Source organism: Sinohyriopsis cumingii, chromosome 14 (assembly GCF_028554795.1).
Source record: "Sinohyriopsis cumingii isolate HCF-2022 chromosome 14, ASM2855479v2, whole genome shotgun sequence".
Lineage (NCBI taxonomy): Eukaryota > Metazoa > Mollusca > Bivalvia > Unionida > Unionidae > Sinohyriopsis > Sinohyriopsis cumingii.
This window is the reverse complement of record NC_142974.1, coordinates 113,135,874-113,280,052: the sequence shown is the minus strand read 5'-3', so window position 1 is coordinate 113,280,052 and position 144,179 is coordinate 113,135,874. Positions and strand designations below refer to the sequence as shown.

The window sequence follows — 144,179 nt, the reverse complement described above, 5'->3', positions numbered from 1 at the left end:
CTAACCATTAGGGTGGATAATGTTATCCGTGTCAAGCTATTGGGGTTGATCATACTATATTTGTCCAACCATAAGGTGGAGCGTTCTGTCTGTGACTCACCATTAGGGTGGATCATGCAATCTGTGTATAACCATTAGGGTGGATCAGTGTGTTTGTGTGATTAGGATTTTTAACGTAGCTTTAAAAAGAAAATCAGTCATATCGCTACGACGTCTGCAGTGTGGCAGTTTATGGTGATGTCCAGCACTGGGGCATCATGTCGCAGACATGTAACATTATTCTGACACCAGGCCGACCAGTCCATGCACTAACCTCTTAATGCTGAGCGCCAAGCGAGGCAGCTGTTAGTACCATTTTTGTAAGTCTTTGGTATGATTCGGCCGGGGATCGAACCCACAGCTCCTGCTTCCGAGACGGACGATCTAATCACTAGGCCACTGGAGCGGTTAGGATAGATCATGTTCTCTGTGTCTATCCATTATGGTGGACCATGTTATCTGTGAATAGTCAATAGGGTGGATCATGTTATCTGTCACAAGCCATTTTGGGGAATCGTGTCATATGTGTCTAATAATTAGTGTGGATAGTTGATGTTGTTGTTGTTGTTGTGGGGTTTATGGCCATTTTTCAGCACACGATAGGCTATACATGGCGGCCAGTTTTAATGTTGAAGGAAGAACCCGGAAAAAGCCCGGAAACAACCACCGACCGACGAGAAGCTACAGTCAAGCTTTCTCACATACTCCACATTGGCCGAATATGAGACTCGAACCCACGCAGACAGAGGTCAGATGGCAGTGATCCATAAGGAGAGCGCTTTATACCACTCGGCCACTCGGGGCCGCCTTAGGGTGTATAGTGTTCTCTCAAAGAATCCAGATGTATGCAATGGTACACATGTTGCCCACGAAAACATGTGTGTGGCATCCGATAGACCCATTGAATATGATGTAATGTCATCAGATCATATTGGCGTGTTGAATGAATTAATTGAATATGGGAATTGGATATACTTCGCCACTTTTTTTCGTTGAAACACTAAATAATAACAAATAAACTTCGCGGTTTTTCAGAGCTGAAATAAACATCTTACTTCTAGATTTTTCACTTTGTATTTATATTTATGTTCAACTATAGAAAAGCGAAATAGCGATAGATGCTATTTTTGTGTTCCTGAAAACACATTCGTTGTTGTTGCTGTTGTTGTTGCTGGGTTTGACGTCATTTTTCAGCACACGAAAGGCTATATATATTGCGGCTATTATTAATGCTAGAGGAAGAACCATAAAAAAAAAACCGGAAAGAACCACTAACCCACGAGAAGCTACTGGCAAGCTTTCTCACATACCCACATTAGCCGAATCCGAGACTCGAACCCACAAAGAAAGAGGTGTGATGGCAGTGATCCGTAACGGAGAGCGCTTTAGACCACTCGGCCACTCGTACGAAAGGAACTATACATTTGGCTTTATATACAATTTACAAACTGACATACTTTTAACCTTCTTAAAAGTGTCGACAATGAATTTTTTTTATATTTTTCATAGATATTGCAAAATATTAAAGAGGTATACTAACATCGAAACATTATTGTCAGTAGTAAGAAAAACTAACAAAACTCCTACCATGAAAATCCGACTTATAAGAGGCAAAATACACCGTCCGGAATCCGATAAAGTAGAGTGTTTATTTTTAAATGTTTATTTTTGAACAAGTTTCATTACTATATATTGGACACCTTTCTCATATCACTCAGCTAAACACAATAATCAAGACGTTTATTGTTTAAAATTGCATTATGTATCAATTTACTGAAAAATCTCATGAAGTATATTAGACCTGAAATAACAAATAAAAGAGAACTATGTCATCAAGATTCCGACTGATGAAAATGTTGACGATGGTGTATAACTTCCGCCTAACACGTTTAGTACGCTTTGGAACACTATGTATACGTATTGATGTGTTAGTAAAAAAAAAGCAACAAGGTTGTTATATGTATATCAGATACCTTCTGCTTTTAGTTCCAGAGTCCTAACATAGATCAGATTGCAAATAGTTTTCCGTGATGTTGATGCGGCCATCGTATCGTCTAAACGGACTGTGAATAAAAAACGTATTGATTCTAGGTGAAATGAGTCGCCAACCTAACATATTGTATGTGTTAGAACAGTTAAGTAATTGACAAAGAACAAACTCCAGGCCAATATCCATATACATGACTACCATTTAATTTAGAAATTAACGTAGAAATATCAGCTTGTGTGCAAAAATATGTATTGTTCAACACAACAAAAAATAGGCTTTGACTGTGTGCTAACAGCCCTCATGCAAATATTTACCATTTAGCACTACAACAATATGTCTTGACTGTGCATGTGAAAATATAAATATCGTGGATTATTGCTTTATCAAGCTTTAGAAGTGTATTCACATAATACTAAAAATATAATAATATCGATAACAACGTATATACTCATTTCATTTCAGTATCATCTAATGAGAAGAAAATACATGTTTGCTGTGTCTGTCGTCCGTTGTCATTGGTACTGTTTGACAATCGGTCTAGAGGAGTCAGTTATGAGTAGGGTGTGACCTTTATTACATCTGTGAGAGATTGGATGACATGTGCTAGATTCTGAACAACAATTTTTACTGTTGAATTCTTGCATGTTGGATTATGAATAGCCATGGTACACATTACTGGGACTTTCTTGCATGTTGGATTATGAATAGCCATTTTACACATTATTGGCACTTTCTTGCACGTTGGATTATGAATAGCCATTGTACACATTATTGGGTCTTTCTTGCACGTTGGATTATGGACAGTTGTTTTACACACTACTGGGGCTTTCTTGCATGCTGGATTATTCATTATTGGGGCTTTCTTGCACGTTGGATTATGAATAGCAATTATACAAATTATTGGGGCTTTCTTCCATGCTGGATTATAAATAGCCACGGTACACATTATTGGGGCTTTCTTGCATGTTTGATAATTAATAGCCATTACACAACTTAGTGGGGCTTTCTTCCATGCTGGATTATGAATAGCACTTGTACATATTATTGGGGCGTTTTTCACGTTGAATTATGAAGAGCCATTGTACACATTGAATAACCATTGTACACATTATTGGGGCGTTCTTGCATGCTGGATTGTGAATAGCCATTGTACACATTATTGGGGCGTTCTTGCATGTTGGATTATGAATAGCCATTGTACACATTATTGGGGCTTTCTTGCATGTGATAACTCTGGAGGATCTATTTTTTACACTGGCATTCGACATCTTATTTTTGTTGTTGTTATTGTTGCTGTTGTTGTTGTTGTTGTTGTTGTAGGGTTTAACGGCCAATATAAATGTTTGAGGAATAACCTAGGAAATCCCCGAAAGAAACAGTGTCCCACAACAAGCTACTGGCAAACTATCTCACATACCCACATTGGCCGAAACCGAAGCTCGAGCCCACGAAGACAGAGGAGAGATGGCAGTAATCCGTAACGGTGAGCGCTTCAGACCACTCGGCCACTCGTGGCTCCACATCTTATTTTAATAACTTTGTAAAGACGACGAACTTTTGGGATAAAAGCACACATTATCTAAAATTTCCTCAATTATAAAAATTCAAATCGTGCGCAGCGCACTCCATTTATATTTCGTAACATACTCTCTCTCTATCTCTCACACACACACACACACACAGAGACATATATATATATATATATATATATATATATATATATATATATATATATATATATATACGCAAACGTAAACACTATGAATTAAACAGCCTTCCCCGTGTCTTAGACTGCCATCACAGTGTTTTTGAACTATACAGTTAATGAAGGTGGTTGGCAAGTGTTATTATGATCATGGTGACATCCACGATAACGACTACAATAATACCGAAACAACAGGGAAGACACACGGCCTTGCCGGGGATGAACCCAGGATATCCCTAACTCAAGACGGACGTTCTATCATTTGAGTTATCAGAGCTGACACACCTATTCCTATCCTTTACACAGGCAGTACTAGTAAAATATTTCTACCTCTTTCTATGTGTGGAGCGCAAAATCTACTCTACACAAATATTTGATAACAAGATGAAAAGTGTACCACGAGTATCAATATTTTTCCATTAGATACTTCATTCACAGGTAAACATTGCTCATTCCCACGTATGATGGGTTTTTACCCATTGAAACGTAAGCTTTGTTATTCGTGCATCTGCATCACGTGGTCTGTATTATTCATTTCGTGTACATGCTGAATTCAAAATAGATGATTATCCTAGTAAGATACTGAAATTCTTGACTTTATATTTTTCCGGATAATTTATTTGAGTAAGATTCCTTTTAAACTTTTTTTTTCTTCTTAGGTATTCCATTGCTTTATTAATTCATTCATCTGATTTATATATATATATATAAACATCTCTTTTTTACAGTGGTATAACAAATTTTATTTGACATATTATCTTGTATTACTTCATAGAGAACGTCTTTAGTCACCTTTTAAACCTAGTGTTTAATGTTTTAATAAGTACAAAATATAAAATAAAACAAAGGTTACGTTTTCGTTAAAAACCCCACTATAAACCAGGATTATGTGCATAATTTTTATATAAATAATTTCAGTCAGAAGTCTCCAAGTCTGACTTTACCGTTCTGGTGGCCCTTATCGTTAGAGCGTCTGCATCGGATGCGAGAGATCGCGGATTAGAACCCCGGCCGAATCAGTCCATAAAAATGGTACTGACAGCTACCTAGCTAGAGCTCAGCATTAAGAGGAGAGTGTTATGACTGGTCGGACTGGTGTCACGATAATGTGACTGGGTGGGATATGATGTCACATGTCTGCGGCATGATGCCCAGTGCTAGACATCACTTTAAGCTGCCACCATATATCATAGCGATATGACTAAACAATTGTTGAAACAAATCGCACACACACACACACAAGTCTGACTGGTCTAGGACTTTTTAATTTGGTTTATAATATTTGTTTCGACGCAAAATAAATCAATAAGTACCCGGTAAATAACGTTTAAAAGATAGTTCTGGTCCAGTATCAACCCAATCGCACTACTTCCGTTTCTGCTACCTCTTTTAAATATATTACCCCTGAATATCGTGTACTGAACTGTGATCACCAAGATCGCTATTATTACCTCTGCAGCTGATAAACTAAGGTGACAGGGTTCAGTTTCGTAATTGGCCCCTGGCAAATTTCTTAGCTGAAGGCTATGGTGTGACTTTTTCAGCTGTTATTGTTTAATATTTAAAGCAGAGGTTCCCAAACCACGGCCCGCGACCAACTTGTGGCCCGTCAGCTCTCAGACAGTGGCCCGCGAGGCCTCTATATTTACTATAATGTATTTTAATAATTTCAAAAAAAAGTGACGTTCAAATAAATAAATAATAACTATACGAAAGTTTTAATAATGCGAGATCTACAGTATTCTAGAGTCTAGAATGTTATTTCTAAGTCTAAGAAGTCTGTCATTTCGATCGAGCACTCGGAGCTCCGTCGGCGTTCGAAAATTCACTCTGCGCGTGGTTGTTGTGCTTGGATATAAGTATCGAATGCGCCCTTTGAGTTAGCGAACGAAACGTTTAGAAATTTCCTTTTCCCAGCCTTGTCGACCAATCAGTGTGCACAAGACGCCATGATGTCATATGTTACAACTGTTTAGTAGTCTGCAGTTTGATGTTGAAATTAGATTTTTCAAATAAAAATTTACCGTTAAAGCCGATAAGCATGAACGTGGCTAACGTAGAATCAAACAATGCTAATAAGCGGAAATGTGTGGACGTTGCTTGTCGTGAATTCAACGCATATTGGACGGAGACATTTATGTTTGTGCCAAATCGTGGTGGTAAACCGGTTTGATTAATCTGCGGATTTTGTGTTTCTGTTACGAAAAAATACAATCTGGAACGACACTACACGACCAAACATTGAGACATAAATGCTCAATATCCGGTCGGTTCGGAGTTAAGAAAAGGTCTCATAGCTAAGAAAGAAGGTTCTCTAACCAGTCAGCAGTCATTTTTCACCAAGGCTAAAGAACAGAGCAAGAGTGCTGTTGTTGCGTCGTACGAAATCGCTCTTCTGTTGGCTCGCAAAAAGAAGCCGTTCACCGATGCGGAAGAAATAATAAAGCCTTCGCTTAAAATTGCTGCTAGAATGCTTGGCGATAAAAAGTGTGAGACAAAATTTGATCAGATTCATTTGTCTAATAATACTATGGCTAGGCGAGTTGAAGAGTTGGCCAATGATGTTCATCGTCAAGTAGCAACACATGTCAAAAATTGTATAAAAAAAAATTAATTGGCAATGGAAGAATCCACTGACATTTCTGACACAGCTCAGGTCGCAGCTTTTGTTCGAGCAATAAACGATAATTTTGAAGTCATTGAATAACTTCTAGGACTTGAATCGATGCATGTGACTACCAAAGGAATTGATCCGTTTGAAACTCTGAAGTTGTGTGTAGAGAAAAACAACAAGGAATGGACAAAACTGGATAGTTTATGCACCGACTGTGCTCCGGCTTTGACGGGTAAAAAATCTAGATGTCTGGCTTTATTGGAACAGTTTGTTGACCGCACTATATGAAAATATCATTGTATCATTCACCAGGAAGCACTTTGTGGAAAGACATTCAATCTGAAACATATCATGGATGTTGTTATGAGATGTGTAAACAAAATTTGAAGCAAGGCGCTGAACAGGCAAGAGTTCAGACAGTTTCTATCAGCCCTGAACGAGGAATACGGTGAGCTACTGATACACTGCGAAGTCAGATGGCTGTTGAAAGGGAAAGTACTGTCACGTTTCTGGGCAATGAAAAATAGTGTCTATCTGTTTTTGTCTGAAATAGATGAATTGCCTACAGAACGGGAATGTCTGCAGAATGGTGACTGGCTTAATGACCTGGCATTTTTGGTTAACATCACGTCTCATTTAAACTCTTTAAATGCGAGGCTTTAGGGAAAAGACAAACTGTTCACAAATTTGTGCGATGACATTTCTGCATTTAAAATGAAACTGCACCTGTTTATCAGGCAGCTGACAGAAGGGACTTTAGAGGCGTTTCAAACTCTGAAGACGCTTGTGGGGGAAAAGAAATTTAACCTGTTACAGTACAAGGTTAAAGTGGAAAGTCTTCTGGATATCTTTCAGTCGAGATTTCAAGAGTTCACAACAGAGGAGGATAATGTTGCCCTCTCCATAAATCCGTTCGTATTTCAAGATCTGCCAATTACAGCAACACCTTCAGCACGAAGTAATTGATTTGGAATGCAATTATGCACTGAGATGCAAATTCCTGGAACTGTCTGCTTCACCCTCAGCTGATCATATGATCTCATTCTGGCGACTATTGCCTGTCGAACAATTTGAACACTTGCGTTCATTCGCACAGAGATATATTTGTCGTTTTGGTTCGACTTATAGATGCGAGCAGTCATTTTCCGCAATGACAATTATAAAAAACAAGCAACGTTCCAGACTCACTGACAGTAACCTTTCTTTGGGCACGACAGCTTTGTGCCCAGACATTGATAAACTGGCATATGAACTTCAGTAACTGGTTGTGAAGAACAGTTACAATTGTAAATTAATTATATTAATATTGGTTTCGAAACTGATTTAAAATTGTTAAATGAACATTTGATTTGAAACCGAAAATGACTGTAGTTTAGGATTGACACTGACTGCTTTTAAAGTTTTAGAATTTGGTGGCTGAAAATTGATAAATTTAAGAATGATATTAAACGACTTTTATTATTTCATGAACATTGATAAACATTTATAATTTTATAACGTTGTGGCCCGCTTAAATACCAAAAATAGAAGATATGGCCCTCTACTTGAAAAGCTTGGGAACCACTGATTTAAAGATATGTCTATATTTGTGAACTAGGTGTTTCGGGCTTGTGTTGTTCTTGAAATTGATGTCAGGCATGTACACCTTCCACAGATGCTCTTCAGTATGTTGATAGTGAAATACCAATAGTCGCCTAGGAAGAAGAGCTAGCCTCCCATAGCAGTAAACACATGGGCTTGGGGCAAGTAGAATATCTCAAAAAATGCTTGGATGACAATTATTTTCAGTTGCATTAGCCTGTTTAGTACATAACTGTCATCTAGGAAAAGGGCTTGTGTTTGCACTGTGAGCATAATATGGTGTCAAAAATAACCTTCGGACATGAAAATTGTAGGTAGAAATTTGGGGATGGGGTGCATAAACTTCTTTTGCTTTGAACTGCCATAGACTTCTTTGGTCAAGTGGATAATATTATTATGCTTTGTTTTAATATAGATATCCAAAAATATGGACCTTTTTGACCTCATTGGTGTATTTGATTTTTATACTAGGTCGCTGATTGCGGCATTAAATTCGTACCTAAAAACTGGACCCTGTCCCCTAAATTAAGTGAGTGTTATTGATATACAACCTCTCCTATCGATAACACTTCTAAAATGACTTCGATCTGGGTCTGTTCTACATCGACCCAAGGCATATGCTGGCCTAAACTGTGTTTCAACCACGTGCTATGATCACATGCCAGATTGTAGATAAGATAGCTACGACGTTGCAAACAAGATCATGTGACGAATGACATAGTTCGTTACATAACATATTCTATATTAAAATGCCGCCTTCCACAGTGCCACCATGTCATGTTTGAATAAGCATACAAGAGAGACGCGTCTTTATCTGCGGAGGGTTCTATGATGATAACCAAACATTTTCTTAGGCATATTTCAAGAGCTATCATACCCACTTTTTCTGCTGCTCAGTTCCCCGTCTCTCTCTCTCTCTCTCTCTCGCACACCACCTCTCCTACTCCCATTTACTTCCACCACTAACTCTCTCTCTCTAGAATACCACTACCAACATAATAATTATTATAAACAGACATGGCTATTTTTATACATTCTTGTTGAAATGTTGCCTGGTCAACACTAAGCAAACGATTCCAGGTCAGCTTACTGTGTAAGAGTGAAAAACTGTTGAATTGTCAAAGAAAATATAATAAACCAATAATAATAATATATAATAATAATATATAAGCAATAATAATAAGCGTAACTATTAAGTAATAGTTTGCATGCTAAATAAGTTGGGTAAGAAAAATTAAACGCTTAATAACAGCGATATTGACCCATACATATATTAATGCCGGTGGGGTATGCGATGATGATGATGATGATGAACGTGATACTAATACGGCTGTTACTTGTACTTTTTCTATTCTTTATGCATATACAGAACCCCAAATGTTGGATTTATTTGTAACTTGTAGGAAGGACCATCTGTACAATAAAGCAGATATCTATTCCCTTTGCCTTCTCGTGAAAGTAGGTTTAGACTTTAATAACCTATCCGTAAATCCTTCCTGAATATACATGTATGTACGGCTATACGTTCTAATTATCCATGCGAAACAATGCAGTGCATGCTCTCTATAATTCTGCGTTTTATGCGTGCATCTATCTAGGTTCGTAGGTATGGCAGTTTGGAGATCGTCACCTAGGACAACGGAAATATGATTTAAATCAAACTAGCGAGCGCCTTAGACCACCTGACCATTCGAGGAAAGTTGATCTTCATCTTTATTAACCATTTCTTGCTGCAGTACGTCTTGCATTCCTTTGAGAGAACCATTTATAAACGAACTTGAACAGAACAAAAAGTCATTTACATCTTTTACGAAAATTACTATCAAATTAAATCATACATCGGCTTGTTAAATGCCACACATCGTAAACACTTATAATGTAAATATGTATTTATACAGTTTTATAATCATACGAAAGATGCTTAAAAAATTTATATAAATCCCTCACAATGTTAGCTTCCTGAATTTACGCAAAGTATTCTTCTACTTTCCCTGTACTAAACCCTGTTGCTATCAACAAGCAAACAAAACACTTCGAGAATATACCAAGCGTATACCAGCCAACTAGGCTATATAAATGTCACCTGACCTGCACGACACGCCAGGTAGGTTATGAAAGGGTATCATAGCCGGGTGATTTATGTTATTGCAAACTATTACTTGAAGACCAGATCACATCAAGAATTATATGCATACCTCGTTCTTGTTGTTGTTCATTCAAATGCAGGCAGTCAATGTAGATAAACCACAATAAAAGGGAAGAATGAATAAGCCTCCAAGTATCACAGTAAAAATCATAATGTTTGCATACACGTCTTTGGATTTATTTATTTGCTTTTAGTAACCCGAGTACTTGCATCTATCCATTTGTCAGTCAAACAAATAAAACTATTATTTTTACTTTAACTTCTCCATTTTACTGTTCATCTACATTATCTTTATCGTATTTGCACCACCAGAAAACCAACAACAACTACACCAACTTTTACCACTCCAGGCGCTGTTGCGACAACTAAAATCAAACCACATCTCAGCATATCATCAAAATACAATCACTACAACTGATGCTAATAGTGCCTTTGTTAAAGTGACATAACAGTGTTGGCAACTCTCACTTTTACTAACGGTGATATTAGTGGTGATGATAATGGTGGCGATGATGATAATGGTGGTAATGTCGATAATGGTAATGATGATACTAATGGTGGTGATGAGGATATTAATGGTGTTGATGATGATAATGGTGGTGATGGCGATAATTGTGATGATGATACTAATGGTGATGATGATAATGTGACGATTTCGATAATGGTCATGATGATACTAATGGTGGTGGTGATGATAATGGTGGTGATAGAGTCACTATCATCCTACACTTAAGTTGTTACCAAAACGATTAGTAGTTTATAGTTCCGTGTAATTTCTGAACTCAATCATGAGATGTGTCTGTATCAAGCCTGACCTCAACGATTCTACCGATCTGTGTTTCAAGTCTGAACTCATCCATTCTATATATTTGTGTAAATACTTGATAATAAACACATTCAAAACTAATGTCATTCCAGGACTCACGGTACTAATTCCACTCCAATGGTAAACATATGGAAACACTATCATATTCAAAATTCAATAACTTAAAATTTATGGGTGCTGATAATGACACCTATAATTTTTTGTGCACATCTAACCTTGGTGCAAGCTTATGTGTGGAGAACATCATATGACCCGCGGCAATTTGTTTACATACATGTGCATGAAACACGTGTTATTGATTCTGCACCAAATGAATCAGGTGCTACTTTCAGTATTGAGTACTCCTGAGTCAAGCCTGTAAAAATGCTAAAGTTGCATCAGTAGAAATTTGTCAATATTTTTTTTACATTACATATAGGACAAGCTCTCAAAAGATATTTTTCCTAAAATTTTAATTTTCATTATTAACCAATTATGGACCACCAAACCTGTAAATACTCTATTATTTCTTCACCCATTTCTAGACTGGTTCACAGTTCTTCCGTATAATTAGTACCGTGTGTCCTCCAGTAATGTTTCTACGATGGCCGAGAGCAGCCGAATTATTCATATTTCAAAGAAACTTAAATTTTTACTTGTACATATTTTTCTCAGATGACACAAATTTCTGTACATGCACATATTTGGGTTACTTCTTAATTGTAGACGGCAACGAACAGCGTTTAGAAAAATGTTCATATGTACACAGTTCACTTTCTATTGTCCGTAATTGGCTTTCATATATTCCATACACTGAGTAGAGAAGAACACGGGCGATATGAAAGAATACCTATACTGATACTGATACGCGCAAAATACATAACTGAGTAGCTATCACCCGTTGTAACCACGTGAAATATGAATAAATATTTGTACGGTTTTATAATCATATGGAAAAGAAAGATACTTACAGATTTTCTATAAATTCCTCAAAATCTTATCTTCCTGAATTTACAGACGGTATGTTTCTTCTTTCCATGTACGAAACCCTGTTGCTATAAACAAATTAAAACGAACACTGCCACAATTTCCGAAGCGTATATACCAGCCAGCTAGGTTATAAATAGGTCAACTTACCTGGATGACCCGCCAGCTGGGTTATAAAATATTACCGTACCTGCGTGAATTATGTTGTTGCAAACTGCTACCTCAAGGACGTCTCGATGATCAGATCACTGTATAACGATGCATTTAGATTTCAAATGACGTGGTATTAAATGAAATGATGTAGAGTGAAATGAAATGATTTAACCCAACAAACGGAATGATGAATTCAGATTCCAAATGATGTTGTGTGATATGAAATGATGTAGCATGAAATAAAATGACTGAACCCCAAAAATGAAATAACAAATTCAGATTTCAAATGATGTGGCATTAAATGAAATGATCTGGCATTAAATAAAATGATTTAAATAACAAAACGTAATGATGATATCTACTTCCAAATGACGTGCTATTAAATAAAATGATGTAGTCTAAAATTAAATGATTTAACTCAACAAATGAAATCATGATTTTAAATTCCAAATGATCTGGTATTAAATAAAATGATTTAAAAAACAAAACGGATTGATGAAATCTGCTTCCAAATGACTTATTATTAAATGAAATTACGTAGTATAAAAAGAAATGATTTAACTCAACAAATGAAATGATGAATTCAGATTCCAAATGATGTGGTATTTAATTAAATGATTTAGAGAACAAAACCGATTGATGAAATCTGCTTCCAAATGACGTAGTATTAAATGAAATTATGTTGTCTAGAATTAAATGATTTAACCCCAAAAATTTGATGATGTATTCAGATTCCAAATGATCTGGCATTAGTTGAAATGGTCTGAAGAACAGAATGGAATGATCAGCTCATATTCCAAATGATGTGGTATTAAATGAAATGTATGGAATGTAAACGGTCTGATCAAAGTGTAAATCAGCTAGCGTAAATCCAAACAAACACAGTGGGGCGCTGTTAGCCAGACTTCCAATCGACGGGCGTATTTACAGAATTCGTCTGAGATTTTAGCAGACGACATTTAACAGCTAAGGCTAGTGTTTCTTCTCATTTGATATTAACAAGAACTATGTTTTCCAAACAGGATAAATTGACTATCCACATTAATGAATGTCTATTTTATTTTAGAATCTGCCTTGTACTGCACGAGTTTTCAATGCTTCATCTCAGCTAGAACTATCAGCTAAGGAGATTAAATCTTCATCTTATTTGATCAATAGTAATTACCATGTTTAACGACCTAACGTAGCATACGCACTAAACCAACAATTTGTTGCCCGCCACATTTATATGAAAGCTTTTTCATTCACACACACACACACACACACACACACACGGGGGGTGGGTAAGCTGACCATAACCGGTTATAGACATTATTTAGATTGTATCCATTTCAAACGCCTGTGACGAAAGGAATGCTCTGATGGTTCTTCTTTAACATCTATAGGTAGACAGTTCCAAATGATTGGACCCAAACTATTTTTATGCAATTCCATTTCGGGCTTAGAAAGAAGAAAGTTATAATTTTGCATAGAGCGATGTATTGATAGACCAGAAACTGTATTGACATTATTTTTCCTTTTACTGAACGTATCGTTTATATAGTTGGGCGTCTAATCATTAGAAACTAAGTCTTTATACTTTGAAAAAATTTCTTTTAGTAAAATTTCCACGTATGATGTTGTCACTCATATTAATACGTAACATTAATTTCATGTCATACGCTATCATTATTCTCATCGCGTTCTAAGTCATACTTGCTGTACATACCTTACATATTGTTTGGAATGCATCTATCGCTCTTCTTTTCATAATATATTTTCTCAGTGCGCGCCTGCACATGTGATACTGCTGACATATATACATATTTTATGGAATAAAATCTATGAGAAAAGTTATAGATCCCTCCTACAGTTATTCTTCCATAACAAAACATTACAATCACCATCAGTATTTAGCACCACTTAGACCAATAACTGTATGGCGCCTCCAGTCATGTCAGAAAAATGCGGAGAAGTGCTTGAGGGTGTGTACATTACCACAATAAAACAATATCAAGAGAATAAATTAAAGACACCAGCATCACAAATATCATGCTCACCAATAATAATAATAATAATAAGAATAAGAAGAAGAAGAAGAAAAATTTACTTGACATAATAAATCTGTTGATTGTGCACAAAGTTAGCTTTTCTTAAACTTTACGGTTTCGCTTGTTTCTGTTACTTAGTTTAACACCATATAGTTGTAACACTTCATATAGACCCAAACTTAAAGTAGCAAGAGATGCTAATTGTTGATACACGTTCCATGTTGATTTGCTTGATCTTTTTGAAGATGTTGACAGTTTGTCTTTCTAAGGGTTCATCACATACCACTTTACAAATATGGAAGTATGTCTCTATGATTCTTGTACAATATTTTGTTTTCACAATTTTTGCAAGGAACTTTAAAAAACCATATATTAAAAAGAAGGTTCCATCTTCGTTTTTATTAAAAATGTAGACGCACCAGAAATAATATGCAGATGGAAACTGGAATGGAATTATGAATCTACCTGACATTAATAATTCATTCAAACTAGATATTCTTATAAAATACAAAGTTATTATTTTGGTACTAGGTTATATATATATTGGAAGGTTGGCTTATGAACAAGATAAAATGTGGACAGAAATAGAAACTACAAAAGAATAACTATTTAATTATTATGCAAATTGATAAAACTTGTTGCACGAATGTTGCATGCACAAGGTTCGTGTAAATTGTAATCATAAACGTTTATAAACTTCCATGTTAATATCATTTCAAAAACTTTAATTTAATTTAATTTTTATTTGTATTTTAAATTATTTATTTTAATTTAATATTTTAATATTTTAATGGCCATAGTTTCTTCAGTGTTACTTCAAATATACATATATCCATATATTATTACCGTTTATTGGTAATACATTTAAAATATAGCCAAAAAACAATGTCATGCCTTAAGTACATCCTCCTCTATAGTGACCAGTATATAAGAAATAAAGCAACATATACATTGAGTTTCTTGATATGTGGAAGCCTGTAAAAGTGACATGATTATAAAATTTTGGAGACAACACTGTTATTGGTTGATCTTAAAATTAGTGCTGAAAAGTTATAAGCTACCATGACAATAAATAAATAAATAAATAAACAAATAAATAAATAAATCTATTTATTCCTCTTCCTATTAGTATTAGAAGAAGAAGAAGAAGAAGAAGAAGAAAAATTATTATCTAAACTGATATAATGGTATGGTGATGACAACAATGATGATAGTGTTGCTAATGGTAATGAGGATGAGCTGGAGGTTGCTTATTTTTTGCTTGAACATTATTTTTAACCTGATTGGATATATTATTGTAACCCGATAGTATATATTTGTGATCACCTAAAAAAAAAACTCTTCTGCTAAAACACTTTTGGGAACCGATGAAAATTGGACTTAAATATTTCATGATGCGGTACAGTGCTTTTGTAGAATTGGTTTTATATTTGTGTGTATGTGACACAATTACACAAACGCATAAATTTTTCTCGTCTCTGAATACACAAGGATGATAATGTCCTACTTTAATTCTAAGTTTGAATCTCTTCTGACTAAACTTGACTATTTTAGTAATAAACTAATATCACTCATTCATTTTATCTGATATTAAGTGGCATGACAAGGAGATCAAACCTTAGGGGGAGGGGTGCTCCACTGAGCTATTGGGCTTGACTTATATTTCGAAGTATACGATTAAGAAACCTTGATTTTAGGTATTTGAGGTCAGGAGAAGGAAGTATATAATATAAACTTGCATGCACTAGTGTTGTAAAGGAGGGCCGGGGTACGGACGGAGTGTTTGCTCCGGGCGCTAATGGCATTGGGGCACCAAAACCATGGATGGGCGCCAGAGGTGTTGTGGTGCAAAAAAAAAAAAAAAAAAACAACCTTAGGATATCATCGTCGTCCTGACGCCATTTACCTTTAGTACGCCACTGCTTGCATGCAAAGTTAGAATGTATTTATACTTTAAAACAAACATTGCTCTTGTGGCAATGACAATTTGTTACTTTTGACATGACATATAATTATTATTATTATTAGTAGTAGTAGTAGCAGTATTGCTATTTTGTTCTTGTTGGCACTGCCAATGACATCAAAGTAGAAAAGTGTTAAAATATGCTTCGCTTCTGTAAAACAAGACGAGAGTTCGAAACTCGCGGCGGCATCCCAATTCTTTTGTAAATACCTTTTTGGCATTTTTATGTTCAAAATTTATTTCAAATTCGCTCATCCTAATTTTACTTTTTTAATTTTTATCTTGAAAATGTATTGCCTTTTTATACTGATACCCACATTTATCTTTCTATGTGTCAGGCTGTCTAACAAGAGGTCACAATTTTTTAAACACCTTTTTTTGTATTTTTAAATTCAAAATTTTTCTAAAAAGTTTGCTCATCCCATTATTATTTTTTTGTTTGTCTACTTTTTGAGAATTTTTTTTATGTTGAAACAGGCAAGTGAGCTAGGTACAAATAAATACCAAAATAACCACTACTTAAATCGATGGATATCAGGTAAAATCTAGCATGGGTCCAGCAGTCAACAGAAAGCAGGAAGTACAAGCTTTGACCATTCTATGGCAGAGAGAGAGAGACGAGAGAGAGAGAACATGTCTCTTTACCCTAAGGGCTACGTGGTATCACTTACAAATCGGTGATGCTGTTGTTTTTTTAAATAAAATTCTGATAGAATCCATGGCCTTTCCTTGTTATTTTCATACATCATTTGCTAAATTTTGGGTTTATTCAAACATGATCTGTGCTTCTTCTTCGCCATAAAACACTCCAAAGGAGGTAACTGTTTAATGTTCACGTATTATTCTTTCAAAATATATGACTAAGTTCCCCCCCCTCCCAATTTTTTTTTTTAATACGTTTGGAAAGGAGAGTTGGGTGTTTGAAGTACGCTAAGAGTCGTGAATAATGGATTCTAAGAAAAATTATATTCGATATCAAAGAGGAAATATAAATGAAGAAAGAAAAAAACACTAATATGTCGCTGCAAACTGGATTCAATGGCGGAAAAAGAAGAATTGATAACATATAGAAATTGGACGAATAATGCGTATGTACGTAGGGCCGGTAATGTAAAATATACCAAAAGTGACGGGAAACACATTTTTGGCTTAGTGTGTAAGGTCATTAAACATGGTAATTAATATTGATCAAATACAATCAAGATTTAATCTCTTTAGTTGATAGATCTCGCTTTGTTGAAACCTAAGAAACTCGCGCAGTACAGGGCAGAACTTGAAGAAAAAAATACACGCACATTCATTAATGTGGATAAAATCACTTTATTATGTGCTGATTGGAAAACATGGTTCTTGTTTATAAAATACGAAAAGAAACACCAATGCTTTGCTGTCCAACTGTCGTCTGCAAAAATCTCAGCCGAATGCTGTAAATACGCCCGTCGATTATGTTTCGGCGCGCTGACATCATACGTCATTGATAACAGCGCCCCCCACCAGACCCCCACCCCCACACCCCACCCCCGTTTGTTTGGATTTACGCTAGCTGATTTACACTTTGATCAGACCGTTTACATTCCATACATTTCATTTAATACCACATCATTTGGAATATGAGCTGATTATTCCGTTCTGTTCTTCAGGCCATTTCAACTAATGCCAGATCGTGTGGAATCTGAATACATCATATCACTTTTTGGGTTAAATCATTTAATTCTAGACTACATAATTTCATTTAATACTACGTCATTTGGAAGCAGATTTCATCAATCCGTTTTGTTCTTTAAATCATTTAATTAAATACCACATCATTTGGAATCTGAATTCATCATTTCATTTGATGAGTTAAATCATTTCTTTTTATACTACGTAATTTCATTTAATAATAAGTCATTTGGAAGCAGATTTCATCAATCCGTTTTGCTTTTTAAATCATTTTATTTAATACCAGATCATTTGGAATTTAAAATCATGATTTCATTTGTTGAGTTAAATCATTTAATTTTAGACTACATCATTTTATTTAATAGCACGTCATTTGGAAGCAGATATCATCATTCCGTTTTGTTATTTAAATCATTTTATTTAATGCCAGATCATTTCATTTAATGCCACATCATTTGAAATCTGAATTCATTATTTCATTTTTGGGGTTCAGTCATTTCATTTCATGCTACACCATTTCATATCAGACAACATCATTTGCAATCTGAATTCATCATTCCGTTTGTTGGGTTAAATCGTTTAATTTCACTCTACATCATTTCATTTAATACCACGTCATTTGAAATCTAAATGCATCATTCGGTTTTATTCGTTAAATCATTTCATGTGACACCACATCATTTGGAATCTGGATTGATCATTTCATTTGCTAGGTTAAATCATTCGATTTCATACTAAATTATTTGATTAATGTAATTATGGCGGCGACGGCTGCCCATATAATAGCCCATTTCATACCGAATTGAACCGAGTTGCTCCGTATTTATCCGAATAACCTCCAGAGTTACTTTATACTCCAGCCAATCAAACGTCTCGAGGATCAGATCACTACTTCGTTCATGTTGATTGTGCAAGCTTAATGCAGGCAGTCAAACGTAGAGAAAACACAATAATAGGGAAGAATGAATTCGTATCTAATTATCACAGTAGAACTCCAATGTTTGCATATGAGCCTTTCTGCTTTTTGTATTTGCTTTAATAACCCGAGTACTTGCATCGATCCATTTGTAAGTTCAACAGTTACAACTACTTTGACTAGAAATTCTCTATTTTCCCTTTCATCTTCATTCTCTTCCTCCTTGTACTTGCATCACCAGAAGAACAACTAAAACAATAACAACACATACACCTACCTCTACCACTACTGGCGCTGTTGCTACACCTAAATCAAACCACCTCTCAGCATATCATCAACCAGTACTACCATCACAAATGATGTTAATAGTGTCTTTGTTAAAGTGCCATAACAGCGATGGCGACTTCTACCGTACTAACGATGACAATAGTGACGGTGATAATGGTGGTATTGATGTAAATGCTGGTGATCATATCGACTGTAATATTACTATTCAATTCCCCAAAATGAGTAATAGTATAATGCAATACGTACTATTTGGCTCGTGACATGAATTCTACTTGTTTAGGTAGTTAGTAATGTGTGTATGTGGCTAGGAAAGGTGGGTTAAGACATATATTTACTACATCAGTTGCTATATTAATACTTTTTCTACAATAGGCTATGTGTCCATTCTCTCCTAAATTAGCAAAAGGATGCTTGCTTCATTCTCAAAAATTATCGACGTCCTGTAGCAAAGTCTCACATTTTCTAGATTAGTTGATGGATTATAATGAAACATATTATTGACTTTAGCCGATGTATTCTAATGAATCATCCGAATACTATTCTTATATGTCTAAAGATGGTACTTTAATATTAGTATCCTAATAAGCTAGATATTCCCCCCTTGACATCAATAGCAAAAATCTATAATACATTAATGTTGATTGGAGACGGAAACTGTTTGTATTCCTGTTGTTGTACACTGACATCTGAAAATTAAATAAATAAAATAAATCTACTTGCATCATTGAGCTCAGACTTGATACAGATGTATACATTTATTCTATTTTGCATTTCTAAACTAATTATAGTAAGATGATTACAGGAAAGATCAACGCTGTTGCTAATTTAACAATACAGATAAGATCAATGCTGTTGCTAACTTAACGATACAGAAAAGATCAACGCTGTTGCTAATCTAATAATATAGGTAAGATCAACTCTGTTGCTGATTTAACAAGACAGAAAAGATCAACGCTGTTGCTAATTTAACAATACAGAAAAGATCAACGCTGTTGCTAATTTAACAATACAGAAAAGATCAACGCTGTTGCTAAGTTAACAATACAGAAAAGATCAAAGCTGTTGCTAACCTAACAATAGAGAAAAGATCAACGCTGTTGCTAATTTAACAATACAGAATTTGTCAACGCTGTTGCTAATTTAATAATGCAGAAATGATCAAAGCTGTTGTTAACTTAACAATACAGAGAAGATCAACCCTGCTGCTAATTTAACAATAAAGAAAAGATGAACACGTCCAAGTCCAATTATGAAATACAAAAATCCAACAAAAAATCCAGCTAGAACGTAACATCCTTAAACACCCACCCCACACACATACATACATACATACATACATACATACATACATACATACAGTCCTAACACTAACATCTTCATGTCGAGTGACAAGCGATGCAGCTACTATTACCATTGTTGAGACCCTGGTATGACTAAGCCGGGGTTCGAAACCGGGACCAACCGCATCCGAGGCGGACGCTCTAACCACTTTGACAACCAGATCGGTCGCCCATTGATGAAAACGTATTCGATATGTCAACTCGCACTGTTCATAGTTGATGAAAAACATAAGCAACCACTATTTAACCGGCCCCACTCCTATGTACGAAGCAGCGATACTCTAATGTAAATTGCAACAATAGTACGTGTACATGGATAAATAAAAAGGATATGATGCCAACCTATTACCTGTTGCACACACAATACAATATTTTATATAAAAAGAAACATAAATCGTGATTAATGTATTGCGATTATGAAGGGCATGATTTTAGTGCTTGGGGTAATTATACAACACTTTGTCTGGAATGTGTTTTCTAAATAATCGTTAGGGTGATTTGTATATTTGTGATATCTTTGCATCTTTATCTGTATTAGATTTTGCATACGTAACACAGAATTATAAACGTTAATTAAAATAACGTGTATATAACATTATAGAATAAGTTATGAAGTATGCATAGCCTGATCTGGGCAAGTTGAGTGGAAAATTGAATTTGCCCTCGAGATTTTCAGCTTGCCCCAAAAATAGTTACGTAGAAATGGTTTCGAAATAGTTAGATTTTTGAAAAAGAAAGATTTTAGGTAACCATGGTTACTCATTAATCCCTGGCGATTGAAACTTTCTTGCACTTTTAACATCATCATACTGCTTTTTATGTACACCGGATTCATTAAAGTTAGAAACTTCGACAAGTTTCCTTTTTCTTGCCTAAGACAGCAGGCTCATCTCATTAACTCATTTCGTCAAGAATGGGAAAAGATTGACTCTTTGTAATGATTAATTTATACTCTCAACTGAAAGATTTGTGTACACTGATTTGATCAATATATTTTATAATAATCATCTAGTCACCATGAAATCACCAATATCATATGCATCAACATATTTGACAAGCCGACTTTTGAGAAAACGTATTTTTATCCATTTAATATTTGCCAAGCAGTATTTACTTGTCGGTCTCCTCCTGTTTATTACCACAATAACAACAGATCATAAATAACGCGTGTGGGGGTGTTATATTTTCGGTTCATTGCTAATGGTTTGAATGATATTCTGGTGGTTAATCGTTAGTGACGACTAACTTTCATTTCCACATGACCGCTCCGGTGGCCTAGTGGTTAGAGCATCCGCCTCGGATGCGGGAGGTCGTGGGTTCGATCCCCGGCCGAGTCATACCAGAGACTTTAAACATGGTACTAACAGCTGCCTCGCTTGGCGTTCAGCATTAAGTGGTTAGTGTTAGGACTGGTTGGCCTGGTGTCAGGATAATGTGACTGGGGGGGACATCATGCTACATGTCTGCGGCATGATGCCCCAGTGCTAGACATCACTATAAACTGCTACATTGCAGACATCGTAGCGATATGACTGAAAAATTGTTAAAGCCACGTTGAAAATCAAAATCACATCACGTCACATCACATTTCCACACACATGACAATGAAATGTCACACGTTATATTATTAACGATTAACGCCTTACTTGCCCCCCCCCCCCCTTTATGCAATGGTCACCTGCCTCTGTGGTTCGTGAAGTTTTGTTTCTGTAAAGGAATATCACGTGGATCTTTGTACAACCGTCACTTTACACGCCGGTACTTGTAACTCCATTCACGTTCACAAGGTGTCTGTAATGTCTAATTCGAATGTGAGGCACATTTTGTCAACGAACAGTCACATAAAACGTCTTTTAATTTTCTTTTCATCACATTCCTCTCATACAGCCCGACCGTCTTTTCATTTCCTTTTCTTCACAACCTTCTCACACAGCCCGACTATCTTCTGACTTCTTGTTCATCACAGCCTCTCATCACAGCTCAACTGTCCTATAAAATCGGTGACTGGAGCAGACGATTAATACATACACTGTTTAATAGAGCAAACAAACTAAGATTGGTGTAAATTTTTAAGTCAGTGGTTATTTCATTCATTGGATGGATTAAAGTGAATATGATAAAGTAATATTTCATTGTGTGGAAGATGATTTTTTGAGATAAAAAACAGATACCCGTTTTGTTACACACTGGTCACATAACATAATTGTGATACTAGTACTTAACTACTACTACTAATAATAAGAAGAAGAAGAAGATGATGACGGTGATGATGATGACGATGATGCTACTACTGCTACTAATAATAATATGATGATGATGATGATGACCATGATGATACTACTACTACTACTAATAATAATAATAATAATAATAAGAAGACGAAGAAGAAGATGATGATGATGATCATAATGATGATCATGATGCTACTACTAATACTACTACTAATAATAATAACAATAATACTAATAAAAATAAGATGATGATGATGAAAGATATTCTAGGCCAAGTTTATGTTCATTTGTATATAATGTAGAGACAATTCCAATTACGTCTACTTTAAAAAAAAATTGAGTTATTCCTGTAATTGCAACACCAATAAATAATTCATTAAAATTGGATACTAACATGCCCAATATCAAAATTAGAATTAAACCTGTGATGTTTATGGATTACCAGTGAATATAAATTCAAGTTTTCATGTGATTGTAACCAAGTCAAATTATGCTTGACATTTTTTAAAAACCCCAGCTAGTGAAAATTACGTACAGCCTTAGAAAATATTTCAAAACTGCAAGTTCAAATTATATGATATGAAAAAACTCATACTTAGTTCTTATATAACTATTTATTATAATGGAGAACAAGCCATGCATTTCACAATAAAGATAAACTCGCAATGTTGCAAACATCACGATTAATGATGATGATAAAGTATTCTAAGTTTCATTTAACAATTTCATTTTGTTACAAGTTCAATCTCATGAAGGCGGAATGGAAAACATTATATACGACGTTGTGACCTGGAATGTGAAGATCGGACTAATTATGTGGTACATAACTTCTAATAGTAACTAACGATTATGGACTGATGGATGGATAGATGGCTGAAAACAGAGATCCTACATGTTCCTGATTTTCGTGAGAAAATGTCCCAGAGTAAACAGTAAACGACAACTTAACATGAACTAAAATACAAACTTTATTGAAATGAACAGGTAAAAAAAGCATCTTTGATATTCAACAAATAGACTTTATAAGAAATTAAACAACTTGAACAATAATGAGAGTGATAATGATACATTACATTTTTCCCCTGGGCTTCTACAGTCATGTTTCATATAAGCATAAACCATGTGTCATGTCAATAAAGATACTGGCTTTTATTAATGTGAAGTGTATCCAACACCTTGAAGAAACTGACATAGCAAGTGTCCTTTGTAAGCAAGTTTATCCAACACCTTGAGGAGACAGACTTATCAAATGTCCTTTATAATTAAGTTTATCCAATACCTTGAGTAGATTGATTTATCAAGTGATCCTTATAATCAAGGTTATTCAATGCCTTGAGGAGACTGCTTTATCAAACGTTCTTTCCAATCAAGTTTATCCATCACCTTGAGGAGATTGATTTATCAAGTGTTCTTTCTAATCAAGTTTATCCAATGCCTTGAGGAGACTGACTTATCAAGTGTTCTTTCAAATCAAGTTTATCCAATGCATTGAGACTGATTTATCAAGTGTTCGTTCTAATCAAGTTTATCCAATGCCTTGAGGAGATTAACTTATCAAGTGTCCTTTCTACTTAAGTTTATCAAACACCTTGATCAGATTAGATTATTTATCAAGTCTGACACATTTCTATGAGAAATCTAACTGCCTGAGTTTTCATTATTTCATTAACACAACTAATCAGATGCAAGATCATCTTGTTTCTATGAATGGATGACTCGTATTTATAGTCCATTTACAAAGTTTTGTCAAAAACAGATTGTTAATACAGTTCTTAAAGTCGTACCAAGCTTAGACAATTAGTTCATTATCAAATTCATCCCTGAACATGGGGTTACATATTCAACGTTTCATCTAAACTGTACATTAAATATGGCTTCCAGAGAGGTAGCAAAGTTGGATATAAACTGTACATGAAATATGGCTTCCAGAGGGGTAGCAAAGTTCGATCTAAACTGTACAAGAAATATGGCTTCCAGAGTGGTAGCAAGGTTGGATCTAAACTGTACATGAAATATGGCTTCCAAAGAGGTAGCAAAGTTGGATCTAAACTGTACAAGACATATGGCTTTCAGAGAGGTAGCAAAGTTGATCTAAACTGTACAAGAAATATGGCTTCCAGAGAGGTAGCAAAGTTGGATCAAAGCTGTACAAGAAATATGGCTTTCAGAGGGGTAGCAAGGTTGGATCTAAACTGTACAAGAAATATGGCTTCCAGAGAGGTAGCAAAGTTGGATCTAAACTGAACATGAAATATGGCTTCCAGAGAGGCAGCAAACTAAGTCAATAAGATACAATATCACCTAAATGATGCATGGATCTTGCCCATCATTCAACTTCTAAGACACATTGACAATACACACCCACATTCCATGTTTCATCAAAAAGGTACGACTTCAAGAGTGGCATCAACCTCACAATATGCATTAATTTCACTCATTACTGAATTTGTGTAAAATCTCTATGATTAATATTTACACAAGTCCATATACCAAGTCTGATCATAATCAAATGTCTTCACATGCACATTCCAATTCCCACAAGCAAGGACAATGACCAACTCACAGAAAATACATAAACCACTCTAGTCCAAATGTTAAAAATAATGGTGACCTAGTTTGGTATTGGAATATTCCAATTCTTGAGATCAACTGTATACCAATTGTCACAACTGAAAAATGGCGTAGTGTAGTAACAAACAATGAATGAATACAAATACATGCAAAACACTAAAACTCCTCCCAACGTTTTCCACAGGAGATAACAAACTGTCTCGACTATAAAAAGAAAATCATGATAATTAAAACTACAACTGTAAAATATGGCAAGATTATGCAACACTGAACAAACTCTAAATGCACGCCATATATTACCACTTTTTAAGAATGCTAGAAAATATTTGTATCATGTTTTTAACGTAAGCTTGAAATCATTTGAATAACACCAACATTTAAAACAAACTCTGAAATAATCGCAATACTTTCCATAAAAGCCAATTTATATAGAACTTTTTAATATGATCTCTATTCATTGCTAAAAACGTTATGTAATGCCCAGGTATTTCTAACAATGTTAGTATGTGTCTACACATTCCTAACCATGTTGTTCTATGTCTAGGCATTCCCAACAATGTTATTTTATGTCTAGGCATTTCTAGCAACGCTATTCTATGTCTAGGCATTCCTAACAATGTTATTCTATGTCTATGCATTTATAACAATACTATTCTATGTCTATGCATTCCTAACAATGGTATTCTATGTCTATACATTCCTACTCCATGTCTAGGCATTCCTAACAATTCTATTATATGTCTAGGCATTTCTAACAATGTTATTCTATGTCTAGTCATTTCTAACAATGCTATTCTATGTCTAGTCATTCATATTATATGTCTAGGCAATCATAACAATGCTATTCTATGTCTAAGCATTCCCAATAATATTATTCTCTGTCTAGTCATTTCTAACAAGGTTGTTTTATGCCTAAGCATTTCTGACAATGTTATTTTATGTCTAGGCATTTCTAACAATGTTATTCTATGTCTAGGCATTTCTAACAAGCTATTATATGCCCAGTTATGTCTAACAATGGTATTATATGCCTAGATATTTCTAACAATGCTATCCTATGTCTAGGTATTTATAACACTGCTGTTCTATGTCTAGGCATTTCTAACAATGCTATTCTATGTCAAGTCATTGCAAACATTGCTATTCTATACATAGGCATTTCTAACATTGTTATTCTATGTCTAGGCATTTTTAACAATGTTATTCTATGTCTATGCATTTCAAATAATGCTATTATATGTCTAGTCATTCCAAACAATGATATGCTATTCATAGTCAATTCTAACAATGCTCTTCTAAATCTAGGCATTTCTAATAATGCTATTCTATGTCTATGTATTTATAAAGGCACTATGCTATCTCTAAGAATTTCTATTAATGCAATTCTATGTCTAGGCATTTATAATGATGCTATTATATGTCTAGGCATTCATATTCTCTGTCAATGTTATTATATGTCTAGGCATTTCTAACAATGCTATTCTATGTCTAGGCATTCATATTCTATGTCTAGGCATTCATAACATTGTTATTATATGTCTATGCATTCATAACAATGCTATTCTATGTCTAGGCATTTATAACAATGCTATTCTATGTCTATGCATTTTTCAAACACTATTCTATCTCTAGGCATTTATAACAATGCTATTCTATGTATAGGGATTTCTAACAATGCTATGTTATGTCTAGGCATTCTAACAATGCTATACCATGTCCAACAGAAGAAGCAAACATTTTGGGCAACACATTTACACAGTCTTTGCATTTTAAATATGCAAATAAAAGAAGAACACAAGTATAGTTACTGTAATAATTTCTAAAACAAAACAAAACAAAGGCAAAATTATCCAGTGGTTAAAATGTAGAAAAAATGTAAAATGGCTCAAAAAAGTAAGATGTAAAATGTATGAACTTGTGACACGTTTAAAAATGTAAGAATACTGACCCCCAAAAACTTCAAAAATTATGTATGCTATATTTGTGTATAATAATGCAAAAACCCTTAAATAAAGGTGTTCACAAATAAATACAAACAAGGGTAAGATAAAACCAATAACATATTAATGTGCATTTTAAAATCAGTATGCAGTAACAAGTGAAATCAATAAAATGCTGACTAGTCATGTTTAGTAGTGTTTAGTGATATCAAGTGAAATCTCTGCGATTTGAGACCTGCATCATATCCAATAATAAATAGGAGAATTGGTTTTATTGTGATCATCTTGTCCAAAAGATTACAGTTCAAAATGCATTTCTCCATTTGGTATTATAAACAGACACAACAAATGTGTGGAATGCAGTACATGCGAGGGCGCAATTTACCAAAGCATCTCAAACAAATTAAAAAGATGATGCCATTGCCACTAGACACTGAAAAAATTTGGGAGTATGGTGTTGGTTATGTCTGTATTGTTGTTTAATAATTGTCTTGCAAATAATTGTCAATACAGATCTTTTTCCAATGAAGCTGTGTTATTTTGTATAAATTCCCTTATTTACAAGATACCCAAACATCGGAAAGAAGATTGTTGACATAATTTTCCAAGAGGTTTTAACCCAAATTGTGACACAAAAACTTTGAGTATTATGTCACTACTTTTATGCAATATTTTTCAAAGATAGAAGGAGCGATTTTTCAAGGTTTTCATTTACCAAGTTTGATCTCGAACTGTTTCATGTTGAACAGATAGTCATTTTTGGGGCATCTTTACATTTTGCAAAATGGAATCACTGCACGACTCTCTGCATTATATGCATTATATGCGGGTTGGCAAGTGATCTAAATGCAATGCTCTTGATGGATTGCTGCTCTTCCAGATATGCGAATAGACAGTTTACCGATAATATTCAGGCAGTCAAAATTGGGGGAATGCAATTTATAGTGAGGCAAGTACTGTCGCCTACAAGATAATCATTACAAGACACATTACTAATAGTTCATTGATTTGATTGCCTAATAACTGTATGTTCAGAGAGACGCTTATTAATGCATGTACCCAGGACACACAGTGTAGTGTGATATAAATAGAATACCTGTCACCGAAGTGACCTGCTTCACATAAGCCTTTCTGTAAAATTTATACAAGTACAATCTATAGTACAAGTCAGTGAATCTGTGTGACCAACCAGCATCTGACCTTTTTCTACCTAGAAGTCTACCAGTTCATTATCTAAGTCTACATCACAAAACCATCCAAATTTGATCAATTATTTAAAAATTATGTGATGCCTACATCAACTTTGGAGCTTTTATCTGATTTAGTAAAGCCTTCATATTTGTAATTCTAATAGTTTGATGTCGATTTTTTGTTGTTGTTGTTCTAGGGTTTAACACCATTTTCCAGCGCAAGATAGGCTATACATGGCGGCCAGTATAACTGGTGGTGGAAGAACCTTGGAAAACCCAGGGAAGAACCACTGACCCACGTGAAGCTACTGGCAGGTTTTCCCACGTACCCACGCTAGCCAAGCTTAGGACTCGAACCGACGCAGGCAGAGGTGAGATAGCAGTGATCCATAACAGTGAGCGCTTTAGACCACTCGGCCACTCGGGGCCCCTAGTTTGAAATCGCAAGTGTTGAGCAAAATCCATGGCCCCCATTTAGAGTGAAGAATCTGGCTCTGTTACATTAAATATCAACTTACCCCAGGATCCGAAATAGTAACTACATGTACGTTATGTGAAATTATGGTCAATTACCTCTAGGACAGTATTTTTCCATCAAGGTGGTGCTATGAAAACCAGCCCAAACGGCTGCTTATTTACTGTAGGCATCTAAGCATGCTTGTACGTGAATTGGATGGCGGCATTATATGGTGCCTATCATGAGAATCGGGTAGAACAGCCAAGGTTAAATGGTACTCAATGTTAATGGAAAATATTCATAGTGTATGCAAGTATAAACTGAGGTGGTATAAAAACTTGGAAGTATGATTTCATTTTTCATCATAAAAATGTAGATATTAAAAATACTAAAGCATCAACACTTACATCATTTTAAAAGGCGTACAGTGCAGAAAAACTGTACAAAGATGTACACTGCAAAGGTGTACACCGCATAATAACTGTGCAGTGTACACTACACAATAACTGAAATAATGCAATTTGATGGAACCAATTTGAAACTCAGCATTTTCTCCCATCTTCTTGCAAGGCTTACGGCTATTACTATGGAAACCATTAAATGATCTGTAGAACTGAAAGCAACTATTTATCCAGATTTCCACAAACAACATTGAATTTTTAAAATAATCAGACGAGAAAAAGAATTTGACTGTACAGAAACGTGCCATGACATCCACAAATAACATTGAATTTATTTAGATACATGCCATCTTTAAGTACATATTTTGATGAAAACAAATAATATGAAAACTTCTTTCATGGACTAATGCTCTACTGACAAACATTTCCAGTAATTCAAGACAAGAACAATTATCTATTGTTTGGTTGTTAAGTGATGAAATCATCTCTATTTTAGAATGGCATTTTCCACTCTGCAACAAAATTGCACGTCCATAAGGCACCATTTTAATTTAGAATAAAAAGGACATCATAAAATGTCCACTGGGGGAAATTATACATCGTGTGTCCATAAAGCAACATTTTAATTTAGAATAAAAGGGACATCATAAAATGGCCACTGGGGGAAAATTATAAATCACAGGGGCAACAATGGCACCATTTTCAAAATTGTTTTAATGGTGGCCATACCGAATATTAAATATCCACTGTTTCCATTCAAGCCCAACTATACCTCATAAGATCGAGTCTTCCAGTGAAGGTACAATGTCAACATTTGTAGTCAACTTGGAAATGTTGTAATAAGAATTTCAATATGGACATTGTGGCCGCCATACTGAAGGACAGATTGGCACCACTTTCATTCAGGACCAACGAGGAATAATATGAAGTCTTCATGTGAAAACGTCAAATCAAAATGAATTTGTATTCTGGAGCAGCAACAAGATTTTCAACCTAATTACTGTGGTAGTCAAATAAACCCTGTTTTATTAAGATTGTCTAGCTAATTACTGTAGTAGTCATATTGGCTCTGTTTTATTAAGATTTTTAAGGTAATTACTATGGTAGTCATATTGGCCCTATTTTCTTATGGCAAACTAGATATAATAAGTCTTTTAGTATAAACACCGTCTTGGATGTCCAAGTGGCATTATTTTCATTTAGGTCCAACTAGACCATTGGGTAAATGTGAGTGCCGAGTTTTATGACAGTCCTATAGGCAGTCTAAAAGGAGTAGCAATATCAAATTTGTGTTAGTGGACTGCCAGATGACTGACCATCCCACAAATTCATATGGTCTCTGGACAATAGAGCTAAATACAAGGTTAAACAAAAACCCTGATGAGAGACCTTTAATGCTTCAGAAATAAATGGAGAAAATATTTAAAAGTACTTTAACATGTTTTGTATGGTCTTTGTTAAAGATACTGGTCACTGCTTGGTTAAGTTATTTTTAAATTTACAGACGTCTCAACTGATGTGGTCAACTCCTGGTAATTAGAGTTTGGCAAGGTTAAAATTACATTTTGTTTAGGAGCATGATTTTCTAAAAACTGAAAGCCGCAGATTAAAAGTTAAAATCAAAACTAACATTATTGCGAGATAAATATGTATATATCATATAAGGTAATAAAGGTCAATACACGTACTACAACACCATTCATTAGTGTCATTTCGGTGCTTGGCTAACGCTATTGTAAGATGTCAAATAACCACTGTCGTGTGACCTCTTTTATTTTGATACACTGTTCTTGGTCACATAGAGTTTCTTTCTGTACGAAATTGTAAATGGAGAAACTTGTCAGTGTTAATTACAGCACATCATTTTATCTACACAAATAACACGTGTAAAAATTCCAACTTTATACTTAATTGCCATTCAGGGCTGAATTTAAGAAGTGGAATGTAAAACAACTATTTCTAATTTTATTTTTCTGTGGAGTTTATGAACTATTTGGCATGTGTTTTTTGGGGGTTTAGTGACAATTGTTTACAGTCCCTAAATTCTGCCTTCAATTTCTTTTCACTGCAAATACTGAGAGTCTCTTAACATGAAACACTGACGTAATTAATAATCAATTTAAAGTAATCGCAACATGCAAGCAAAACACTCAAGTTTGCAATATGCAAGCAAAAAACCGAAGTTTGAACTATGCAAGCAAGACTTTGAAGTTTGCAATATGCAAGCAAAAAACTGAAGTTCAGAATTACACATTGGTATTCTTTGTTTAAATTAATCTACTATAATATAATTTTCAATCCAACAAATAAGTCAACTGATCTTCGGAATTCCTGGTCCATATATTTTGAAAGTCCTAGTCCATATATTCTGGAATTCCTGGTCCATATATTTTGGAAGTCAGGGTCCATATATTTTGGAATTCAGGGTCCATATATTTTGGAATTATTTGCATGAGATGTCTACAATTTAATCAGACTGGTTAGTTTTAGTATGTGTAACAACTTGTCCAGTTGCAAAAAATCAAACCCCAGTTTCAGGGTTTTGATTGGATTAGAAAATGATTAAAAATCCCAGAAGACAATTTAAATATTGACCTGATAAACTTTCAAGTTATTTTTCAGCAAGTATATCATCTAAAATATGGAGCACAGTGGCCCAATTTCTATACAAATGGTTTTACTCTATTCATGACACATGTATCAACATTTGTTCAAAAGGCTGCAATATTTAACAACTCAAATAACAAGTTGTGTTCCTCTTGGTTTATCTTTCAAAGGCAAAGATCAAATAACCCACATTAAAGAGTTGAAAATAGTCCCAGTAAATTTAAAATACTACCCCATTAAAGCGTGCAAACTATTCATAGTCAATCTAAATTAACAATCCCCCTTCTCATGAAGGTGTTTGAAATGTGCAATTTAAACTGTCCACCAAGTTAAAGTGCAAAATGCAAAGAATATTCACAGAAGATTTAAAACACATCACCATTCCAAGGTATTGGCAACATTTATTATCAGTTTAAAATCACATACAATAAATGATGTTAGCTGTAAAACTATCACATGACATTCTCCTCCTTTGCAGTTCTAAAATGACCAATAATCAGAATTTTTACCTCAATTATTCATGTCTCATTTCTACATGCAAAGAGTCATATTAAGTGTAGTCCAAAGGACAAAGTTTGAAATGATTCAATCTAGATCTGGTCTCGATCGAAATAAGAGCAAAGTACTTATCCCTATTGAACTTGAAGAAATAATACAAGTGCAGAAATGTGGCAAAAGTTTAGAAAAACAGATTTATATTCAATGATACCAAATATGTTATACACTGGTACAAAGCATGGTATATAATGGTACAAAGTATTATATACAATGGTACAAAGTGTGTTATACACTGGTACAAAGTATGCTATATAATGGTACAAAGTAGTTTACACAATGGTACAAAGTATGTTATACACTGGTACAAAGTATGCTATATAATGGTACAAAGTATGCTATATAATGGTACAAAGAATGTTATACACTGGAACCAAATATGTTATGTACTGGTACAATGTATGGTATATTATGGTACAAAGTATTTTATACAATGGTACCAAATATGTCATACACTGTTACAAAGTATGTTGTACAATGGTATGGAGTATTTTATACATTGGTCCTAGGTATGTCAGACAGTGCCAACGAGTATGTTATGCAATAGTACTGCAAATCTAAATCTCATCTTGATTGAAATCAGAACAAAGTGCTTTTTCTTAATGAACTTGAAGAAATAATCTAGGTGCATAAATGTAGTAAAATTTTAGAAAAACATGTATATCAAAATACTACCACAGTTTAATGGCTTTCACAAAGTGGTTGCTATGCAACTGTAATAAAAAGGATTTCCTTCCTAAAATATAAAAATTAAAACAAACACCAAAAAGACAGAAATCACAAAATGTAAAAGTGGACCCAAGCCAACCATGGGTTGTATGACTGCAGACGATTTTTATACAATGATACCAAATGTGTTATACACTGGTACAAAGATGTTATGCAAAGATACAAATTATGTTACACAATGGTACAAAGTATGTTATACAATGGTACCAAATATGTTGTCGAGTGCTGATGAATTTGTTATACAATGGTACCAAGTATGTTATACAATGGTATTGGGTATTTTATACACTGGTACCAGCCATGTCACACAGTGCCAATGAGTATGTATTGCAATAGTTCTGCATATGTTATAGAATGTACTGAGCATGTTATACAATGCTAATAAGCAGTTATACAACTGACCAATGCACGTTATCAACTGTGGTATAAATATTATTCTAGAAGCACTACTCAAATATGAATTGGCAGTATAATGTTCCATTAATGATCATCATTTCATATCTGTACACAATGTATGCCATTATTATAATGTGCATTGGCAGTGTGTCACCTAACTGATAACTGTCAGATCAAATCTGTATACAAGTACATACATACAAAAGACATTTCAGGTCGAAGAGTTGTAGCACAAGTAATTGAGCATAATATCTTTGTGACATTAATTGATGTAAACGTTCATGGATCATCCACAGGATTGGCTTTTATTTTTCTTAATTCTTTCAACAAATTCAATAGGAATTATTCCTTGATCTGCGACCACAGCTGCTTCTCTTGGTTGTAAATGTATCAAAGGCAGTGTTTATCGGATGATCTGTATAAAGTGGGCAGTGGCGGATTGTGTGTGCCTTGTCACCTGTTGAACTACAAAGCGGACAAACGTAATTCCTCAAAATAGGGCAGATCACTTTACCCCTGTTGTCCTTCACAACATGGGTGCTGTAGAACTCTGAAGTTTCTCCATTCCTCTTACAAAATGCACACGATGTTACGTCTCCATTTCTAGGTTGTCTGAAATGTAAAGAGGTTTGCTCACCTTCACTGTATGATCCCCCACGAGCCTTCAGAAGATCCCACATCAGTAGTGTCAGATCTTGGAAATCTGACCGACTGCAGACGTTCAAGTCATGGAACAGGCTTCTGCTCAAAGATGAGGTCTCATTCTGATCAGAATGGATGCAACTATGATAGCATCCTTCTGGATAGACAAAAGCCGCATCATAAGGAATGAAATTGTGATGTGATGAAGCATCATTCCAGCCATTCTTTTCTGGTACAGGCAAATGTTTCCACTGAGATCGAAGGTTATTTTTCAAGGTTGAAGGCTTGGTATCACTGGAAAAGTAAGAAGACTTGGTGTTCATGTCTTCAAATTTTGGATTTGGTATGTCAGTAGTAGTTTTTTTTTCACATTCTGCAGGATGCACCATTTCTATGGTACTGTTGTAAAATGAGTTTGGATTTCTCTGTGACCGTGGTCGCCCCACAGCCAAACGCACATTTTCTCCATCAAATCCTTCATTTAGAACATCTTCAATCAAATTGTCTGCAAATGACCTGTCCTTTGACCAATGTCCAAGTATAGGGTGTGGCTCTGAAACCTGAACAGAATCAGAACTACTCGTCAAAACTGAAGTATTCCTGGTTCTCCCATTCATGACAGAATCAGATGCAAGCTCATCAAAATGGGTGTGTGATCCATTAGACAAAAAAGCTGTTCCTCCAAGTCTATTTGTCATGGTAGCAGCAATTGTAGGAACTTCAGAATGTGTGTCTGATCCTCTAAAATCAAAATATCCTTCATTTTTGAGAAACCTATTCATGCTGAAGCAAGACCAAGCAAGAGAGTTGGAATCATTAGGGTTACCACTAGACATTTTTGACTTGTCTGAACATTTACCCGAGATGGTAGGTGTTGTGTTGCTCAAAGGTCCATCAGAAGGTTGGACAAATCTATCAATGGAACTGGAGTGCATATATTCCGTTGGAGAATCATCTGAAGAAATCATATCATGACATCTGTCAAGCAATGGATAGTCATGCTGCAGAAAATTGTTTCTAAAAATATCAGATCCATTCTTTTCTGAGGACAACAACTTCTCCATGAAATCATCAGTACCTGAACTAAGTGTAGAACCCAAACCAGTCTCCATGACCTTAGCATTGAAATTATTACAAAGGAACATATAATCACTTCTATTTTCTACTGCAAAATCTTCCTGGAGATATTTGTCTGTGAACCTTCCAGTGCTCATGTTGTGGACTAGTGATTTGATTTTTGTACCATTTGCAGAACTGGGCCTCATATCCATGACAACCTCTGAAATACAAAGAAAGGAAGTTAAGTTTAAAAAGATGTTCAAGACTTCCTGATGACCCTAATAGGGGCCTCTAAGGTCACAAAGATGGAGCCTATTCAAGCCTTCCTGGTAGATAATATATGTGTGCAAGTACATTAGTCCCTATGAACAATTGTCAGTCCAACACGAGCAGATCCAAATTTATGTTTGTACCCAAATATAACCCACTAATACATCACTGTTGCTAAAAAAAAGTTCATAAACATATTAAGAACAGTAAAAAATTGTACTAAAATTAATTAAAATAGTTCATCAAAAGAACTCCTGCATGGTTTGTAAATTGTTCTTGAACATGTCAATAGCAGTTAAAGAACTAGCAAATAGCAGCCAGCTAAATTCACATAACATTGCAGAAAATTTCAGAAAAATAGTTTAAGTACATAGAAGTTGTAGCTGAAATAAGTGCAAAACTAAATATTTATGGTGATCTGGTTGTCAATGCAGCAATAATTAAATGAAATAGACTACTTCTACCATGCCCTGACCCTTGAACTCTAGCTCACCGTGTTTTTTCAATAGTACTCAAAATTAAACCAAGTGATGGTTGATTATAGTCGGTAATCAGAACAGCATTAGTGGACATTTTCATTTTCTAACAATAAGTTTACTAAAACATGCAACTTTAAGTTTAAATGTTACTGCAAAATACAATTCAAGTTCAACAATTAAAGGTGTAATTGCCCGATTAAATTGACTTCAATCTTCAACAGTCATGAATAATTGTCATTGTTTGTACTTATTACCTTGAATACAAAGTTATACCAGCCCACTGATAATGTTTATGTACTAATACACAAGCAATAATGATGCTAGATAAAGCATCAACTGTTTAAACTTGTGGTCAGAGTTGAAGGAAAATCCCTTATTTTCTGGAGAAAAGCATCATATCTGTACACACTGGACAACACTTTACTATGAAAATATGTACTGTTCCGTTGCCTACTTTACTATGAAAATATGTACTGTTCCATCGCCAACTTTACTATGAAACTATGTACTGTTCCATCGCCCATGTCCCATATGTCTAATCATGTTATGTTGAACTGAATTCTACAACTTGAAAACAAATTTGCATAGAGTACATGCTGCAATCATACCAAATTTATATGTATGTCCATGACATACCAAATTTGCATACATATCTATGACATGCCAAATTTACTTACATATCCCCAACATGCCAAATGTATATGCAAATCCCCAATATGCCAAATATATATCCATGACATATCAAAGTTGCATACATATCTATGCCAAAATTACTGGCATACCCCCAACAAGCCAAATTTACTTGCATATCCCCAACATGCCAAATGTATATGCAAATCCCCAACATGCCAAATATATATCCATGACATATCAAAGTTGCATACATATCTATGCCAAATTTACTGGCATATCCCCAACAAGCCAAATTTACTTGCATATCCCCAACATTCCAAATGAATTCGCATATTCTTGACATACCAAATTCGCATACCCATAACATGCCAAAGTTACATACATATATATGCCAAATGTATTTGCATATCTGCAACATTCCAAATGAATTTGCATATTCCTGACATACCAAATTTGCATACCCTTGACATGCCAAAATTGCATACATATCCATGACATGCCAAACTGATATGAATATCCACAACATGCCGAATTCATGTGCATATGCATTATTTCTTAAAATTTATATGCATATCCAAGACATGCAGAATTTGAATGCATATGCATGACAAACCAAATTTACAGGAATATCCATGATATGCCAAACTAGAGGCATATATCATTACATGGCAAATTTATATGCATATGCTTAACAATCCAAATTTGTTATGTTTTGCTAAATAAAACAAAACAGAAAATGCACACATGCTACATTTCTTATGCTTATGTTATCATAAGGCATCTAGGGTTACAACTGAGCGAGAGCCTGGAACTCACATCATGGCAAATTTACATGCATATCCAAGACATGCAAAATAGATATGCATATGCATGACAGGCCAAATTTGTTATGTTTTGTTATATAATACAAAACATGGTTTGGTCTAACTACTTTAATGGCTACAATAGAACTAATTCAAAACAGAGAAAACAAATGCATGCTAGTGTCTCATGCTGATGTTATCGTAAGGCATCTATGGTTACAAATGAGGGAGAGCCTGGAGCTGACATCAGGTTAGGTTGATCAATATCAGCCCTTCACCTGTGATGATGTTGATTTTCAGGTAAGGGTCCAATACTAACTATTCATTAAAAGCTGCAATGATCTGCATCCAAATTTGGCTGCACACATTAGTGTATATTTTCTACACTTACTGGTACTTCTCATGGCTGTGCAGCTATCCTCGGCTGAAGGGTTCTTTTGGTGACACATACATCATATATCCGGTGCATATAATGTTTGTTGACTTGTCAATCCACCTGGAATACCATAACTATCTGTCCTGTGGCCATTTTGAATTTCACACTTGATATGGCTGTTACCAATTACCGGCATGTGTCTAAAGTGTAGATATGTTTGGTCCGGAATATTTGCATGCAGCAAAATTGCACATTTTAATGAACAGGTCACATCAGACCCACATATCGTCCACCAGTATCAACACAAATTGGGGGGTGGGTGATTTATCAGACTAACCTCAGGTGACTAGTAACTGTCAGACCATTTGTAGCAACAAAATGTTAATATTGTATATTACCACAACTCTCACTAAAAGCTAGTTTAATGCTTTTCTTTCAAATTCACATATTTATTTCTCCTTTTCTTTTTAATAAATTTGTAAACATATTCAAACTTTACAAAGTTCTTTTTTGCACATGAATATATATTTCAAATAGTTTCTGGTGAGCTGTAAATATTCTACTTATTGTAGTTAAAATGACGCTCCAGCCCTATGACATTCACAATCGTTCTAATACTCATGAAAACAAGTACCAAGTGATATATTGTCAATGCCACTTAAATGTATAGTCCTACTATTTTGTTCTTCAATCCAGTTGTTATCATAAACTGATGTGATGTAACAGATGTATTATTATGCCCTTAAACACTTCCAGTTTCTAATATTCGCTACAAGACGAAATGTAACTGAGAAAAAGTTATTGCGTTCACATAACAAAAATCTTTGTATCTTGTATTAGATGTCCACTTCTTGTTTGAATCTCTCCCATTTGGTAAAGCTCACGGCTCTCCCATTTGGTAAAGCTCACGGCTCTCCCATATGGTAAAGCTCACGGCTCTCCCATATGGTAAAGCTCACGGCTCTCCCATATGGTAAAGCTCACGAATGACTAATGTCATCTTGTTGTTCAGTTCAGTGACCTCCTTGTTAGTATCTTCGTATGTATCATATATCTCTGGTAATGTCCCTTTTGTAAAGATGTCTTCGCAGCTGGTTCCCAAAGATCTTGTCTTCTGTTTCTGACTTTGTCTCCAGAAGTCAGATTTGGAAGCTCTTTAGCTGTTCTGTCATACTGTGTCTTGACTGATTTTTCTTTTCACCCAGTTTCCACTTTAGGTTTCTTTCTTTTATAACTTGTGGATGTAGCTGTATGTTGGTAGTAGGTAAAGTCAATCGAAGTCTTCATCTCGTCAGTATCTGTGCCGGAGATTCTTTATCATCAATTGATGTATTTTGATACTCCAATATCGATAAATATGGATCTTTTCTATCTCTCTTTCTCTCAATGAGAATTCCACCGAGGGTCTGAATGGTTCTTTCTGCTAAACCATTAGACTGTGGATACTTGGGGCTTGACGTAGTGTGTTTGAATCCCCAGGTTTTTCCAAACTGACCACGTATCGTGGTATTCCATGTCTTGCAAAAACTGTCATTGTGTGTCTGATTACTGCATTTACTCGTGTATTTTCTAACTTGAAAACTTCAAAATATCTTGAGCTATAGAGTACTATCAATAGATAGTTGTAATTATTCCATATAAATAAATCTGTTCCAACAATTTCCTATGGTGCAGTAGGTTGTGTAGATAATAATGGATCTTTCTATTCGACTACATGTTGCAAGTAGCTCAATTTGATACTTTTGTGCAACACTTTTAGCATTTCTTTCTGAAGACCATCTGGTATTACAATCTTCTCTCCTTTTAGAACTAATCCGTCAATTTCTGAAAGTTCATCTCTGAAGTTCCAGAAATTTCCGATTTCAAAATGTACGAAATTGGTATTGTTTGGCCATCCCTTTTGAATCATTTATCATAATCTGGTCATTGTATTATCATGTTTAGTTCCATTCTTTATTTCTTCTAACTGTGTATCAGCAGTCTGTGTATTTTACATGATCATGTTCACATAGTACTCAATTTCACTATCCATGTTCATATCAGATGTGTTCGTCTGTCTGTACGCCTGCTAAAGTTAACTTTGTGCCTGGAGAATACGTTATATCAAAACTATACTTCTGCAGTCTTAAAAGCATTTTCCTAAGTCTAGACGGTGCGGCAGATAGAGGTTTCTTGAGGATTGATTCAGGATGTTTATGATCCGATTCAACTTGTACATAATGACCACAAGTATACTGACTAAATCTTTCAAGACCAAATAACACAGCAAGCCGTTCTTTTCTCATCTGTGCATACCTTGTTTCTGCATCTGTCAAAGACCTTCATGCAAATGCTTTGGGTTTGCTTGACTGCATTAACACTACTCCAAGTCCTGAATTTTGATGCAACACAAATAAAAATGACAGGCTTCTTAACACTGAAATATTTCAACACAGGTTCTTTGCTTAGAATCTGTTTGATCTCTTCAAATGCATGTTTCTGTGCAGTTTCCCAAACAAATTCAGTGTCACTTTTCAAAAGTGCTCTGATTGGCTCTGTCACTGTAGACATACATGTATTTGGGATTAATTTGCTAGGTAGTTGACCGATTGGCTCTGTCACTGTAGACATACATGTATTTGGGATTAATTTGCTAGGTAGCTGACTGTACCAAATAATCTTTCAATTCATACATGCCCATTGCAGTGGGCATTTCTGTGATTGCTATTACTTCTTCTGGGTCAGGCTTAATACCTGACGATGTAAACACGTGTCCCACGTAGTAAACTTTTGTAAGTCAAAACTGGCATTCTTCCAAATTCAGTGTCAGATTTTTTTTCTGGCATCTCTTCAAAATATTTCAGTTTTCTATCGTGATCTTCCTTTGAAGTTCCCCAAACAATTATGTCATCTATATCAGTCTCCATCCTATGCCAGTCCTCAAAACATTGTGCCATGTGTTTCTGGAACACTTCTTAAAGCGGATTTAATACCAAAAAGCATTCTGAAATAACAATATCTACCAAATGGGGTGTTAAATCTTGTCAACAACTGGCTTTGGGGTATTTGTCAGTAACCATGATTGACATTTAGTTTGGAGACAACCTTAGCTCGAGCCATCCTTGTGGTTATATCTTCAACTGTAGGAAGTTGATAATGCTCTCGCTTGATGGCAGTGAAGTTGGTTCAATTTATGGATCCAGATAAATGTATAGCTTTTCCAACATGGGTTTTTCAACAACTACTAATGAACTGACCCATTCTGTTGGTTCATCTACCTTCCGTATTACATTTTTCCATTCCATCTCTTCCAAAGTTGATACAAGTTGTTCTGATAAATGGTGGATTGATAACAGGTTTTACATTTTTGTCAATTGCAATATGATATTTTTGTGTCAGGCATCTTATACCTTTGAACTCACTGTTGCATTCTTTCACAATACGATTGTCCTTATTCCTTGTGAACATTGCAAACAACTTGAATTAATTGCAAATCTTGAGATGCTTTGAACTCAAGAATAGGCATTGGTTTGTTTTTGCGACATAATAATCAAGTTCTTGTTTCATGCAATTTAATTTGCATTTGCTTATTACAATTAGTTTGTTGATGGAGTAGCGTGTGAGACAGGTCTTGGTTGGTTTTACTTCAACGTTGTCAATGTTCATTGTTTCTAAAATGTGATTTGGAATGATGTTTACTTGCAAGCCAATATCAATTTTAAGTTTGACATCAGTACCATGAAGAGTCAGAGTGACGTAACATTCTTTGTCACTGATTTCAGTGTTTGCCTTTGTCACTGTTCCTACAAAAGATGTTTCTTCCTCTTCACTCGAGTATTCTTGCATGCCAAGCTCCCGTTTTATCTTACAGCATTTCAGAAAATGATGCTGTTTTCAACACCTGAAGCAAGTTTTTCCACTGTCCGAGTTTCCTCTGATCCTTGCCACCCCATTTTTGATATTTGGACATCTACGTTGGGGTATAGGGTCAGAGTCCACTGTCTGTCAAACATAAATGTCCAAATATTAAAAAAGGCGTGGCAAGGGTCAAAGGACTAGTTGCATGTAGTTTGACACATTTTACCAAAGTTGAATAATTTGGAGTCTGATTTCATATACAACATTTCTGCTTTCTTTGGTTATGCCGTTTTCTTTTCTTTCTTCTTCATTTTCACATCATGAACTTCTGATGCAACTGCTTCGTCTTGCCTCCTTTGAATCTGCTTTAATGATTCTTCAGATATATGTGCCTTTTGTAATGTCATGTGATCTACTCATAAAAACTTTTCTTTTACTTTTTCAGAATTCTTTGTCAAATAATTTCATCCTGTAGAGTTCAAAAATGTCAAGTTCATTGCAACCAAAGTAAGTTCAGTTACAATACTGGTCAATGGTTTCATTCTTTTGTGTGATTCTTGTATCGAATCTGTGCTGTTCTATACTGTAACCTTCTGCTTTGGATTGCAAAAATCCTCCAACTTTTTTGTCAGTGGATCAATTTTGTCAGCTTCAATGGCCTCAAATGTAAATGTGTTGTAAATGTCATTTCCATCTTGACCAATAATATATAGGAAGGCACTGAATTTGTTTTGTCTTCATTATCTGTATGCGCGACATCTAAGTAAAACTGCATAGTCTAGTGCTTCCATCTCTCCAAGTTTCTGCCAGATGGTGGGAATTAAAGTCCATTTCAGGTCGCTGATTGAGTTTTTCCATGATGTCACTATCAACATATTAACGTATGCATCCAAATGTCAGTATTGTTATGGAGATATACTTCTTAATGTTATAAATCCAATTTATTCCAAAATGTTCTCTTCTGACACCATGTTTTGTATCATGTTTTGCTCAATAACACAAAACATGGTTTGGTCTAACTACTTTAATGGCTAAATTACAACTAAGTCAAACAGAAACTGTATGCACACACGACACACACACATGCTAACATTACCATAAGGCATCTAGGGTTACAACTTAGTGAACCAAAGACTTATAAAAATGGTACTAACAGCTGCTTCACTAGGCGCTCAGCATTAAGAGGTTAATGTTAGAACTGGTAGGCCTGGTGTCAGGATAATGTGACTGGGTGGGACATCATGCTATATGTCTGTGGCATGATGCCCCAGTGCTAGCCATCACTATAAAATGCCACACTGCAAACATCATAGTGACATGACTGAAAAACTGTTCAAGCTATGTTAAAAATCCAAATCCAAATATGGTAGCTTGGCCCCTATGCTTGTATGTAATCATAACATATACACAGACATACACTAGACTAAAACGTAATAAATATACACATGTAGATCTAAGAGCTAATAGTAAAGTTGGTGCGTGGAGGAATCCAAGTTTAGTATCTCAATTTGTACAAGATTTAACATGAGATTCAGAAAGAAATTTGTGAAGTGCACACTCAAAATAATAGTACTGGTGTGATATCCCACAGCATAACTGCAGATTGTGTATAAAACTAATCTTGTAATAGATGTAATTAGATTGGTTAATTATTTTATTATCTGAATAATATTAGTGGCACTGAAATACCCCAAAATAGTAAAACCATAATCAAACCCCCAATGTTACAAACATAATCAAACCCCAATATGGTACAACCATAATCAACCCGCGCCATGTGGTGCAACCATAATCAAACCCCCAATAAGGTACAACCATAATCAAACTCCCAATACGGTACAGTCATAATCAAACCCCCAATATGGTACAACCATAAACAAACCCCAATATGGTACAACCATAATCGAGCCCCCAATATGGTACAACCATAATCAAGCCCCCAATATGGTACAAACATAATCAAGCCCCCAATATGGTACAAACATAATCAAAGGCAATATATATATCCACTGCAAAACTATTTAATGTTGATGTAGGTCTTATTTAATTTAGTTTTGCTAACAAATTGATGACTTGTTTTAAGAGCGGCATGTCCGATTTTTTTATCTTTACCGTTCACAATTGATAAGCATACTGAAGAAGTACAAGTGAAAGAAATGTTTCCAGTTCTTATTTTTAATTGCCAATCTTCATTTGCTATAAATGTTGTGTTTATTATAAATGATGTACAAGTATCATCTTTTGCAATCGGAACCCTTAATGATGTGTCAGCCTGCAAAATAACATATAAACATTATGTTCCTAGACTATATGCTGCTGTTATTTGCTACCATAGAATAGTACATACTCTAATTTTATGCTAGGAATCCATTTAGTGAATTTTCCATGTGAAAAACTGGTGAAATATGATGACTGTTGTCTTGCCACATCAGTAACACTGTAAGCAAGAAATCTGAGCTGTTGCACTGTGTAGTGATAATCACGGATGACATGCATGCGAACAGCTGAAATCAAGAAAGAGGGGATATTTGCTTACAACAAGTAATAATGGATGCATATCATTGTGTTATGACTCCAGGTCCTAAAATGTGTAACAGAAAGAAGTTAAACCCTCAATTTAAATAAATCAACAAATTGTTTATTTCTCTAACATATAAAGTATAAATTCAAGACAGTATTGTGAATTAATTTCTAAATAATTCTCAATGTCCCATATAAAATAATACAGAATGTTCGGAAAGAATTCCAATAGTCTTGAATGTCCTGATGTCCCATAATAATGCACATAATGTATTTGAATGAGTTCACAGTAATTCCAAAGTAGTGTATATATCCAGTCAATAAGAACTTGGTAATTTCAAGTAATAATTTAAATATTTCCTCTTGAATTTTATCTCAAAAATAGTGCAAATTTTAATAAATAAGGATTCCAACAGACTGACTTTTAACAAAAATGACTTATTTATCAAATCATTATTTACACACCTTTTTAATTTACTTATTTTATGCATAAATAGTCATATTTGCCTTTTTTCTGCAATGCCTGCCAAAAGAGGTTGTGTGAAACTTGAGGGAGCAACCAAAGTTGCTTTAAATACAATTTTGTATTATTATGTTCTAACTTTATTTTAAACCCATTCATCCAATTTCTTTCTATTTTTACGCTGAAACTTCCTTTTCTTATTTATTCCATACCTTGCTATTAAAAACCAAAAGCAGAAAGATTCTGTTCTGTTAGCAGAACAAAATGTATAAACTGTGATTGAAATTTTTAATTCGTGTGCAAATTTTCCAGTTTCTGCACCATAAACAATAGTAACATTTCTTTATGGAGATATATTATCTTATCCTGCATAAAATCCCAACATTTGTCATTCTGTGTGTTCCTTATATAAAACACCCACATTTGTCATACTGTGTGTTCGTATAAAACAACCACATTTGTCATTGTGTGTGTTCCTTATATAAAAGCCCAACATTGGTCATTCTGTGTGTTCCTTATATAAAACACCCACAGTTGTCATTATGTGTGTTCTGAATGCCAAACAAGAGATTGTTAAGTCTGACCTCGTGACAGCAGCCAAAATTTTCTTTATACATTTTAAAATATTTCATGTTCAAACTTGTAATATAATGTGAAGATTTTTAATGGAATAGCATAGTCCAACTGTAAATAAGACTGACCTTGAACTCTTGCTAAGTAAACATTTTGTTTACAACTTACAACCTTGGACAAAGTTAAATATGTAAACATTGTTTAAAACTTACAACCATGGACAAAAGTTAAACGCAATTTAATTTGAATACAACAGTCAAGAGTGAAAATCTCTTGTATTTTCATCCACGAGGCCAAACAAAAAAATATGCCTGCTCCCAGTTGGTAAACCATTTCTCTCTCTCAATGCCAACCCTAGCAATATATCCCTCATGGTAAAAAAAATAAAAGATAAATAAATTGATTTTTAAAAATAAAAAGATATAACATACATACATATATATATATATATATATATATATATATATATATAGAGAGAGAGAGAGAGAGAGAGAGCGAGAGAGAGAGAGAGAGAGAGAGGAACAATAACAGGAAAAAGAAACTGAACAAAAACTGTTTATATAATTCAACTTTTACAAACTCAATTGTTTGCCAACAATGCCTTCTGTATGGAAAATGTGTTTTACTTATAATTCAATGTTTAAGTACTTTACTTTCTTTTACATTACACGTGTTTTACTTATAGTTTCAAGCTTAATTACTTTACAGTATTTCATGGAAAATTATATACATTTGTTTAACGAATTTCATAATTTAATATTAAATCATTAAACATTTGAGATTCTTTATCACAGTTTTATTTCAGTAGAAATTTTTTAGATAGAAAGATCAAATAATTTCGTTTATTCTGACAGATGCTGTATCCTTCACTTGTTGCGTGTAAAAATAGTCCGAAACAAGTTGAAGTAGTACAAGTATATTATACATTTTTGATAACTATAAATCAAAGAATAAGCGTCCATCCAAATAAACAGAACATTTTACAAAAGAAAATAACATTTGTCAACACAAAATGTCCAGTGGATGTGATGTCGTATTGCCTGATAGAGTGCAAAGTAGTGGTTTGAGTTGGCCAACACAACAGCGACAGTGTTTGCTTTGAAATTCCACAACTAAACATTACATTATTGCGATACTTTTGCGACAAGAAGATTACTGAATGCAGAAATACACATATTTACTATAATGTATATGCGACCAGATATTTGCAGTATTTGATTTGGAACATTAGATTGTACACAAGACGTAAACAAATCTCTTTTTTAGTCAGACTGGCATCACATATTTACCGCATAAATATAATGTGGTTGGATAAAGTTCTGTCAGTTGGGGAGACTGAGGTTATGTCTACATTCTTCTGTGAACAAAGGTGTTTTTATTTATTTCATTAAGTTCATGTTTGAACCAAACTTGTGTATAGGGTGCATTCCATGTTACAGCTATACCCGCCCATCCATCCCCACCCTCATTATCATCTAGGCAATACAATCAATCCATCCCCACCCTCATTATCATCTAAGCAATACATGTAGTTTAACTTGTCATTATTCTTGTCTTGGGATTTTTGCCATGTTTCATGTTATGATATGTTATACATGAAATAACAAACCCCTGTTGGGGTAAATTGGCCATATTGAAACTGATAAGACTATTTTTCCCCAATTCCCTTTTGTGAGTCAATTCAAAAAATGACGTCCAAGTAAGTTCAATGAAATCAAAAAATTCCAGAAGGAGGAATTAAAAAAGTTTTTCAATGATCTCAGCCAAACGGTTAAGAGACTACTGCACAATAATTTCAAGGAATTATTTCGACCAATCAAAATCACATTAAGTGATATGTTCACATGTATAATATAAAAACTATTAAATTGCACACACTAACTGCAAAGTGTACTATGTGATAAACAGTAATAATTAATTTTTTAAAAAATTAATTTAAAAAATGCCCACCTACCCTAACCTTACAAACGGGCCAATGCATTAATAAATATTTTCCTCTCTCTCTCTCTCTCTCTCTCTCTCTCTATATATATATATATATAAGGTCTGAGGTTTTGCATCGCATCTTTACAAAAATGTGATCATAACGGCTTTGAAACACCCTTCAAAAAAAGAAAAATGCGTTTCCTTTTTTGTTTCTTTACTTTTTTCCCTGGAGCAAAAAGTGCTTGGGTCCGCAATGAAAAACACGAATTGGAAACACTTTGTTTGTTGTTGTTTTGTTTTTTTTAGCCTGATCATTATACTTTTGTCGTTGATCCCAGTCACAAGTCTAGTCCAGTCTGTGTCATCTGATTTCATCCTCAAACAAAAAATAGTGGCATTATCACAGTTAAAGATTTTAAAAATGATGAACATAATGTTTTCTTCAAGTTAAAAGAAATGACTAACTCGACTAATACTGCAGACATCATAGCAATATGACAAATTTTTTTTAAAGCTCCATGAAAAAACCAACACAAACACGCACAGTGCAATATGAATAGGAAACGTGCATATTTTGAAGTGGTGGGCATTTTGTAATTAAATGAATCATCACCGTCCATTCGTCTGTTCACAGGGGTTTATATCTTCTTTTTTTTTTTAAAATTCACCTGTCGATCAACATACATGAATGAACAAGGCATCAATACGAGCCTCACTGGTCTATGTAATACTTTGTTTCATTAGTACATCTTTGACTTGCAAACAATTGTGAGCTCATTAAGACATCAATTTGCAAAACTGATCAATGACACTAGAAATGGAGCACTTGTCTTTTTTCAATAAATTTAGTTTAATACCCATTCTAGAACACAAAATGCTGATTTTAAACAGCTTTGTTATTTTTATATTTGCATGAGTGGTAATAATGAAGTCTCAATTAAGAAATTAAGCTTTTAGAGGATTTACGGAAAGTTTCAATCAAGCTATTAGAGGATTTATGGAAAGTTTGACTCAATCTTTTAGAGGAACCAGAAAGTTTAAATGAAGATACTTACCCTCCATTAAATTTGCAAAATTTGAACAATTTTAAATAGGTGGAAATAAAATAACTAGACTAGTTCAAAGGTTAACTTGTTCAACAAACAATCAAAGACAACAAGTTCTCTTTAACACTGCGTTAATCACCATAAACTCTTCACACAATATTTAGGCCTATTGTGAAAGAACAAAATCTACATGCTGTAATTCAAATCCATTTTGTTCCCATTCTGGCCAGATTTTTACAAAGCATTACCTGAAGTTAATTTAAGAGATGAAAATGAACACTTACAACTCCACAACAATTTAATCTTGCATGCTTGCATTGCAAATGTCGATTCGGTAGCCATATACTTGCATTACTTTGTACTCTTTCTGTCAGCATTTCAGTGGAGAAATTAGGTCAGGTTTATAGATGGCTTTTAAAATTTCAAACTAACAATGCCACTTAATGGCAAGAGATATTAAGTGAACTAAACAGACACTGTTAAAAATCAGTAAAAGTTCAACATTTTAGTTTTAAAAAATATCTATTATGTTAAAGAGAAACAATGAATAGGATATAATGTGTTTATAATGTCTCTTTTATAAGGAAATAAATACTAAAGAATTTAGAAACGAACTATACGCCGCAAAATATTGTTGAGAATCACGTTTTAGTGGCAAGTTGACATGTTATAGCAGACGATAAAATACGTGCGGGACAACTTGCAAAAAAAGAAACTTGGATTAATATGCAATATTTTCAAAGGTAATAATTTCCATCCTTTAAATAATGTGTTTATTTGTATGATTTTGAAAGAAAAATATTAAATAGGTTTTTTCTGGGATACAAATTCAAGATAGTCATGGAGTGGGTTTTCATGCTGACATTCTGAAACCACATTTTCATGTGCATTTAAGGTACAAATGTGGGCCATTTTTGCAGTTTACGAGTATCACTTTCCTTAATTAAAGGGCAGTGTTTACAGAAAGAACGTATCATTGCGGGGAATTACCCGATGCGCAAAATTACGACACGGTGGTATAAATAATGGTCAACATGTATGATGACTTTACAATAAATAAACTGAGCGAGATTTTTAAATCATTATTTTCATACTACAACCAATAATAATAATAATACCTAATTTGTGGATTTTTTAAATTTGATCCAACTGTAAATCTATATTGCTCGTTTTAAAATGTTGATTCACTCTTGTGGAATCCGAAATGCCATCAAAATATAAATTGAAGAAATTAAACGGTATAGAAACTTCCATTTCACATAGCCCAAGTTTTTGTTTGCTTTGTATTTGGATATTTATGTTAGGAAGTGAGGTCCCTACACCCCAACTTAATTGTCAAAATACCAGAAATGGGTTGGGAAGTGTCAGAGGAAACTCTGCTTACATTTCAGACATCATTCATAATAAAATGAAATAAAAAATTCCACCCACCCCCCAAAACCCAATAAAAAACTAAATTATGTTTGTTCTAGTAGACACGACATTAATAAAAATAATGTAAAAAAAAATCAGTTTTTATTTTTTCCAATTTGTTATATCCAAATATTTCATAATGTAGTCCGAATACAGGCGGTTTAACCTTGCCAATATTTCAAATTCACACTTCAGTAGTATTTAATTACATAAATTGTTATAATTATTATTTTAGCCACCAAAATAACATAATCACAAATGAAAATTAAAATCATAACACGATTTTTTAAAACCTGTGCAATTAGAAAATAAATATATTTGTCGAATAATGTTCAACATATATAGCAATTTTACAATTAAGAAATTAATCAAGATTTTGAAATCAAATCTATTAATAATAATTAATATTTATATACAAATTTAGCTTTCTTGTAAAGAATTTAGGTACGATTTCTGTTGCATTCCAATACTAGAACCACTAATAATAAATAATAGTAAAATAATACAGCCTAGTTAGCGGAATGTAAAATGTTAAATCAATTGTTAATCTACATTGCATATTCTTAAATGTCACCCTAATAGAAATTAGCACATTCAAAGGCAGCAATTTCAGACAGTACAAGCTTCCTCAGAAATTTCCGAATCTAATTTGTTGTTGTTGTAATATTTGGATATGCATGTTTGTGTGTCGGGTCTCTAGACCCCAACATAAATGTCCAAACATCAAAAATGGGGAGGGAACGGTCTGAGGAAACTACTTTCATTTTAGACTGCGTTCTGTTTGAATATTCTAGAAAATGATATTTTAAAAAAGGTCCAAGAAGAAAAACAAACAGTAAATGATATAATTATACGTCTGTTTACTAGGCACGACATAACTAATAATAATAATAATAATAATTATAATTACTGTACGCATATTATTATTATTATTATTTGAATCTAGTTATTTATAAAGTTTTCACTTAATTTTCGAGCAGGGTAATTCTGACAAGTGCGATAAATAACGTAATAATCGAGCAAATTTTCTAGTTTTAATAAAAGCGCTAAATATGTAAACCAAATGCGTGAAAATATTTTAAAGCCCTGCCTTGCTTTATTTGTTAATTCAATCTCTCTGTAGACCATCAAGTTATGATCCGTCCTTTGTTGTGTCTATTTTGCCAATATTTTCAGAAAATTATCCCGATCTCAAACGGAGTGTAGAGATCCTTATCCATCGAACCAGTTCAATAAAAGCCCCCGATAGGACAGTTTATACTCTACTAGTCCGATAAATCAACCCACCAAATCTGTGTTGATACTGATGGACGATATCAGGGTGAACAGCTGATTTATCGGCCTAATGCTCTACGTGTATGGTATATTTACAAATAAAGTGGACTGCATATGCACGTAGAATCCAAAGATAATCTACATAACATGTTGCCTTTGTCCGTATTTAACTCGCGTGTTTTAAAACTTGTATTCAATACAAAAAATACTTTGGAATGTGGCCCGCTTAGTGGCCATTTATTTAGTAAGTATGCAGAAATCTGGCAAAATTTGACCCTTCCCCCTCCCTGTACACTTGCGTACTTTTTACCCACCCACCCCACCTACGTACGTACGCTTGGTGCAACCTTTCCCCAACGGCATATATTTAATCCACGCAGAAAAACGATCAAGGATTATTAATATTAATGTGTTTAATAAAACAGTCAACCGACATCGAATGTCTGGCTGCATCAAAGAAATAAGCTGCGTAACTTTAAAAAGCTTGTATAGTGTCCGCTAAAATTCAAACGCCGACTAAACAGATTCGAACATGTTAAGTATTCGACAAATTATCATCGACGTACCCCCCCCCCCCGTTTCCTATGCTTACGTACATTATCCGTATATGCCCCTCGCCCAACATACGCAAGCCTATGCATTTGGGTTAAACCCTCCTCCATGCGTACGTACTAAATGGACGGCCCCTTAGGTCCAATCAAGGTTAACTCTGATGATTCATGCTTGATCTAGCCTGCCCATGCACACCATAATAACGGTGGTTCTTCCCGTGGTTTTCCAGGGTTCTTCCTCCACCAGTTATACTGGCCGCCATGTATATCCTATCTTGTGCTGAAAATGGCGTTAACCATACAACAAAAACAACACCATAATAATTATATATTTCACTGGAAAGAACAACACAAAAAATGGACAGCTGACATTCAAACTTACAAATTCTTACTTGATTTTGAAATGCTGTCGCTGAAACTCAAATAATCGTGAAATGGGTTGTAATCCGTACAGGCCATTTTCTTTCCGTTAAACCGTAATTTGACTTTCGGAAGAGTGTTCCAGGCGACTAAATATATCTTGGCCATTCTCAAAGTCTTCTTATCTGGGTTTGGTTAGGTTTCACGTATAATACAGGTAACAATCCAAATCTTTTGTTTGTATCTCCTCGGATTAATTCGCAAAATGATTTCTCCATATGTATACCTTAATAAATTACACCTTAAATGAATGGAATATATGTTAGTGACCTTAAAGGCGAATAACTGTTTAAAGATAATGTAAAACAATAATCCGGCGACCCCTATCATCAAATGGAATTTTCCTGAGTTTTCTGTCCAGCAAACTCGTGCATACGCTGCCAAGCGAAGTAATAATATCAAAGGAAGTCAAACCTTCAGCGGACCCAATTATGCTCGACTCAAAGGCACCGAATACACGTGTGTTGTCTTTGTCGGTGTATTCAGTCATGAAGCAATTAACAAGTAAAATACATCAAACGTGGGATCACTCGGCACTTATAGTGTGATTAAAAAAACAAAAACAAAAAACATTGATGTACGTTAACCCAGATGCTTCCACATTTCCGACATCTGACAAAACAAATCGAATAGGGGTTCAGATAATAATAATAAGAGCACTCTCAACCTTTAAAAGTACTTTCAACCTCACAAAACCGATTACTCAAGAACATTTACGAGCAAATAAATGTGAACACAAGTTAGGAAATGAACTCAATTTATCGTAAAAATTTTTATGATTCAAATAAATATCATAATTAAAATGTATAATTTCCTTTTCATGGATTCAATCAAATTTTTTAAAATTATTGCAGAATGAATAACATAATGAAGATCAGTAATAATATATATACCTTTCATGCTACTTGAAAGTGATATTATATATTCACACAAACCTAATAACGAAATTAATTAAAGGCACAATAGTGCAAAGTGTTTGTAATTTTGTGAATGTTACAGATCATGTAACTAGTGAAATGTGTCGACTTATAAGCTGAAATAGTTCAAAATAACCTAGACTTCGAGAAGATTAAATTGGAGACAAAATGAATTTTTGTGGGGGCCAGCTTTAATTGAAACTTGTAGGTCACGAACAGTTACGGAAGCCTCAAAAACGTATACGTCATCTTCGACCAGTGGGCGGGTTATGAGTCACGTGATTGTAATTTAAATATCTACTATAAACAAAAATGGCGGACACACGCGAGAGTCCAAAACGTAAAGGTCGGACGCGCTTGTCGCTTTCCGAGAAGAAACGTCGAAAAACTGTCTGAGAAACCGAACGGGACTTATCAAGGATTCGTCTTGGGAAACCAGTTTGTTCGATGGAGAGCATTGATGTAAGAGTTAGGACTGGCATCAGGCACTGAAATGGCGAAGTTGTTGTTGGACAGGTAAGCCAATGTTTGTGTTATATGGTGATACGCATTAGTTTACCCAGGATCAAGTGACTGTGATGTCTGTGTATAAGTGTTCTCCATTTTTCAATATCTTGTTCCTACTGTATGTTTGAAAGCACACTGTTTTATTAATATAATGTTTGCACAAGGACTTGCTTTGTGATATGCCCAAAATAGATGTGATCGGCTGATCAATATTTCACTCCGTGACTGCATTGTGTGTATTGTATGTTAGGGTGGAATATATTATTTATTTTTTATAACAGCGTGCTCATAAAGGTCATTTTGTACACCTGTCAATTATCTTCGTGAGACAGGTTTTTTTAAATTTGGCGAGGGAACTTAGATACATTTACAAGCGTTATCATTATTTATATCATATCTAGCCCTCTCTCTCTCTCTCTCTCACACACACACACACACCCCTTAGGTTAATGTGACATGCACATTACTTGCATAAAAGTTTAATAACCTTATCATGTAAACGTGATGGAACAAATAATAAGATTTTATTGTACATCTTTCAACTACTAGTAAATCTATTATAAAGCACTGTATTGACTACAGTTACAAAAGGATCTCTACTCATGATTAGGAAAGGATGTTGTAGTGCTACCAGAATATATGGTTGGCAGATTGTTATCAGTTAAATTTTTGAGCTGCAGTCAAGTTAGTTTTATTGATGTGAATTTTTTTTAGATCTATTATTATGTATTCTTGCTTAAATGAAGTATTTCAGTTCTAAGTGTTTAACACAGTGCACAAAGAAACAGATTTAAAGCATAACTTATAATGCAAATGAATATTTAATTCATATTTTAAGTTACAAAGAATATAGCAAAAGACGAACTCGAGCATACAGAACCGATGGCCAGTAAATTTTCATGCTTCACATCAACACCTGGCCAAGTGCTTTTGCAACATACTGAAAGAATGAAGACACCTTCAGTATATGAAGTATTTGCTATTGAATCAGGAAGGTAAAAATGACAAATTTCTTGCAGATTTTTGTGTGTGTGGGTGGGGGTTGACTTACAATTGTCATTCTGCTAAAAACAATGATGTAACAAATGCAATGCTGATAAAGGACAGCAGCAGAGAAGGTGAACAGACCATAGAATTCCGACAAAACAAATAAAACAAACAAAATAAATCATCTCGTAGAAAGGTCCAGATTTTTACAAATGAACTTTTCCTTGAGATGTTTTATTTCTGTAATGACCGATTATACTAATGAAACCCCAGTTCGAAATAGTAGCTGAAAAAAAAAGTACTCTACGTGTTTATTTATTTCTTGTTTATTTTTTTTTTGACGACCAACGTTGGTAGGCACCTTCTCTGCTGCTATTAATTTACCACCATACCAAGTTTGATGAATATTTCTCAACACGTTCTCGCTGTCGTTTCTCTTCATCTGTTTCATCTTTATTTGTTCTATGTTTCAAGAAATTTTCAAGTTCTGATGGTGGTTTTTCTATTTTTGGATTTATGTTCTTTCTGTGTTTATAATATATCATCAAACTTCTGTATCGATCTCCACCGCAATTTTTGCAAATCTGATACAATCCTCTAACGCCGTTGTTACAACCAACACAACTTCGTGGACCAGCATGAAGGTTTTTCTTTATAAGATGATTATGTTTCTTGCAATATTCTCCACGACATTTTTTATTACAATTGTTAGTGGTTCCTTGACGTAACCACGCACAGTTGTTCATTATTTTTTTAATTAAATTTACACCTCTTCTGCTGATATTAATTAAAAGATTGATATATTATATTAAAAAAATAATGGTACATTCGGAATCTCATACTGCAAGAACAGCTCGAGAACGATTAGAAGCAATTAAAAAATTTCTTCCTGTCAGAGACTCATTCAGAAAAAATCTGCAAGCGCAGCAAGAAGCACAAGTTGAGTATGAAGAAGAAACTAAAAAACTATTTAAGCCCGTCACTGCAGCTACTGAGAAAGTTACAACTGTCATCAAAGAAGATCTTCTTCCGGTATCAGAAAAAATAGCAAGAAGAACTAAACAGGCAAAGAAGATTTTACGAGACCTTCCAACTGGCATAGCTGCAGCTCAGCCTCCACCTGTTGGTGAGGAAATACTTGAAAGTATTGGAGAACTTCGTACTGAAGTCGCCGATGTGAGAGAAAAACTTGCATCTGAATCCAAATCAGCAGAAGAAAACTTAAAATTAATTGCAAGATTTAACGAAGGAGTTGTTGATATTATTAGAAATACTGAAAGAGAAAAATTACCTGAGATGATAGTAAATAATATATCTGATAAATCTGATATTTTAAAACCTCTTCATGAAAAAACAAGTGATGATAATTTCATTAAATGGATATATCGCATATATTACAACAAAAAACAAGCTAGAGGTTCCGAATTCAAAAGACTTAATGAAGAAGTAAAAAGACTTTACAGAGAGAGACTGGAACAACCAGAACAAGGAGAATTCTCCCAGTATCAGCTTCCTCCACCTCTGCAACAAATAGAACAACAGCAATCTTCTTCGCCGCAGCAAAGGTTGAAGTCGGAAATTAAAAGGGCTAAAGAGTCACTTAAAAAATCACCCTCCTGGAAGAAAATTTCTTCACCTTTACGTAAAATTTCTGCACCGGAAATAACATTTACACCGATAGATACACCACCTGGATTTCGAGGAAGTGACTCACCTGGCTCACCCCCGGTCACCACTGAAGTACTTACTTCGGTAATGCAACCACCAGTATTTAAAACACCTCAAGATGAACCTAAAACAGGATCTGGTTTATGTCCTGATAATATCATCAATGACGTGTCACGGTTAGAAGTTCTTATAGGAGGAAAACGAGCTGGAAATAATTCACCAGAAATAATTAATGAAGCAGCTGATATTTGTCGGCGACTATTTCAAGGTGATATCATGGATATCGGAGTTTACCGAGAACTTATCGATGAACTTGTTGACGACTAGTTGTTAGATAAATGGTAAATAAAAATAAGATGATAATACATAATAATCATTGCAAACCTGTACAGGTCAGAGCGGTAAACTCACGATTACCAATCTGTAGAGCTACTTACGGAGATGGACTTGGTGATGTTATTCAGGGATTATTTACAAGGATAGCTCCAAAAGTAGCACCTGTTGCAAAACAATTAGCGATGAAGGCTATTGATATTGTTCGTGATAAAGCTCCTGGTGCAATTGTCAATGTTGCTGGTAAGGCGTTCTCGGCGATCAAAGAAAGACTAGCACGATTACTGCGACGAAAACAACAACCACCAGTGAAACTGGCAAGTACTGAGGTGATGCCTGCAGATGTCAGTAAAATAATAAATCAAGCTGCAAATCAAAAACTAGCGGAATTATCTGAAGAAGCGGAAAAAAATATAACAGCAAATTTAATAGCAGGAAGCGGTCTTCGTCGACGATGATCACCATTTGGAAAAATGGTAATTATAATAAAATGTTCAAGCGCGAATCAGACCCAGCTTTTGATATGGAGGCACCTGTCCTTAAGTATGAATCTGTACGTGATTATCAGTTTTATTCTTATGACGCAAGACAACCAGATCAGCGGGGGAAAATCGAATTACAGGTTCACGATACAAGTAGATATTTTTTACCCGCTGAGGCATTTATTGAAGTAGAAGGTGAACTTGTAAAGGGGGATAATACGACATATGGTGCCAATTTGCGTATTGGTTTTGTTAACAACGGAATTATGGCACTGTTTGATAGCGCCACATATATGATTGACGGAAAAAATATGGAATCAATTCAGAAGGATGTTGATGTTGCTACAACAATAATTGGTCTGGCGAGATATTCTGACGACTTTACAAGATCAGCCGGTCCAACAATGATGTTTGCCAAGGATATTACTGACCACGCTGATCATATCAGGTATGCTAAAATACGGACACCACAAAATACTGCATCTGATCCACAACCGGTTGCTGATGGTCCTGAATACGCAGCCAGACCAGCTGCTGCTTTTGATATTGTAAAAGGTGATAGCGCGACTTTCAACTTAGGATTTGCAACACGCCAAGCAGCGTTGTCAGGAAATAATAGAAATTTCTCATGCGCAATTCCATTATCTCACATCTTTGGATTTTGCAGAAATGTTAGAAAGGTCATCTTTGGAGCTAAACACACAATTGTGCTCGTAAGAAAAGGTGATGATAATGATGCAATCTGGCGAGGTGTTGGTGTTGATGATGATGGTAAAGTAAATATATCAAAACTTTCATTGTGGATGCCAGTAATGACACCATCAATTACTGAGGAACAAAAATTACTCTCTTTTATGGATCAAGGCGGTAAATCATTGCTATCATGGTTAACAGTAACCACAGATGCTATTCAAAGCAATGTTAATGGTTTATTTACATGGCATATAGCATCACAACAGGGTGTTTCTGCACCATGACATATTTTTATTGCGCTGCAAAATAATGCTCGGACAAATAATCAAGAACGATCACATATGATATTTGATAACCTTGGAGTTAATGAAGTTTCCTTACGGATAAATGGACATCAAGAACCTGCTGAGGATATATTGTTAAATTTTAATCAAAATCATGTAGTGCGTGCATATCATCGTTTGATGTCATTTATGGGACATGATCAAAATATAGATACCGGTTTGCAAATATCACAACTAGATTTCAGAACTTTATATCTGATTTATTATTTTTCGCTGGAGCATCTTGATTTATCCAAGCAATCTGTCGTTGATATACACTTTCGAGCTCATGTTACTAACCCTCCTCCTGATATACCTGGTCCACCACTTGTTCGCGGCTTCTACAGAGCAATCGCGGTCATACTTAGCGATAAACCTATGTTACTTGTAGGTGGTAGTGGTCGAATGAGAGTCGTTGATGCACCAGTAGAAAATCTTTAATTATTCAGAAAAAAAATTATTTATATAAAAAATGTCGTATAGTCATGTTAATGTTACTCTGACTCCCGGTCAGGTAAAAAAGCTTCAATCAAAAACCGCCAACAAATGCGGAACTAAAATATCACTAAAACGAGATCAGATTAGTGGTGGTCCAAACAAATTATCGTTGACAAATAATCAGATTAAACATTTCAATAAAGCCCTAGAATCAAAAACTGGAGTTCAATTCCATCTCTCCCCGAGCGCCATCAAAGACATGGTTAAAACAGGTGGTATATTTCCACTTCTCGCGGCCATTCCGGCTAAAATAGCTGCAGCTGCTCCAGCCGTAGCAAAAGCAGCCGCGTTAGGTGCTGTTGGAACAGCTGCTGGAATGGCACTAAAGAAAGCAACAGGAAATGGATACAAAAAAAAGGGACGCGGCTTAAGATTGCCAGGATCTCGTTGGGGAGAGGCCTAAGGCTTCCAGGATCACTTCGTTAGACGTTCCAGCATCAAATTTTGATTTACTTAATGCTGCTAAAAAATTAAAAATAAAAGCCTTTAGAGGTGTTTTTATGCGAGATCAATTTCCGAAACAACCAAACTAACTCGAAACAGGTATTATTAATCTAGACTCGAATTCAGGACCCGGTACTCATTGGGTATCATACGCGGTTGATCCACGTGGAATCGTTTATTTTGATTCGTACAGGTTAGCTCCACCCGTTGAATTTATCAAGTATGTCGCACCACTTCACGCAGGAACCAGAGTTTGGTATTCAACGCTACCCACGCAAACAATGACAGATCCGCCAATATGTGGCCGTGAAGTAATTAATGTACTCGACGCTATATCAAAATCATCCAAACCACCACATAAAGTTGTGCATGATTACACAAGTAACCGATTTGTTGCGCGTAAAGCGTTTTAAACAACAGGTCTTATTATAATGGTTGACATTTACGGAAGATTTTCTACTAGTAAGAAAATAAAATCCGGCGTTGATCTGTCGAAGTATGTGACTAAAGATGACCTCGCTGATGTCATGAACCTGGCTGGAGTTGACCCAGATGAGGTTGTTATTTTTCAAGATCGATATGGTAAACTAAAAACGAGTAATATCAAATGGAATGATATAGTTCGGCGAATACTCGGTGCAGTTACGGATAATATTCCCGTGTTTACTGACGGTGGTAGAATTAGAGATTCAAGTATATCGTTTGCAACAATTAAAGATGAAATTGCAAAAAGTGTTGCTAATCGCGTGAGAAATACCGGTGACACAATGACAGGTGAACTTAACATGAACGGAAACAAAATAGTAGCTGTAACAACTCCAAAATCTGACAACGACGTCGCAAACAAACTATACGTCGACGACGTAGACAGTAAACTATCCACGCTGCGGGCCGAGTATGATGTTCACGTGGGCGCGTTTACAAGACTTCGAAGAAATTTTCAAAAAACCGACGAATCCATAAATAAATTCTTCGGTACTCCGCCCCCCCATTGATATAAAACTCGTTGATATCAAAACTAACCTAGACACGATCAAACAAACACAGCAAAACATCGTAGCGGGAATTCCTGAGATTGTCAATAAAACCAGTCTGATTAAAATTCCAGCTGGAATAACTCCCGGGCATATCACAAACATCGTATGCACGGTATCATCGGGATTTGCAACATGGTCGCAGCAAAATAATACTATCAAATATACCGCAACAGTCACTGGCGTGTACAGACTGTCTGTGTTTAGTGCTGCAAAATTTGAAATATTTACAACGTTTCCATGGCGTCATTCCACCGTCAGGTTTTCCGGGGTTGTATCTGTTATATTAAATAACGGAACCGAAGAAATATTTATTCTGGAAGCAGCTGATAAGAAATTAACCGCAACATCTTACTGGTGGTGTTTGGAATTTGTAGCTGAAACACCTCAATTGGTTACTGCATAAAAATATATATGGACGGTGCACAATACAGATACAATCAAGCGCGTGAATGGCAGGCGGCGCTAAAAGATCAAGTCGAACAATATACAGTAAAAATACAAAAATATCGACGACGATTAGTTATCGTGGACGTGATCGTTTATTCAGTATCCGCTGTTGTTGCTGGAACCGGTGTTATATTATCAGCGGTGACAGTGATGGCACCAGTAGCTGTAACTATTTGTATTTCAGCAGCAACAACTATTGCAGGTGTGCTTAATATCATCACAAAAAAAAATATGTACTTGCACGAACGAAAAATTATCCGATTACAAAATAAAATTACATACAGCGACGGTAGCATACTCGAAATTATCCTCGTTGTTATCAGCGAGTCTCAGTGATGGAATTATATCTGATTTCGAATTTTCAATGATGACCAAAATATACGACGAAGGTATCGGTATTAAAGATACAAGTATTAATAATGACAGAATTGCTCCAGCAGATCGTGACCAACACAACTCCGCCAAAGATAACGATGATCTCGGTAAGTTCAACTAATCCTGAATTTAGTGTTAATTTTCCTACTGCAATTCCAGTAAAAGAAATAGCACTAGCGCAATTACGAGTATATTACAGCTGGCCAAATATCAGATCAAAATCATTTAATGGTACACCAGCAAATAATTCGCTTGTATTTGCTAACAAGAACAAACCCGATGGAACACCTGACTGGGTTGTCGTTGGAATACCAACTGGCAGTTACGAGATTGAAGAGATCAATGAGGAATTTCAACGTAGAATAAAATCAATAACGGGAAAAGAATCAAAAATATCAATTAATGTTCATGAACCGACCCTTTCCTCGACGATTGAAATAAACTCGCCTGATTATGCCGTTGATATTTATCAGTCCACGATCAGATCCGTACTAGGCTGGCCTGAAATTCCTCCGGTGTATGAAGGACCACTAGAACCGAAAAAATCTGATTATGTCACAGATATACAATCATATCATGAAATTAATCCATCATACAAACAACATCTACTTAATATAAAAAAAGCAACGTTGTTGGGTTATAGTTTTTTATTTGTTGATAAGGACCGCATGCGGTGGAGTTTTATTTATGAACAAAAACCTGGAGTAGGAACCGAATCTTATGTTATTCACCTGATTGAACTAAAAACATATTTTGAGATCATTAATCGAGAACATAAGATACAGCTAGAAAAACTACAACTAGCTCTTCAAGAGTATCAACTTAATTTGTCATCAGGCAAAGTTTTCCTAGATGAAATTATCAAACAACAAGAAATATTAAATCAGCTTGTATCCGACATGGAATATTTTCACCAGCGAGTAATTGATGCAACAATAAATTATACCGACGGCGACAATAAAGATAAAGAAAGATTTTTAACCACATACAATATAAAACAAGCTGACTTAGTGAATTTTAAATTTCCAGGATATAACGTAGACAAACTAAAAAAATCTGTCATTGATGTCATTGATGAGAACTTTCCTAAAATACATGATGCATGGAGAAAAATAGCACCACCTCCAACTGTTCTTAGATATGATAATGATCCACATGGCGGCGGAAGACACGTATCTCCGGGAATCGTTAATATAACACTGACGGTCGCGGTCAATCTGGTTTGTGACGTAATCGATGGCAGCTATCAAATAGATCTCGGAAGATCAAATCAGGCTCAACAAGGATACATCCTGTACACGTTCACACCACAAGTTTCCCCTGGAAGCTTAATCGTGCAAGAACCAACTAATCCTGTGTATTTACGGTGTCACAATAATATGTTAACACGAATAAATTTTAAGCTCACAGACCACCTTAATCGCTTAATTGACATACGTGGAGAAGAACTTGTGATAAATCTGTATGTGAAATCTTAATACCAGCACGTGAGGGTTTTTATACGCGAGGATTTCAGACTCAAATTTTCAGAAAAGAAAAAAAAAATATTTTATTACTAGTACAAATTTGTGTTTGGTACAAATTAATCAACCTTGCAAAAAAAATATTTTTTTTTTCTGAAAATTTAATTCTAGCCCACACTTGGTCAGCGTTGACAAGGACCCCAGTTACCAAAACTTTCATTTTCATTATCACCAGTAACGGGGTTACTTTGATCGTTTCACCAGTAACGAAGTTACTCTCTGACATAATTTTTCTTAATTGTCTTATACGAGTACTAATCGTTTTCTTTGCCCGTACTCGTGGGATAATAACGATTTAATTCTTTCTACGACGGCAGAGAGGGGAACGAACTCCTTCACATGATCATCTTCTACGGTAGCTAGCGACTGAAACATTGCCGCCTGAATCCGTTTCATGAGCTTGTATTCAGATGATAGTGTGTGTGTTCCCTGGTTTTTACGTTCTTGTAAAATCTCAAAATCAGAAACTATTTTTTCAGGATTTAGTTTATCAGATATATTAATTCCATCTTTTTTCAATTTTTTAATAGCAACAATTACATCATTGATATTTTCATGGTTCATTATATAATATATAAATCTTTAAAATAAAAAAAATTATCCCTAGAACCCCTATCGAGTCTTTAGCGAGTTCGTCGGGATGTTTCAAGGACAGCACAACATATACAATGAATGAAGAGCCCCTATCGAGTGTATTAGCGAGCTCAGATTATGAATGAAGAGCCCCTATCGAGTGTATTAGCGAGCTCAGATTATGCATTGGACGGCACAAACATATAACTTAATTAAGGAAATGGATATATACAATGAATGAAGAGCCCCTATCGAGTGTATTAGCGGGCTCAGATTATGCATTGGACGGCACAAACATATAACTTAATTAAGGAAATGGATATATACAATGAAATGGATATATACAATGAAAAGGATATATACAATGAATGAAGAGCTCCTATCGAGTGTATTAGCGAGCTCAGATTATGCATTGGACGGCACAAACATATAACTTAATTAAGGAAATGGATATATACAATGAAATGGATATATACAATGAATGAAGAGCTCCTATCGAGTGTATTAGCGAGCTCAGATTATGAATGAAGAGCCCCTATCGAGTGTATTAGCGAGCTCAGATTATGCATTGGACAGTACAAACATATAACTTAATTAAGGACAGTACAAACATATACGCTCAGCAAAAATCCCACCCACAATAATTAATCCAGTGGGTGATACGAAAATGTATCAACCACCAGTCAATATTTTGGTTGAATTTTGCTGAGCGGGGGGTTTTGCGGTTCCCCCATTATTATAAAAATCGCAATTATGCGCACCACCGACAAATTGTCAGCCATGGGGATTCGATCCTGGACCGCAAGCGTCACAGTCCAATACCATACTGATTGAGCTATCAAACCTTGTTACGAACATATGTTTCGGAAGTTAATATATAGCCAAGGAACCAATATTTACACTAAAACAGCGGTTTCTGAATAATAACAGTTTCTGTGTTTATAACAACAGTTTCTGAATATAAAACAGCGTTTTTCCTAAGCAGACTGCGAATCAATAATAACAGTGGCATGAACACACCTGCAGATCGATTTATACCATAACAACGGTTTCTGTTCTGTACCTGTATTACAGCTTCCTTGCGGATCAATAACATTATCATGATTTCTCGTAATGTTGTATGATGGGAAATATTTAAAAACCATAAATAATACTTCTACGAGTAATTAATTACGACGTAATTAGTTAAACTGACTAATTACGATCATAAAAAATCAAAAATCTACGAAGAAAACTATATATTACAAAGTAATCTCCCTTTTATGTAATCAAAAATTCAGTAGTATACAATCAGACAGTACTGGGTCCCCCTCAAATAATGATATAATTCAATGTGGTGATGATAATTATTGATACTGAAAGGTCATTTTCTGTTTGTATTTTTTCGAGAAAGCGGTTTTATATATATTTTCTGCCACTCTTTGTACTGATTGCGGGTGAATATCAAAATATTTCGCAGCAGAAGATATTGAACGAAATATTATTTCTTCACCAGTTTCTGTGTTTGTGGAATTTACCGCCCTTCTAGAAACTGTCTTACATCTTCCTGTATTACCACATGCAGAGTTCACGCTTTGCATGACAATACGAAGGTTGGATAAATTATTGTTTTGAGGATTTCCATCAATATGATCAATAACAAGACCGTCTTTGATCAAACCCTTGTGACACTCGTACGTAAATCTATGACAGCGATAATGTTTCTTCCCAACAGTAAATGTGAGATAACCAAAATTATTAATATAACCAACTGGTTTTTTTAACTTACAGTGTCTGATGATACCATTAATATTTGATTCATAGTTTGTTATGACAGGATGTGGGACAAATTTATTTTGCTCCATTATAATAATATTATTTGTTTAAATCATTGTTTGTCTGAAATCTTGATATATAATCCTCCACGGATTTTATAGCGTTTTCACCGCTATTATTTTTTTTTGTCATAATATCTTTTAAGTTCTCTGAACCGTTTTCCACCGCACTTTCCACATAATTCTGTTTTTCCTCGCACTCCAATACCACACCGCAGACATGGTATTGGTCCTAGACTTCCTCGTCGTATGTTTTGTAAGTGCATCCAAGAAAATTCCTTTCTGCAGGATTTGTTGCATCGATTTACTGAGCCAATCATCAACCATCTGCATTGAGACATTGTATATATAATATTTTTTATTTTAAATATTTGTTTTAATTATATGAACGAGTTTGAGAGATTATCCCAAACTAGGCCTGTTAAATATAAATTCAACCTCGACAGATTATCTCCAGACTTACCAGTGCGAGATTTGGTTGATCCGAAAAATAAAAGTTTGATCTCGAAAATTCACGACGCCAAGAAGGAATTTTACACGGATGGTGCATCTCATACATGGTCAACGTTCAAGATCATACGCCTTGACGGAGTCAAGAAAGCTGACAAAGTCACGGACGCCACAATGAACGACAAGCGAGCGGCAACTATCATTAACTACATCGCTGAATACGAGGGCAATCAAAAATATTTCTTCAGAGTAAAATTTATTGTATTAACAGAAACAGGTAGTTGGATTATCCGTGACAAATATGATCCTGTCCTTGGTAATAATAAAACTGTCATATTAAGTAAAAATTCCAGACCGGGTCTACTGACGGGTATTGACAAACCGTATTATGAGCGAGCGTATCCTGTAACAGCGGTTATTTATGGAATCTATGAGATAAATAGAAAACCCAACGTTGATAAACTAGCGCCGATGAAATTTTCAAGGTTAAATTGTGTAGCCGAACGAGTAATAGAACACTTTACAAACGCGATGCGTGGAAATGGATTAACTGATTTAAGGCGTGAAAAAATAAACTCGTGGGCTGATTCAGTTAAGGATACTGGTGCTACAATAAAAGATGTTGCTGAACTAGGAAAACTATTAAAATTTCCAATAACCGTAGCGACAATAACGGGAGAAATTCTGTACGAATCTAAATATAAATCGAAAGGAGCTCCAATAAATATTATCGATCATAACGCGCACGCATGGACTAGTGCAGTAACAATATTTCCACGTGATCGAACTGTTAGATTTTACTCCGGAGGTATGTTTGATTTTATTAAAGAAATAAGTAAAACCGATCCTGTATCGGTATGGTTATTTAAAAGTAATGAGGAAAGTGAATTTGATCAGTTTGTCAGACCAAACGGTGAAATATATCGCACAGAATCCCTCCATGACGAGATGAAAAATCTTGCGGAGATGTTTTTAGAGTGCAAGCACGCGGAAAATACTGACAAATTACTAACTAATTGTATTACCGTTCCATCTGTTGCGTCTCATTTCGCTAGAGAAAAAAATTCATGGAAACCAACACGATTTGATTTACTCGAGGACGTACGCGCAAGTTGCGTCGAATACGGACATGGCGGATTATGGAATACCAAATATAATTACAATGATGTTATTTCGGTTGATATGGTTGCATGTTATCCAGGAAGTTTTCTAGGATACGGAGATTGTTCTGTGTACTTTGAAAGATTTGGTCACCCTACAAACGAGATGACGCGAGTGGCAATTAATGGACCATTACCTGATTTTGATCTGACTGGATTCGCCTGTATTGAATCATTCGAGTTTAACGAAAATCTTCACAAGATTTGTTATGTTTGGTTTGGTAGACATTTTTATGAAAAACGTTGGGCACCCATAGTTTTATTACGATATATGCTAGATTGTATGATACTGACATCGTTGGTGGTCAGTGAGGCGATTATATCATATCATGCACAGACCAAAGTTTGGTTGCCCATGTCAGATTCTGAAGTTATTAGCGAGTTTAAGGATATTTCCGAAGATGATATTCCTAATAAACTCAAAACCGCAAAAGATCTCGGTAGAAAAATTATAGGTAAATTTACTCAAGGTGGTGCATATGATTATAAAAGACATCACGCACGATTAATTCTGGATGATGCCGAGTACGATTTTATAATCGCTGACACAACAGCGAAAAATATATTTGTAAATCGAGAAAGTGTTTATTTATCCGACGGAACAAAATTGGGTACGATCGTTAGTTACATAAATGACGTCTCCCCACAATATACTCATCTAAGATCTTCCATGTTGGCTTATGTTTCCGTAAATTTATTATCGATGATTAATAGATTTCCTGAAACCGCAGTCAGAGTCGCAACAGACTCATTTTATATTTCAAGTAAATATTTAGAACTTGTTATGAAATTTACAAGTAATGATGAACGATGGGGTTCGTGGAGAATAAAAAAGGAATTATTACACAATTATGCAGAATCAGCAGATGTTCCAATGAGAGATTTTTATCGTAAGGGTAATAAAATATCAGAAATGTCGAAAGCACCATCGTTGAGTGATCCAATAACTAGATATAAGACAGTATATCTCAATGGACCTGGTGGATGCGGCAAAACAACTCGAGCGATTAATGTTTTTAGAAATTCAGATATAATCGTGCTGACACCCACACATAGACTTGCACGTGAGATGAAACAGCGGCAAGTACAATCGTGTACGTATCATAGTTTCTTTCGGTGGCGCGGAGATACATGGACTCCTGAACGGATGGGAGAAAAATATATACCTAAAATAATTATTTGGGATGAGATATGCACGGTGTCATTGGATACATTAACAATGTTTCTTGATTGGTTGTTGACGAAAAATACCGCTATAATAATGTGTGGCGATCATGGTCAACCGCCGCCTTTTGTTGGACCATCTCCACATGATTGGTTAAAAAATTTCGTTGATTATTACGAAGAAATAGATGATGATCATAGAACTCTTGATGCAAATTTGAAGGAATTTAAAAAATTAATCAGATTACAATCAAACAAAATTCAGTGTGAAATAATACGTGGAGTGATCTCAGAGACCTCAATGAGTGATTTTTTAAATTTATGGAGACCCACCGATTTGATCGTAGCAAGTAGAAAAATAATCAGAGACGCTTTACAACAACAGTTATTTCAACTACATAAAGAAAAATACTCAGAATTGCCCGTACCGTTGTGTTATAGACCATCAGATACACGAAAACAGAATATTAATGTTGATATTCCAGGACAGACTGAGAAGCAAAATCTCGTATTAAATGATATTGTCGCTGTTGATATCAGTGTGGTCGAAGATGCAATACACGCTGACAAATCTCCATGGGTGTTGGGATACGCTATGACGATCCACTCGTCTCAGGGATTAACTATTTCTGATACACGAGTCTGGATTGTAGACGATCGCATCGAGTGGTCAAATTTAGTTTATTTAGCGGTATCGAGGGTCACAAAAATATCTCAATTACGTAGAATTATAATTCCTGAAATCGTTGATAAATTTAACATCATCGATGATGATATAATAAGAAAAAAATTAATCGGATACAAACAATCTGACAAAAAAAATAAACGTGACTTTGATCTTGATGTTGAATTTATTATTGAGTTAAAACAGCAGCAGAATAATCATTGCGCCAGTTGCAATTGCATAATGCTGTGGAAGTATTCGAGTAATGATTCAAGACAATTTACCATAGATAGAAAAGATAATAGTCGCGGTCATACACGAGAAAATACCATGTTAACCTGTCTTGAGTGTAATCGACGTTGAGGCACTAGTGCTAGTTAAGTGATCGAAATCACTGAAGTGATTTTGGCGGTAGTTGTGTATCCATGGGAATTATTTGTAGTTGTTCACGTACAAATCCACGTTCAGGAGCAGCCGAATCTAATCTGTAGATTGCAGGTCTACCTGAGGATCTTGTCACGGTAGATATTTTGTGTGTGGTAACACTCCAAATAGGATCAGTCGCTCTCGCTTTACCACCTTCAAGTTCACCAGGCTCATAAATATCTAACTGTAACATCACCTAATATTTTTTGTTTTTCAACATCTTTTCGTTGTGTTGGTATATTTTTTTTTGTAATTGCATTAATGGGTTTCATGTTCGTTGTTCGTGTGATCTCATTATTTAATGCAACTATCACGCTTGGTAATCTTGCAACCCATTCGCGAGATCTTTTATCCTGAATAAATTCCCTCGCGTATTGATATCCAAATAACCGCTCAGCAAGTGTTCGATTAAATCGCTCAACAATTGCTTGATCACGATGAATTGCAGTATGACCTCGTCGTATTTTGGTATTATGTCGTTTCATCAGCAATGATACTGGACCAAGAAATTCCTTACCAGGATCAACCTGCAATAATTGTGGCCATCGCAGACCACCTTGTGGTCTGAGTCCTTGTTGATAAATTCGTTCAAACGCATCGGCTACTTCAGATGATGTTTTCGCTGATAGCGGCTCTGCTTCTTTATATCTACTTGCAACATCAACTACGGTTAACGTGTATTTGTACGTTTTTCTACGCACAGTATCATGTGGTAAAAACAGAATATCAGCTTGATGAACTTCATTAGGAACACTGACATCGAAATACGTGTACTGAATTTGTTTAGGACGTGATAGATAAATTTGCCATATTGCTTGTTTGGATAACCACGCTTTAGCAGTAGAATGTTTAACCGCTGCTGCATCAGCAAGTTTACCAACTGCTTCTTTGCCTTTCCAGTATCATCTCGGTGAATAATAAATCAATTCCATTATTAATTACCAGCCCCAAGCGCTAATTTACCTTTCATTGCGGATCTTACTAACCAATTAGCTAATGATTCTCTAATATTTTTATTTTTTATAGAATTTAATGCATGAATTAATTTTACATCTGCAATATGCCTATGTTGTAGATTTTGACTTTTATAAGCTACATCATGAGCATGACAAGCTCAATCAATAGCGTTTATTGGTTCCTCGCCTGGTTTTGGTTGATCTTGATTATCGAGCCTGATATCAAGTCTGGTACCAGGACCGCAATAATTATATCCCGGTAGATGTTTTTCTCCACTGTATTTAGCCCATGGAGCACCTGGAAACTTTGACATCAAATTAGCAATATCACCACCGCGCTTATTAGGTAAAAACGAAAATTTCTTTCTACCGCATATAGAACATTTTCCACCATATGCTATTTTTTTATTTTTTGTTGTAACCGTAGCTAAATCAGTAGTTGGAGTTTTAACTTTACAGCGTAAGCAATATAAATTCATGTTATAAAATATATGGATATAATTGATTTCTCAGCAACAAGAAAACGAGAGCCAGTTAAACACCATCCTGCACTACCAAATTCCATCAGAATGATTATCATAGGACCATCTGGATCGGGCAAGACGCAGTTATTGCTTAATCTGATAATGAGATGGTTGAAATGGGATAAATTGTATTTAGTAGCACCATCCGCTGATGATCAACGATGTTATGATGTACTTAAAGATTTCAATGAAAACGTGCGATTACTGGATGAGGGTAATGATCTTATAGAGTTTATAACCGATATTGATGAAGCACCATCCGTAGATTCCATAGACGGATTTATTAATAATTTAGTTGTATACGACGATGTGATGCTAGATAAACAATCAAATCCAGCCAGAATATTTTCCCGAGGTAGACATAAAAATACAGACGTGATCTATGTTACTCAACGATATACACAAATTCCAAAAGTGATCAGAGACAACTGCAACATTTTAGTTGTGTTTAATGGCGTAGACACACACACACTTAGAAATATTCATCAAACTTGGTGTGGTGGTGACATGGATATAATTCAAAAATTTCTTCTGACAAGCGCAAGCTATTCTGCATGGATTTATAACAATAAATTTACATGATCCAAGAACAAGATATCGTGTGGGTCTTGATAAAATATTTGGGTAACAGGGGTGATGATAAAATTAAATTAAATTAAACAGATATCATTTCATATAATGAACAACTGTGCGTGGCTGCGTCAAGGAACAACAGATAAATGCAACAAAAGGTGCCGTGGAGAATATTGCAAGAAACATAATTATCTTATAAAGAAAAACCTTCTTGCTGGTCCACGAAGTTGTGTTGGTTGTAACAACGGCGTTAGAGGATTGTATCAGATTTGCAAAAATTGCGGTGGAGATCGATACAGAAGTTTGATGATATATTATAAACACAGAAAGAACATAAATCCAAAAATAGAAAAACCACCATCAGAACTTGAATATTTCTTGAAACATAGAACAAATAAAGATGAAACAGATGAAGATGAAATTGATGAGGAAAAACGACAGCGAGAACGTGTTGAGAAATATTCATCAAACTTGGTATGGTGGTGAATTAATAGCAGCAGAGAAGGTACCTACCAACGTTGGTCGTCAAAAAAAAAATAAACAAGAAATGAATAAACACGTAGAGTACTTTTTTTTCAGCTACTATTTCGAACTGGGGTTTCATTAGTATAATCGGTCATTACAGAAATAAAACATCTCAAGGAAAAGTTCATTTGTAAAAATCTTGACCTTTCTACGAGATGATTTTATTTGTTTGTTTTATTTGATTTGTTGGAATTCTATGGTCTGTTCACCTTCTCTGCTGCTAGGACATTATTATAACTGCCAGCAGGTTGAGTTCCTACTTCATGCTTTTCTTAGTTTGAGTTTGAAAAAAAACATGAATTTCGCTTTCTCAGAAGTGGGGTTGGGTATTTAAACTGTGCCACTCGATGCATAGAAAAAGGCATAACTTGAACAGTCATTGTTTTGGTTATGCAAAAAAGTTCCGGTATACTGTGCTGGCTAACCCAATAATCACAGCTGGGTTTTTTTTCCCCACTCAATACTTAGAGAACCAGTGATTGTATATTGAAATTGCGTCTACATGCCTCATATGCTTTCTTTATGCCATTTCCCATTTATACATGTATCTATGTCCCACATAGATTTAATTTACAAATACTGTAAGTTCTCTTTAAATTTCATTTTTTATTCTTGGGAATTAAATGACCTGTTGCTATTCACTCTTTACTGTTGTAAAACTTTTGGAATTGAAAAGCTGTTACTGTTTTGATGATTGCTCTTCATGCATTTTTAACTTTATTTTATCTACCTACTTTTCAAGGTTGCCAAACAAATGGATATTATGGCTTTATCACAATGGTCTCAAGACATGAACCAGTTTTGGTTTTCATGCAAGACTGCTAGCAGCTATGGACAATCTTTTGCGAGTTATCAGTATTTTTATTTGAAACATATATGTAAACATTTGCTATTGTATACTTTTGTATGAAATCAAAATTACAGTGCATAATCTGTATCTTCTGATTTCTTTTAATGTATTTTTTATCCATATATATTCATCACCAGATCTTCTAGGTATGTAGTTTATTAAAAGTAATTTATTTGAAATGTCATAGTAATGTGGAATATTGAAGGAACAATGATCTGAGGAAATTTTGAATCCTGCTACGCTAACTATTAGCCAGTTCTACAATGTAGCTTTTACTTTATGATATAAATCAAGTTGTCTTATCAATATGGGGTCACCATGACAAGAGACCAGCTTTAGGTGCTAAAGGTATTGATTGTGGCATTCTTTCAGAATATCTTGAGGAGTGTCCTAAATCACATTACCAATACACGAGTAGATCCTCTCACATGGCCAAAGCATTAATAAATGTCTTCATGAACCTTACCTGGAGAATGAAGAGCTGACAAAGCCTTGGCTTGATGAAGATGATCCCAAGAAGAAAGCCGATGTGCTGAAAACCTTAGCACAGGTGCTCTTGGACCATAGGTTCCTAAACAGTGGAGCATTACTTAAATTTCAGGTATGCCATTTCAGGATTGCAACAATTGCATGGTATTTAAAAGAAAAATGTGAAGACCACTTTAAATATTTTTATTCTCAACTAAATAATAAATTACTGTATATATTTACCATTTGAAGATCTGAATAAATTAGAATTCATAAGATGTGTGCACATGATACATGTATAGTGACTCTCCTTCTTAAGTCTTTGGTAATTTCAGGTATAATACGTGTACATCAGGTATAAACAATTCCATGACACTCTATCAATAAACACTTCAGTAAAGATTTTATGTATGCAAAAATTACCAACAGTAATGATTATTTAATAATTGTATTAATCTGTTAGCAGATTACAAATAACACCTGTTACAAGATGCATGTTTTTGATAATTTCAGAAGCACTGCTGAGCTTGAAGTTTTTCGTCAGCAGATCATGATGTACAGTGCCAAGAGATTTTCATACGTCCCTCCTGTGTACAGGATTAGGAATGAGCTAGCTGCTTTGGATCACAATATACATAGTGGCTGAGATGTAATGAGAAACAAAGAAGGGGAGATAGTGTAAGCTTGTTTCACTACAGGACATTAGAAATAATTTTATATATTGATTGTGCATCATGATCCCTGCCTGGAGATATGACAAATGAAGTATTATTCACATGTACAAGTCATGAAAACTTTGTATTAGATACAAGTCATTTTGCAACAATTGGCACACATTTATATTTGTGGTAAGGAATCTTATATTTTCATGCGTACAGATCTTGTAATTAATATTGTTATCATTCTAGTGGATATTTATTTTGATTTAAGCAATGCAAGTCTAATAATTAGATCCAGTGATATGTATAGCACTTTCCCATGGGACTGACACACTTTATTAAGGATATATGGGGTTTATGGAATGTCCTCAGGACGTTTGGGGTAGATGCTGTCATCATCATGATTACTAGCTAATACTGTTCATGAAAACATGTTGCTTTCTGAAGGAATGGGCAAAAATGCATCCTGTCTCACATAGTATTTTGTGGATAGAACTAATAAGAACAAAAACAAACCCTCAGCAACTCCGTCTTGAGAACTGATCATGAGGCTCTAATATTGGGTAAAAAGTTAATATGGGTTAGCATGGGGATGCTTGTCACACATGTTAAGAAAATAAAATTTTCTTTAAAACAGGCATCGATGTTACAACAGAAAAAAGTGGCAGATGGTCCATCTACCCTTGCAAGGAAAAGAAAACATCCCCACATCAGGGAGCTTATAAAGAAAGCCCTTATCTGTCAACTTGAGGGAAAGCAGGGTATGCAGAGGAGAAGAGAACTAAAGGAAGATGATCCCAGGAGAATTTGTAGAAACCTGGTACCTCAAGAACCACCATCAACTCTAGTTTTGGTGTGGTGAAGGAGATCTCTCGATTTTAGTTATGTAAAATATGAAACAGTGTCTGATATATGGAGGTGTCAGCTAAGGCAGGTTACACTTTATGAATTATCAGTAGTTGAAAATAAAATAATGTATAATATTGCTGAAAACTTTTTATATTGATTATTTATGATCGTGCCCACATTGTTTATAGGAAGAGATAGACTGATGTTAAAAAAATCTGAAAGCATTATTGTTTGATGCAATATTATGTGCATTTGTAAGAAAACAATGAATGAAGTCAAATGTATTCATTAATATACAAATTCAAACATGCAAGAAAGTGTTTAAGTTCATGCATGCCTTGAGGGGATGAAGCCAGTGTATTGTCCATCTGGATATTTGTCATGTATCTGCCAGAAACAGCAAGAAAGAATTACATGTCTCTGTCCAGACCCCAACCTTCCATGTTGCTGTAGTATGAACTGCCTATAGGTAGCATGACTGTTGGCACTCATCAAGTCAACTTTATCGTTGAGGACAAGAACATTTCATCTGTACATCTTGGACAAGGCAAGTACAGCCTCATCAAGGATTAGATCTTGAAAAATCTGAAAAATTATTCCAATTGTAATATGCTATTTCTAAAATGTAAAAAAATGTATTTTAAGAAATAATAGGAGCATGTGCTTATTCAAATGTTATTCATCTTCGATCAGCAAATTCCACTGTGAAATACACGTGGATCAAAACTGCACATGGTTTATATTTTGACATGAACACAGAGTTCCATCGCAACTAGAACTGATAGTTTATGTTAAGATGGACAGCTCAAAGTTTTTGTGGAGCATTTCTAGAAGTCAGAGAGTCCTGCATTGGGATCAAATAGGAATGGCTGATTGCAGCTTAGATTTGTTTAGTATAGTGAGGTACCCACATTGAAATCAGGTAATGAAAAGAATCTACTCGATGAGTATCAACTGTAAATTAAAACAAAGTCCTTATCATTTGCATATGTATGCAGGTCTGTTTTTGGACGGCTTACAATTTTAAAATTATTTCACAGTGGTTGCAAAGAAATTACATTTACAACAATCATATATGTACATCAATTATCAATCTTTGAGAGTCCACCTTGGAAATGGAATTCATTGTAAATGTTGTATTGTAAGAGTAACTATCAAAGTTTTAATTCTGTTTGTAAATTGATGCAGTATTTTGATTTGATTGGTACAAAGTGCAAGCTGTACATTCATAGGCTTGTGCTACACATATCCTGTATACAGAAAGAGGTTTTCTGTAATGTAGCCAACATACCTGTCAAGTTATTCATACCTTTTGTGATATACATTTTGTACATAAAAATTTTAAGCTTTTGCAATAACACGCTAAAGGAATATATATAAAAGTTATTGAAAGAATTAAAGAAATTTCAAAATTGCCATTGAATCGAGTAAATTTGTTATACAGAAATCATTTGCAGTAATCACCAGTTTAAAGGTGGAAACATTGAATGCAAGCAGACTGGGCAATTAAAATTCTTACCCAAAAATGTTAGATCAGATATGAAGAAATAAAAAGTTTCTTGCAAGCCTTTGTGTCAGTCTTAATTCTGGATAAATAAAACAATTTAGGATTATTAAGTCCTTACGTTTATCATGATATTGCATATATAGTATTATCTTAACATATTTTGGGGCTTTAGAAATGCACATTAAGGCATGCATCATATTTAAAACAGAAGAACAAAAGTGCAGTATTTATTTCACAAGACTTAAATGGCTATATCAATTCTGTACATGTCTAATTTGTTTTGAAAACTGCAATCTAGTCAGGTCTAATTGCTGAACTCCAAAATAAGATTGCATAGACTTTTTGTTCCCATTTTGTATTTAAAAAAATAAAACTAATAAATGTATTACTTAAGTTGGTTTATTAATTCAATTGAAAAAAGATCAAGTTGACCTTAATAGTATTGAATGTTTGTATGCCACTAGAGTAGATCACTAATACCTATATATGAAATGATTTTAGCTAATCTACCTTTAGACCCTCATACAAAGGAATTTATCTATTTTAAGTGTATCTCTGAAGCTGCTGTAGATATTGGTTTGGAAGAAGGAAATAGAGTTTGCATTTCTAAAGTCAACTGGAATACTATTCCAGAGCAAAGTTCCACGTACTGGAAACATTTTTGGAATAATTCCTTATTTGGTTTGGGAATTTTATACTGTTTGGTAAACATGGATCACAGTTGTGGAGTATTACCAGGTAGCCTATACTTGAATAGTGATTGTAAATATTCAGGAGCACTATTATTGGATATCATGTACATTACTTTGGCTTTTCTCAAATGAATTCAGTCTTTAATAGGGAATAATTTTAACTTACCAGCTAAAATTTTCCTTGCTTACTTTCTGGATTGATATAGCCTGAATGCACTTGTTTTAAGATGTGCCAGCTTTGCTACGATTTTATCATTTGAATTACTCCACACTGTGTTACAGTAGTCTAAATAGGGTTGTATGTAACTGTTATAAAATAGTTTTCTGTGCCTTATCCTACTGAAAAGCCATAAACTTGAATTAACTTTTATACTGACATGTTCAGTCCATGATAAGTTGTTATCTACCAAAACACCAAGTAGTCTATCATGACAAACCATCTGCAAATTTGTATCCTTCCATGACAGACATAGTTCATCACAACCAAGATTTGTTCCTTTTTGCCATGTTGAGATAAATAATATTTTAGTTCTTCCAGTATTTACCACTATGCCATTGCATGTGCACCAGTTGTCCAGTTTGTTTAGGGCATCCTGTAAATAAATTTATAGTTTGCACTTTGTGTTTTGGATATCTGATAATGTTGTGTCATCTGCATAGAGATCTGTTGATGAAATTGAGTCCCTTAGTAAAAAGTGGTTGGCCATTAATAAATAGTATCAATAGTAATGGACCTAAAATTGAACCTTGTGGTACTACATATCTAATTGTTCCAGGTTCCGACAGAACCTTATTTATATAAACATGTTGTGTTCTCTCACTTAAGTTTGAAGTAGACCATCTAATTGTGCTTTCATCACATTGGTTGATTTTTAGTTTCTTAAAAGAATTTAATGTACACCAACCCATAAACTTTCCTGAAATCTACAAATAGAGATCCTATTATTCAACTTTGATCAAGTGGTTGAAGCCATTTATCAGTTAGAGAGATCAAGTCAGTCTCACATGAATGTTTCTATCTAAAGCCTGATTGAATAGGGTGTAACAGCAACTGTTTCATTAAATATATGAACGAGTCATGGACATGTTTTCCCATCAATTTTGACAAGTTTTAGTTGTATTGAAATTGGCTGGTAGTTATCAGCATCATTCTTAGAACCAGATTTGTGCATAGGCATTACTTTTGCAGTTTTCCATATTTTGGGGACAGATGAGGTTGCAATATTTAAATTGATTATGAATGTTATGCTATCTGAAATAGCTGAGGCAGAAGTTTTAATGAGTGGTGGACCAATCTGATCAAGTCCTGTAGCTTTCTTAATATCAAGTTTACTGAGACAATTTTTAGCAGTTTATTTTATACCAGCGGGATAGAGAAACATCCCTCCTTAGGGATTTTTCAGTTCATTATAGTTGTTTTCTATCACTGGTTCTTTTAACTAAGTGGTAACGTTATGTCAGTGTCATGAGTGACTTTTGTGTCATTTATGAGAAGTGAGTGAATTTTATTTGTCTGATCTTTGTGTGTTACCCCCAATGAGTTCACTGAAGACTTTCCAAATGGAGTTTGTGTTGCTCTTTGTGCTTTCAAGCATTGATTGATAAAAAGGTTCTTTTTAGCCTTTTCAATCATACTTGTTATTTCCCCATACTTGATATTGTGCATGGTTTCCCATAGCCTTCAATTGGTCTTGTGTCTTCATAGTATCTAGAATTTCAGTAGTAAATTAGTTAGGTTGGATTTCATACTTACTCAATGTACTTTTAGTGGTGCATGCTTAGAGACTACACTCAAAAATCAGTCCACACTTTTAGAGCTTCACATGTCATCAAAATTTTGGATAATATATTCCATGGAACTTTATATAGGTCATCTTGAAATTGTTATTTACTTTAATTTTGGAAAGATCTGTAAATGATAGTTTTGTGTGTATTGTTCCTATTTATGTTGCATTTAACCTTTCTTGTCAAAAGAGTAGGATAGTGGTCACTAAGACCAACATTTGGTACATTAACATAAGACACATTGTTTGGTAGGTTGGTATAAATGTGATCAATAAGAGTGCTTGATATCTCTGTTACACTTGTGGGCTCATTTAATAGCTGGACTAGGCCTAATGATTAAAAAAATTCCATCCAGTTACTCCTTATTTGAGTATTGAGTAGGTCCTTATTTACACTGCTGAGTATGTATGTTTATTTCTCCTGTGCATGAACATTTTCTATTTGTTTCAAAGAGTTATCATTCCAAATTGCTTTGGAGGAAGGTGACCTATAAATGAAACCAATTAGGAATGATTCTGCATTATTTTGAGAAATTTCCACCCAAATACTCTCAATTTCATGTGACCCCAAGTCGGGTCACCTTTCTGCATTTACATCTTGTAATGTATACAAGACACACACACACCCCACCCCCACCCACCCCCGCTGTCTCTGTCCCTGCATAATGGTTTATTGTAGCCTTGACAGTGAAATAGATTATCATTGTGGCTAGCATTTAATTTGGTTTCAGTGAGTCCTAAAACATGCATATTATTTTCCTTGGAAGTAAAACATTAACTTAATCTGTTATATTTTTTCCACTATACGTTGTACATTTAAGTGACCCATGTTAAAACCTTTTGTATTTAGCTTCATATCAATTATATGTATTTCATCGTACAATGGGGTACTCTATGAGATTGTCTCCATAATACTTTTACCATTTTGGTATTAAATTAGGTGGCCTCTGTATTTTCTATGGTATCTGTGCATAGTCTTCCTTTATCAAATCATATTGGGGTGGGGTGTTGAGTAGCAAGAAAAAGTAAAGCAGTTTAAACATACATTGTTTGGTAAAATAACTAATCCTTTAATACAAGTATGCATTTTCTAAGTTGTGCAAAACACTACTGACATAGATATTAGAGTCTTTGCCAAGTTACTTAGTACCAAACATTTTTCAATATCTATCTGTACTTGTTTTGCAAGATATAAATAAACAATTACCCTCATTCTTGTCTGCCTTGTCTGAACTATGTGTAGAGCTTGATCAGCTCAGTTTTTGGGCTGCACAGCATGTTTTCCTCCTCTCTCCCATCTGGTTTTTCAACTTCTTGCCCCATGCCTCATCCTCCCTCTTCCTCTTAAAGGTCACTCTAGAATTGAGCTTGAAAGTGAGCTGATTTAAGTCTGTCTAATGAATTTTAATATGTAAATGTATTTCATAATTTGACAACTAATATATTCATGATTACTTATCAAACTTATAGGAATATAGTGCTAACTTTGGATCAGAAATTAATACATGAGAGGTTGTGATTTGAAGGAAGTTTTTTGGGGTTGGATCAGGTTAAGTGTTGGGTGGTGTGGGGATCCAAAATTTAAAAAGGGCCCCTACTTTCCTCGAATGGGCACCAAAGCAAAATCTATGTGTCTATTTACTTAGTGTGCACAATACCCAATAAATATGTGCAAGAATAGAGCTGTGGTCAAACTTAAGCTGACAAGTGACTGTACGTTTCTGTGTGTGTATTTTTTTATGATCTGGCCCCGAGTTTTGAACCTAGATTCCATATTCTAGTTGCCGATTTTTAAAAAAAGAAAAGCTTATTTAAAACCTTGTGTCTGTAAAGTATTAACTTGGAGAAGCACACAAATTCTTTTCCACTTTGTTTGAAACGTCAGAAAGATGGGTGTTAGTGGTCCACTGGTGACAATCTGGTTAGAATTTATAAATTGATTAATGAAATTACTCAATTTTGAGCATTTTTAAATATCCCTCATGCTTTTCATTTATAAAATTGAGTGGTGGGGACGTGAGGGAGTACGAATTCTACTGGGCAAGAAATAGAGTGAGTACCTATGGGGTTTTGCAATACTGTACAGAGCACGTCGATTTAAATTATTCTCGTACCACAAAAACTTTGAAATATAACTATAAAAGTAGTTCTACATACATTTCATTGTTTCCTCTCAAAATTAAAATTAGGAAAAGGATAAGAAGAAAAGAACGAGATCAGAAGAAGATCGTACTCACCGTTGTTGACATTTTGGGCGGTCTCGTAGCGTGGTTGTGTTTTACGTCATCATCTTCAGTGTTTACAATGTGGCCTATAATTATGCAAATTTCGGTCACTGGAATTATGCGTGTTATTCATTCTGGATCTGCCGATCACTGCCGAGCGGGATTTCAACATGGAGACGATAGATTCGTTACTCTACGTACGAAGATTTCAGAGAGCTCGTATTTCATAACGGGAACCCCTAAGTATTTGATATTATCCTAGAAATGCCTTTTAAATAGTATTTAATCAGTTGATATACATAAATGTCCCAACATTTTTACAAGATATTCACCCTCAGCTGCACTATTGTGCCTTTAACCTACGGTTATGTTACACCGCGTTTGCGCAGGGATGTTCCTATTATGATATATTGAAAATTGCATTGATATGTACATTTTGACTTTGGTAACTTTTGCCGGTCAAGGTGCGTTTAAACTAGGGCATCTTTTGAGTGTAATTATCTGGCCAGAGTCGGCTTTCATGTATTGGAAAACTTTACTAAGTGCTTTCTTTACTCTCATTAGTCATATAATGACCATGTGTAAACCTCTTCATCAATCAGTTTCAGGTCAAATCTCCACAGTCCAGGATGCAACGAATCTGAATTCAATGTCATCAGAAATATATATTCCGGAGAAAAACCAAACAAGTGTGAAGTTCGTAATAAATGTGCTCGAAAAGTTCCGACCTGAAGGGGGCACACGCAGCTGAACCGAAATTCATGTCTGAAGTTTTTAATTAAATCATTTATGGCTTGAAAGAGCACAAGATATGACATGGTTATGAAGGCCTAGCGGTACTAATCCAGTTCCCATAGTAAACCTACACAAGCACTATGATATTACAGGGATGGTCCTGGCTTTTAAAAAGCTGTCGCCAAAAAAATCGCCAACCTCAATATTTTGTCGCCAATTTTCAAAAAGTGTCGCCAAAAAAAGTCGTGTACATTTTTCCAAGTGTTAATTTAGTCTATTAATGTAACAGGCAATGAAAATTACAAAAGATGGATTAGTTAATACTTTAATTACAAGAAGCATTAACAAAATGTTACAAAGTGTTACATGAAGATCCGTCGCGATTTTAGGGCTGCCCACTTGTTGAATGCAGTTTCGAAGTCTAATTTTTCACATCTGTACATGCTGCTGATTCTCATTAAATTCTCGAGAGATGAGATGCAGAGCTTATTTCTGATGTCAGTTTTTATGAAGTTCATCTTACTGAATCCACGTTCACAGTGTACAGTGCTGACAGGTGACACCAGTAGTCTCTCAGCAGCCCCCCCCCCCCCCCCCCTTATGGCTAGCTTCACAATGCTTGTAGCGAATTGCTTCCTAAATCCCAAGAATGATCACTGAATGCTTATAAATTTTCTCGACAAGAAAAATAGGATCTCCATTCCCACGAATGAAACTTACACGAGTCAACACCTGGCAATATTGGACCGTATATATAAGCATAAATTCACACCCAACTTAGGGATTCTTTCACTCCTGTATTTTGAGAAATAAATAATTATTATTAATTATGCAAAACTGTTTTGTTTTTTTTAATTTGCTATTTCTTGTTACGGAGTTTAAGTCTCTGCAGCCGTAACACAGGACTGATGGCAAAAGGAAAAGATCAATGAGTAAAATGCTGCACTGGCGACAGATGTAATTGTGATTTAGATTGTTTCCATTTGCTTTGTATTTATACACAGTTGTCGGTACTTCAAAGCTTATCAGTTTTCTATGAAGGTTCAGCAAAACTATTGTATTGGTATATGTGTAAAAAAAAACAGAAGGATTAGCCATTCAATTAACTGTATCTGTTCTATTCGCGTCTTCAGAAGTCGGTCAGTTGTAGGTATAGTGCGGTAGCATGATTGACTGTATCGCAGCATACAGTACTCAGCCCAGATGTCAGCATAAGCAGATTATGATGTAACAATGCACTGTAAAGATGGGGTTAAATATAGGTTTGAACATTTTAAGTTATGAGTTTTTAATAATTAAAAACTCATAACTTAAAATGTTCAAACCTATATTTATCCGTATAGATGAAACCTGGATGTCAGCTTCTGTGTAGCGGAAAGGATATGTGCCGTGTCATTTTCTGGACCTGCACGTGTTTGAAACATGTGCTTTCAATTCCGCACCAAGGAGTCAGGTGCTAATTTTAGTAATGAGTGTTCCAAACTCAAGAATGTTAAAGGACTGAAATTCCATCAATAAAACAATGTCTCTATTTATTTTTTTATTTTAAAAAAAAATGCACTTACAACTTGGATAAGACCTCAAAAGATTCTTTTTTCCTACAACATAACTTACATTTATTAACCAATCATGGTCAGCTAACCCATATATACTCTATGTTATGTCACCCATTTCCAGGCTGGTTTCCATTTTTCCATACCATTAGTACCAAAGGGGCTTGTTAAAAACAAAATCAAGCGATGGGGGGTTTTAACATGTAATAATGGCTCGTTACAAAGAAAATCAAGGGATAGGGGTTCTAACCTATAATAATGTAATTATATTATTACAGGTTAGAACCCCCATCCCTTGATTTTCTTGATGCCGAGCGCCAAGCGAGGCAGCTGTTAGTACCATTTTTGTAAGTCTTAGGTATGACTCGGCTGGGGATCGAACCCACGACCTCCTGCATCCGAGGCGAATGCTCTAACCACTAGGCCACCGGAGCGGTGAATACATTGTGTAGGAAAACCATTCAAAGGTGAGATTAGTGATACAATGTTTTGTGCCAGTGATGAGTTATGGATGCACTTGAAGATACATTCTGGGAAAAACCCAAGTTGAATCGTGACATTTGCAATGAACTATTTAGTAGGCACTAAAACATGAAGGAACACAAGATGTTGCCTACTGGAGAAAGTCTGTTCAAATGTGAAGTTTCTTCTAAAATGTGTAACTATTGTTCTAAGATGAAAAGGCACAGGACTTTACATACTGGAGACAAAACATTCTTCCAGTGTAAAGTTTATAACAAAATGTTTTGCCACAGTTTTAGCATCAGTGCTCACAAGAGGTTACATACTTGAGACAAAGCATTTAAGTGTGAAATTTGCCATGAAATATTCAGTACAGTTGCAAGCTTGAGAGCAAGACATTTTGACTCCAAGCCAATTCAACTCCAGTCATGGGATAATTCAACTCCAATTCACACATTTTTAAAACAATAATTAGCACATTGCTATTGGTCATTCCCACTAATCACACGGTTATTCATTGATGTCTGTAATTAATTAGAAGATACCAGCACACGAAGAGTTGCTGAAAAAAAGATGTAAGTGAATTATAATTAAAGTAACTTTTATTAAGTTGATGAATGCATGTTAATTTGAATGAAAAGAAATCAAAATGACAACACACACTGTACATTTGTATAAAGGAACTGACAAGTTTTAAAACAATAATTAGCATATTGATAATGGTCATTCCCACTAATCACACGGTATTCAATGATGCTAATGGTCATTCCCACTAATCACACGGTATTCAATGATGCCTGCTAATGGTCATTCCCACTAATCACACGGTATTCAATGATGCTAATGGTCATTCCCACTAATCACGGTATTCAATGATGCTAATGGTCATTCCCACTAATCACACGGTATTCTATGATGCCTGCTAATGGTCATTCCCACTAATCACACGGTATTCTATGATGCCTGCTAATGGTCATTCCCACTAATCACACGGTATTCTATGATGCCTGCTAATGGTCATTCCCACCAATCACACGGTATTCAATGATGCTAATGGTCATTCCCACTAATCACACGGTTATTCAATGATACCTGCAATTACAGAAGATACAGACAGTACTGAGGTCCTTAATCTTAAGTTATTTCATTCATAATCATAATTTTTTTTAAAAATACAGTTAAATCGACGATAAAAGGTGTCAACGGTTAATTATAATTAAAATCACGTAAATTAATGAATGCATGCTGTTTCGAATGTAAAGAAAGATTTCTGAAAATCAAACGTACCGCACACTGTTAATTTGTATACGAGATCCGACAATTTTCATTAGATGCCAAATTTTAGCGTAATCTTTAACAAAGTTGTATACTTGTGTGTATATTTGATAAAATTAATTTCAAGAACATGCTTGTTCTTTAACAGTTAATATTTGTTGAATTGTCTTTTGGGTTGAAATGTCTTGGAGCTGAAATAGCCAAGAGCCAGTGGCAAACCACCACATCCAATCAAAATTAAGTTATTCAGATTTTAGCACTGTTCCTACATGATCAAGAGACAAGGGGATTATATAACTTGAATGGGCTCATAAACAAACAATGTTGTCATTGCCAGTCCATGTTTGTACAAATACATTTCACTCAAACATGTAATAGCTTCGCTCTGGTACGTATCATACTTACGATGTTAAACTTACAAAATATCCTTTTGAAGTCAGTTGCTCACAACACCCACCATTTTTGGCCGATGTACAATGCAGTACTGTTACATTCTATTGGTTAGTTGGTATTTCATTATATGGAAGGCAGTGCATCAAATCCAATAGATATCATCAGGACAAAACACTAAAATATATGTTCCATCCGCCTAGGTGTAGATAGGGTTAATATATTGGAACCTAGCCTAGCGATGGGACACTAATGAGAAAAATTAGAGAAAGGGACCATATTTTATATGATTTCATGCAATTTAGGCTGATTTTGTACCGTTTCCCCACGCACAAAAACTCAGACACCCTGTATGACCTTAAAAAACCTAGATTCTCCCCCGCCCTTAAAAATTTCAAACATAAAATTGGTTTGAAATTACTTTGTTTTGCAAAAAATACACAACAATTCGTCCTCTGGAAACCTATAATAAAAAGAAAATTTATGAACAGGAAAAAATAGTTAAAATCCAAAGAATAAAGTTGAATACATCCCAAGCATTTTATTATCAATGTTCTTGTCACCCATGGTGATACTGTGATTCTGCATAATTGACATATTCTCTGGTAGATGGCGCTGGTGTTGTTTTGTGATGTCACTTTTCCAAAAAAAAAAGTCCCCCCCCCCATCCTAACACGTCGGTCCTCTCCCCCCTCAGTGTGTGATGTCATATAATGACAGCACAAATCAGCAGTAAAATGAGCAAATTAAATTCACAAGGAGAATAAAACTCCCCAAAACTCGATTTCATATTTTCTAAAGAGCCTATATGAACAGATATTTGCAGCATTTTAATTTATTTTATGTCTTGTGTCACTCACCTCCCCGTGTAGTATATGTATTAAAATGTAACCAATTAATTCTACATCCAAATGATTAAAACCTCATTACCAAACATAAATCAAAATGAATGCATATTGAAGTAGTCAAAGATACCAATTTGACGGTCAGAATTTGCATTTCATTTTGCTGGCAAAATTTAATTTCTCATCTAATAATTTATAATTTAATTGCAGATCTATCCCATTAACTTTGTAAATAATGGGTTAGAAAAGCATACGTCTGCACGTGAAGAGTAATAACAAGGCCCATTTAACCTACATGCAAGACCACACCGGTGGCCTAAAGTGGTTAGAGTGTCCACCTCGAATATGGGAGATCGCAGGTTTGAACCATGCCAAAGACTTAAAAAGTCATAGCGTTCAGCATTAAGAGGTTAATGTTAGGGCTGGTCAGCCTGTTGTCGGAATAATGTGACAGGAGGGGCATGATGCTACACGATGACAACATTATGCCCCAATGCTAGACATCACTATAAACTGCCACACTGCAGACATCGTAGCAATATGGCTCAAATTGTTAAAGCTATGTAAAAAGTTCCCTAAAACATACACACACACTACATTTGTCGGTTTTGCAGGAGTTATAGGACGGGAATTAAGTAAAAAATAAAGTAAACAGAAAATAAAAAATATTGTGATGAACAAGCTTAAAACAAACTCTGAACATAAAAATACAAAACATAAATATATGAGATGCCGCAGCAAGTTTTTCGATCTCGGGACCTCTTTTTAGGCAACTGGGGCACACATAAAGACAAATATTTGGCCGGTCCTGGGATGGGTGTTGTGTTGTGATGTGATTTGGATTTTTAACGTAACTTTAAAAAAATTCAGTCATATTGCTACAATGTCTGCAATGTGGCAGTTTATAGTGATATCTAGCACTAGGGCATCATTCTGCCGACATGTAGCATGATGTCCCACCCATTCACATTATCAAGCAACCGAGGCGGACGTTCTAACCATTAGGCCACCGGAGCGGTTTCCTAGGATGGTTGTGATAAAAAAACGTTTCAACACAAATATTAAAAAGTATTGAAAAAATAGGATCATCTAGTTGAATATTTTGAATCTAAAAATGCAAACAAAAACAAAAAACAATTTTGATGAGGCAGCACGTTTTGAACCCAGTGCCTCGTTTGGCAACTGGAACACAAAGACAAATCCAGGTGGTTTTATGCATGATTTAATTGATTAAGATCTCTCCAAGTAACCATGTACATACTGAGTTAGACTTAAAGAAGTATATTTATACATGTGAAGCATTGAGATTAATGCCAGTTTACCTGGTGGCCTAGTGGTTAGAGCATCTACCTCAGATGCGGGAGGTCACAGGTTCAAATCCCGGTGTACCAAAGACTTATAAAAATGTTACTAACACCTGCATCGCTTGGTGATCAGCATTAAGAGGTTAGTGTTAGGATTGGTTGGCCTGATGTCAGGATAATGTGATTGGGTGGGACATGAAGCTACATGTCTGCTGTATGATGTCCAAGTGCTAGACATCACTATAAACTATCACACTGCATATGTCTAAGCGACATGACTGATATTTTTTTCAAGCTACATTAAAATTCCAAAGGACACACACACACACACCCTACATGTGTCTTTTGTGTGGGTGGTCTAGTATATGCTTTATATATCAAGGGCAGACAACTGTATTGGATTGCATTAAAGACACATTAGATGCACAAATTACTCCATTCCCTCATTATTTTCAATTGTATCATACAGTCACTGATCATAAGTCATGATGCTTATCCACTGATCATAAGTCATAATGCTTATCCACCGATCATGTCATGATGCTTATCCACCGATCATAAGTCATGATGCTTATCCACTGATCATAAGTCATAATACTTATCCACCAATCATATGTCATGATGCTTATCCACTGATCATAAGTCATGATGCTTATCCACTGATCATAAGTCATAATACTTATCCACCAATCATATGTCATGATGCTTATCCACCAATCATATGTCATGATGCTTATCCACTGATCATAAGTCATGATGCTTATCCACCTATCATAAGTCATGATGCTTATCCACTGATCATATGTCATGATGCTTATCCACCGATCATGTCATGATGCTTATCCACTGATCATAAGTCATGATGCTTATCAAGTGATCATGTCATGATGCTTATCCACTGATCATAAGTCATGATGCTTACCCACTGATCATATGTCATGATGCTTATCCAAACAGACAATGCTTTAGAAGAAATAACAAAAGAAGGATTCTGGAAGAAACTTTCTTTGGGCAATAAAGAAATGCATTTGTTGGCATCACGCCCTTTTTTGTATCTCAAAATTAAAAGCCTTTTTCTTATCACAAGTGGAAGTCATTCGAAAGGGCTTGGTTCATCAGACAGAGCTGTAACTAAAGTTAGAAATTTGTTTTTTCTTTCAGTCAAAGTCACAAAGTCACCTGATCCTAAAACTCGTTTATCCCCAGTGGGTTTCATTATTACCTCATGTGCAGGCCATTAGCCGAGTTTTGTTGTGATTCATGACTAAAGCTATTTTCTGCGGAAACAATTTTTCTTCTGTCACTTCTGACTCCAAATCAATATGCTTGTTCCCAACCCTGAGTGCAATCTATTTATATAGTTTATTAGGGTCAGATGGATAGTTGGACAATGTGATGATGACTTCACATCATCAGTCAATTGCTGCAGTTAAAAAAATCCAGTGTTGCAAGAGCAACATCAGTGACATCACAACTTAGTGCAAAAGAGCTTAACAGATTAACCAATACAAAGATTTTCCATCCAGTTAAAGATTTTATCAACATCCACCAAGCTTTATGTGGTAATTCATTCTAATGCTGTCAGGGTCTTCATCAGATTCGAGTTGCTGTAACCAAATTTCAAATGCTGACGTCCCCGAGTTAAATGGCGAGCAATAACAGGATTTCACCTAGAAGATAGCCACATTTTGTGCATCTGTTACTTATGTATTGAGTTACAACTGTTAGAGATGTATTGAGTTACCACCTAGGGGTATAGTGCTATGGGAACGGCGTTCCTTTATTTTTTTGCGTGTTGCCTTACAGTTTGTGCATTTCACCCCACCCCACCCAACCCGAGTAACATGCGTTATGTTCTCTCGCTTCTTTATTTAGCACTACACCACTGGTTACATCTGTTACATATGTACCGAGTTACAACTGTTAGATAATGTGTTGAGTTACATCTGTTCGACGTGCATTAAATTAAATCTGTCAGATGTGTATTGATTTAGATTTGTTAAATATGTATTGAGTTAGACCTGGACCGCTCCGATGGCCAAGCAGTTTACGCACCTGCCTCGGATGCGGGAAATCGTGGACTTGAACCCCGGCTAAGTCATACCAAAGACTTATAACATTGGTACTAAACACTGCCATGCTTGGCACTCATCATTAAGCGGTTAGTGGTAGGACTGGTTGGCCTGGTGTCAGGATAATGTGACTGGGTCGGATATCATGCTACGTGTCGGCAGCGTGATGCCCCAGTGCAAGACATCACTATAAACTGCCACATTGTAGACATCATAGCAATATGGCTTAACAAATTGTTAAATCTATGTTGAAAATCCAAATCACACACACACAGTTACACCTGTTATATATGTAGCGAGTTACACCTGTTAGAGTTGTATCTAGTTACAATTGTTAGATATGTATTGAATTACATATGTTAGATACATATTGAGTTACAACCAACCATACTGTATAATATCAGAATATTTCAACTGCTGAGTCTGATGATCATTCATGAAATGAACTGGAATAATGTCAGGTTTCTTTCTTTAATAGAGTAGTGATTTTACCTTAAAGTAATTCTGACCATCTTCTGCTATCAAATAATGACTAATGTTAATGTTGTTGGCTTTGTAATGGCACTTAATTTGGCTATATCATGCCAAGTAAATGGGAAATATACGACTCTGAGCAGCTGATTTGAGCTGGTCTGGGCAGGTATCCAACCCACAACTGTTGGTTTACGATTCCAAAAACAGTAAGTATTTAAGCATTTAAGATATTTTTAGAAAGAGCAAGTCAGCAAGTACATGTATAGTACGTATAACATGAAAATTGAAAATGGACTTTTTCGGATATAGTCATGTTACTGTTCAATACATCACCAGACTTTTAGGTTAACATTCTGATTTTGGTAAGGAATATTTTAATCCTCAATGTAGAGAACTTTCGTGTAGCTATGGTGCCCCAGGCAGCCAAGTCGTTTAAATCGCTTTCCAGAGATCAATTATCGGCCCAAGTTAAGGGTATGTTAGAAAGCTTGTAGCTTCCTTTGGGTTGATGGAGCTTCCTGGGATTATCCACCAGATATGCTGGCGGTCATGCTGAAAAGAGCATTAAATCCATACACGGCGTATAGCTATGTACCTGTCTGACATATTAAAGTATTACTGACTACAATAAGTATCGAACTACTCTCTACCTTATATACCAAACTGCCTTACAGTGTGGCACTGCTAACTGCATGATGTACACAAACTGTCATACAGCAAGGCACTGCTAACTGTATGATGGACACAAACTGCCATACAGCAAGGCACTGCTAACTGTATGATGGACACAAACTGCCATACAGCAAGGCACTGCTAACTGTATGATGGACACAAACTGTCATACAGCAAGGCACTGCTCACACTAACTGTATGATGTACATAAACTGCCATACAGCGAGGCACTGCTAACTGTATGATGTACACAAACTGCCATACAGCAAGGCACTGCTAAGGGTATACAAATTGCCATACATATTAAAGTATTACTGACTGCAATATGTATCGAACTACTCTCTACCTTATATACCAAACTGCCATACAGCAAGGCACTGCTAACTGTATGATGTACACAAACTGCCATACAACAAGGCACTGCTAACTGTATGATGGACACAAAAACTGCCATACAGCAAGGCACTGCTAACTGTATGATGTACACAAACTGCCATACAGCAAGGCACAGCTAACTGTATGATGGACACAAACTGTCATAAAGCAAGGCACTGCTAACTGTATGATGTACACAAACTGCCATACAGCAAGGCACTGCTAACTGTATGATGTACACAAACTGCCATACAGCAAGGCACAGCTAACTGTATGATGGACACAAACTGTCATAAAGCAAGGCACTGCTAACTGTATGATGTAGACAAACTGCCATACAGCGAGGCACTGCTAACTGTATGATGGACACAAACTGCCATACAACAAGGCACTGCTAACTGTATGATGGACACAAACTGTCATAAAGCAAGGCACTGCTAACTGTATGATGTAGACAAACTGCCATACAGCGAGGCACTGCTAACTGTATGATGGACACAAAACTGCCATACAGCAAGGCACTGCTAACTGTATGATGTACACAAACTGCCATACAGCAAGGCACAGCTAACTGTATGATGGACACAAACTGTCATAAAGCAAGGCACTGCTAACTGTATGATGTAGACAAACTGCCATACAGCGAGGCACTGCTAACTATGTGATGTACACTAACTGCCATACAGTGAGGTACCAGCCTATATTATGTTCTTTACTACTATAACTACCATATGTGCTACTGACTGCAATATGTCCCTAACTGCCATATAGCACAGCACTGTCAACAGGATCATGGCTGCCATATATTTTCTAGTGAGATACTGCCAACTGCATCATGGCTACCACAAAGCGAGGTACTACCCATTGCAACATATATCTAACTGCCGTATAGCAAAGTACTGTCGATTGCATCGCATCCTAACTGATCATACAATACAGTGTGAATGATCAATTAGTTGAATGTACTAGTGTGTGGAAGGTGGTGGGCTGAGAAAATATAAAAAGACCACCAATCAAATGTACAATAATAATGTATCACCTCATTGTATTTGTGCATTCAATCTTATGAAATAATAACATTTTATAAAGGAAATAAAGATGAACAACAAAGCTTTATAATGTATTCTTTCAATCCACATCAGGACAAACATTTGATTTCAGCAAAATGAAAAAATGAACCTTAAAATCCGACTCCTGTTCCACTACAGGCCAACACCTACTCGAATGACATAGTACAGTGTAAACTTTAAATCCGACTCCTGTTCCACTACAGGCCAACACTTACTCGAATGACATAGCACGGTGTAAACTTTAATTCCGACTCCTGTTCCACTACAAGCCAACACCTACTCGAATGACATAGTACAGTGTAAACTTTAAATCCAACTCCTGTTCCACTACAGGCCAGCACTTACTCGAATGACATAGCACAGTGTAAACTTTAATTCCAACTCCTGTTCCACTACAAGCCAACACCTACTCGAATGACATAGTACAATGTAAATTTTAATTCTAACTCCTGTTACACTACAGGCCAACACCTACTCGAATGACATAGCACAGTGTAAACTATAAATCCGACTACTGTTCCACTACAGGCCAACACCTATTCGAATGACATAGCACAGTGTAAACTTTAATTCCGACTCCTGTTCCACTACAAGCCAACACCTACTCGAATGACATAGCACAGTGTAACTTTCAATCCGACTCCTGTTCCACTACAGTCCAACACCTACTCTATTGACATAGCACAGTGTAAACTATAAATCCGACTACTGTTCCACTACAGGCCAACACCTACTCGAATGACATAGCACAGTGTAACTTTAAATCCGACTCCTGTTCCACTACAGGCCAACACCTACTCGAATGACATAGCACAGTGTAACTTTAAATCCGACTCCTGTTCCACTACAGGCCAACACCTACTCAAATGACATAGCACAATGTAAACTTTAATTCTGACTCCTGTTCCACTACAAGCCAACACCTACTCGAATGACATAGCACAATGTAAACTTTAATTCCGACCCCTGTTCCACTACAGGCCAACACCTACTTGAATGATATAGCACAATGTAAATTTTAATTCTACCTCCTGTTACACTACAGGCCAACACCTACTTGAATGACATAGCACAGTGTAAACTTTAATTTCGACTCCTGTTCCACTACAGGCCAACACCTACTCAAATGACATAGCACAGTGTAAACTTTAAATCCGACTCTTGTTCCACTACAGGCCAACACTTACTCAAATGACATAGCACAATTTGCAGCACAAATTCAGCAATTCCAATGATGGCCAAAATTAGTTACATTTAAAAATAAAAAATAAAAAATACTAATCCAAAACTAAAAAAAGGACTGTGTTCATTTAGCAGAATGTGTATTTCTGACTTCCATACCGTAATTCATTAATCCGCATGAGTACGCTATTAACTAATAACTCGACAGAGATTCTCAATTCACTCTTAAATCATCCTTACTGCAAGCTTCTATCTGGAGAAAATCATATATCCTGAGGCAGATTTTTTTTATCTACATGTGTTTGAACCAACGCCAAATATGAGTAATGAGTTTTCCAAAGTAAAACCTGTAAAATCATCTGAAATTCCTACAATAAAACAGTCTCCATATTTTCAGTTACAAATAGGATAAGCTCTCAAAAGATTCTTATAGTTAAAATTCTATTTTTCATGATTAACCAATATTATATATTATATATATACATCCATTTCTGGACTGATTCCCATTTTGTCATCTTGCCAATAATGAATACAATACCATGACTGAATACAAGATTAGCTTATTGCTGTTTATACTTGTAGATAAGAGGAGTTTAATAGCAAATAACACAGACTCTGATTTACTAGCATATAATGTGCTGGAAGATCTGGGTCTATGCTGACTGTTATGTCAGTTACTCTGATTTACTAGCCTATAATGTGCTGGAAGATCGGGGTCTATGCTGACTGTTATGTCAGTTACTCTGATTTACTAGCCTATAATGTGCTGGAAGATCGGGGTCTATGCGGACTATTATGTCAGTTACTCTGATTTACTAGCCTATAATGTGCTGGAAGATCAGTGTCTATGCTGATTGTTCCGTCAGTTACTCTGATTTACTAGCCTATAATGTGCTAGAAGATCAGGGTCTATGCTAATTGTTCTGTCAGTTACTCTGATTTACTAGCCTATAATGTGCTGGAAGATCGGGGTCTATGCTGACTGTTATGTCAGTTACTCTGATATACTAGCATATAATGTGCTGGAAGATCAGGGTCTATGCTGATTGTTCTGTCAGTTACTCTGATTTACTAGCATATAATGTGCTGGAAGATCAGGGTCAATATTGTTTTATCCATTACTCCTGAGAAACTGCAGAGATTTAGATTTGCTGTGCATTGTGTGATGTCATAGCTGGGTTTGTGCAGTTTGCGGTTGCACTCATAAGCAAGTACATATGGTATGCAGAATGAAATGGCTTTGACTCAAATTACTTAACTCATGGATGTTGAAAATTCTAAATATTTTCATTTTCTTTTAATATTTATAATTCTGGACAACAAATCCATAGTTCTACCATGCTATATCCTCAGTTGCATTATAATGAAGGGAGATATAATGAATCAGACCAATACCATAATGAAGGGTAATATAATGAATCAGACCTATACTGCAGTGAAGGGTGTTATAATGAATCAGACCTATACTAATACGAAGGGTGTTATAATGAATCAGACCTATACTACAATGAAGGGTGCTATAATGAACCAGACCAATACGATAATGAAGGGTGTTATAATGAATCAGACGTATACTACAATAAAGGGTGTTATAATGAATCAGACCTATACTACAATGAAGGGTGTTATAATGAATCAGACCAATACAACAATGAAGGGTGTTATAATGAATCAGACCTATACTACAATGAAGGGTGTTATAACGAATCAGACCTATACTACAATGAAGGGTGTTATAATGAATCAGACCAATACAACAATGAAGGGTGTTATAATGAATCAGACCTATACTACTTACAATTTTTCCATATAAATTTAATCCAACTACAACTCCATTGCCAGTAACTACTCTTCAATTTTGTTCAAGTTTTATAACTGCAATTTTACCCTGAAACTTAACGTCTTCAATGTAACAAACTAACAGAATAAAATTTAAATCCAACTTAAAAGTCTAAACAAATTATTGGTGAAATTGGAGATGAATAAGCTCTCACCACATGCAAACATAAAGCAACCTTATGCAAAAGGTTGGGTTTGAATATAAATATAAATTGTTTCATATAGAAATAAAAATTTAGGTTAAAAGTTCCATGAAAATATTTAATAAATTTACCCTAATTTTAATACCAAATAGTAGCATGTTGTATGTGCTAAGATCCATCCATCACATGTACCTACTTCATAAAAAGGTTCAGTTTTAAAAATGTATTGATACAAAATTGGCAAAAAACATTAGGAACAGGAAACTCTCCCACCACCATGTAAACATCCTACAAATTATAAGAAAACAGGTAAATCTGGTATAATTCATTAAAATGTATATTCATCAAAAAATAAACCCCTGAAAATAGACAAAATATTTTATATAAATCACATTCTGACATTTAAAAAGTCCATATTTATTTTGTGGCGATAGGTACAGCTTTATAAGCTTTCTTAATGAGTTTATATACAAAATGTTTCTTATCACTGTTTGTTACGTCAATACACTCAACAAAAAATGCGTTCCACTATTAGTGAACACTGGCATGGCATGCATTCTGATGTTCACCCTTCAGGAGGTTTGCATGAGGCAGGCAGGCAGGTGCCCTAGATCGTATATTACCATCTCATCTATGCAATTTATTCCATATGATGAAGGATGCGACTCTCCATGTTGAATGTTCTGAAGCATGTTTGTGTAATCATTGTACAAGGCTCTCATTGTGGTAAGGGATATTGTTGGGTTGTTAATCATTGTACAAGGCTTTCATTGTGGTAAGGGATGTTGTTGGGTTGTTCATCATTGTACAAGGCTTTCATTGTGGTAAGGGATATTGTTGGGTTGTTAATCATTGTACAAGGCTTTCATTGTGGTAAGGGATATTGTTGGGTAGTAAGTCGATGGTTTTGTGAAACTTAATTACGAGGTTTTTTTATAGTGGAAAGGGTTGACAAATTAATGGTCTTATAAGGGTTAATTAAATACAAGGTTTTCAGTGTGGATAAGGATACTGAAATGATGGTGAAATTGGTTTTTGTAAGGGACTTTAAAGATTTATGTATGGCTGCAATTTTGTACGGAAAAGACGGTTTTATCTTTTAACCAGTGTGAGAAAGTATTGTTAAGTTGCTCCCACATCTTGACCATTGAAATGTGTATGTCAGGAATATGATCATTCTAAGAGAATGTCAGGAATATGTGAATTACCTCTGCTTGGTATAGGGCTGTCTGTAATGGCAAAGATCAGCTACAACTCGGTGTGGGGCAGTTTACTTACCAATGTGGCAATGGATTTTTTCTGCTATTACGAGGATAAAATTTTACAGCAAACAGTGATAGATGGTTTCTGAGAATACAAAATTTGAAGAGGAAAAAAAATTGTGGAATGCAATAATTCTGAGAGAAAGTGATGGTTCAGTTGCCTTAACACAGATGCTCCCAAAATCCAAGTCCATCACTATGTATCAGATCAGGTATTTTCTGGTAAGGGGCCGTCAATTTAGTATGTATGCATGGAAGGGGTTAACCCAAATGTTTATTCTTAGATATGGGAGGGGGACTGATAATTTACGTATGAATAGGAAACGGGGGTGGTTGGTGAAACCTTGATAATAATTTGTCTAATACGTAACCTGTTCAACTTGGTTCAGTCAGTGATTGAATTTTAGCGGACACTAGACAAACTTTTTAAAGTTACGCAGCTTATTTCTTTGATGCAGCCAGATATTTAATGTTTGTTGACTGTTTTATTAAACATCTTAACATTATTAATCCTTGATTGTTTCTGTGTGGATTAAATATAGGTCATTCTATAGAATTTAGGGGCAGCGTCAAGCAAATGTACACAGGTGGGGGTGTCAAAAATTATGCACGTGTACAGGGAGGGTTCAAGCTTTGCCAGATGTTTGTGTACATAATAAATGGATGGCCCTTAAGACTTGTGGGCTAATCAATAGCTAATCAAGCCATTGCTCAGTTTAGATCTAAACTAAATTTATATGTCATTAAGACCTTCTGGTATGCTTGTCAAACTGCCATAAAGTTAGTAAATCCTGGGCATTTTGACATAGTTTTAAGATGTCTCTAATATTATATTAAATCTTGGACATTTTGACACATACACCAGAGTAATATTAAATCCTGGGCATTTTGACATATATCCCAGAGGTATGTAATATTAAATCCTGGGCATTTTGACATATATCCTAGAGGTATGTAATATTAAATCTTGGGCATTTTGACATATATCCCAGAGGTATGTAATATTAAATCCTGGGCATTTTGACATATATCCTAGAGGTATGTAATATTAAATCCTGGGCATTTTGACATATATCCCAGAGGTATATAATATTAAATCCTGGGCATTTTGACATATATCAAAGAGGAATGTAATATTAAATCTTGGGCATTTTGAGATATATCCCAGAAGTATGTAATATTAAATCCTGGACAATCAGATGTATAGCCCAGAGGTATGTAATATTAAATCCTGTGTTTTTGACATGTATCATAGATATGTAATATTAAATCCTGGGCTATTGACATGTATCAGAAATGTGTAATATTAAATCCTGGGCTTTTGACATGTATCAGAAATGTGTAATATTAAATCCTGGACATTTTGACATGTATTTCAGAAGCATGTAATATTAAATCCTGTGCTTTTGACATGTATCACAGATATGTAATATTAAATCCTGGGCTATTGACATGTATCGGAAATGTGTAATATTAAATCCTGGGCTTTTGACATGTATCAGAAATGTGTAATATTAAATCCTGGACATTTTGACATGTATTTCAGAAGTATGTAATATTAAATCCTGTGCTTTTGACATGTATCATAGGTATGTAATATTAAATCCTGGGCTATTGACATGTATCAGAAATGTGTAATATTAAATCCTGGGCTATTGACATGTATCAGAAATACGTAATATTAAATCCTGGGCTTTTGACATGTATCAGAGGTATGTCGTATTAAATCCTGGGCTATTGACATGTATCAGAGGATATATGGAAGAAAAGGTAATGTACAGCCAAAAAATGCCTAAAAAGTTGGTCTCCTACAAATTAGGGATAAGAGAACTATTGAGATAGAGTTTTTTTTTATCATGAACCTTTTTTATTAAGAGTATGGTATAAATAAATAAAAACTGCATGCATGACATTCAGTAAAAATAACTAAGAAGAGATAGGAGTCATGGACTGTTTATTTTGATAAATCTATAAAAATGGCATGACCTTCTAATTGAGATTCAGTAAACAATGAACAGCTTTAGTATTCAAGCCTCTATTAAACTTTTATAATAACCCAGTGCACATTTTATTCCCTGTACCCTGCACACAATTATCAACAATTTCAAAGTAATTGTCAATGATGTGAGACCAAAATAAAATTTTCCTATTTCCTTATTATGGTTGATATAAACCATGACATTTTTTTCCAGTCGGATTTTGACTTTGGATCAACCAATTACTCGATGATGTTGTGAGCATTCAGTTTGTACATTAACACCAGCAAATGTTATGAATGCATAAATGACAACTGTTTACATGGAATACAATCCAAGACTAACATATCTTACATTTATAAATGTACACCGTGGCATTATAGTATCCTGTATTTTCTATGTAGTTACAATTTTCTGAATAACACATTTTAAGATTAGTAGCTACCATATACACTCACTTGTAAGTCAAGTCCAACTGCAAACAAAATAGACATTGATCTGCAATGACATTATGTGCCAGTAGATCTGGGTTTATGTTGTTTGCTGTACTGATTACACTTAACTGCATACACCCAGATATGGCATATTATGTGACAGCAGATCAGGGTCTATAATGTTTGCAGTTGGACTGGATTTATAATAAGTATGTACTATACATTATGTTTCTTTGCAATAACCGATCTGACTGACCAATTGCACCCCGATATATCAAACAACCAAAGCTACTTCTATAAACCACACTTAACAAAATGTTAATTTCTGTAAATCATTGTGGAATATTCCAAGTATTATAGTGCAACGAAAATGGTATGTACGTATGTATGTATCTATGTTTGTATGTATATATGGCACATCAGCACAATCCTGACCATACAGTGCTGGATAATTCAAGTCTCCCAGAAGACTTCTAAATATAAAGGCAAACAGGTTAAATATTATTGCAAACAGACTCTAAAATTTGTCTTTATTTGAGATTTTGGTTAGTTTATGTGCTGCATGTCGTTTCAAAGGTAACTGATATGCAAGCCTGATGGAATTAACCATATCTGTGTACATTGTGAATCTGGGTCTGTTTATTTACATGATTTTATCTATGCGAACCCATAGCACTATTCCAACAAAAGTAAAATACCTTCCACTTAAAAATATTCGCAATGCCATATTTTGTATTTGCATACAGCTTCTTTTCACAAGGATTATGTTCATGTCAATCCAGTAATAATACTAAAAACTCAAATATCAACTTTGAGAAAATTCTTCCCCCATAGTCTAAATTAACTTTTAAAAAAAATCCATTACTAACAGAATGTGTCTCAATTGCAGCAATCATCAAGGAATGGAAAAAGCTGCTAGTGTCAATCTACAACAATAATTTTCTTGTTAATTGCAACTTCATATGATCTGTTTTTCATTACCATTTAACTTTGCACCTGATGACCGGTAAAACAGAACAAAAAGAATCTTATATGTGAACTTGTATTACTTTTACATGTATACTTATTGTTATAATCTTTTAAAGACATCCATCTCTTTCTCAATAGTAGCTGAAATTATGTTTTGATGTCCTATATGTTAGCCATGGTGGTTCAGTGGTTAGTGAGCCTGACTCACAACGGATAGGGTGATGGTTCAAATCCTTCCAATGGACCAGACTTTGTTGGCTACCGTGGTGTGTCCTTGAGCAAGGCAACACCTTGTTGCTTATTACTGCATGAATTGCTTTGCAGAGAGAATCCCACATACCCCTTTATTTTGGCTACAGATTATATAATGGTTTCTTTTATCATTAGGACAGGTGTAATTTCATTACAAAACTATTAAGTGCTTTCTACAAAGAAAAGGTAGAGACAGAATCCAACATCTTACATTTGAAGAAAAAAATATATTAAAGGTCAAATATGGATGGATTACTACATTCTGGTATAGGGCTAAACAATTTGTTAATTTTGTGATATTTAAACAAGCAACAGATATCTTGATATCTGGTTTGGCATGGAAAGATTAAAAATATAAAGGTTAAACAGAAGCCTGGCAGTGGATAAAACTGATATCACTATAATACTGGGACAAGACAAAACAATGATCCTTTTTGCAATAGTTTGCCAAGATAAACTTCCATTACAAGACAATGCACATCCATACAATTTTCCAGGGCATAACTGACAGAGATTTCACCAGGCTAAACTATCTCACTTCTGCTGCAGAACACAATGACTTTGGATTAAACTGTGCTTTAAGATGTTTTATTTTTAATTACATATCTAATATTTACAAATACTTATTGCCTTGGTTCCTAAAGTACACATTCCATGACAAACTCGACTGGTGTAACCACATTATAATAACATGGTCTCAGGTTTCTCTATCAACTTTTTAAACTCTGCTAGCCACTGTGCTCCTACTGCTCCATCAACCACTCTGTGATCACAACTGAGGGTGACGGACATCATTGTAGCTTGTCTGTATCTGAAAAATGAAGAAAAAAATATGGAAACTGATTATGACTTTCTTTAAGCAGTTTAAGTAGTTTACAATACAACCGTCTATTTGTTATTTCTTCCTTAGCATCGATGTCAGAAACTTTTTCTTTTAAAACTGTCCATATGCACAAATGTTATAAAATAATAGCACAATTAAGATAAAAGCTTAATTGATGGTGTTCACAAGATACAATGTAATTATGTGTATAAATCTCATTATTTTCCTTATCATACACTGTTGCACATTTCTCACACTGGAGTTCAAAAAGGAGCAAGTAAATATCAGTAACTTGTCATACAAGGTATGCAGCCATAATATGCCTGTATCATTTGCTACTTGTACTCTGTGTCACGTCTTTCGGGCATGCCCACCAAGTAATCAAGACACTTGATTTTAACATGTGGGTAATTCTGAAAGGTTCTCATTGATCAAGACGATTTTATTCTCTGAAAGAATAGAAAGCAAGCAAATTGTAAAGAATGAAACAAGGTCTAACGCTTTCATGCTGTATAATTGTCACTGAAGGTAAGAATGAAGGAGTATGACAGAAATGCAAGTACTGTGCAAACTGGGAAAAAATGAATTCAGATTAATGATGACAATCATGCTAGCTTTGCCTCAGCATCTGCTGCCAGTACTAGGAACACTTTTTTGACCAATCATACTTAAAGAATACACAAACTAAATAAGCACAATGCTTACATTCTGAATAAAAAGGCTGTCCAAACATAGAAAAATAGGTTTTATTTCGTTAGCAACTGCGCAGCAATGTAAAATAAAACAATGATGACTGGGTATACAATAGTATTCCAATTCCAATGTATCAATACTGTACAAGTTCCTATACCACAGGCTTCTTAATGCAAGAGTAGGAAGGAGTTAAATAATAAACTCATCACCATGATCAGAATTCCAGCCCACAAGCTTTGGTTGCATGTCAATCTTCTAGACCACTCGACTGTGGACACTCATGGGAACACATAATGTACATATGGATAAACAAAACCAATCTTACAAACCATCTGCAATGTGAAATATAGCAAGGAAAATGGATTGTCACTCCCATAAAACTAAATGTATTCAGTAATCTTACCCCTTATCACTTGATTCATCCACCACTAGCTGCTTCTCCGCTGATCCCACAGCAAGAATACAGGCCTGAAATTATACTCATAAGAAAATGATCTGGAATCTTACTATGAAATGATTTTATACGGTCAAGTACTCTCTCTCTCTCTTTCTTTCTTTGACTCGTGATCTCAAAGCTGAAAATCAAATATAAGAATGTCAAAGACAAAATACAGTGTAGTTCGTCATGATCTTGACAATGTAGTCTGTCATGATCTGACAATCATACAATAGTCTGTCCTTATTTGTCTTTACCACTTCCATTTCAACACATAAATCAGTGACATTAATGGACTGATTAAGAGATGACGACTGATGAATAGATAAAAATAATGGGCTGTTGTTCAATAAATACATATAAGTTTTTGTGTAATGGATATATATTCTGAGCCGTTTTTAAAATATACACATTCTGTTTGAAGCAAATCCTGGGCTGTTTTTTAATTGATACATATTCTATAGGCTGTTGTTTAATGCATATATATATTCTTGGCTGTTGTTTATATACAGTGCAATCCCCCCATAACGCGATTTCAGATATAACATGGTAATGGCTTTGCTCCCGTAATTTTGTATGTTCATTCGCACATGAAAAAATATTTTTGTTCAAAGTACGTGAAATAGTGTATAAAAAAATGTATTATTATTTTGGGGAAGAGATCACATATGAATTCAAATGTAATACAATTGTGGCATGGTTCCTGAAATTTTAAATACACGTACATGTATTTTTCTTGTACCGATAAAAGTATTTTTTGTTCAAATACGTGCAATAGTGTATAAAAATTTGTTATCATTTTGGGAAGAAATAGTGTATGAATTCGATTATAATATGGTTCCTGAAATTTTAAATACATGTACGTGTTATTTTCTCGTACCAGAAAAAGAAAATTTTTAAGTACGGGAAATAGTGTTTAAAATGTTTATTATCATTTTGGGGAAGAGTTCGCTTATGAATTTTAATATAATACAATCGTGGCGTAGCTTCTAAAATTTAATAATTTCACCAGGTTCTTGAAGTGTTGTGCCAAAATAAACATTATCGGAAATGTTACTTATTACTTATCTATTAGCAAAGCCAGTAATTTGTCTTTGTGATTGTCTTCAATTAATTCTGCATATAGTTGTTGCTCAAACAATATAGCTAACATGTGCTTCTTTAACTGCATACACAGTCAAGCAGCAGGCAATGCGGTGGTTGATACAAAATTCTCACAATTTAATAAACATGAAAAAATGAAAGCTGCCAACATGTTTGATGGGCTTGGTGGTGTTATTAGACGCAATCAGCTGACCAGTAAATAATGTCTGCTATATTAGCTAGAAATTGAAAGGGTATGAAATTGTACATGGATTCAGCTTACATTTTTTTTATATAAAAGTGACTCATTACCATTACAGGCCTAATGCACTTAGTTCTCGGGTTTTACACATGTACGGTGTTTGCTTATGAACTCATTATTAATTTCCTAATGTTTATTAAATATTTTACCGTTATGGAAAAGCAAGTTCACAGACACAAGTTGTTCACTGCACTTTGCGCAATGATTAGTACATTTCTTTCCATATTCACAAAATCAAGTAAAAGTGATATGCACGCTGAAAGCATGTGTTGATTGTTAATAATTCTTGCCATAGTCGTTCAAACAAATAGGTGTACAAGCGTTAATTATTGGAAATTTACAATGGATTAATGTACACAGAAAATGCATATGAGAACATTTTAGCAGTATGAAATTTCTACAGACACCGTTTATAGACCCTGGAACTTAATGAACCGCACTCATCCTTTGTGTTTCTTGACCTAATTTTGCTGTTAATCTTTCCCAATGAATTCAGACACCTAATGATCTGTGACCAAATTACTGAATAGTTTAAATATGTATGCAACTTTTGCAACGGAATTACGTGTATTATGGATTAACTGCAAGCCCCCACAGTACAATATCAGACAGCAAGTAAATGGTGTTAATAATCTGTTCATGCTGCATATTAGATGTTGAATTCAGACACAATGATCTGGGAAAAAATATTGAATATTATAAATCTGTGTGCAATTTTTCAATGGAATTACATGAATTATGGATGAACTTGCATGCCATAATGATATGATAGTAAACAGTGTTGATACCATATTCATCATATATATGAGATATAAATACACGTATATGTGCCAACGAGTTGTTTTCTGGAAAAAGTAAAATAATGTAAAACCCCTCATTAACGCAACCCCACTATTGATGTGATCCAATTTTCTGACCCCAATTATCGTGTTATAGTGGGGTTCCACTGTATACATATTCTGAGCTGTTGTTTCATATATGTATTTTGAACTGTTGTTTAATATATAAATATTCTGTGCTGTTGTTTAATATATATATATGTTGTGCTGTTTAATAGATACATATTCTGTGCTGTTGTTTAATGCATACATATTCTGGGCTGTTTTTTTCATATATACATATTCTGAATTGTTGTTTCATATATTTATATTATGGGCTGTTATTTAATATATAAATATTCTGTGCTGTTGTTTAATATATAAATATGCTGTGCTGTTTAATAAATACATATTCTGTGCTGTTGTTTAATGCATGCATATTCTGGGCTGTTGTTTCATATATACATATTCTGAACTGTTGTTTCATATATTTATATTATGGGCTGTTGATTAATAGATACACATTCTGGGCTGTTGATTAATAGATAAATTTTTCTGGGCTTCCATTTCATGCATGCGTATTTTGGCCTGCCATTTTATGCACACTTTCTCGGCCATCATAATGCAATAATTTAAACCATCATGTTCAAAATCAAACTAAAATGAAACTTTGCTTCATAATTTGTACTCAGAATATTTCATTGCCATAATATTTTGATCCCTAGGTCATCATTGGAGCACTATATAAAAAGCAAAGAAGGTAAAGTTTAAAGGGTAAATTATTCCAATTATTTTATTTTTTATAAAAACTTTCTAAGCTACATCATGCATAAAAAATGCAAGCAAATAAAGTTCAGACTGATTTTCTTTTAAAGTAATCAACAAGGAAGAATAAGAAAAATCAAAGGTTGTCAAGGTTCAACATCTATTACAATGAACCTCACAACTCGTACTCATTACGCATCAGTACATAAAAAGATGGACTGGTTCCATCAACTGTTTCCTCAGCATGTTTTGTAATCTCAGCAAGTATGATATAAAGTAACCAGACAAAATGAGACAGCTCAGATGCATTACATGATGTCAATGGTACATTAAATCTGGTCAGGCAACACTTTATAACATCACTGGATTTTTGATCCACCACTAAATACATGGAATCCCAGGAGTTCAGTTATTTTATAAAGTCTTAAATACAACATTCCTTAGTAAATTTTGAAAGATATGAAAGGTATTTAGGGGCCATAACTCGTCCAATGTGGAACACTGGAAATTTAAATCACTAGGTTTTATCAAAATAAAGCTGTATGCCAATTTTTGTTGAAACCAGCAAAGCTTAGGAAAGATATACTATGTGAACCCAAGTTAGGAGATTTGGCAGGCAGGGGTTATAACTCTTGTAAATAATGTCAAAGATGACTGGAGATCACGCTCACTCAAGGTTTCATCTATCTGAAGCTACATTTCAAATCTGGTTAAAATCAACGGTGTATCTGACAGATCAAAAAGTCAGCAGGATGAGCAAGCTTGGGTCCATAATTCTTCTAAACGAGACTAAATGCAATAACGTTTATCAAAATGAAGCTGACAAAATGAACGGCACATCATGAGCTATCAGAAAATCCATGCATCAACTGCATAAAACTTTGAATGGTTTCTGAGTTATGAAAGAATATGGAGAAGCATTTTTGTACTCTTTCTTCCACAAAGATTTAATAAAGCACCTTCTGTCATTTAACCATTTTACCAGACCTTCTGTTGGTTACAATGATCATATACCATATATAGTGAAGGTTTCATGCAGTGATGTTAAAGTATGACTGAATGAGGGTGTGTGTGTGTTCTTTATATAAAAGTCTCACTATATCTATTCTAACAATTACTAAAACTATGCAAACGGTGTATAATATAAACCCTACTACTACCAATATACCATTTGGGCACATTCACATACCTGTGGTGGGTTGATAACAGCTGAGAATGATTTAATTCCATACATTCCTAGGTTAGATATTGTAAATGTGCCTCCCTGAAAGAATAGAAGGATCAATGTATTAAAATAACATCACAATAACAAAAGAACACAGGGTCTCCCCTATGAAATGTGATATAACAGATTTTCGATGAATGTAACTTTCAACAACTACATGATGATTCCCACATTACTTGTGATGGGACTGGTAAATGTTCCTTTGGAATTTCAAGCATGAAAGAACCCAATGGTGGATGAGTTGGTAATTCATCAGAAATGATTACAATGACAACTTTTATTTTGCTGCAATTCGATATTCATCAATAAACCATGAATATTTTATATTTCATGCTGGTACAAGGCCAAAGAAAACTACTTGGGTCAATTTAGAAAACAAAGTATTCATGTAAACACTTATTCTGTACAATTATGTATTCATGTAAACCAATGACTACCACAACCTTATTCTGTACATTAATGAATTCATGTACACCACTCTGACTACCACAACCGTATACTGTACATTAATGCATTCATTTACACCAGTCTGACTACCACAACCTTATCCTGTACATTAATGCATTCATGTATACCACTCTGACTATAACAACCTTATTATGTACATTAATGCATTAATGTATACCAGTCTGACTACCACAACTTTATCCTGTACATTAATGATTTCATGTACACCACTGACTACCACAACCTTATATTGTACATTAATTCATTCATGTATACCAGTCTGACTACCACAACTTTATCCTGTACATTAATGCATTCATGTACACTGACTACCACAACCTTTTACCGTACATTAATTCATTCATGTATACCAGTCTGACTTCCAGAACTTTATCCTGTACATTAATGCATTCATGTACACCAGTGACTACCACAACTTTATACTGTACATTAATGCATTCATGTACACCACTCTGACTATAACAACCTTATTATATGCATTAATGTATACCAGTCTGACTACCATAACTTTATCCTGTACATTAATGATTTCATGTACACCATTGACTACCACAACCTTATACTGTACATTAATTCATTCATGTATACCAGTCTGACTACCACAACTTTATCATGTACATTAATGCATTCATGTATACCAGTCTGACTTCCAGAACTTTATCCTGTACATTAATGCATTCATGTACACCAGTGACTACCACAACCTTATCCTGTGTATTAATAAATTCATGTACACCACTTTGACTACCACAACCTTATTCTGTACATTAATGCGTTCATGTACACCACTCTTGACTAGCACAACCTTGTACTGTACATTAATGCATTCATGTACACCAGTGACTACCACAATCATATTTGTATATGGATAAACCAATGAAATTTAACGATCAAATAATATGTCTATACTCTAGTATGGTCTGCTTAAAATGGTAATGTTAGAAAAGATCTGTATCCTATCTTTTTTATTTACATTTACTGTTTTCAGATATACTACCTGAAATTCGTGTGGAAGAAGTTTCCCCTCTCTTGCCTTTTCAGCTAATGTCACAACATCATAATTGATTGATGAAAGGCCCTGAAATTTAAATGAATTATGGTATAACTGCCTGCTATTTTCAAGTAGGTATATCAGCTAGTGTCACAACATCACAAATGATTGATGAAAGGCCCTGAAATTTAAATGAATTATGGTGTAACTGCCTACTATTTTTAAGTAGGTATATCAGCTAGTGTCACAACATCACAAATGATTGATGAAAGGCCCTGGAATTTAAATGAATTATGGTGTAACTGCCTACTATTTTCAAGTAGGTATATCAGCGAGTGTCACAACATCACAAATGATTGATGAAAGGCCCTGGAATTTAAATGCATTATGGTGTAACTGCTTGCTATTTTCAAGAAATCTCTCTCAGTGTTAGTAGCAGGACTCTTTAAATTTCTATGAATTTTCCTATATTCCTTGTAACAATACATAATGTAAATGATCAAGTCTTGCTGTTTTGGATCTAACAATATTCATTGTAACAATACATACTTTTTATTTCCGTATTTAATTAAAGTATATAAAAAAGGTTCTGATTCTGTACCAAGAAATAATTGAGTAGATATATCCCTTGCTTTGGTCATGATGTACTGTTTTTCTCTGCTGTGTATAATTCATCTTTGCTGCTACCCTCATTAAAATGCCTTCTCTGAGTCCGAATACATTAACACAAGAATAACATCTGTACTAGGCAATCTGTATTTGAACACAGTAAAACCTGTTTTATCTCACTATGAGTGATCCCACAAAGAGGTCATCATAATCTGTAACAAAATAATTAATTCACTAAGAATCTGGCCTGGAGATGATAAAATGCCAAGTGTCTGGTTTTATATTCTGTTTCCACTATTAACCAATCAGAAATAACCTTTCAAATGTAATGTTATTTGTGACTGGTTGAAACAAAATCTCAATCTAAACCACAAGCTCAATAGTTACTTGATTTCCAGGCGTAGTCTCTCAAAAATATTGATCTCCCATACAGTGAACCAGGCCTGATATTTCAAGACAGACTCCCATGCAGTGGTCTTTAATCAAGGCATGATCTTTCAAGACAGTCTTTCTATGCAGTGATCTTTAATCCAGACCTGATATTTCAAGACAGACTCCCATGCAGTGGTCATCAAAGTTAGATTCTAATGACTTAATTTTGAGGGACTTCTGTATGACACAGGAAATTAAGTCACAGTGACATAGATTAACTGCTAAACAACTTCATCCCAAGATGCAACCAAAGTGCAAGTTTGGTTTCACTGAGAGATACATTGGCACACAAAAACTGGTTTTATTTAGTGGTCTGAAATATAGGCTTATCACAAAACTTAGAGATGAATATACACAAAAGCAGATGAACAATTTATATCTTATATATATATATATATATATATATATATACACTGCAAGTTTGGTTTCAACAAGTATATTGATAAATGGGCTCATCATTCACCCACACAAAAACTTGGGTTTTAAGTGTACTGAAATATAGGCTTAACACAGTGACAAAGCAGACCGATGAATGTACACAAAAATAGATGAACAATGTAAATCCTATATACCTTCTACTTTTTGAAGTGGCCGCAAAACTTAAGACAACCAACCAGGACAGAACTCTTTTACTATCATGTATGTCATGGTTTGAGTATGGTCACTTCTCAAGTATGAGAATATGGTCACTTATCAAGTATAAGACTGGTCACTTATCAGGTATCAGACTGGTCGCTTTCAGATAAAAGATTATGGCTACTTTTCATGTATGAGACTATGGTCACTTGTCAAGTATGAGATTATGGTCACTTATCAGGTACAAGATTATGGTCACTTATCAGTTACAAGATTGTGGTCACTTGTCAGGTACAAGATTATGGTCACCTATCAGGTACAAGATTATGGTCACTTGTCAGGTACAAGATTATGGTCACCTATCAGGTACAAGATTATGGTCACCTATCAGTTACAAGATTATGGTCACCTATCAGGTACAAGATTATGGTCACCAATCAGTTACAAGATTATGGTGACTTATCAGTTACAAGATTATGGTCACCTATTAGGTACAAGATTATGGTGACTTATCAGTTACAAGATTATGGTGACTTATCAGTTACAAGATTATGGTCACCTATCAGTTACAAGATTATGGTGACTTATCAGTTACAAGATTATGGTGACTTATCAGTTACAAGATTATGGTCACCTATCAGGTACAAGATTATGGTCACCTATCAGTTACAAGATTATGGTGACTTATCAGTTACAAGATTATGGTCACCTATCAGGTACAAGAATATGGTCATTCATCAGGTGAGAAACTATGGTCACTTTTGAGAAAACAAAAGTTTTCAATACAGGACGTTCACAACAGTATCATAAAAATTAAAAATGACCTACCTTAATATCAGCTCTAAAGACTATTGGAGTTATCAAACCAGCTGGAGTGGCCACTGCAACATTTACATCTACTGTGTTATACCTAATAAACAAAAAGTGATGATAGTGATTTCTTTGGGCAAAAATCTTGCACAATAATGTATCCCTATTCATCTAATATACCTATGAACAAACTTTTGATGTTAAATGTCCCTATATATGGCTTAAATCTTTCATCTACATCATGTAAATAGTAAACTTGTCATGTTCTCTAACAATGTAATAACAAAAGCCTGGATCACTCCCCAGACTAACATCTGGCCGACAGCCATATAAGAACTGTTAGCAAAGAAATCTAGGACAGTAGGATCATTTCTTTTAAATTTCATCCCATGCTGTATATGCAATGCAAAAAATTGTTAAAGTTTCATCTCCACCATGTAAAATGGTTAACTGATGTCAAGTCTCTTCTTAAATGTAATAACTAGACGCCCCAGTAGACCTAAGACCACTTCCCTGGCTGGTAAATGCCTACAAATGTAAAAACTAAAGACCCAAGTAGGCCTAAGACCATTCCCTTGGCTGGTAAATGCCTATAAATGTAAAAACTAGAGGCACAAGTAGGCCTTATACCACTCCCGTGGCTGGTAAATGCCTAATAGTCAAATGCAAGAACAGTTGGCAAAGAAATCTAGGCCAGTAGGATGATTTATTTTAAAATATCTTTTACGCTGTAGAGTGCATATGTTATGAATACAATGGTTTCAGGTTTTATCCAGTGTATCTCTCTTCAACCTGATCACTGATTATCATAATTTTTATCCAATTCAGAAAGACCCATATGCCAGGATGAATTGTGCTTAAGTCAGTCAAAATCTGTTCAGCAACTTTTAGTATATATCACCATCCCATGCGAGTAGGAAAAATTTTCTTATCCCTCTTTCTCCCAAGGAAGTTAGTGGGTATATGGTCACATATACTAACTTGCTTGGCTATGGAAAGGTTGCCACTGATGTTGAGAATTACCTCTGTGATCCTTTTGGTGTCATTTGTCCCTCTGAAGGTATGGTTGTGCAGAGACAGAGGTTTGCATGGAGAACTGAAGGCCAACTCCAATGATGCATACTTTCTTGCCTCTTCATCACCCCAACAGAAAGGGAGAATCATATGGAAGGAAGCGTAGGGTCACCACAGGATGTGGTTTGAGAGAAGATTTCAGGAGTGCTTCATTTCTTACCAAGGTTACAAAATAATATCACAATTGTGTGGTAAACAACCATTTTGACTATCTTGGTGAATCAGCACACTGAATCCCAAATACAGTCACTTCTGACCATCTCATCTTGGTGAAAGATCAACAGAGACAGAGGGTCAAGTAAACAGGAAGTTTACTTAATCTGTTTAACTTTATTGTGGCATTAAACCCAGTAATTTCTGCAGTCTTTGAGGACTGTGATAAGAGTTTGAGGGACCAGTGTTTGTCTTCATCATCATCATTCACCAAGGCCTTAGCTATGATGGTAGGAATGACTGCTTGTGGAAAAGGGTATTTATTCCAAAAAAAGGCAAAAGTCTTGATTGCCACCTTAAACTAAATTCTGTCCTTTTAATATCTGAATCATAAAGTTCAGGCATGTCTGTCTTCCCGTTTGTCAACAACGGGACTGTCCTTATTTTTGGATGCAAAGTGTCCAAAGGCTACAGCATTCCATATGGCAATGATGATGCCAAATCATGAACTTTCATCGGCATGGTTCTACATGCCCAATATGTTATTAGTGCTGTCTGAGTAATGCCCAGCATTTAATGTGGTACAGATAAGGAATGCCAGTCCTATATCAGAATTTTTTATGTCAAGCTGCCATGTACTGATATCCTGAATATGGTTTGTCAAGCATATCGGTCATCTAGGTACTTTGCTGGATTTGTGTGTGTGTGATTTGGATTTTTAACGTAGCTTTAAAAATTTTCAGTCATATCACTATGATGTCTGCAGTGTGGCAGTTTATAGTGATCTCTAGCACTGGGGCATCATGCCTCAGACATATAGCATGATGTCCCACCCAATCACATTATCCTGACAACAGGCCGACCAGTCCTAACACTAACTTCTTAATGCTGAGCGCCAAGCAAGGCAGCTGTTAGTAACATTTTTATAAGTCTTTGGTATGACTCGGCCGAGAATCGAACCCACAACCTCCTGTATCCAAGGTGGACACTCTAACCACTAGGCCTGCTGGATTTGTAATCCATTTGCTGTAGTAACTGTCAAGAGTCGTGGTCAGCTTGCTTGCTTGCCAGTTCATGATGATTGAATCATGACAACAAAAACCATACCATGATTTTTTGGACGACTGTACTACGTGGTCAGCAGCCAGGCTAGCATATGAAGGACAACCTATGACTTGCTGGCCAATAAAACTGGCAAAAATCATTATCCTGCAAACCTGGTTTCAATGTTTCATGTTACATGCACAGGTAGGTATAGGGTCTTATACCCATTGAGCTGTCAACTTGTGTTAAAAAAAAGGTTACAGTTTCATCCAACTGGCCGGTTGATGTTTTCAGTGACAGAGCTTGCTGTAAAATGCATATGCAGTTCCAGTATCTGATAGGAATCACTTGCCATGTTTTTGATTGGATCTGATGTGATGGTCACTGGAGGTACTGTTTTTTTTTATATCTGTGTGAAGAGGACAGCATCTCACTGTTCCCCATAAAACATTTTGAATTTCAGCTAATATGCAAAATTTCATGCTTGAATGATTTGGAGTGTGCTCTTTTATCATAGCCAGTATATTGCCTTTTCAAACTGATGGACAAAAAGTTTTCTGTCCATATTCCAGGCATGCTATATTTGTGAAGAATCAGTATGTGCAGGCTGGTAAACTCTCATGGCTGTCCTCCAGAACTTTAAAGTGGCTGTACTTCTAGCACTTGCCTGACATCTCAGTAATGAAAGAGAACCAAAGCAAAAGTGCATAAATGTGAAAAGCTTGCATTCCCAAGACAACCTAATATATGCATAATAATATATGCAATAACAGCACAATACAAGTACACTATTGAAAATTTCAGTGTTACACCAAATGACATCATACTGACAATAACATACAGTAAAATAGGTGCAAATATACAAAATAAATTCACCAGGAATATTTTCTACTCAAGGTTTAACAATGTTTACTTATTATTACCACTTAAACTAAATGTTGGATAGTCGAAGTTAAATATACGCTTCAATGGACTCCTGAAGGTGCTACTCATAGTTGCAAGCAACAGCTACGTTACATCCGTAATGTTGGTGTCCAACTGGCAGGAACAAGGGGAGTTAACACATAAGAGTTACTTCCCTTTAGCTATATGATGTAAATTTTGTGTGCATGTGTGTTTTCGATGGCAGGCTGAAAAGAAGCAGAGTATTGCCTAAACTTAATGTGATCAAGTAATGTATTTGGTGAAGATAAAGTCAAGTGCCACTGAGTTTCTATTCGTCTGATCAGTTAGGCTAAGAAATGCAGTCAAATATGTTTTTGGAAAAGATGTACGTACATAAGTACAGACAGATGAACAAACCTCAAGACAGTAAACTGAGGGATGGTACAAAAGTTATAAACTCAAAAATAAAGGAGAAAATTTTGTGTCTCTTAAAACTTAAGTTGGTACTTACTGTCTAACGAATTCACCCATCCATGACGAATTGGCTTCTGGTACCTTTCTACTGGCAAGGGCTGATGCTTTGATGACAAAATCATTCACTGACAACTTCTGATTTTCTTTGGATAAGATCTCATTAAATTCCTTCCTTAACCTGAGGATGAAATAACACAATATTATACATGTAAACAAAATGAAGAAAAAAAGCATTCAATAACATCAATACACCAGATAATATTGTAATTATCCATCAAATATTTTTTTATCAATGAGAATAAAATCTGAATATACGAGGCTTCTAAAAATGACAAACATCTATCATATTTTGTTCCCTGCATTATGTTAATGTCACTGGTGTATGATTTACCATTTTAAAGTGCTCTCGAATGACTGACTCTGAAAGCAGTGTGACAACCTCACCATCCCAAGTCAGGCCTTTGCTTCATATCTTCCTTATATGCAATAGCTTTCAAATTCAGCTGGCTGAAATAAATGACTGAAGTGTTTCAAATGATCAGAGCTGCTTAAAGAAGAAGACCATCCAATCAAAATGTTGCTGCTTCCGTGAACTGGGTGCATTACATTTTCAAAAAAGACTGCTACTACTAAAACATAGGGAAATTTTACCTGGATTCAAACATTTTTCCAGAAGACATCATCCAATCTGGCACAAGTTTTTACCCTTAATTTGACTACGATATGAGAATGATATAATGCACTGAAGACATGAATGCTGCTTATCTTATCTGACTGGCTATGATTTCTTCACAAACTTTGCGTAATTACTGTGACTGGTTAATATATACACCCACTTCCAGAAAGTCTTGGTATTACAAAACCCACGATGAAGGACGGTAGCATTGGTATTACACAATCCATGATGATGGAAAGTAGCCTTGCTATTATACAATCTCATGATGAAGGATGGTAGCCTTGGCATTATAAATATTGGTATTACACAATCTCATGATGAAGGATGGTAGTCTTGGTATTATACAATCACATGATGAAGGATGGTAGTCTTGGTATTAAACAATCACAAGATGAAGGATGGTAGTCTTGGTATTAAACAATCACATGATGAAGGATGGTAGTCTTGGTATTATACAATCACATGATGAAGGATGGTAGTCTTGGTATTAAACAATCCATGATGATGCACGCTAGCCTTGGCATTATAAATATTGGTATTATACAATCACATGATGAAGGATGGTAGTCTTGGTATTAAACAATCCATGATGATGGATATAGCCTTGGAATTACACAATCCATGATGATGCACGCTAGCCTTGGTATTATACAATCTCATGATAAAGAAAGTAGCCTTGGCATTACACAATCCCATGTCGAAGGACAGTAGCCTTGGTATCACACAACCCATGATGAAGGATGGCATGATTGGTATTACACACTGTGATGATGATGGTCAGTAGCCATGGTATTCACAATACCATTATGATGGACGGTAGCCATGATATTATAAATATTGGTATTACACATTCCCATGATGAGGGATGGTAGCCTTGATATTACAAAACCCATGATGAAGGATGGTAGCCTTGGTATTACACAATCCCATGATGAAGGATGGTAGCCATGGTATTACACAATCCCATAGGAAGGATGGTAGCCTTGGTATTACAAAACCCATGATGAAGGACAGTAGCCTTGGTGTTACACAATATGATGATGGACACAACCTTGGTATTACACAATCTCATGATGAAGGACGGTAGCCATGGTATTACACAATCCCATGATGAAGGACAGTAGCCTTGGTATTACACAATCCCATGATAAAGGACAGTAGCCTTGGTATTACACAATCCCATGAGGAAGGACAGTAGCCTTGGTATTAAACAATCCCATGAGGAAGGATGGTAGCCTTGGTATTACAAAACCCATGATGAAGGACAGTAGCCTTGGTGTTGCACAATCCGATGATGGACACAACCTTGGTATTACACAATCCCATGATGAAGGATAGTAGCCTTGGTATTACACAATCCCATGAGGAAGGATGGTAGCCTTGGTATTACACAATCCCATGATGAAGGATAGTAGCATTGGTATTACACAATCCCATGATGAAGGATAGTAGCCTTGGTATTACACAATCCCATGAGGAAGGACAGTAGCCTTGGTATTACACAATCCCATGAGGAAGGATGGTAGCCTTGGTATTACAAAACCCATGATGAAGGACAGTAGCCTTGGTGTTACACAATCCGATGATGGGCACAACCTTGGTATTACACAATCTCATGATGAAGGATGGTAGCCTTGGTATTCCACATTCCCATCACCATGATGAATGGCAGCCTTGGTATTACATAATCCCATGATCACAAATGGAAGCAATGGTATTACATAGTCCCATGATGATGGATGTAGCCTTGGTATTACAAAACCGACGATGAAGGATGGTAGCCTTGGTATTACATAATCCCATGATGATGGATGTTAGCCTTGGTATTACAAACTCCCATGATGAAGGATGGTAGCCTTGGTATTACAAAACCAACGATGAAGGATGGTAGCCTTGGTATTACATAATCCCATGATGACGGATGGTAGCCTTGGTATTACAAAATCCCATGATGACAGATGGTAGCCTTGGTATTACATAATCCCATGATGACGGATGGTAGCCTTGGTATTACAAAATCACATAATGACGGATGGTAGCCTTGGTATTAAACAATCACATGATGAAGGATGGTGGTCTTGGTATTATACAATCACATGATGAAGGATGGTAGCCTTGGTATTACAAAACCGATGATGAAGGATGTTAGCCTTGGTATTACAAACTCCCATGATGATGGATGGTAGCCTTGGTATTACATAATCCCATGATGACGGATGGTAGCCTTGGTATTACACAATCTCATGGTGACAGATGGTGGCCTTGGTATTACATAATCCCATGATGACGGATGGCAGTCTTGGTATTACATAATCCCATGATGACAGATGGCAGTCTTGGTATTGCATAATCCCATGATGACAGATGGTAGCCTTGGTATTACATAATCCCATGATGATGGATGGTAATCTTGATATTACATAATACCATGATGACGGATGGTTGTATTGGTATTACATAATCCCATGATGACGGATGGCAGTCTTGGTATTGCATAATCTCATGATGAGAGATGGTAGCCTTGGTATTACATACTCCCATGATGACGGATGGTAGTCTTGGTATTACACAATCCCATGATGATGGATGGTAGTCTTGGTATTACACAATCCCATGATGACGGATGGTAGCCTTGGTATTACATAATCTCATGATGACGGATGGTTGGTATTACATAATCCCATGATGACGGATGGTAGCCTTGGTATTACACAATCCAATGATGACGGATGGTAGCCTTGGTATTACACAATCCCATGATGACGGATGGTAGTCTTGGTATTACACAATCCAATGATGATGGATGGTACCCTTGGTATTACACAATCCCATGATGACGGATGGTAGTCTTGGTATTACACAATCCCATGATGACAGATGGTAGCCTTGGTATTACACAATCCCATGATGACGGATGGTAGCCTTGGTATTACACAATCCCATGATGACGGATGGTAGTCTTGGTATTACACAATCCCATGATGACAGATGGTAGCCATGGTATTACACATTCTTAGTGTTTTAGTGAAAAACCTAAGCTTACAAGTAAATAAACTTAGCTACATGGTATCCACTTAGTTCTTGTGAGAAAAACCAAAACAACATTTCCAAGTTCCGATCAAAGATTATATCTGGTGACGTCAGGAGTGAGCAAGACAAAAAATAATACCATACCTCCCACCTCTAACAAGATCTTATCTGATTTTTTTGCACACGTTTGACCAGTTTTGAGTAAGGTGTAACAAAATATCATATATTACTATTGTCAAGTTAGAAAAAGTTTATTCTAAAAATTTTTTATTCCAACCAGATGCATCAACTGTAAACATTATGTTCATCTGAAAAGGTTTTAAAGCATACATAAACCTTCAGTTCCAAACCCTATGCTGCTCAATGTATTGTTGCTATCTCTCAACCTTTTTCTTTCCTCTTTCTCGTTGCTGCAATCATTTCACCCACCACGACATACTCAAAATCACATACAGTGTCCAATAAGCATAATTGTGTCCATTCCTGCTTTTATTAAGAACAATGTGACTGCACCTTTTTATTCTTCTGTATTGATCATTAAATCTTTTTTAGGAGGCTTATTTTTTCCTTCATCTTTAACATGTATTGGTAGATGGATGCCATTAAAAAAATGACAATCAACAAATTGACTAAGCTTTACATGGAAAAATATGTGCAGTTAAAACATTTAAGGTACTACTATAAAGCCTGTTTGGTTCTCAGACCAATTCCACTGAAGCTATTGTGAAACCTGGATCCATATCAAACATCATGAGCCAATTATCCAGACTTAACAGCAAAAGTTTCATTTCTGTGATTTTTCTTTTATTCCGTAAATTGGATTTTATTTTTGACTATATTTTAGTGAAGGTAGATCCATAGAGGTTATATTATTTAAGGTAATCAATAGTGATTGGATATTTTTCTGAAATCTGGCAAAATCTCTCCACCACTAAAATTTCTCACTATGTGGCATATGTCAGAGTAACCTAATTTTTAAAAAGTCAGTACATAATAATGCCTGACATACTTGCAGATAAATAAAATTTACTATGTCATATGCAAGAATGCTTTGAAATCCAGCATGAATTATCAAGGAAAACACACAAACACACACTTGCACAGATGGTCCCTGTGTAAGAGAGAATTATTCTCGTACCTGAGTACATTATCCACGCTGACATCAATTGTCAAGTAGTAGTGGGGTATTGTCTGCTTGGATTCTAACAATCTCTTGGCAATGACCTGCAGGAAGAAACATTGTATTCAGTAATGATTGAAGGACATGATACATGACTCAATTTTTGATGCATATTTGCACAAGATTCTTGTAAGGGAACATGAAGTAGTGTTTCTTTTACATCTAGTATTCATTAGAGTTGTGTTTATGAAACACTACACTTAACTTTCAGGAACATACTCATCCTTAAAGAGAAACAATTCAAAATTAAGCATTTTGAATATTTTTAAAGTTCCTTTCCCTCAAAAAGTGCCATATAAAATTAAGAAATAACACTTTTCTGTGTTTAGAAAAAGCATGATAATAATTGTCCAGGAATAGAGTGACTTTCCTGGGCTGAAAAACCTTGAATTTGTGTCCGTAAGTAATATCTTTAGAGTCCTAATGCTGTAATTATTTTGTACTCAAAGAGTCAAAACCCATAAATTAAACTACTTCAGTCTACTAACACCAAGTGAACTGGGACAAAATTAAATTTATTCAAATGTATCAGTACAGGATAGGAAAGTTCTCATCATGAGAATGTTATTTTCCTAGCCAACATCAACACATTATGAGACATTATTTCCTTCATACTCCTAGCTATAAGCATACATTATGAAGTTGGTAATTTATAAATGGACAAAATGCTTGAATAGTTAGAGAGAAGATGTAATGTTCAGAATAAAGTGATGAATCAGGTGCAAATTTGAAAATAGTTTAAAACTCAGATAAATTAGGCAATGGGACATGCAGAACTGGTCTACATAAGAGCTCTTCCTTTTATTTATTACATTTGATCAAGAAATATTAAATCTAGTCGCAGAATATATGCTGCAGACAACACAGTTTTTTATATATACTGAAATTGAAACCAGAAAACGACATTAAACTGTGAGTTGAGAGTGTTAAGGCAACAATCATGTTAAAAATAATAAACTGATGAATAGACGAAATAATTTGTTATATCCTTGATGCTTCTTGTTTTTAAAATCAGTTACAGGGTACAAATAAACAGGAGGGTGTGCAAATACTATCACAGACAATAATGTCAGGATATATATCACAACATCATAAAAACAGTTCAAAGTGGTGTTAGGCCAGTCAAAATGCTATTCTGACATCAAGTAATGTAAAACAACAGACTCATGGTGAAAGACTTATATTCAACCATTTTCTCCACTGGAAAACAACATTACCCATGCAGGAAAATGAAAATATAGTAATCTCTACACAATTCTATACACTGGAAAACATGAATGTAATGACAAAAAATATAAGAATATGGTAATTTATAATGGATTAGTTTATCATCCTTGAGAATCATGTATCCTCGGTTACTAAAAGCCATAAACTGTCTGTATAAACATTCTCACATTCTGATATATGAGTGAACCAATAAGCCAAATTAGACAGCAACATTCCAAGATGAGTCACAGGTTGTTAATATCTCTATTTAATCTTGAAGTGTGTAAGACCCACAAGTCATAAGTTGTTTTGAAGTGATACTTGTTTTACACTAATTGTATCACCCTCAAATTGTTTTGCACAGGGACATTTTTTTCCAATATGTCAAGATGCATTTTATCTCCAGAACATCCAACTTTTTACTGATATGTATATTACTTACTTCTGCTATATTAAGTCAGCTTATATAGAAATAAAAAACTAATAACAACTCAGCACTTCTTTAGCTCATTAATTAATAGTGATATGCTTATACGTCATGAGGTTGTACCCTATTTCTGGGCTCTAAGTCATTTGAGATACAATAAAGTGGATGGTATAACAGAAACAGATACTGAACCACAGTTAAGAACACAGTTCAGAATTCTAGGGTATTTATAGGCATTAATTAAAATGCAAGGACGTTTCAAACTTGAATGAACTAATTTTTAAATTCTCACCTGTCTCATGTTTGTCAAAGGAATATCAGTGTATGTAGCACCAGGTGTCACTACTGGAGTAGGTGCAGGAGCAACCACACGTGCAGCTGCAGATGGTTTGAAGTTTAGAATATCACCTGCTCTGATCTGTCCCTCTGGTCCAGTACCTGCCACCATCTATGAACAAAAACATATTCCATAAATATGCCCTATGTAAAATATAAAAATGCTACAAAGGCTATCCAAAACAAATATGCAGGCAAAAAAGGTAAATTTCTTAAAAAATCAAATCAAACTATTCAATATTGTTATAACTCTAGGTCATAAAATAACAAAGAATATGAAACCAACAAATTAAGTAAAATCAAATCCTTATTTCTCTAAGTTACAAAGCAAAAATTTAAGAAACACAGTATTGTGAATTTAATCCAAAAAAATCTCAAATGTCACAAGTCCAAAAATGCAGAATGTTCTGAATAAATTCCAAGTCTTGAATGCACTGATGTAACACAATGATGTAATCCTGAATGTCACTGAACAAGTTCTCAATGTAAAATGTTAATCCCAATTTAATAAGCTCTTAATAATTCCAATGAATACTTAAAGCAATGATTCCTTCTTGCAACAGATTTGAATACAACTATAAAATCTGATATATGGATTTCAGAGACTGATCTTAAAACAGGAATGGATTATTGTTTATCTAATCCCATATATAAACAAATACCCCCCTTGAACTACAACACAACATAATGTTCTGCAATTCTAATGGAAAATTCCACTAACTCATAAACAAGGTTAGTCTGTTAAATCAAATTTTAGTAAACATCTAGTTTTCTACTTACAATTATGACAAAAGGCAGATAGGCAAAACCTCCATCCACAATCCTCAATCATGGACCAAACTTAAGCATAAAATATACATAACAACCCTCAAAGTCTAAAATGTCCATTACCTTACTCAGAACATTGTCAAAAGTCGCATCCCAAGGCAAACAGACTCCTTTCCTTAGTCCCCTGCTTGAGCACCATGGTAAACATGTATCGCCTGCAGGCAAGCTTACCTTGGTGCTCAACCAGGCGATACATGTTTACCATGGTGCTCAAGCAAGCAAGATATGTTTACCATGTCACTCAAGCAGCCAAGACAAGTTTACTCTCAGACTGGTACTCAAGCATGACAGACAGGTATATCTTAGTGCTTGATCAGGTGAGACATGTTTACTTTAGTGTTCCAGCAGGTAAGACATGTTCACCTTAGTGCTCAATCAGGTGAGACATGTTTACCTTTGTATTTAAGTAGAAAAAAACAGGAGCTCCTATCCTACCGCAACAAATTTTGGACCTTAAGTGATCTCGTCATCAAGTTTAATGTGAATGAAGTAACAGATGTTAGCGATGTCTTGCCTTCAAAAAGTATAATGTAAAACTTAAATACTGTTCACAATGATTTCTGTTTAAGCAAGCAAAACAAGAATAACTGAAACTTCAGGCACATAAACTTGAAACCCATGGTAACATCATCATAAACACAGAAGCTGAGTTAGAAAATATGTGAACTTCATATACCTTGACAAAAAACTCTATAGTTCATTCAACACAGCATCACAAATGATATCCATGTTCATTTATCATTGAATTTTTAAGTCAGCATCTCAAAATATAGTTAAAAGTACCGAATTTGTGATGCATGAATGATATAAACACAATTTATACTGACATACGGTGCAACACCATTCATTTAATACACGCTGAAAAAGACTGTTCTATGTACATGTAATCTGCCATGTACATCATGAGTTCTGGAAAAGTAAATTTTTCATACAAGAAAGAAATCAGGGGAGGCAACAAAATTATGGCTGAACAGAAAAAATGATCAATCCCTAATAAAGAAACTGACACTTCCACAGGTTATGGTGGCATCAAAGAATTTGACATACATATATTGCCCTGTTTCATCCTGTAATGAGTGCCAAGTCTTAAACTGTTTATCAATACAAATGTTCATGAAACAAATTAAGCAATATTATGTACATTTAAAGACGATGTGAAAAATCACAGAGCTACAGATACAGATATCATTAATGATGCAGTATGGAATGAGCTATAACATTGTACACCGTGATATTTCAGCATGTGAGACCGGAACTCCAATTCCGCTACAGCATACACTTTAGACCTTAATTGGTATTATCAGTTTAGTTGAGTGCAACATCTAATGTAAATGATTCTTGACTTTCAAAAACTTCAATGGAAGGCTTTAACATTGTTGATAATGATCACAGTGCAGTCAGTCACCACTGATGGAAAAGTGAACACTTTATTTCCAATGTTTAAGATGATGTGCAAATAATCCCAATCCTTGCATATAAAGTGAATTTTTTTCCCTTGTTTTCTAGTTGCAAGCCATTGCCTTTACTTCACTGCTTCATAATATGAATAATAACCACCTATCATCTATTTTATCACATTTCTCTAGGATGCATAAGTCTCAGGACTCAGTCATCTGACAACTGCCCAGATCACCTTTCCAGGGGACTGATGACACTTTGGACACAAGATTAAAAAGATCTTAGGAATAAGCAAATTTGTTATTCATCTTACCTAGTTTTACATGTAATTTTCAAAAAAGTATCTGCATTTATCTCTCAATTTATCCGTCCACCCTTAGTCAATTCTTCTGATCATCAAACCTTTCCTACATTCATCTCAGGAGCTTCAATGGTATAGAGGTTAGTGTGCCAGACTCAGAGAAAAGTGAGTCCAAATCCAGCCCAGACTAAGTGGTGTCATACAATGCTGTGTCTCTGAAAAAGGCACTACACTTTAGCCTGTTATGTGTTGATGTGCCATTACAGAGATATAAATCCAACATTCAACCAACCAACCAGTCATTCCTAAAACTAAAGTACAATTCACATAAGTTATGCTTGTGTTCAGTACCAACTATTTCAGTAATGGGTAAACTTTCTATTCCAGATACCTTTAAATGGCGATGATTCATTATTATCTTCATGCATCCACAGTCTTTGGAAGGTCATTATATGTATGCGCCCCCCTCTCCCAATAATACATATGGAATTGCATAAAGCATGCAGACATTTTGGGATGAGGTTAACCTAAAGATATGATCCAACAGAAGTGCTGTTGTTATTGTGGGGATTAACACCATTTTTCACACAAAATATGCCATGCATGGCAGACAGTATAACTTGTGGAGGAAGAACCTGGGAAACCCCAGGAAGAACCATCCATCCATGGGAAGCTACTGTTGAGCTTTCTCACATAACCACATTGGCCAAATCCAAGAATCAAACCCATGCAAACAGAGCTGAGACAGTAGTGATCCGTATTGGTGAACACTTTCGACCATTCAGCCACACAGTGCCATTCCAAATGGAATGAATATTGTACTCTGTGATGTCACAATGAAAGCTGTGTGTGTTAAAAAAATTATTACCCTATCCTTGTTAAGGTCATACATGACATTCTCATTTTTTGAATACCAAAAGTCTATAGTAACGAAATAAGTTCGGAGATTTTTTTATAATAATTTTTAAGACACTGAACATTCAACAGTAACTAAACAGAACTGTGCTAAACTACATTAGTATCAAATTTCTGAACAACAACATTTAATTAAAGACTAGTAAATGTGCTTGCATGAACATACTGACATACACTTTACATAATAAATAAAATCATTTTGTCTTATACTTACACTGAGATCTACCCCCTTCTCAGCTGCCAACATCTTTGCATATGGTGTTGCAAATATCCTACCTCCAGAGGGTGGAGAGGTTGGAGCCACTTTGGGAGTGGGTGGAGCCTGAGGAATAGGGATGGACTTTGAGGGAGGTGCAGCAACAGGTGCTTTGGGTGGAGCTGGTGGTGTGGTCGGTGGAGCCTTGGCTGCTGGAGCTGCTGGAGGCGGGGCAGCTGCATCACTTTTGACACCAAATTTCTGATCGTCTCCTGGTTGGGGTACATAGTCCTTGTACGCTGCCACATCTCCCTCATTCTCAACTATAATACACAACAACTGAAACAGAAAGAAACAGGAGAAATGTTGACCAGTTTTTCGAAGTTCAACTGTAATGTTAGATAACAAGAGTCCCTCGAAGGGACCGGCCAAAAGGTATTTAAAGCAATCCAAGATCAGTAAGTCAGTTTCTTCTGCTCTCTTTGTACAAAAGCCTAGAACTGAAATCATCTAAAATATTCTTGAGAAAATCCAACATCCCTAATTTGGCAAAAAAATATTTTTTCACAGATGTAAGTTAACATGATCATGAAATACCTGTAAGTGTAGTACAAAAGTCTTTGCCATGGGAACTGACTTGATTCCTGATCATAGTACATTGTGTCAAACAATGCTGATATACAAGGTGAATTTGGCAATCTATAAACAATATTTTTTTATCAGGAAAACAACACACTTAAGTTACTGAAATGGTATCCTTCAAGGCATTGTTCAAAAATATCCATAAAGTAAGTTTTAAAAATGCATAAAAGCCAGTACATATAAAAGTCTAAGGAAGGAACTTTGACATTAAAGGAGACCAGAAACCAATGGAAATATAGAATAATAATAAAAGTACTATAGCAGAAAACCTTATTCTGAAGTATCATCTGCAACCGTAATGCCAATATTTAAATATTGGCCTATCTTCTAGGAGCTGGATTTCCGTGACCTTGTATGCAAAATTTCCGCGCCTATTCGGTTACTTTCGGGATGTGACGTCATAGTAGCGACTCCAGCAGCCAAAGTGGGAGTTGCCCGAGTAAAAGACAATACCGTTTTGCGTTGCTTACAGGTGTAATAGAACATTAAGAAAAGCCTGTGGACATAAAAAAAATTTCTTTTCCGAAAGATAAAGGCATAATGAAAGAATGGGTACATTATTACAAATGAGTCGATTTCAAAGCCACACCATACAGCACTATGTGCTCGTTACATTTCTCAAAGGAATGTTACGAGAGTGATCATGAAAAAATGGCAGCTCAAAGATACGCAAATGCTAGGCCTAGACTAAAAGTTGGCGCTGTTCCAGACATACCTTTGGACATTTTAAATCCTGGGAAAAGTGTTAAACGTGTGAGTTACGAAAATAGGCAGAAGGACGAGTAAGTGACCACAAAATGCAACAATCAATCCACATATCTTTATCTAAAACAGCAGTGCTAAAAACAAATCTGATAGCCCGAAACCCTGGGCCCCTTCTGGTTTTAGTTACGGCCCATCCTGTATTCAAAGTGAGGTGCCCGTCAGGCTTGTCAAAACAAAAATTGTTTGCCTGAGGAAACTTTGATCGCACTGGTGAAATGAGTAAATGTATTTTCAAGATGTTGACATACATGCCTTAACACGGCACAATCTAAATCAAATCACCACTGTCCAATGGTGAAATTTAGATTTGATTTTAATCAAATGGAAGCTTTGCTAAAAATAAGATTCTAAACCTGTCGTGTTTCGAGAAAACACAATTTTCAGTAATCTTATAAAAATTAAATTTTTTTTTTACAAAAAATGCATTGTATACATGTAGTATGCATAAACGGTAATCTGTAATAATTGGAACTGATATAAAACTATTCCTTGGGCAGTTTAAAAAGCAGCGATTAAAAAAAAAAGAGGTCAAAGTTTCACATTAACTGTCTGACAATAGAACGGGGGGGGGGGGGGACTATCGACCCCCCCCCCCCGCCCAATGTGCGACCGCCCATTTGACGTGCCTTTTCTCCCTGTGATACACCTTATTATTCCCCCATGACAAGCCCCTTTTGCATATTCTGGTCAGTTCTGGCTAAATTGCAAAATAGCTAAAGTTTTGATTTAAGTACGCAAACAATAAAGCCGGTGTGACTAATGAACATAATCCTTATCCTTGCATTGATCTTGTGAAAAGGTCTGCCCTTCGGACATACTTCAAAGAAACCATGTTCGACAGTGTGTTTATGTGTAAGCACCAGCAATTGATTACCAAATAAAAGATGTCTATTTTGTTGTTACTTACAATGCCATGGACTTCAATCTATGTTCAAATCTGCAGTCACAAGTTACCGTACATGTGGCAACTGTTTTCCTCAAGTTTTATGCCCCACCTTATTTCCTTAGGTTTAAGTCTTAATGCATGTAACACTGTTTGCTGAATAAAATATTTATTCAGAATTAGTTCTTTAGGGCCACATATACTGCATGATATATTTTGTTTTATTCCTTGTAATTTAATCATGGTAATTAAACTTTTCATATACGGTAGAGGAATGTCAGGTGTTAACTGGCCGAGTTTCTTTGGCGGAAATGGAGATGCGATTTTGTTTGCAAAGAAAATTTCAAAGTGATCATACATTTAAGCTAATTGGTGACAATTTTATTCTTTTGATTTTTTTTTTTACTATAGTACTGTTGTAGTTGTTTAAAAACATCTGAAATTTACTTGAATAATGTTTAATCTTCACGTTCTATTTACTGAAGAAGAAAAAAACTGTTGTATGATATTAATTATTTTGTCCAGTGCCGGGTTTAGACGTGTGTGTGTGTGTGATTTGAATTTTTAACGTAGCTTTAACAATTTTTCAGTCATATCGCTACGATGTCTGCAGTGTGGCAGTTTAGACTGTGGACTGCATACGTTATATTTATAAATGGTTTGGGGTTGGGTTTTTTTCTTCTGACAAATGAAAATTGACAGACATAATGTAATAATCGGGACTTCGCTGCGCAAAATTGAGAAATATTACAAGATCGGGAGGTAGATGAGGAAATACCCCCAAAATCGGGAGGTTTTTCTCCCGGCTTGAGAGTTGACAGGTATGAACTGTCCGGGCTTGTGGAATTTCATTCAGGACTTTAGTTTATTTAAGTCACCAGCCTGGGGCCTGTGCCTAACAAACTTCTTTTAGCACTTACCAGTACAGTACATAAACTATTATATCAGACTGCAGATTTGAATGTGCAACCCAAATGTGGTCTCCTGCCTGCCTCACTCACCAATGTTTATGTTTGTATTCGAGGACTGGCTAGTATAGCGTCACGGTACCACGTGATCTGTCGTCTCATAAAAACTCGGAAAAACTCAGCAATTTACGGAATCGTGGTATCTTCCACGCAATATAATCACTACCCGCTTATGATATTTAATTTATAAACATTGCAGTCAAATTAAAATCTGTAGAGAATTACATACGTAAAAGGAAAATTTTGATTTCTAGTCTCCTTTAAAACTAATATTGATGTGTTATCAAATTCTTTATTGGATTGCAAAAAAGAATTCAAAGTGTGGTCAAAATTCATTTTCATCTGTACAAGTCACTGTCCTCATAGCTCATTAGGCACAAAAATGCAAGCAATGACCTTGACTTAACCACAAAGTCATAGATACAAAAATGTAAGCAATGACCTTGACATGACCCCAATGCCAATTAGGCCTAGTTTTCAAGACTTCTTTATGAAAATGTGGACATGTTGATGGTATGATCTGCAACATTTTCATTCAAATCCAATCAAATATTGCGTAAAGGGCTTAAGTCAAAACTTGTAAAATCATCAATTTTGCAACCATTCATATGATCGGTGCCATGAAAACAACTTTCAAGTTGACCATTGTTGAGGCTAGATCAGTACCACTTTCATTCTGAATCAAATGCATGCTGCTATAATAACATGTAGTGGGATTTATTGCCATTTTCAGCACAACAGGCTATACATGGCAGCCAGTATAACTAGTGGAGGAAGAACATGGGGAAAAAACTGGGAAGTACCACCCACCCACCCACAGGAAGCTACTGGCAAACTTTCTCACCAAATCACTTTGGCAGAGCCCAAGACTCAAACCCATGCGGACTGAGGTGAGATGGCAGTCATCCATAACAGTAAATGCTTTAGACCATTCACTCATATGGGGCCCCATAATTTTTGTTTGTCTACCTCACTATATGAACTTTTCCGATCAAACACCAAAATTGCATTTTTCTGCAAACTAACTTTTTTACACAAGAAAATGATAAAATATCTTTAATAAAGAAGGTACCTTTCCAATGTTGACATCTCTGGTTCCAGCTGGGATTATAATCTTTGCTAGGTACCCTTGTTCAGAAGACTCAAATCCCATGGTGGCCTTGTCAGTCTCGATCTCTGCCAGTAAGTCACCTTCTGAAACCTTGTCTCCTTCATTTTTCTGCCAATTTATGATATTCCCTCTCTCCATTGTTGGTGACAGGGCAGGAAGAGTAACTTTGATACATGGAGGCAGTTTCCCTACAAGCAAAATGAGTAATGAAAATGCATATACATTAAATTAAACATTAATTATCCCAATGCCATTTATATGGATTATTCACTGTATGTAATATTACCATGTTCACCGAAACTTTTACTTATTACAAGGCAAGCATGTCAGCAATCAAACTAATTTGATAATCATAAAACAACAAATAACAAGAACAGAGTAACCAAAACAAACATATAATCTCAAGCATTTATAACTGCAATTGTAACAATATACACTATATTATCTTTAAAAAGTTAAACATAAACTTAATTAGGAAAGAAGGAAGAAATTTATGAATTCTATGCCCGCCAAGTTTGCTCTGATCAAAGCTCTCTATAAAATTTTCTGCCCAATGCTGCCACAAAATGAAATTACCCATGTCATAATCAATTTAACAATTGTGTTTTGTAACATGTGACAGAATATCACTGATTTGTGAAGGTTACTTTGTTTCACTCCTAATCATCTCAGGGAGTCTATCTTAGTACCATTGTTCTACACTGTCATATGATGGTTTGGTGATGTGATAGTATGATACCTAAACATCAGTAGTGATGATATAAAATGAATACTGTGGTATATGAGATCAAATGGATACCGTGGTATATGAGATCAAATGAATACATGTACTATACATGTATATAGTATATGAGATCAAATGAATACTGTGGTATATAACATAAAATGAGTGTGTGTGTGATTTGGAATTTTAACGTAGCTTTAACAATTTTTCAGTCATATTGCTATGATGTCTGCAGTGTAGCAGGTTATAATGATATCTAGCACTGGGGCATCATGTCCCACCCACCTACTCAATTACATTATCTTGACACCAGGCCGACCAGTCCTAACACTGACCTGTTAATGCTGAGTGCCAAGCAAGGCAGCTGCTTGAAGCATTTATAAGTCTTTGGTATGTCTCGGCCAGTTTGACCTACGACATCCAGCATCTGAGGCGGACACTCTAACCACTTAGGCCGCCAGAGCCAACAATATTAATGGGAAGGATTGAAAATGTTTAAAAGATTAAATTAATATACAAGTCTATATAAGATTTAATAAACTGATGAAAAAGTAAAGTATTTTATACCTGAACTGTAGAATCGAATTTGACTGCTCCATACTTGTTTAGCATTGGTAATTGACCCACTGCAGCAGCAGAAGTTTAGACTGAAAAGAAATATAAAACTGTGCAAACCACATCAACATATCAAATGTACATGTATTGACTAATGATTATTGAAACAGTTTTTGTTTTCAACCATTACTTAAAGTATATGAAATAAGACACAGGAAATACTGTGTCTCACATGCTCCAAAAGGCATATTCCAAATATGCAGTAAGAGCATTGGTCCATGGTGCATGAAAAACAGGTCACTGTGATATAAAGTTTCCTGTGATGAGTTATGCCCTCCACTATCAACACTCATCAACCGTGACTGTACATGCAATAATGTCAGAGAAACTGAGCTAAATGTACAGACTTAATGTTGACACAAATATATGTACCAACAATAGCCATTGTATCCAAAAACTGAGCTAAATGTACTGACTTAATGTTAACACAAATCCATGCACCAACAATAGCCAAGCAAGGTAGCTGCCAGTACAGGTTTTTTTTAAGTCTTTGATATGACTCAGGCGTTTCAAACCTGTGACCTCTTGTATCCAAGGCGAACACTCTAACCACTTAGGCCACTGGAGTGGTCTCTGCTTTATTAATGAGGGCAACTTGGCAGTCCCAATTTCCGCTGGTAATCCCCCAAATTCTATCTTGAAATATCTCAGTTGATAGTGAATACTGCTTATCTTTTAAGATGTGCTACAGTACCAGCTTGGAAACAAAATGTTACCATCTTCCTGACCAGAAGTTATAGTATCATGTAAAAACTTGACATTTTAAGTTCTATTTGTCCTGACTAGTCAGGCTCAAAGCTGGCAAAAGAAACAAGTGGACTGTATCCAAAATAATTACTTTGAAAGTAATGGTTTTGTACATGTTCATGAAATATTAGCAAAAGTTTTTTTTTTAAAGTAAAAAAAAATTGATATTTATTATTTTCTTCATCCAATTTGTTTTAAAACATAAAATGGTGATATAAAAAATAGCTTAAAACTGATAATGTGAAACATTTGTTTTAAACCTCTGCATGATGAAATATAGACTAAAACAATTTTTATTAGTAATGGACCTGTATAATGCTTTCTGAGTGGATAGGGTGAAACAAGATATTGTCTACACTACATTTATTATTTGGAGACAAACCTATTAACCAAATGAAGACATAACACAAAACTCAACATAAAGGAGGGTAATTATAAAACAAAAAATGTGCATCCAAAGAATTCTCAAAATTCTGTAACTAACTGGACTCTAATTAGACAAACCCAAGGTCTTTCTAGCTATATGGCTGTCAACCTCTTCCTGTATCTTTAACTCCAATTTGCATATGGCCGAGATTCAACGACTGACGCTACATTACATAATGCTAAAACTATGTCAACCGAGTCCTAAAACTACATTATGTTATGCTAAAACTATGTCAGCTGAGTCCCAAAACTAAATTATGTTATGATAAAGCTATGTCAACCGAGTCCTAAAACTACATTATGTGATGCTAAAGCTATGTCAAGAGAGTCCCAAAACTACATTATGTTATGCTAAAGCTATGTCAACCGAGTCCTAAAACTACATTATGTGATGGTAAAGCTATGTCAACCGAGTCCTAAAACTGCATTATGTGATGGTAAAGCTATGTCAACCGAGTCCTAAAACTACATTATGTGATGGTAAAGCTATGTCAACCGAGTCCTAAAACTACATTATGTGATGCTAAAGCTATGTCAACCGAGTCCTAAAACTACATTATGTGATGGTAAAGCTATGTCAACCGAGTCCTAAAACTACATTATGTGATGCTAAAGCTATGTCAACCGAGTCCCAAACTCCATTATGTGATGATAAAACTGTCAACTGAGTCCTAAAACTACATTATGTGATGCTAAAGCTATGTCAACCGAGTCCCAAAACTACATTATGTTATGCTAAAGCTATGTCAAGAGAGTCCCAAACTCCATTATGTGATGCAAAAGCTATGTCAACCGAGTCCTAAAACTACATTATGTGATGCTAAAGCTATGTCAAGAGAGTCCCAAATTACATTATGTAATCCATACTTTTTCACCTGTTGTGCAAGAATCATGTGTGAATTTTTAGCAGGAAATCCATAGGAAGCAAGAATCAAATGAACACAAAAATTTGTCTACCTCTCCACCTTCCTATCAGAGGCAAAACTGTCAAAGTAGACATTTCTTTAATTATTAATGCACTGTATTGTGTGTGATTTGGACTTTTAACATAGCTTTAACAATGTTTCAGTCATAATGCTACAATATCTGCAGTATAGCAGTTTACAGTTATGTCTAGCACTGGGGCATCATGCCACAGACATGTATCATCATGTCCCACCCAGTCACATTATCGTGACACTAGGCCGACCAGTCCTAACACTAACCACTTAATGCTGAGCACCAAGTGAGGCAGCTGTTTGTACCATTTTTATAAGTCTTTGGTATAATTCAGCCAGGGTTTGAATCCATGAACTCCTGCATCCAAGGCAGATGCACTAACCACTAGGCCATTGGAGCGGTCCAATGCACTATACTGAATTAAGGGGGTAGGTAAATGTTGTGACATCAATGCATGGTTAAGAGTTTCTGTGTTTGGCCTTCTTTAGGTGAAATGAGAGGCTGTAAGCATCAACAGAGCATGCTGTCATATTCTCCAACAGCTGAGACAGCTCCTATTTTCACAGCAACATATACTTATTGCTTCCTTAATTAGAATTTGTCAGACTATTTTGGACAGCTGACAATACATATTGGTAATGATTGAAACACGTACATTGTGCTTTAAATTACTGAAATTTAATACATAGCCCAAGATTCATTTACCAAGATATTTGTTTGAAGTAACTTGGCAAAGCGAGAAAGTTGTTGATGTTGTTTTGGATTTAATGCCTTTTCTCAACGCAAGATAGGCTATTCACAGTGACCGGTATAACTTGTGGACAAAGAATCAGGGAAAACTCTGGTAAGAATCACCAACCCACGGGGAAACTACTACAAAGCTTTCTCATATACCAAATAAGCTGAGCCTGAGACTCTATCTCACATACACAGAGATTAGAAGGCATTGATCAGTAAAGGTAAACACTTTAAACAACTCAGCCACTATAGGCCCCTTTAAACAACTCAGCCACTCTATGCTCCTTTAAACAACTCAGCCACTCTAGGCCCCTTTAAACAACTCAGTCACTCTATGCTCCTTTAAACAACTCATCCAGTCTAGGCCCCTTGAAACAACTCAGCCACTCTATACCCCTTTAAACAACTCAGCCACTCTAGGCTATTAGTACCATTTTTATAAGTCTTTGGTATGGCTCAGTCAGGGATTGAACCCATGACCTCCCACATCTGAGGTGGATGCTCTAACCACTAGGCCACCGGAGTGGACCCTCCTGTACTGTAGGTGAGTTGCCTGTCAAGTCCTGTAAAACAAAATCTAATTTGCCTGAGAAAACTTCATTTGCACAGATGAAATACAGAAATTGATTGTCAATATGTTGAAAGACTAGTAAATTATTAATATTTAATAAATATTATTTATACCCATGTATGCCCTTTACCCATATGAAGATTGTCTGCCAAACATACTTCTATCAAAACCTGTAAACTTTGTGTGCAATGCAAAACATGTGTCTTATGAATGGTGAACAGACTGAATAGATTACCTATAAATCAGTGTTCACTTAACATACATCCAATTCTACTGGAGGTAGCACAAAGCAAACTGTTGTACTGAAGCTATAGTAAAGTGAGTGATTACATTACGAAAACCTCTCCATCTAAAAATAGATGCACTCACACCTATGTTGATTCTGTAGAAAGAAGGGACTGCAACTTTTGATGGTGGGACTCCTATTTTTACCAAAATGGGAGTCCTGGACTCCTAGTTTTAAAATCCTAGCGAGACCTCTGATTAATATATTGAGTGTGCTGTCTTTATCCTGGTGTCAAGGTTTTGACAGTTCTTTCTCTCAGCAAAGGCACAGATACACTATTGTTTCAATATCACAAAAAATATGTACTTTTTAATTATGGCTATTAGAAAAATACCAGACCAAAATCATGTTTGATAAAATGATTAGACACTTTCATTTTGTTAAATTAAAAATGGCCTTGTTGAAACCTACTTGGCATACCTCACTTACCATCATATTGCAACCAACTGAAACAAATCTTCCATGAAACATGAAAATGCATTCATCTGTTAGTGTCAGATCTGGAGCCCATCATAATAAAGACTGCAAAGTTATGTGGAGGAATGTCGATATTTTTATTGCCAAGTATGTGATAGTCCTGAAAATTTGACCACTCATTCTACTGACTTTAGAGTTGGGAACATACTACACATGGCAGTTGTTAAGGCAGTAAGACCCATTACACCCCCCCCCAAAAAAAACACAAAGATATCGGGTAATGCATCATATGTTGTAGGACTAACATTGCTGAAGGCAGAAAATTACTTGTTAATCAAATATAATACATGTATGATTTGAAGTTACTAAGTAAGTAACAGTACGGTTCTCTGAAGTTTACTCTTTCCGTAATCCTTACAAGTATACTTCAAATAAATGCCACTTCATTTGGAAGAACGCGCTTTCATTTTACAGACCTATATAGATTAGACTGCAAGTGTCATTATTCTGTATGCTTTATGTAATGATCACAGTAGTCCTACAATGTAAGACATAGCACATGTTTTTTTTGTTTAAGTGCTATGTCTTACTATCCAAATAAAGGGCTTGTATAATGTGTTCCAATGTCAACAACATCTGAACAAGTAGTCAAAGTTTCAGGAATATCTCACACATTTGGCAGCATATATCAACACTCTTCCACTAATTTATGTGTAATTAATATACTTACTGTGCTATCTTTATCCTGACAGAATGAAAATATGACACAAGCAAATGGAAGCATTTCCATGTTCCGTTGACATACATTTCATTTGTTGCAAGGCGATGGTAGTTGAGGTATACCAAAGTATGTTTAAGTAGGTTCATGTGGCAAATATGTTTCTTGAATGAAATGAAATGTTGCTTTACGGTTCCAATAGGCATAATATACTTTTATTCATTTTGTTAAAGAACAATATTTCAACTTAACCTGATTTCGGCATTCCTGGTTTTCCTGGCTACAAACTGATCACGCAGTATATAATGGAGCAAACAAAATCATCAATAAAGTCAGAAAAACAAATAGTGTTGAAACCTAATACATAAGTATAATCATGCTGTGAAAGAAGTTTGGCTTATTTTGAATTTATTAAGCCCTTACATGATAAAATAAATTGGCATGGTTATACTAACCTCACCGTGTCCGCCATGACAGAAAATGCGAGACTCTCGCCATGACCAATTTTCTACACAATGCTTGCCAGGCCATATTTGGAAATTCTACGCTATGTTATTATCAATCATGTGGCGAATAATGGCTTCTTGGTGGAATTTCAAAGTTGCAGATAAACCATATTTACTTTCAATGCGCAGAATTTCTGACTCAAACCGCACCATATTTTTATGTGATTTGTTTGTTTCCAAATAAGGCCTCAATGTCCTTATATGACACACAAACAAACGAGGCTGATAACAGAAGTAATCATTATTTGAACTAATATGGCAGAAGATCTAAACGAAAATATCGGCTAAAAATGGTAAAAGAGATTTTATAACTATTTCTACAATACTTTGCGATACTACCGGTATTAAATAAGAGGACTGCTTAGTTTATTGCATTACATGCAAGGAATATGTTCAAATTGTTGATATTAGGCTAAAAGAGCGCCTGAATCAAACCCGGCTTGCTCCATTGACACTAGTACAAATATTAGTACCCTTACTCGTACCTCGTGGACAGGATACTAACATGAGCATATACGTGTTAATGGAGCAAGCCGGGTGTGAATCACACCCGGTGCTCTTTTAGCCTAATAATAACACTTTAAACACATTCCTTGCATATAATCCAATAAATAGAGTAGTCCTCTTATTTAATACCGGAAGTATAGAAAATCGTTGTAGAAATAGTTGTAAAATCTCGTTTACTTTCTTCAGCCGATATTTTCATTTAGATCGTCCACCATGTTATTTCAAATAATGATTACTTCCGTTCTCAGCCTCGTTTGTTTGTGTGCCATATTAGGACATTGACGCCTTATTTGGAAATGTAAACAAATCGTAAAAATTTGGCGCCGTTTGGGTCAGAAAATCTGCGCATTAAAAGTAAATACGGTTTATCTGCAACTTTGAAATTCAACCAAGAAGCGATTATTCGCACTTGATTGATAATAATATAGCGTAGAATATCCAAAATATGTTCTGACAAGCCTTACGTAGAAAAGGGGTCATGGCAAGAGTCTCGCGTTGTCTGTCATGGTGGACAGGATAAGGTTAGAGTAACCATACCAATTTATTTTATCGTGTAAGGGCTTAATAAAGTAAAAATAAACCAAACTTCTTTCACAACATGATTATACTTATGTAGTTGATTTCTACACTGTTTGTTTTTCTGACTTTAGTGATGATTTTTTTTTGCTCCATTACATGATATGGGATCAGTTCGTAGCCTCAACCACAACAAATCAAGCTGAGACTACGACATCGTAGCTACAATGACACATATATGCTCATGTTAGTACCCCGTCCATGAGTAGGGGTAGTAATATTAGTACTACACAAAGCTTAGCTTGAAATATCAGCGTGTATTCTTAAATAGTTCGCGCGAGCAAGGAGATAAGTGTCCTCCCTTGTAGTTATTATACTGTACATGGATGACATGTCAATTTTAAGCAACGATACTAGCACATGTGTTTGTTGTGAGGAAAAATCGAAAACTGGTTGAATACAAGTCCCTTTTTTATATCGGTTTTGGCTAAAGTTACCGTGTCAAGGTCTGTAATTCTTACATTTTTCGGGATTCGACCCTCGTTGATAATTGTGGAGATATTGACGAAGCGATGCATCTCCTGTTGATTCCCCTTCGAAGAAATGTTCTTGCAAATGCCACAGTTCGAAACATCCTGGCCTTAAATTACGGACAACCACCCGACCTTGGGGATAGAATTTCTGGGTTGTGTTGTACTTGCGAAGCTATCACCTTGAACTTAGATTCGTATATAATATAGAGATTTAAAACCAATTTTCCGGTTGAAGAATATCGCAAACAGATAGAAATTTTAAATTAGATTACTTGTAATGAGTCCTATATAAATGTAAAAATGCAATAATATTATCGAACGTTATAATTGAGAGCTTTTGGCTAATTATTTCGACTGGTTTTGTTATCTCGCTACTGAATGTTGATGAAAATTATTCATAGCGAAAACCTGTCTGAGTCATAGACTGGCAAGCAAATTTATCTAAATACAACCATTTAATGTTGATATTATGGGACCAGTCAAATGGTCTCCATGGCTCTATTTACATATGGCGCCGTCCTGATGACTCGAGAAGCTTCTTGAATACGTTGCGTTCCTTATTCTTCTTATCATGCCTGCAGGTGATCTTATCAACGACTCATATAAGCAGTTAAAGTAGAATTGTTAAATTTTACTGCAATATTTATATAGTATGCCATGGTCCCAAGACAATAATAGGTTTTGCATAAAGTGTACTGTAATGAGTCTAAAATGAACATCCTGTTGCAACTTTTACCGCGTTGCCATTGGAATGCTGGATGATTAGAACCGTGGTTTATTCGGAACAAGATTCGGTTCAAATGCTAGGCTGATTCAGACCATGTGAAATATTATAAAAAAAACAATGGAACACTACTGATTTAGTCCTGCAACGTAAGGCACATCACCCGATATATTTTTTTGTGGGGTGGGGGTGGGGTGATGGCACTTACACAAAAACAACATGTGATATGTCTTACATTGTAGGACTATGACAGGTTTTATTTTAATAGTTACTAACTTTACACTTTCACGTGCTTTGTAAGGATAATATGAAAGTTTATTTTCAGCTTTTACATTTACACCTGATAGTTATTAGGATAATTTCTAGCCGGAAAACAGTTATAATTTATCACATTTAGATTTCTTTAACCAAAATAATTTAACAGTAAAGATAAAATAAAGAAAATAGAAATTTAAGTTTTCATAAATTAAGCCAGTATCAGCGCTGTCAAACAGTAAAGCATATAAATTGACCAAAGTATTTATTGATTCCTCATGCAAATAGTGTTTCTTTCCATTATATTTACCACACACACAACATACACATGTACGCAAATTGTACAGTTATTAAGGAGTAAATGATAGTATGACAGACTCCTCTGTTATCATTAAATTGTTATCAAATATTATCATTGTATTGTTGTATTTTGAGTAAAATCTCAAATCAGTAAAGACTTCCATGTAATCATTGATTGCAAAATTAGTTCATGTCAGCATTATATGTTGTGTTAAAATATGGCATTAAATTCATAAATTGGCAAATGACATCAAACATGCTTGAATTAAGTGGCATTGGGGTTTGCCAATTCATGGTCAGATGATTTCACTATTAGTGCTTGCAGTTAAATTAATAAACAATGCAATCTTCAAACTAAATAATAAACGAATGGTGATAATTTAAGTTATAATTGTATCTGAGGGTAAACTCATGAGTCTCTATTTGTATGTGTTATTTAACACTAATGTTATACAGTACAGTGTACAGGATAAATATAAATTCTAGATAAACCTAACATAAAGATTAACCCAGACCAATATGTATAGTAAAAGAAATAGCTGCATGAACCATGAGTTTATGAATTTTGTCAGTGATAGTAATTTTGTTGTTTCGCAATAAACTAAACTATTTAAATTTTTCACAAAGGTGAATGAGCTGTTTTAAAAATATTTCACTGCTGTCCTGTACTGAATAGCTGGTGCAAGATAAACAGTCTTATGTCTCCAGTATTTCATTTCGTAATATAGAACAACCCCATTAACACCTGTACAGATAGGGTTGTGTTTTGTTAAATGCATATTTGAACTGCTCATCATATCTGGAAAGTAATGAGAAATATCATATTTTAAACAAATGTAAGTGTCACATATAGATCCCAGATGAGACTTAATAATATTTCACAGGTCCAAAAATGTCCAGTATTTGGTCCAAATCAACCCATAATAAGCTTGGTCCAGATCAGCCATGTTCTGATTACCCGCCATTACACTTATTTATGAGGGAGACACTGAATAAAAATGGATGATGCAATGATGAAACAGAGAAAATTATGATGCTGTTTAGCTTCAGAATGAGAGAGACAGAGAGGGAAGAGATGGATTGATATCAGATAGTGTTTGTCATACAGCATAAGATGTTGACCCTGATAATATCTTTCTGAGTTGCATAGCATGTTGATCAGAGGCAGAGTTTCAAGAATACATTGTTGGAAGCTTATATTGATGCTGTGGCATATATTAGTGTTCAGTTGTTTATTATTATATATACTTACTTTACTTACCTTTTTCCTTACTGAGTTATATTCAGACACAAACAAGTGGTTGTTACATTTTTGTTTTATTTCAATTATGCAGTTGCCATTTCATTTGGCTGCGCAGCAATGGTAGCCAAGGAATGCCAACGTTGTTTAATTTATGGTACATTTTCTTTAATGAAATGAATATGTTTGATCACATTTGACCAAATGCAATTAACCATATTCATTTTATACTGGAAAATTAAACCCTTTGTTCAGCCAACTTAAGTATGCCTAGAAATCCCATATCATCTCTTTCTTTGATAATTTCCAAAGGGAAAAGATGTTCAGCATTATAGTGTTTCTGAAAAATATTGATGTAATATATTTAAAATAAATTTTTGTTAATTTGCAGAAAAGAAAGATGGCAAGAAAAAGGAGGATGCTGGTTCTACTATACTAACAGGAATTTACATTTTTCCAAATGGAGATAAGTATGGTAAAAGACCTACCAGTAAGCTTTCAGTCTTTAGTTTTGTATACAGGTATTAACTATGATATGTGATGAAACAATCAACAAATCAGTTAGAGAACTCATCATGTTAACAAGGTTGTTTCAGTCTGTGTAGACCCATTCAGTATAGTCCAACTTTGTGAGTGGCAGTTAAGGTCAATTTATTTTGAGTTCTTAAAATTTTTAAAATTATATGCAGTATTATGACAGTCTGGTACAGATTAAGGTAAAACCTGTTTAACGTGAACATGGATCATGAATTTTCAGTTACAGTGAAGTGTATTTGCAAATCAAGTATATTATCATATATCAGAGTGCTCCAACATTTTCAACACTGTGGTCCACATGAACCAGAAATGTAAGTTCTTGAGCCTCACATAATACATGTATGTATTATAGTAATTATACTATTATTATAGAACTGACATTTTTATGAGCAAAGGCCATAAAAATAACCTGTGTTTGGACCACTATTATCATATTGATAAGATGCTTAACAAATTCATCCTCACAAACATGTGGTTGTATATTTCCAGTCAAACAATTTTCATCCCTGTTTCGGCTACTGGTCATAAGCATATACATATAAATGCAGAACCAGTCTAGAAATATTATAGTACATACACAGCCATTCACACCAGATGCCACCTGGTATTGGTTGTTGGTAAAAAAGAAAAGGAAATGCCAGATAAGCTTGATTGAGAAGTAATAATCAATATTTAAGCCCACAGCACTTCCATGTTCATTATTTCTACTGTATATTCAGTGGGGGGGGGGGGGAATTGTTCTTATACAGTGTTTGGTCAGTATTAAGACAAAATCTATTTCTTTCATTTTATTCAGAGGGAGAGTATATTCAAAATGCTGGCTCCATAGAGAGGTGCGGTGTAGGGATTCATACCTCTGTGGAAGGGTCTGTTTATGACGGAATGTGGGAAGGGGACAAAATGAATGGAAAGGGCACACTAACACATCCATCAGGAGCTTCCTATGAGGGAGACTTTGTTAATAACCAGTTTCAGGGTAATGGCAAATATATTTTCCCAAATGGTTCTGTGTATGAGGGCCAGTTTCAGGAAAATAGGTAAGCAATTCTTTTCATAACCATTGATTAAAATAGGTAAGCAATTGTCTTTATAACCATTTGTGTCCTTCATTAAAAGTATTTTTTTAAATGATCATCTCATGCTTTAATTATTAGGTTATTAGGTTTTTATGCATTAACATGACAGCAGTAGACATATTCAGATAGGTTGACAGATCCATTTATTTGTACAATATACAAGTATTACCAGTGAGAATTGACTTGTCGGTCATCTTATTTTGAGTTTGACCTAAATACAATAGATAAAAGGACACGATGAACATAAATTGCAACATGAATAGAGCAAACATGTCGTGATATGTATTAAATATTTGTTAAAATTTGGTCTCCTTTCTGAAATGTGCTTAGAATTAGTCTGTAATTTATTTATAATTTGTAACATTTTCAAGACATGCAGTATTATAAATTAGGCCCACAATATCTTCAGCCGATTGTTTTGTTGACACAACAGTACGTCATCTTTTTAAGTGGATTATTTTTATCTTTGATTTTACTTTGTACAGCTTATTATTATTGATATTATTATTATTATTATTATTATTATTATTAAACCTTATTAATTTCTTTCTGGCTGATTCATGTCACATATTTCTCTCTCCCATGCTTCTTTATTAACATTTTTATAGATTTTTTCTAATCAACTTATTAATTAAAATATATTTATTTTATTTATAGAACTGTGAACATATTGCAATATTCAAGTCATGAACTTGACAGCTCTGCATGATAATTAATTTTCTTATTTAATAAGATGGAACCAATCAAATCATCAAAAATCCAGAGTTATTAATTTCTCAGTCAATGATAGACAGTCTGATTTGATTGGACATGTCAACACCAGTTAAGTGTATGGAATGTCAGGGCCGCCTCCGGCTTTAACCTCAGGACATAGAGGTCTCTACCATGATGCCCTCCTAATACCTTTCCAGCTTCTAGTGTTACTTTATTTTGACCAAATCTCCTGATTAGAGATAATTCTCACTGATACAAATAATTGTGTCTTTCCTACTATCACCATGTACAACACAAGTCTCAATGATAATGCTGTATTCATTTCATGAAGAAGAAAAACACTAATACTAAACATCTACTCTCTATGTTAAAGATTGTGAAAAAAGTATTCATTACCAGTATATAAAGATTGTGGAATAAAAATTATTTAATGCCAGTATATAAAGAGTATAAAATAAAAATTATTCAATGCCTGTATTTCAGATTTTCTTGAACATTCATTATGTTATAAATCTGGGTTGTTCATACTCCTGTTAATCTAAAGGGCATTATTTCAATGGTTTTGTAATTATGTTCACGATTGCTTGCTGCTAGAAATGAATCAAAGCCTCCAGGTAATTTTATGATTTGTTTCTAAAAAAAGAGAACAAAATTAATTTGTAAAATAATATGGATTAAAAGATTGGCTAATTAAGTTCCAAATAAATTTATATTTTTTTTCTTTAAGAAGAAATTGAAAACATCCACCTTTTTGCAAATCAAAGGTAACATATATCTTGACCAACCTCATTTGCCCTAAAAATTTAAACAGTAATTCTCTCAGTGAAGAGTAAATGTTGAGGGGATACTTGATTGTACTGCTAGTCTCGTTTCATACTGTCTTTCAACACTAATTTAATACTTATGAGTCCTTTCCATTGAAATTTCAGGCTGGAAGGAAAAGGTCAGTTTACAGACACCCAGGGTCAGAACTGGACAGGGACATTTCGATATAAAGCAGCACCTGGACTTCGCTTCAAGTTAAATCTTGACTAGCACCTGTTTATCAGTATTATAATGGGTTTTCTTTCTCTCACCTAAAGGTTTTGATAAGAAATTATAAAACATATAAGAATTAGAAGAGCATGGTTGCTTCTTAGTTGTAAGTATCTAAATACTTACTTCTAAGTCGAGTCCTACAGCAAATAACATAGATGCTGATTTGACATTATATAATGCATTGGCGGATCAGGGACTATGCTGGTTGTTCTACTGGATCTGATTACTCCAAACAAGCTGCATAGACCCAGATCTGTCAGTGCATGATGTGACAGCAGATATGGGTCTGTGCAGTGTGTATTTGGACTCGACTTATAAGTGAGTATAAAACAGTGTAGAGATATACATTGTCATATTTACACATGACTAGCCTGCAGGGCTGGACAAATCCACTTGCCTCACACCAAGGACACACTCAAAGTCAGCTTAGGTGAGCTTAATTTTGTGATATGCTTGCCCAAAGGTGATTCCAAAAACCTCTGAGGGATGGAGAGAGAGAGTTCAAGTTTAGTTCCTAATGCTTTATGTGCAACAAGTTCTGATCTCTGTGAACTTGTCACAGTACATATATCAGCACCTTTAGCATTTATTTGTACCACATTCTTCCATTAAATAAATGCCTAAAATTGTATTCATTGAGTGAGCCTTTATTTTGCATATCACAATCAATCTCTGTGGCTTCCGTCTTATCATCATTGTCATGGTCAGTCTTTAATTTTCTCGCACAGGCATGATAATCGGAATGTAATCTATTTGAAGCATGTTTTGAAAAATAGGGAATAAATATTTATACTTTAACTTTATTATTAACTACATTTTAATCCTAATATTGACATGGTTCACAGACTTTCAAGTCATAATGAAGCCACAGTCGGTGAGTAGGGTTCTCACTTATCATTAACTTTACAAAGGAAACTGCCTGGTATGTTTTATGGCCAGATTAAATGTGTTGAGCTTGCTTTCTCAAAAGTCAGCTTGTCGGAGATTTTTTAAATACATTTTGTCATCTTCAAGGCGACTGGATGATAATCATTAATGGCAAAGCAAGCAGTAATTTTTGTTACAGTTGTGTTTGGAAATAAAATGCACTTATCTCTAATGTTTAGCCACAGTGATTTCTGTAAAAGGTATGATTGGTGTTCTATGGAAGGTACAATATAGATATATTGTGGGCAAAAGATATATTCTTGCTTAAATTATTAAAAAACAATAAAATTTCTGATTCTTTCAAATTAAAATAAAGTGAAACTAAGATTGCTGAACTTAATTCATTACTGGTTTTCACAGTTCCCATATATTTTGTTGTTCCATAGTGTTTGACTGGCAGTGGCTTCATCCAGGTCAGACATGAAAGTCCTGTTGTTTGTGCAGTAATTACAAGACGTTAAATTATACTATTTGGCAAGTTATTACATGGATGCAAATCGTATTTAATTTGAAATGGTGCTAGTTCCCTGCAACAACAAACTAAGCAGCAAGCAATTTGAAGTTGAACCAGCAATAGTGAGGTGAGTGTGTGATCGCAGTTACTGAATACTGTGTACACATGACAGCATCACTATGGTTGTTGCAATGAATTCATTATTTTACTGTAACATCATCATAAAAAATCTGCTATATGACCCTTTTGAGTAGGTGACTGATTTGGTTTTAAATTTTGAGTTCTTCAGTCATCTATGTGTGTATGTGGCTTTAGAATCAGATAGAAATACATCTAAATATTATTATCATGTCATATGATAACTCAGATATATAGAAATACAAATAAAGAAAAATGATATAACATGTTAAAGCAGTGTTGAAATTAAATTAACATACTGTTATTGTTGGTTACTATTATCTTTTCTTTTCAAAGTTTATTTACCCATCTTTCTCTGTCTGCCTCATTTATTAAATTACAATTATTCATTATGAACATATTGTGCTGTACATAGATAATGGTATTTGACTTTCAAAATAAAGTCATAAAACATCTTTAAAGTGTAGCTACTTTCTAACCCCTTCTATTTGTCTATCTATCTATCTATCTATCTGTCCGTCCATCTGTCTGTTTGTCTATGTGTGTGTGTGTGTGTGTGTGTCTGGCCAGCCAGCTGGTTTTGATCATATGGTACTTTATTCCTCTGACACTTTTGAATACAATAGCATCAGACATTACTGACATTTGATTAATGTAATAAACTGGATGAAATGAATGCATGCTATAGGCATCTATTCAAGACGAAAATGAAATGTACAGCAATAAATCAAATAACCAGGAATCATCAGGATTCTTAAGAATTCTTTATAGCATCATATATATAAACTTTGACTTTGGATTATATTCAGGTAGATTTAGTGTATGGATAAATACTGTTCTTTTTCGGTGACAGATGTGCATGGGAAACACATCATGAATATGTATCGAGAGTATCATTCACAATTATAAGTATGTGGATAGAGTGTGTCTGTGTGTGTGTGTGTGGGGGGGAGTAATGAGAGGTTTATTAGTTTTGAAATGCTTGCTCATACTGATTACTAGAATTACTTATAGATGCTTCCTGATAAGATCACTGTCAGACAAGATTCTGCCCATTTTACCTGTAAATGAGCCACCTGGCAATTTC

General features: G+C 35.1%; 2 protein-coding genes and 2 long non-coding RNA genes across 7 annotated transcripts; 2 read left to right on the top strand and 2 right to left on the bottom strand.

Annotated features, from left to right (window-relative positions):
- Positions 1-52,712: 52,712 nt before the first annotated feature.
- On the top strand, positions 52,713-78,670 carry LOC149784627 (uncharacterized). 3 transcript variants are annotated; one of them, XR_016413907.1, is made up of 5 exons: positions 52,713-53,015; positions 53,845-54,001; positions 71,868-72,096; positions 72,477-72,641; positions 73,260-78,670. It is a non-coding gene; the product is annotated as an uncharacterized LOC149784627 (long non-coding RNA). The 3 variants fall into 3 exon arrangements; XR_016413905.1 differs by lacking the exon at positions 53,845-54,001 and adding an exon at positions 71,388-71,489 and having other exon boundaries at positions 52,717-53,015; XR_016413906.1 differs by having other exon boundaries at positions 52,718-54,001.
- LOC149784626 (uncharacterized) lies at positions 72,154-80,322 on the bottom strand. Its single transcript, XR_016413908.1, has 2 exons — positions 78,662-80,322; positions 72,154-74,056 (listed from the first exon to the last, which is right to left on the bottom strand). It is a non-coding gene; the product is annotated as an uncharacterized LOC149784626 (long non-coding RNA).
- A 16,947-nt stretch (positions 80,323-97,269) lies between these two features.
- Positions 97,270-135,876, bottom strand: LOC149784625 (dihydrolipoyllysine-residue acetyltransferase component of pyruvate dehydrogenase complex, mitochondrial-like). Its single transcript, XM_089932693.1, has 12 exons — positions 135,678-135,876; positions 128,738-128,817; positions 127,408-127,634; positions 123,096-123,416; positions 119,396-119,551; positions 117,429-117,514; positions 112,622-112,762; positions 108,973-109,054; positions 106,534-106,614; positions 105,033-105,107; positions 100,883-100,947; positions 97,270-99,774 (listed from the first exon to the last, which is right to left on the bottom strand). The coding sequence occupies exons 1-12, from the start codon at positions 135,788-135,790 to the stop codon at positions 99,645-99,647; spliced, it is 1,557 nt and encodes a 518-aa protein (XP_089788819.1). The 5' UTR covers positions 135,791-135,876; the 3' UTR covers positions 97,270-99,644.
- Positions 135,877-136,177: 301 nt separating this feature from the next.
- LOC149784624 (uncharacterized) lies at positions 136,178-143,547 on the top strand. 2 transcript variants are annotated; one of them, XM_089932689.1, is made up of 4 exons: positions 136,178-136,270; positions 138,600-138,683; positions 139,542-139,782; positions 141,465-143,547. In XM_089932689.1, exons 1-4 carry the CDS (start codon positions 136,261-136,263, stop codon positions 141,568-141,570), a joined length of 441 nt encoding a protein of 146 aa, XP_089788815.1. In that variant the 5' UTR covers positions 136,178-136,260; the 3' UTR covers positions 141,571-143,547. The 2 variants fall into 2 exon arrangements, with proteins under 2 accessions (XP_089788815.1, XP_089788814.1); XM_089932688.1 differs by having other exon boundaries at positions 138,600-138,698.
- The last annotated feature ends 632 nt before the right edge of the window (positions 143,548-144,179 follow it).

Bases quoted from the DNA above. Each gene is read 5' to 3' on its own strand.
- LOC149784625 (XM_089932693.1), bottom strand. From the start codon at position 135,790: ATGTTTCGAACTGTGGCATTTGCAAGAACATTTCTTCGAAGGGGAATC. The intron at 128,818-135,677 runs GTAAGAATTACA...ATTTCTTTTCAG, and splicing joins AGGGTCGAATCCCGAAAAAT to TCTAAACTTCTGCTGCTGCA. The intron at 106,615-108,972 runs GTAGGTCATTTT...TTTAAATTTCAG, and splicing joins TCTTTAGAGCTGATATTAAG to GGCCTTTCATCAATCAATTA.
- LOC149784624 (XM_089932688.1), top strand. The intron at 138,699-139,541 runs GTAAGCTTTCAG...CATTTTATTCAG, and splicing joins GTATGGTAAAAGACCTACCA to AGGGAGAGTATATTCAAAAT. The intron at 139,783-141,464 runs GTAAGCAATTCT...TTGAAATTTCAG, and splicing joins GGCCAGTTTCAGGAAAATAG to GCTGGAAGGAAAAGGTCAGT.